We start from the raw sequence: 144,179 nt of genomic DNA, 5'->3' as shown, positions 1-144,179 counted from the left end.
TGAGAACCACTGCATAAACCCTTATGGGAGTAGAAAGCCTCTTCTTTCTCCCACAGAGGTTGCTGACACAGCTCAACTCATAGCCCACTGTGCCATGAGGGCTCTGAGACATGACACAGAGGCTGAGAGCAGCAGGAGCCAAGAGCAGGGCAGCAGAGGACCAACGGAGACTCCCGTTAGTCTCTTGCTTAACCATTTGCACCACCAGCCCTCCTCACTCAACATCATCTCCACTCCTCCACTCGCTCCACCTTGCATCCGCCACAGCCCTCCCTTGCATTTTACTTTGCCTGGAACCTGCCCAGGATCATCAGCCTCCGGGCAGAGAGGAGACAAGGGAGGAAGCTCCCTGACTGAGACAGAGTAGGAGTCAGGGTCATTCTTCATTTATGGGCAACTCAAGGTGGGAAGGGACCCTGTGAGTTGTGGGGCTTGAATTTGCCCTGTCCTCCGTGCTGCACTTGTCGTGTGAACTTGAGCCCGTGTCTTCCTATTTATTGCTGGCCTCCACTTTCCCCATCTGCGGTACGAAGAGGATGGACCCTCATTCAGATGCTTTCAGAGGTGGGGTAGTGCCAACAGTTCACACACCTGGTGGCTAACCAGAAGGTTAAAGGTGCAAGAAAGGCCTGGCCGACTATTTCTGAAAACTCAGTCTGAAAACCCTTTGGAGAATGGTCTTACTCTGATACACATGGGGTCTCCATGAATCCATGTCTACTGGATAGTCTTTAGATGATATGAACTAATAAGGCCAGAGATCACGGGAGTTAGCCAGCACACACCTGTCTAAAGGGGTTGCAATCCACTGGTTCCCAGCAGATTTCAACAGGGAAGTAGATGGACCCAGCATTGTGAGAACCCCTTGTCTGTCCAGAAGTGCTACAACTCCTAACACTTCAGAAACAATAACAAGAGTAACGGTTCCCTGAGGGTACAGGAAGAGAGCTGGGAGAGAGAGGGGGAAATAGGGAGCTGAGAGCATGGATGACTGTATCACCCCACTAGATGAGGTCAAAAACAGAATTGTATATGAGCAGATATATTGAATGTGGGGGGATAATTATAAGGAGAAAAAAAGAGTTCCTGGAGGTAGGGGAGGGGAGGGAAGGGAAAAAGGGGAGCTGATATCAAGGAGTTCAAGAAGAAAGAAAATGTTTTGAAGCTGACTGTGGTAGTAATTGTATGTTACTGCTTGATGTGATGGCATGTTATGATATCTGTAAGAGCTCCCAACAAAACGATTAGAAAAGTACTCCGACTCCAAACTGGTTCCATTGACCCAATGCTGACTCATAATGACCCGCTGTGGGTTTCCCAGACTGTTCACTGTACATGCTTGGGGGTGGGGGTTCAAACTACTGAATTCTCAGATCGCAACCCAACTTACCACTACACCACCAAGGCTCTTCAAGTGAAATACTATGAAATCTATGTTTTATGCGAAATCGTCATATTCACCTAATGACAAGGAAAAAATATACCAACCATGTAAGGCAAGCAAAATATGAGTGGGCGGGGCCTGAGTTTGTCACACAGGTGGGTTGCTGCTTGGTGGTCCTTGGCTAAGCGGGCTATAAAGCCCTATCCCGCACATTCTGTGGTTATATTGCCAACCGAACCCTGGTGGCGGAGTCGTTATGCATTGGGTTGTGGTCTGCAGGTCAGCGGTTTGGAACCCCCAGCCCACTCCTCTGCAGAAAGACTGGGCTTTCCACTTCTCCAAAGAGTTACAGTATCATAAACCCTCAGTCAACATCGATGCAATGGCACTGAGGGTTTGTTTAACCAAATATTTACATGGATTGCAAATCAGTTGGTAACACAAGGTTGGTGGTTCAACCCCATCAGTACCTTCAAGTCAGAAATGCCCTGAAGACCTGTTTCCTTAAAGATTATTGCAATGAAAACTGTAGTGAGCTGTTTTACTTGAAATGTATGAGTCAGGGAGAGTAGAGAGCAGTTAATAAAGATGTTACTGAATGCCACCTGTGGCGTTTATGCACAAACTGGAAATTCTCCTTGTGACATAAGCCAAAATGGCCTCATCCTTATTATTAATTAACAACTCTTTGGTATATACATTAAGTTCTGGGGAATTTGGCAAATACACTCTTCCCTCCAAAATTGGCCCAGCCAAATTTGAAAGACCAGGCCCACCTATTTTATAGAGAAACAGTGCCCTCTACCGGGAGAGTCATGCAAAAAGACACCTTTGGCACAGAGATCACTTAATAGTTGGAAGAGGGGATTTGTTTATTTTCACTTGAAATCAGTTTAATGAAGAATAATAAATAAAACCTACATGCATAATTATGGATGGTTTGATGTATTCTAGGCAGAAATTGGACTTTCATGTATCCATTTGGGAGTAATTACCTCCTAATCTATAAAAAAATCAAGGATTAGAGAAAGGAAGAAAGCATTCATTACATGGGCTGCTCGGGCAACAACCTTGAGTAGAGAAGAATAAAACAGAGGAAATTGAAGCCTAGGCTTCAGAGCTGGATGCTGGACAGTCAGAGACGTGCGTTGAAGCATTTTCTTGAATCCTCTCTGTAACTCTCCAAGACAGGGATGATTATCGCCTCCAAGTGACAGAAAGGAAAAAAAAAAAACCTCACCAAGTCGATCCTGACTCAGAGAAAACTTACAGGACAGAAAAGAGCCGGCCCTGTGGGTTTCTGAGACTGTAACTTTCTATGGGAGTAGAAAGCCTCGCCCTTGTCCTGCTCCACACGACAGAGAAGGAAATGAAACATCAAAGGCCTGGTGGACCAGCACAAGGGTCCTTGACAATTAAATGAGACCCACACTTGGGCGACTTTCTTAGCCTCCCTAAAACCTCCATCTCTCCATTTGTAAAATATGGATTGAAAAATGATATCTATGGTATTTACATGTGAAAGTTGGACATGGGATAAGGAAGCGTGAAGAAGAAGCACTGCCTTTGAAATGTGTTAATGAAGAATATTGAAAGTATCATGTACTACCCCTCCCCCACCCCCCAAAAACCCACAAGTCTGTCTTGGAAGAAGTATAGCCAAAATGCTCCTTAGAGGCAAGGATGGCAAGACTTAGTCTCACGTACTTTAGATGTGTCATCAGGAGAGGCTAAGTCCCTGGAGAAGGACCTCATGCTTGGCACGGTGGAGCGGCGTTGAGGACGAGAGAGGCCCTGGCCAAACTGGATCGGCACAGTGGCTGCAACAGCGGCTCACACGTAAGAACAATTGCAGGACTGGGCAGTGGTTTGTTTTGCTGTACATAGGGGCGCTATGAGATGGAACCGACTCACGAGCATCTGAAAAAAAGCATATTTGCAAATGATTATGCATGAGGCCCCTAGCACGACACTTAACCCAAACAAAGCTGATACCCATTGTTATAGCTGCCAGGAGTGCAATGATCAGAGCCCAGGTCCTTTAACTCTTTAGCCCGCACCGTTAGGCCCTGGGTAGCCCTGCTTGCATGCAACTCTCGACCTAGAGCTTGGTGGTTCGCCCAACAAATAGCACCGCAGAAGAAAGACTTGAAGATGCGCTTCAGGAAAAGGATTAGAGCCAAGGCAACCCAAGGAGGGAAGCTCCGCTCTGACAAAGGGGGTCACTGTGAGGGTGAACAATTTGCTGGCAACAGGGTTGCTCTGCGGTCTCCTGCATCTGTCTCGCTAGAGCAGGGAGTGCATTAAATGGGATCACGGGGCTACTCGGATTACTAAGAGTGGCCCTAACTTCTACAAGTACAATCAGGTTTCTTGGACGTTAAGTGGGTTTTCCACAGAACTAGTAGGATCCTGAGCTGCCTCACAAATAGAGATTGTTGTTAACATGAGACGTTAGGGTTCCTCTGAATTGTGTACCACTTAGATCCTCTGGGACTATTACGTAGAGCCCTAAATGGCACACTTTAATAGGAATATTTCTTAAAAGTTTTATTGGCACTTAAACCACATATCACACAATTCAATCATTCAATCACATCAAGAAGACTTGTACAATCATACCTCAATCATTGACAGGAAACTGACATATTAGGGAAGCTCTAGTAGTGGAGTGGGTTGTGCTTTGGGCTGCTCACCACAAAGCCAGCAGTTCAAAACTACCAGCATCTCCTCAAGAAAAATAAAAGGGGGGGGGGCTTTCTACTCTGGTAAAACTTACAGCCTCACTCAGAGCAGCCAATGCATATAGAGGACCATAAGGCCAGCCCCACTACAAGACACTACATCCCTCAATGACCCATAGCCCTACAGTGGACAACACTGGAAACACGGTGTGAGAATTGTGGCCAATCTGACCCCACCACACAGAGGTAAAACACGAAGGGTGTGCAACAGAACAACAAGGGAAGTAGAGCAACGAAGTCCCCAAGGAATACCAAAAATAGACTTTGAGGCCAGGGTGTGGCACCCCATCAGACTCAACCAGAAAACACTCCTAAAGGTCAACAAACAAACCTTAAACTATTTACAGGAGTTTCCTTTTTTGTTGTTGTTTGTTTTGTTTTCTTTAGTTGCTTTGTTTTTCTCTGTCTTGTTTTTTGTGCACATTATTATCTCCGCAGGTCTATCTAGATAAGATCGGCAGGATAAACAATATGGAGGAGAAAACAACAGGATCAGTTCCAGGGGGACATGGGAGAGGGGGAGGGGGAAAAGGAAGCGGATGCTAACAAACCCAGGGACAAGGGAACAACAAGTGATCCAAAATCAGTAGCAAAGAGGGTATAGGAGGCCTGGTAGGGAGTGATCAAGGGCAATGTAACTGAGAGGACTTACTGAAACCCAAATGAAGGCGGAGCATGATAGTGGGACAAGAGGAAAGTAAAAGGAAATAGAGAAAAGAACTAGGAGGCAAATGGGCATTTATAGAGGTCTAAATACAGGCATGGACATATGTAAATATATTTTTATATGAGGATGGGGAAATAGTTCTATGTTCATTGATTTATAGGTTTAGTATTAAGGTAGCAGATGGACATTGGGCCTCCACTCAAGTACTCCCTCAGTGCAAGAACACATTGTTCTATTAAACTGGCATTCCATGATGCTCACATTCCCGACACGATCGCTGGAAACAAAGTGGGTGCATAAGCAAACGTGATGAAGAAAGCTGATGGTGCCCAGCTATCAAAAGATATAGCATCTGGGGTCTTCAAGGCTTGAAGGTAAACAAGCAGCCATCTAACTCAGAAGCAACAAAGCCCACATGGAAGAAGCATACCAGCCTGTGCGATCACGAGGTGTCAAAAAGCCCATCTGTAGGCAACTGGACATCCCCTTAGAGAAGGGTCATAGGAAAGAGATGAGCCAGTCAGGGTGTAGTATAGCAACGATCAAACACAACTTTCCTCTAGTTGCTAAATGCTTCCTCTCCACCCCCACCAGCCCCCGCACCACACACACACACACACACACACACACACACACACACACTATCATGATCCCAATACAAATCTGGCTAGACCAGAGGGTGTACACTGGTACAGATAGGAACTGGAAACACAAGGAAACTCGGGCGGATGATCCCTTCAGGATCAGTGGTGAGAGTGGCAATACCAGGAGGGTAGAGGGAGGGTGGAGTAGAAAGAGGAAACTGATAAAAAGGATCTACATATAACCTTCTCCCTGGGGGACAAACAACAGAAAAGTGGGTGAAGGGAGACATCGGATAGTGTAAGATATGACAAAATAATAATCAATTATCAAGGGTTCATGAGGGAAGGGGCAATGGGAGGGAGGGGGAAAATGAAAAGCTGATGCCAGGGGCTTAAATGGAGAGCAAATGTTTTAAGAATGATAAGAGCAATGAATGTACAAATGTGCTTTACACAATTGATGTATGTATGGATTGTGATGAGTTATATCAGCCCCTAATAAAATGTTTTTTTAAAAGAACCTTATGTTGCAGAAGAGATTAAATCGTGAGTACACACAATAAGCACATGCATATGCACATACGCATATAGACATGTGTGAGTGCACTGACGTGAGACGGTGCTGTTATTTCTAATCTTCTCTGGATGGCTTATTAACCTTATTAAATAACACAGTTTCTGGGTTCATTAATCCCTGGGTGATAGAGGGCTAAGCTCTGCATTACTTACAGAAAGATTGGCATCTCAAGCCCACCAGAAGCCCATCAGAGGAAAAACATCACATTCAGATACGCAAAGTTTGTCATAAGTCAAAATATAAATCCAGTCCATAGCAGCTATGGGCTTGGTTTCTTGACTTTGGGCTTTTGCGGGGGAGAGGGAGGGAGGCTTCTAAGGGATGCTGGCAGCATACTGCTGTGAGAGGAGCATGGCCTCAGGTTGCGGTTCTAAATCCCACCTGCCCTCCTGGTTTCCAGCACATCTTGAATAGCAACCATGTGTCAGGACTGAGCTGGGCTCTGCTTACAAATCTGAACCAGATGTGGTCCCACTCTTTCGGGGAAGAAGACAAGCATGCAACTGTGAGCGCACAGAACCTGTGAGTGTCCGTCCAGGATGCAGACTGGGGAAATGAAGGAGGGGAAGATGGGCGTCGGGTGGGGCAGGAGGGAGCCGAATAGGAAAAGGTGCCGGGAAAGTGACGTCGGTTCGTAGATTTTCTTGAGAAGGAGCCTTGGTGGCATAGTGGTTATATGTGGGCCTGCAGGAGTTCGAAACCATAGCTGCTCTGCAGCAGAAAGCACTCTACTCCTGCAAGGAGTTACAATCTTATAAACACCCAGAGGCAGCTCTTCCCTGCCCTGTAGGGTCACTGTGAGTTGGCATGCCCTGGATGGCAGAGCATTTGGTTTGGGTTTTGAGATGGGCTTGGGTGGACCAGGACGAAAATGCATACACAGCCAAATAGGACCATGACAAAGAGGTCTGCCTTGGGACCAGGCCTGCAAATTACGTCTCCAACCCTCCTGTCCCTATTTGTGTCACGGTGTGTCTGTGAGGGTTAAATTTAATAGGCAGCTGTTTGGATTAAATGAAATGAGCTACTTTGTATACAATACTGAGTACCCAGCCCTAAACACGCTTTCAATGCACGATAGTTATGCCAACTTGCCTCCCTGTTAATCAGTACCATGTGTGTCCATCTGAACCATAGGCTCCCAAACTTATGTGGCCTACAGCCTCCTTTTCAGAAAGAAAAAAAATCACTTAGTGCCACCCCCCACCCAGCCCCCCGGCAATGAAAAGCTTTTGTCTCTAGCCCATCATCCAGGATCAAGTGTAGGCACCTGGATCTGCCACCTCCCTGGATTGGACCAGCACGCCCCAGGGGCCAATATCGCTCACTCTGGGAACCACGATCTAAATTCTTCCTGGGACATAGAGGCTGGAAAACCAGACTGTGTTTCTGAGCATTCCTTTTCCCCAGAATCAGAGCTTAAATTCTGAACACCTGGTTTGCAGATCAGTGGCTCTCAACCTGTGGGTTGCGGCCCCTTTGGGGATCGAACGACCCTTTCACAGGGGTCACCCGATTCATAACAGTAGCAAAACGACAGTGATGAAGAAGCAACGAAAGTAATTATATGGTTGGGGGGGTCACCACCACATGAGGAACCATATGAAAGGGTCGCAGAGTTAGCAAGGTTGAGGACCATTGCTCTAGATGAGTGGAAGCCCCAAATCCATTTTCAGGGCCCTCACTCAGATTAAGCCTCTGTGAATCCTCACTGATATCAGTCCAGGGATGTGAATAGACTTATAATCAGACAGGAAGCTTTGTACAATCGGTTGTAGCAGATGGTGTTAGGTTACAGTGTAACACCTTATCACTTGATCTCCATTTGGACCCATTTTAAATTTGTTCTGCTTTTTAATCTCTGCTTTCTTTTTGATTGAAGTCTTTCTCTGTTTTATTTTGTCATTGTTGTTGGAGGTTTGTTTGTTACTTGTTTTTGTTACTTGTATTTTTCTGAAATCCAAGATAGGTAAATGCATAGACACGGTAACTGGGTTAACAATTCCATAGGGGCATGAAAGTAGAGTTTGGTGGGGGACTTGGGGGAGTGGGGAACTGACAATGATGACGAAAATGCTCTAAAATTGATGGTGGTGATGATTGCACAACTCTTCTCAATTTGATTGAGCTATTGGATTGTGTGATGTGTGAATTAAATGCTAATAAAACTGTTCAGGAGTACCAATTATATAATACTGCTTGATGTAATTGAACTATGGAATGATGATTTATGTCCAAACTCCCAATTAATGATAATTTTTTTAAGATTTTAAAAAATAAATAAAATTTTTTTTTCTTTTTTAAATCCCTCTTTGCAGCGTTTCTGCATCTGGGACAGTCGTGCAAAGTGTTTGGAAAGGAGCTCATGACCAGTAGGCAGACTTTCTGCCCCGTTGTTTGGAATTGGGTCCCTAAGACGTGTTAGTTGGGGTTTCTCCTTATAGTAGTGGGCTCATACAAGCTTTGTCCTTTTGTGATTGAATAAGGACCTCAGCCCTTCATCTTCACTTTCCCTCCTAGACCCTGTGACTTCTTTGCGGCTCACTGGCTCACATGCCATCTGCGTTGTGAAGGCTGCCAGGAGTCTCCCTGACCTGAGGCTCCCTTGGTTGTCCCAGAGCACTCTGCGGGCGCTGCTCTCTCAGCACTTGGCTGCAGGAGCAAGGGAAAGAAGGTCCTTAGCTCGTTGTCAGACTCCTTATCAGTTTCAAAGGCATCTGGTATCAGAGCTAAGAACCTTATGTCGCAGAGAAGGAGATTAAATAATGACTAACTTCACCCCGAATAATGTTTTCCAGGTCCTTCCAAGTCATGGGGCGTTTCATGCTTTCATCACTGTTTTTTAGGGATGCATATTATTCCATTGGGTATATGTGCCATAGATTCTTCATCTATTCTTCCACTGTAGGGCTTTTGGGCTTCCGGTTTCTTACTGTCATGAATGGCGCTGCTGTAAACAACGGAGAGCATATATCCACTTGGGTTATGTCTCTTATTTCTTTGGCGGATATGCCTAATTGTGGCATTTCTGGATCCTATGGGGTTTCAATTCTCATTGTGTTACGTACCACCGTGTTGTTTTCCATAGTGGTTGAATGTGCTTACAATAGTGTGTGAATTCCATTCTCTCCACAGCCTCTCCAGCATTTGTTGTTTTTTGTTTGTTTGTTTTTCACAGTGGGTGTAAAGTAGTAATGAGCATTTTTCATGTGTTTGTTTGCCATTTGGACTTGGTGAACTGTGTTCATATCTTTTCCCCACATCTTAATTGGGTCGCTTGTTATTTCCTCATTGCGCTGTTGTAGAGCTCTGAAAATGTTGGTAATTAGACCCTTGTCCAATGTGTCATGGGTAAAAATTAACCCAGGAGGTTTAAGTAATTAATCTAGAAAAGATGCAAAATAAGAATACTTTCTCACATCAGTGCACTTACACACGTCTATATGCATATGTGCATATGCATGTGCACAGTGTGTGAACACTTTTAGAATTCATCTTGTGGGCATTAGAAACTTTTGAGGTTGGAGCAGCCCTAACGACAGTAAAGAATAAATGTGTACCTCCAAGGGTTTTCACACAAGCTGCTGCAAGTAAGCAAAGTCTCTCAAATGTGTGCACCTCTGACGCTCATCAAATGCTTCCTCGTCGCGTATAACATTCCATGTGTTTCCGTGTGCACCACAGGGGGCACGGGCTGCACGAGGTGAGTGAAGACGCCAGGAGATCAGGTACAAGGCGATCGTAATAATCCGGGTGAAAGATGGGGAGAGGCAGGGAGAATACCTTGGCAGTGACTCTGCAGAGAAAGGAGCTGATACAAGTAGCTCAGGGGACTTCGCCTCTGAACATCAGCAACATAAACAGGGTGCGTCCTTCCCGTCCATGGATAACAGTGATTCCCTTCCACTGATCATTACTTTACCTGTGCTTGCCTCTCACTCTACAGTTTATGTCTCTCCATGGCCAGCTAAGAGGAGTTGCCAATGAAGTCAATTTTGTAGATTTGTTTGTTTGGAAGGAGAAGAGGACATTCTAGATAGCAGAAGCAACGATAAAGAAATTCCCCAAATTCAACAGCATGTTACCTGGCTGAATGTCTACCTGAAGAGCTGAACATGTCAATGTACTCAAACACTCCGTACAGAATGCCGTGCCGGATGAAGACAGAGCTGTGTAACCTCACAGTGTGTTTACATGTCAGCCTATAAGTCAGGGACTTGTGCACACTTGTGCTGGTCCCTCCACTTCTTGAAACACCTGGATAAGGCCTGCTCCCTTCTCAGCATCACATTTGCAGAGATGAGCGTCACTGTGTAAAATGAACACAGGCAGCTACCGGCACTTAGCCAAAAAGAAAGGAAACAAAAACGCATTGCCAGCATGCTGGTTTTGATTCACAGTGACCCTCTGGAGCAGAGTAGACCCACTCCTTAGGGTGTCCTAAACTGTGAGTATTTATAGGGACATATAGCCTTATCTTTTTCACAGGGAATGACAAGTGGGTTTGAATCACCCACTTTGCAGTTAGCAGCCCAGCACTTAACCCACTACACAACCAAGGTTCCTTATGATCACAAAAACCTAGGTTCAAATCCAGGCTCTGCATAGGACAGTGTCCCATAAATTCTCTTTCATGAATGTTTGGTTTACTGAGTGATAAATGGGATATTGTGGACTCTGACTCATAACGACCCTAAGCATAATAGATCGAAACACTACTTGGCCCTGCACCATCCTCACAATTGTCCTGTTTGAGCCCATTGTTGCAGGTGCTGTGTCCATCCACCTCCTTGGTGGTCTACCTATTTTTTCATTGGCCTTCTACTTCACTAAGCATGATGTGCTTTCCCAGGGACTGGTCTCTCCTGATACCCTCTGGGTGGGTTCATATTGCCAACCTTTGGCAATGTGTGTCTCTTATGAGTTTCAACACATGAGAACTACTACTACATTCTCTGTATCATACTCATGTGCACCACATGAAAGTCACACACACCTCTATTGGTTTGCTAATCACTTAGTACAGGCTCACATCCTTCACGCAAATATCAATTCCTTTACATCCTTTCTACGGTTGTGATTGGGGAGACGAGGAGAAAATGACTTAAATTGAAGATCTGCCAAGGCCCCCACTTTGGTGATGTGATTTGGATACATTAATTCATTAGATTCTTTACTAAACTCAGTCAAGGTGCCCATCACAACATGGTGATGCCAGAAAAGCCAAGGACTAAGGGCCAGGTGCGACCCGATGATCTTGGCAGCAGGCCCTGTGCCCCGGAGATAGGCCCGAATCCAGAGCAGGTGTCCGATACATAGGGAAGGATGCTCGAGTATATGCGAGACACTGAATGTTCACTGAGACTTGCTGCACTTACGGACCTGCACTCTGGCGCCACATGCGCAGGGTACACGACTTCGAGGCTCCACTTTCCAGCTCTCTGACTTTTGGCCGGCGCCTAGCAACTCTAAGCCACGGTTCACATCAAGGGTAAAGTCAACATAATAGCACCTTCCTAAAACCGTTGTTTGTTTTGAGGATACAGTGAGGTCGTACGTGTAGATTCCCTGCAGAGAAACTCCATGAGCTGCTGCCCCGTTGCTTCTTGGGTCCCATGGTTGCTGTCGAGTAGCGCATGTTCCTTAAGGCTTTCCATGGCTGGCTTTTCAGGAGGAGCTCCAGAGACCTCTTTCTGAAATGCCTCTCAGTAGACTCGAACCTCCAAACGTTCCATCCATGTCACTGGATGACATTGGCCTCCTAGATATCGCTGAGTTCCACTGTTGGAAAGACTCGGGAAGCTGCCCGTCTTCTGACAAAGGGACGGGGCTCCTTTCCTTCCGATGTTGTTTCGCTCTTCCTGATGCTCGAGGCAAGTGCTGTTTCAATAGGAGGCTCTCTGGAGTCGTGAGTCAGTGGTCGCTCAGTGATTCACACTGCAGAGTGTGCAGGCCCCAAATGGTGTGGGGGTGGTACCCCGCGGGAAGCGACTGACGCTGCCCCCAAATGAGTTGTTGTGATCACAGGCTGCTCACGAGCCAACGGGGAGAACAGATGCACCAATTAATCTCTCCTTCTGCCCCCTGGGGTGTTGCTTGAGCGATGGTGAACTAGGGAATGGGCGTGTCCTTTCTCCCCTCTCCCAGGCCTCTACCAAATGTGGGCTGGCTAAGGAGGAGCCGGGGATTCGAATGGGGACAAGATGCACCCTACTCATGCTGAAATTAAGGATCATTCCAAAGACTGACGAGAGGAAGATTATGGGAGCCCAATTTCAGCAGGATCATAGTCTTGCCCTTAAATTTTTATTGGAGGATAAAAGGTTTTATCAAGATTTTTTTAAGGAAAAAAAAAGGATTATCATTTAACTGTCTGATTTGTGTTTTGTTTTGTTCTGTTTTCCCCAATATCCTATGCACACCCGAATATCCTATGCATTATCCTATTCGATAATGTCTCGGGCTGTAAAATCTAGCGCCAACAGTAAGCCAGTATGCCTGGGTCTGAATACTCATTTGAACCAGTCACTGAATTTTGCAAAACTTCGATTGCCGCTCCTGTAAAATGGGGATGCTGATCAATCGCAAGCGGGCAGGGCTGTTGCGCACAGGAAGCCGCCTCGTTCAAAGAGACTCAAAGCGTAGTCCATGGATGGGCTGGGCCACACCCGCCCGCAGTCTTTTCTCAGTGAAATGGAAACAAAATCTAAGCGGAAGAAACCTTGCCGGAGCCTGCATCGCAACTGCACACGGCCCCAACGTTTTTTATAACATTTTATAAAGTATCAATCGGTCATGAATAAGGAAGCCAGTCCTTCATCCCAGAGAATTCAGAGCCAGTAATAAGTGCCGACTGACAGAGATGAGTTCAGGCAGCAACTCACTTGCTATTGCGCTTGTTAGGTGCCATTAACTGAGCTCCTACTCGTGTTGTGAGGCGCCATGGAATCATCTCGACCCACAGCGACCCTCTGTAAAACAGAACAAAACATCCCCAAGTCCGGCACCGTCCTTGTGCCTATGCTTGGGCCCATGGTGGCAGCCGCTGAGTCCATCCAGCTGGTGGATGTTTCTCCCCTCTCGCTGACCCCCTACTTGAGCAGGACGTCCTCCAGGGACTAGTCTCTCCTGATGACATGCTCAAAGTACATATGTCGAAGCCTCACCACCCTAGCCTCTAAGGAGCACTCTGACCATACTGCTTCCAAGACAGATTTGTGTGTCCTTTTGGCAGTCCATGGTACTTGGAATAGTCTTAGCCTAGCACCACGATTTAAATGCATCAATTCTTCTTCCATCACCCTTATTCAATGGACAATTTTCACATGCCTATGCAGCAAATGGCTATACCATGGCTAGGGTCAGGTGCACGTTAGTGCTCAAAGTAACCTCCCTGCTGTCCCACATTCCAACTCATAGCAACTTATATTCAACACTGCCCAATCCTGGACTATCCGTACAATCGTTATGTTTGAAGCAACCTATTGCTGCACCCCCTGTATCAATCCATCTCACTGAGGGTCTTCCAGTTTTTCACTGGCTTTCTGCTTTATTCTGCACGATGTCCTTTTCCAGGGACTTGTCTCTCCTGAGAATATGTCCAAATTATGTGAGATGGAATCTCACCCTCCTTGAGTCTGAGGAGCATTCTGGCTGTACTTCCTAAAGCTATTTGCTTGTTCTTCCAGCAGTTCATGGTCTACGCTTTGTTCTTCACATAGATCACAATGCAAATGCATCAACTTTTCTGCAGTTTTCCTGATTCCTTGCCTAACTTTCACATGCATATGACACCATTGACTATGTCACTGCTTGGGTCAGGTGCACTTGGTCTTCAAAGTGACCTCTTTGTTCTCTAGCCTTTTATAGAGGTCTTGTGCAACAGATTTGCCCAATGTAATATACATAGTTTCTTGCCTACTGCTTCCATGAATGTTGGAATCTTTGGCGACTTGAATATTTCTCCATTTACTGTGATATACTCAATTGGTATAGTTGCTCTAATTGTTTGAAAACGATACTCAAGGCTGTATTCTTTGATCTTCGTTGGTAAGAATTCTGTAATTTCTTGGTCACTGGTGTTAGGGGTTGGTGGGAAAGTGTAAACAATAGTTGTAACCACTGGACTACCTTGTAGACACATCGACAGTATCCTGTCACAGGCAGCATTACACTTCAAGGTAGATTTTGCGAGGCTTTTTTTTTTTTAGATTTTCTTTCTTTTTTATTTTTTTAGATGATAATGCTGAAGGTACTCCCACTTCTCTTGAATTTCTCACATCTGGCACAGTAAACCACATAACTGTTGGATTCAAAATGACCAGTTCCAGTCCTCTTCCACTCACTAATGCCTAGGATATGGCCCCATTTTTAACAACTTCCAATTTTCCTAGACTCCTACTTCTTACATTCCACATTCCAATTATTGATGAATTGTTGTGGCTGCTTCTTTTCATTTTGATTTCATCCCCATCATCAAATGCAGATCAACTTACTTTGAGGACTCAGCTCTTTGTCAGCCACGTTTTGAGTGGCTACCAACCTGAGGGGCTCACCTCGTGACAATGTTTCATTGCTATTTATATGATTTCCAGTGTCTATTATTTCAGAAGTAGACTATCGATTGCTTCTTCCTAGTCTGGAAACTCGCTGACACCTGTTCATCATGAGTGACCCTGCTGGCACTGTCAAACTGTCACTACAAGGAACTAATCAAAAATACATCCATTTTATTATCAATATCTTTCTTTTTCACCACTTACCTGGCAGCTTGCAATTTACTTCAAACTATTCTCCAACAAAAAACCCATGACTCAAACAGAGCATTGTCAGGTATGGTGCTAGGAGAGGATCGCCCTGGATCGGAAGGGTTCTAAATACACAGTGGCTACAACAATGGATACAAGTGTGTCCGCCTTTTGTCCTGCTGTTCTTGGAGCCATTGTGCAATGATAACTAGACAATCTTCCTTTTATAGCTCCTGGTGGATTTTTTTGAGGTTTATATGTAAGTAGTATAATTTTTACTTCAGAATTTTAAGAGAGAGTTAAAATGCTAATGATTAAAGATGAGTGTTATAGATCGTGGATGGAGAGCTTTATTGCACAGGATAAGATATTGAACTTGAATCTAGGAACCCTGGTTCCAAGTGGCATCTATGAAACTGCACCATCCAGCAATGTGGTGCTTATGAATCTACTCCTAGACCCTGGTGTAGGAAAATTCCCCTGTAATGGAGCTGACAGAAGCCTTTACCTCCTAATAGTGTATTCCATCAGGTAAAGTATGGCTTTTGCTCAATATTAACTCATTAAACATTGGACAAAGCAAGTATTGAACCAATGGACCCATTTTAAAAGTGATTATTTTTTAAATTCCATCAGTTCATAAGCACTAAAAGAGTCTTGGCTTTCTCTTCTGTAAAGTGAGAGATTTATAATGAGTGAAAAATGGTGTATTATAGCAGTAAAATAAACAAAAAATTGGAATCAGATATAACTGGGTTTGATTTTTAAATCTTCCATCTCTTAAGCAACAAGCCATTTAATCACTAGGCATCAGATGTATCACCTATAATATGGTCATAATTGCTTTTAACTTCCTGCATCTTCGTGATAAACAGTGGAATTTTCAATGTGCCTCTGAAGTATGGCGTTTCAATAACGGTTAGCTGCTATTCTCATTTCTGGTATCAGAGTTTTTGTGAAGTAAATTATAGATGGCTATACATTTTTTGCTCTTCTTTCAGAATTTGTTGTTGTGGTGATTGTTGTTAGGTGCCATCAAGTCAGTTCCAATCCACATCAGCCCTAAGCAAACAGAGTGAAACACTGCCCAGTCCTGCCCCATCCTTTACTGTTCCCGTGCTTGAGTCCCTTGCTGCTCTCACCATGTCACTCCATCTCCTTGGGGGCCTTCTTTTGTGCTGGCTCTCTACTTTACCAAGCATGAGGTCTTTCTCCAGAGACTAGTCTCTCCTGAAAACATGACCAAGTATAATACCAAGTCTCATCATCTTTGTCTTTAAGCAGAATCTGACTGTACTTCTTCCAAGACAGATGGGTCTGTTCTTTTGGCAGTCCATTGTACTTTCAATATTGAAAATATCATGACTTGGGTCAGGCACACCTTACTCCTCAAAGTAACATTCTTGCTTTTCAACACTTTAAAGAGGTCTTTCCAGCAAATTCACCCAGTACAACATGTCTTTTAACCTCTTTATTCCTGCTCCCATGAGCATTGGTTGTGGATCCAGTAAGACAAAATCCTTGACAACGTCAACTTTTTCTCCATTGATCATGAGGTTACCTATTGTTCCACTTGTGAGGATTTTGGTCTTTTTACATTGGGTTGTAATCTATACACGAAGCTGCAGTCCTTGATCTTCATCAGCAAGTGCTTCAAGTCCTTCTCACTTTCAGCAAGCAAAGTTGTGTCATTGGCTTATCATGGGTTGTTAATAAGCCTTCCTTCAATCCTGATGCGGTATTCTCCTTCTAATGACTTTTTTCATTAAACAGATTAAGTATGATGAGAGGATACAACCCTGATACACACCTTTCCTCGTTTTAAATCATGAAGAGTAGTGAAGTCTAATTCTCCCTCCCTCAAGTTTGAGCCTTGCTTGACCAGTAGAAGATAGCCAATGCTATATTCTTGGTCTCGCAAAGCTAACTTATAAGAAATCATGCAGCTTTCACTTGGGTCTCTTGGAGTATGGTTCTCAAAGTAGTCAGCTGTCATGAAGAAGTTCAATTGCCCTAATCCCTCCATGACTGAGGGAATACCATGCTAGAAGAGGAGACAGATGCCAGACCAATCCCAGCGGTACCTGTCTCCCCTACCCAGGTGTCAGATGTAAGTGAAGAAGCCTACAGATGACACCACCATGAGCCACCATCTTGGTAATAACTTCATAAAAGACCCTGGGTGAGAGCCATCTAGCTAAGCCCATTAACAGGCAAAACTATTGTTATGGTCACTATTTTTCCATGTGCTTCGTTAAGCAATACTAGACAGCCAGGATATATTACTAGTATGAAATTTTGGGTCTATCTTTGTGAACTTCATCAATTTCCTAGAAACTGGTGATTTGGCAGTAGTTCAGCCTCATCGGTCAACAGTCCTGAATGGGCCAGGGTGGAGACACTCAAGATTGCTCTTAGCAAATGGCCTCCAGTCCTGTCCCATTTGGGGATCTGTGAGGAGGTCTTAGCTCACCTCCTTTTCCCATGTGAGGTGAGGGAGGGTTTTCTCAGCGAGGCATGCTTGCCTAGCACATCTTGCCCGTGTCTAGGTGGGCAAGTCAAGTTGGCGTCAGATTTGGAATACTTCCTCTAATTTAGATCTTGCATTTTGATTTCCATCTCAGAACAAATAGTGGGGAGGATTGGGGAGCACCTCAGAGATCACTAACTCTGTCATTCATTCGAATGAATGGTCCACATTAGGCTGGTTCCTAATTTGTCCCCTGGTCTTGATTATATGAAATTCTTGCCTTTGTGGCTAATGACAAAGCAATCATAATCATCGTTGGTTCATTGCTGGTTTTCTCTTGACACTTTTGATGGACTGCTTTCATTAAAACTTATAAAGAACAACACAAAACCCTTCCACCAAAGCCAAACTGGTAAGCAAAACCCCAAAGACTGCCGCATATCCGGTGCATGACTCAAACATGACTTGTAAGCTCCTTGGTCCCTGGAAAACTGACCTGAGAGTGTGCACCGACTTTATTACATTCTGTTTGAGTCTTTACTGAATTGTTATTATTTTAATTATTGTCTTGCTGTTTCCAATTGTTCTTGCTGCTCTGGATATAGAGAGGAAATTGTTAAAATGACGAATTTGGCAAGGTTCTGCCTATTCTCCAAAACCAACCAACCAACTCATGGCCATCAAGTCAAGTATGTCCCTATTGGATAAACTAGAACTGTCCCTATGGTTTCTGAGACTGTAACTCTTTTTTAAAAAATAATTTTATTGGAGGCTCATACAACTCTTATCACAATCCATACATACATCCACTGTGTCAAGTGCATTTGTACATTTGTTGCCATCATCATTCTCAAAACACTTGCTTTCTGCTTAAGCCCTTAATATCAGCTCCTCATTTTCCTTTACCTCCCCCTCCCCCCTCCCTCATAAACCCTTCATAATTCATAAATAATTATTATTTTGTCATATCTTACAGTCTGGCATCTCCCTACACCCACTTTTCAGTTGTCCATCCCCTGGGAGGAGGTTATATGTAGATCCTTGTAATCGGTTCCCCCTTTCTACCCCACCTTGCCTCCACCCTCCAGGTATCGCCACTCTCACCACTTGTCCTGAAGGGGTCATCTGTCCTGGATTCCCTGTGGTTCCAGTTCCTATCTGTACCAATGTACATCCTCTGGTCTAGCCAGATTTGTAAGGTAGAATTGGGACCACGATAGTGGGAGGAGGAAGCATTTAAGAACTAGAGGAAAGTTATATGTTTCATCGTTGCTACCCTGCACCCTGACTGGCTCATGGCCTTCCCTCAACCCTTCAGTAAGGGGTTGTCCAGTTGCCTACAGATGAGCTTCGGGTATCCACTCTGCACTGGCCCTCATTTACAATGATAGGATTTTTTGTTCTTTGATGACTGATACTTGATCCCTTCGACAGCTCATGAACACATGGGCTGGTGGGCTTCTTCCATGTGGGCTTTGTTGCTTCTGAGCTAGACGGCCGCTTGTTTATCCTCAAGCCTTTAAGACCCCAGACACTATATCATTTGACAGCCGGGCACCATCAGCTTTCTTCACCACATTTGCTTATGTACACATTTGTCTTCAATGATCATATCAGGAAGGTGGGCACCCACTGGTATGATTTTTTTGTTCTTTGCTGTCTGATACCTGGTCCCTTCTACACTTCATGGTCACACAGGCTGGTGTGTTTCTTTCATGTGGGCTTTGATACTTCTCAGCTAGATGGCTTCTTGTTTATCTGCAAGCCTTTAAGACCCCACACGCTGTATCTTTTGATAGTCAGACACCATCAGCTTTCTTCACCACATTTTCTTATGCACACATTTGTCTTCAGCGATTGTGTTGGGAAGGTGTGAATCATCGAATGCCAATTTAATAGAACAATATGTTCTTGCATTGAGGGAGTACTTGAGTGGAGGTCTAATGTCCATCTGCTGCCTTAATATTAAACCTATAAGTATATGCACATAGATCTATTTCCCCACCATCCTATATAAGTATATTTACATATGTACGTGCCTATATTTAGACCTCTGTAAGTGGCCTTTGTCTTCTAGCTCTTTCCTCTATTTCCTTTTACTTTCCTCTTCTCCCGTTATCATCCTCAGCCTTCATTTGGGTTTCAGTAATTCCTCTCAGTTACATTGCCCTCGATGAATCCCTACCAGGCCTCTCACACCGTCCTTGCCACTAATTTTGGATCACTTGTTGCTCCCTTGTCCCTGGGTTGGTCAGCACCACCTCCTGACCCCCTCCACCCAGTCTCCCATGTCCCTCCAGAACCATTGTTTTCTCCTCCAGACTATTCATCCAGCCTATCTTATCTAGATAGAGCTGTAGAGATAGTAATGTGAACCAAAAAACAAGGCATAGCAAGACAAATGAGAACACAACGATAAAACAAAAAAGAAAAGCAATGACCCATAAAGAAAAAATTAATTTAAAAAGAAAGAAAGAAATTTTAATTTAAAAAGGAAGAAAAACCTGTAAATAGATCAAGGTCTGATTTTTGACCTCTAGGTGTGTCCTCCAGTCAAGATCGATGGGGTGCCACGCTCTGGCCCCAGAGTCTATCCTTTGCACTCCCTTGAGAGCTCCCTGCTCTGCTCCCCCCACCCCACCCCGTTGCTCTGCTGCAAGCCTTTAGTGTTTTGCCTCAGTTTCGCGGGATCAGTCTGGTCCAATCCCGACACTGAGTCTCCAAACTGTAACTCTTTATGTGTTTAGTAATCCTCATGTTTCTCCTATAGAGAAGCTGGTGGGTTTGAACTGCTGACCTTGTGGTTGGCAACCTAATTTGAGTAATCCACTACCCCACCAGGACTCCTCCTTATCTTCCATAGTGCTTTTATTTCAATCATTCCGTCATCCATGTAGCCTTTCATTCAAGAAAAATGTCTTGGGAGCCTTCTCTGAGCCAGGCCCCATGCTAGGTGGTGCACATGTCACTGTGCATAAGGCACTGAGGGCCCGTCCCTCACCTCTAGTAGTTGAGCACACTACTGAGTCACAGCGACAGTCCTGCCTGCGCAATGAGCATGGCAACAAGGAGATGCCTGTGGTTCTGGGGAAGGAAGCAGAGGCAAGGCTTAGGGCACTTGTCTTCGGATACCCACCGCCTTTGCGTATTTGAGTTCAGGTGCAAATTTTAAAAAGCCTTTGTCACTCCGCTCAGGGATAATTTTCACCACACATTTCGGGCCTCCCATAGCCTTATCTACACAACCTTGGATAAAGTAAGTTTCTGAAGATGAAGACATCTTGAACAAAATATGTGTGTGTGTTCTGGACATCCCTTTGCAGAGAGGTCGCAGGGAGGAGACAAGCCAGTCAGGGTGTGATGTAGCATCGATGAAACACAACTTTCCTCTAGTTCTTGAATGCTTCCTCTCCCACCCCACCTCCCAACTATCATGATCCCAATTCTACCTTGTAAATCCGGCTAGACCAGAGGATGTACACTGGTACAGATAGGAACTGGAAACACAGAGGATCCAGGACAGATGACCCCTTCAGGACCAGTGGTGAAAGTGGCGATACCTGGAGGGTGAAGGGAAGGTGGGGTAGAAAGGGGAAACAAATTACAAAGATCTACATATAATCTCCTCCTGGGGGTAGGGTGGGGTGGACAACAGAATAGTGGGTGAAGGGAGACTTCAGGCAATGTAAGATATGATTAAATAATAATAATTTATAAATTATCACGGGTTCATGAGGGAGGGGGGATCAGGGAATGAGGGGAAAAATGAGGAGCTGATGATACCAAAGAACTCAAGTAGAAAGCAAATGTTTTGAGACTACTGATGGCAACAAATGTACAAATGTGCTTGACACAATGGATGTATATGTGGATTGTGATAAGAGTTGCATGAACCTCCAATAATATGATTTTTTAAATAAATAAATAATGTGTGTGTGTGTTTGCAGAGAGTTGAAAATATTCCAACTTCTTTTTGACTGACTTCATAATCTACACTCACAAGTGCCCAAAGTGCCTTTGTCTGCACTCCCACCCCTACCTCAAATACAGACTTCACAGTGCTGTGCTACTGTTAATTTACCACTTCACTTGTTCATTCATATGCTAATTATCGTGTGGACCCAGCAGGCCCAGAGAGGTGGCTCAACAGCAGAAACACCCTCCTCTTGGATGCAGAGGGAATGAGCTCCTGCTTCGAGGACATGAATGAGCCACCGAGGCCATTGACTAGCTTGTTGGATCCAGGCGGTTTCCTTCCTTTCCCAGAGTTTGCGTTTTGTTGCCTTTTCACATCACTTTCTCATTGGCTGAGCCATTGGTTTACAGAACTCCAAGGTGGAAAGGCCCACAAAGGCCATCAAGTCTACGTCCTGGTGTGATACGGGCGGGTGGTCCTCCGTAGCATTCCATGCAAGAGGTACCCTAACCATCCCTCAAATGCACCTGCGGGGAAATCGGTTGCCCTCAACAGCACCATCCTGTTTTGCTTTAAGGGAATGTTCTAAAACCAAGTTATTTGCAGAGAATAATAGAACAAATATAGTGTTTCTCCTACTGTCTATATTTTTGCCCCTCGTGTAAAAGGAATTTGAATGTGCTAAAACAGACTGCTTGTTCGACATACTCAAGGCATGCCAGAGTCTGACTATGGCAGAATACATAACCAATGTCTGTCCAGGAAGCCCCTTGTCCTTGGCCAGGCTGCCTCTGACCAAGGGTTTTTCTCTCAGTCTGCTCCTGCTCCAGGCTTCGACAGCTCAGCAAATGGCGCCTGCGTTCCTTACAGCATCCAAGCCAGAAACCTCAGAGTTATTCTTGTTACCTCCCTCTTCCTCACTCCCACAGCCAAGCTGTCACCAGATCCTGGGGACTGTACCTCCAAAACATATCAGAATTTCAGCTCCTTTGCTTTCTCTCTTCATTGTCACTACTCATGTCCAAACAGCTATCATTTTCCATCTGGACCCTTACTCTCCCCACTTCGCAGTACTCATTCCCCAACACACACACAACACACATATACACCACACACGCGTGCACACACACACCATGATCCATTAATCACACAATCCACACAATGATCTTCTGGAGGAGTATAATAGATCATGTCTCTTTCCTGCTTAAAAACCATAAATAGCTTTCTGCTGTCCTCTGAATAACATTCAAACTCCGCCCTGTGGCTTCCAAGACCCCTTTCCCCACTCCCACCTGTGATCTGGTCTTAGCTCACCTCTTGGCTACATCTCACTCCATTCTCATTGTTCATATTTCAGGCACACTGACCAGATTTCTGTTTGTTTGTTTGAAATGAACTTATTTGTCACTAAAGATTCCAAGTCCATTTTTAATTTTACTTTGCCTCCTCGTTTTTGAAGAGTAAGGAATTTGAAATGATTTTTATTTATGAATTTACTTTTGCTTTTTAAAGAAACATTATATATGTATAGATATAAGCATAGCCCATCTCAAGAGTTGAAATCAACAGTATCTTGTTAAACTCTCCATTTTGTTTTTGCCCCTCCCCACAGCCTCCCTGTCCTCCCACCCGCCCACACCCTCACCTCTCTCCCGGACCCCTCTGAGTCATCAAAGTCTTGTCTGTTGGTGAGTAAACCAGCTTTCAGTTCCTGCCTGCCTTAAGGCTCCCGCTGTCCACTACCCATGAATGCTTTCCCCTCCCTGCTCAGTCCCAACCCTGATCTTGTTGCTTGAGAATCTATGCATCCTTCAAGAATCAGTGTAAATGTCACTTCCTCAAAAAGGTCTTCCATGATTCCCTCCTCTGTCTTAGCTCCCTATGGAAGTAGCCTCACTCTAATTGGTTAAGTTAAATAAATACCAGAACAGGTTTGGGGTTTTTCATTAAATAATTAAGCAAACGGGCATGTCCTGACGAGTGAAAGTGAAAAGTCTAGAATTACTTTTGCTTCAGGCCAACGGTTCCAATTTCCAGAAATGAGGGGGCGCCAAGGAAGAGAGCAGTGTGGTTTCTGGTCTGATACTTCTGTGTGTGATGCTGTTTCCATAAGCCAGAGGAGCGCATATTAGAACTGGGGGGCTCCATCCATCCCTTCATTCACTTTTCAGCCCACTAATATTTAGAGAGAATCTATTATACACCAGGATATATCTGTGAACCAAAGAAGCACAAAATATCCTTGCTTCCCTAGAGCTAACAAAGGAAAACTCTCTCAGAGAGAGAGAGAGAGAGAGAGAGAGAGAGAGAGAGAAGTAATTATAGTAAACAAGCAAATTACATTATCTGTGTGAACAAGATAAAGCAGACGGAGAGTGCTTGGCGGCTCCCTGTCTTACATGGGGTTCTGAGACAGAGCTCCCTGAGAAGGTGATTCTGGAGCAAAGAGTAAAGAGGTAAGGAAGTGAGCCACATACATATCTGAGAGAAAGGCTCCTCCAGGCCTAGAGAACAGCCTGTCTAAAAGCCCTAAGCAAGCGTATGTCTGCCGTTCTGAGGCCAAGCAAGGGTGGTTGGAGAGTGGTTCCCACAAGTGTGGCTGGAGGGAGGGAGGCAGGGAGGGAGAAAGCAGAAGAGGACCAAGTATCAGGGGCCCCATCCTACAGCATCTCCCAGGTCGTGGAAGAGTTTTAAGCAAAGGAGTTAAAAATCAGACTTTTAACCTAACAGAATCCTCCTGGAAGCTGTGTTGAGGGAAGGTTTTGGGGAGACCCTGCGCGGAAGCAGGTAGATCAGTGAGGAGACTATTGCCATACTGAGGGGAGAATAGTGGTAGCTTGGACCGGGAGTGATGGCCGTGAGAAGGAGAAGGATTCTGGGGACAATGTGATAGATGAGATGGGACATGTCACAGAAGGAACCCCCAGGAGAGGATTTCATTTCCTAGGCCTCCCTTGAAACTAATAGGAGTCATCAGATTCTAAAGTTGGGCATATCAAATCTAAACGAAGGCAAGTAGGCAATTTCTAAAAGGTAAGGGACAGGGTCTCCACTTGACTTCCTAACTTCCATCTTGCAGGCTGGCCGCTCTGTAAGCCATCCTGGATCGCAGACAATACCCCACGGAGTGTTGCTCATGATCCAAGATGGCTTACAGAACCGCAAAGAGGCGCAAACTCTGGTCTGCTTTGTATGGTGGTTAACATGAGAGAAAGATGCTTTCATAATAGTTAAGTCATTTCACTTAGGTCTCTGTTGTTGGGGTGGGCTGCAGTGCACAGTGAAGCAGTGCCCGGGACTGCTCCATCCTCCCTCTCACGGCCAGGAGGGAGCCCGTTGTTGTGACCACTGTCGTTGATCCATCTTTCTGAGAACCTTCCTCTTTTCCAGTTACCCTCTCCTTCAGCGAGCATGATGTCCTTCTCCAGGAGCTGGTCCCTCCTGAAAACAGGCAAGTATGGGAAGAGTCTTGCCAGTACTTCCTCCAGGACAGGATTGTTTGTTCTTCTGGAAGCTCATCATTTGTACTATCTTCTTTGCCATCACTAGTATTAAAGTGTATCAGTTCTTCCGGTTCTTCACTCCTTGTCTTCTCACTGCCATGGAGTTCGTGCTGACTCACAGCGACCCCCTGTGGGGGCCTGAGACTGCAGCGCTGTATGGGAGGAGAAAGCCCAGTGTTTCTCCAGAGGAGCCGCTGGTGCTTTTGAACTGTCAACCAGGCCGATCTGCCCCAACTTGTAACCCCTACACCTTGGCTTTTACAAATGTATGAAACTATTGAAAAGGTCATAGCTTCCTTCCGGTGCACCTTTGTTCTCATCTTTCTTTACTTTTTAACCCTTTGAAGAGGTCCTTTGCTGCAAATTGCCTAAATACACAGATCCTTCGATTTCCTGACCACTACTTCCACAGCCATTGACTGGGGATCCATATCAAATGAAATCCTTGACAACTTCAGCCTTACCTCTATTTATCGTGATGTCACTTACTGGTCCACTTCTGAGGATATTTCTTTGATTGATATTGAATTGCAATCCATACTTGTGGATTGCAATCAGATAGTATAGTTAGAGGATTTTATGTAATATGACTTGAAGATGTCTGAAAGTGCAGGGTTGCGATCCAACCTGTCAATCAGGTCACTGCCTGATGGTGCTTCCTTAAGGGTGTGGCCTTCTTATAAGAAGGACCTCCCCGCCCTGAACCTCCTCCTCTCTCTGCCCCTCTACTTACCTGCTTACTGGGACTCTCGTGCCCCACCCCCTGCCTCCAAGAGCTGCTGGTGGTGTCCTACCATATTCCACTCACCTTGGATCCACTTGACTTTGCACCCAATGGCCTGCAATCTTCCTGCATTCTGCATCACTGCTTGTGGCTGTGTAAGTCTAAAGAGGGACTTATGAACTAGTATTGGATTTTTGGACTTGAGTTGGACTGGGCTGAGGTGTTGTCTTGATATATAATTACTTCTTGATATAAAGCTCTTTCTTATACATATCTGAGAGTCACTGAATTTGTTTCTGTAGTTAACCCAGCCCAACATAATACTGAAGGCTGTAGGCTTTGAACTTCATCGGTAAACATGTATCGAGTGCTCTTCACATTCAACAAGCAAGGCTATGTCATCTGCACATCGCAGGTGGTTAATGTGTCATCTTCCAATCAGGAGGCCATGTTCTTTTTCTTTTCAAAAATTTTTTTATTTTCTTTTTTTAAAACATTTTATTAGGGGCTCATACAACTCTTATCACAGTCCATACATATACATACATCAATTGTATAAAGCACATCCATACATTCCCTGCCCCAATCATTCTCAAAGCATTTGTTCTCCACTTAAGCCCTTTGCATCAGGTTCTCTTTTTTTTTCCCTCCCTTCCTGCTCCCCCTCCCTCATGTGCCCTTGGTAATTTATACATTGTTATTTTGTCATATATTTTTCATATAGGCTAGTTTTCCAAGTTATTTGCTTAGCATACAGAATGACGTAAGGTGATGAAAGAATACAACACAGACACACACCTTTGGGGATGTTAAGCCATGCAATATTCCCTTGTTCTATGCCAATGACTCTTGGTCAATGTATAGATTCCACCAGGACACAATGGAATGGTCTGGAAATCATATTCTTGCAATATTATCCATAACTCATTATGGTCCACTTAGTCGAGTGCCTTTGTATGGCCAATAAAACACAGGTAACCATCTTTCTGGTGTTCTCTGCCCTCAGCAAGAGAAGTCAAATGTATATCATAACTGAAGTAATGGGTATATGAGGGGGGGGCGGTGCCTCACAAGTTCCAATAAGACTGACACTGCAATCTGACAGACTAGCTCAATGCAAGGAGAACGTTTTGACAGCAGAGATTAAGCTCTTTTAGAAGTTAGGAAAGGGAGTTGGAAATGTTAATATCTTTACTTTCCATACTGGACTATTTAGTTCACAAAACACTTTTAACTGCATTGTTCTACTTAAGTCTTACAGGTACCCTGTGGCTCAAGTGCTATTCTTCATGGCCCTGTGTTCACCCAGAGGGTAGTGAGCACATTGTAATTTCTTAATAGTCACATCCCTGTACCATCAGTGTAGAGGCTTGCATCCCAAGGTGTTAGTAAGTGTTTGATCAATTAATGAATTAATCAATGCCTAGAAATGTGAAAACTATTGCCCCCCCCCATTTTCTAGGTGCAAAAACTTCAAAGAAGTAAAGCAACTTTCTCTCACTCACACAGTCTGAACATGGGGGAGACAGAAAGCTTTGTCCTCTGAGTTGCCCCAGTGCGTCAAAAGTAACTAGAAGAGGAGGCAAGGCAGGAGAGCAAGGGGAAGGAGAAGAAGCTGAGAGGGCAAAGGAGAAGTAGACAGGCAAGAAGCAGAGATCCTGTTATGGAGACACTGGTGGTTTAGTGGTAGAATTCTTGCCTTCCATGTGGAGTCCTGGGTTCGAATCCCAGCCAAGGCACCTCATATAGAGCTGATAGCTGCCTGCCAATGGAGGCTCTGATGTTTCTCTGGTGCTGACCACGTTTCAACAGAGTTTTCAGACCAAGATGGACTAGAAGGAAATCCTGCCAATGTATTTCCAAAATTCAAGTAATGGAAATCCTAACAGATCCTTCTAGACATGAAAGTTGCTGAACAAACAGACCCCCACAGCTTTAGCTGCTGTTTGGAGAGAGAAGGAAAAAAAAGGTGTCTTTCCCTAACCTCTGACTTATCTCTTTAGTGTTTTTTGCTACCTCCACAACTTACAGGGAAATTCTTAGGCCACCGATTTTATTTATTTACTTTGAATGAATCTACAGCTGGAGAGTCCCTCTGCTCTCTTATCTTGCATAGGAATGTGGCCCAGAGGTGGGGATGGGGTGGGGTTCTGATCACCTGAACATGGCAAGTGAGAGGTAAGAGTGTGGGCTCAAGGAGAAAGAAAATGATGATGGCGACATATGTACAAATGTGCTTGACACCACGGATGGATGGACGGATTGTGAGAGGAGCTGTATGAGTTAGTTAATTGTGCCAGCCTCGCCGATAAACACATGTGGGGTTAATTGAAGGGCAGAAGAATAAATGGCTCAGTGAGCCTCACCTTTCTAGTTCTTGAGTCTCTTGCATTGTGATGGTTGCACCAGGGTGTAGCTGCCAAGGAGAAGCTACATGGACCTACCCTGATACAGCCCTGGGTGATGGAGCAGCCGTGTGGAGACCCCTGCCAGCACTCAGATGCTTACACATTCACTGACTCAGTTTTCCTCCTGCAGTCGGCGTCATCATGTCTGTTTTGTGAGATGGAGGAGGATTTTGTGGATTGGTGTTGGACATATGGGTTAATGTTTGACTTGTGGGCTTGAGTAATGACTAGAGGCAGGAAGGTTGTTTGCTGAGCCCACCCAATTGTAGTTTTTGCTATCGCAGCACGAGATCACGAAAAACAAGAACAAAACAAGTCGCCATCCCAATTCCTAGTATGACCTCACAGGACAGAGCAGAACCACTCCTTCGGGGTTCCCAGACTGTAAGCCCTTATGGGAGCAGAGAACCTCGGCTTTCTCTCTCTGTAACTAAGACACTGCTGATGTTGCAGATGGTGAGCTCGAGGCTCAGTGAGGACCAATGCTCTCTAAAGACACTGCCAGGAGATAAACCAAACAGAAGTCACTGCCATGAAATAGCTCCCGGCTCAGAGCAAACTCAGAGGGCAGAGTTGAATTGCCGCTTTGCCTTTCCAAGACATTTAACTCCTTAAAGGAGTAGGCATCCTACGGGCAGAGCAGCTAGTAGGTGAGAAACGCTGACCTTATGGTTCACAGCTCAATGGGTGACACACTCCACCACCAGGGATCCTGTCCTGTTCACCTTCTAGTCATTGTGCACTGTACACACATCACCTTTTCCATTATGCTTTTAAAGTAGCGCATGCTGAAATGCAAAACTCGCTGCCATTGAGTCCACTCTGACTTATAAAGACTCTGTCAGACAGAAGAAATGCCCCTGTGGGTTTCCAAGACAGGAACTCGTTACGGGTGTAGCAAGCCTCGTCTTTGGCCCTGGGAGCCAGTTAGTGGTTTTGAATTGGTTAGCAGCCCAGTGTGTCTGTCACCCGCTAGGCCCCAGGACTCCTTAGAACACGCCAGGAACCATCAAATTAGACAAACAGAAATCCCTTCACCAGAGGTGCAGGTTGGGTCTGTGTCTACATCCTCTCCCGGGAGGTGCCTCAGATGACTCAGCACTGCTTTTCCTGTGGCTTGAGAAGTCTCACCTCCAGGCTAGTATGGAAGATGAAAAAATCCGATGGAAAAGGAAAGAGGGGCCTGCTCCGGGGTTAACGAAGTATAGCCACTGGCCGACAGGCACTGGAGCCTTCCACGGCTTCCAGCACCGTGGATGCCAAGGCCAGGCTGTGGCCGGGAACCAGAGTGGCCATAGAACATTTTCAAAGGCTTAGTTGCATCAGTAAGAAGAATGCTTGAAATTGTCGGTAATGCAGCGAAGTCTGTTTCCAAGGCATGGGGCTTAGAGGCCAAGAATCTTACTGAATAGCATCTGGGCAGCTTAACGAAGGAAAATCACAGTGGGTCCAAGGTATCGGTGACTGTGGTGGAAATGGGCTTCGGTGAGCATGAAATTAAATCAACTGAAAGCATGAAAAGCCTTGAAAATCCCTTCCTGCCTTAAATGAAAACCACAGAGAATATATATGAATAATTCCTTGATGTCCATTTTTTTCCCTCCCAAGTAAATCCTTTCAAAAGTCCAGAAGAGTTACCGCCAGCATGTGGCCTTGCAAGCACAGCCTCGTATGTAAATAATTATCGCAATATCTGCACTTTCAAAGTGGTTGTGACTGCCACGTTGACCTAAACAATTATCTTTTAAAAGAAGTCATTGGTTTTCTTATAAATGTGACAGACTAGGATCTGTAACAAACGTCTGTGAAAACTCACTCAAGTGGATTCTGACTTGCAGCGACTCTAAATGACAGGGTAGAACTGCCCGTCAAGATTGCAAATCTTTATGGCTGTAGAAAGCCTCCTCTTTTGGCTGTAGAGCAACTGGTTATTTTGAAGTGTGGACCTTGCAGGTCGCAGTCCAACGTGTAACCACTATACCACTGGAGCTCCTACCAAAGCAACTGACAGTGATCCTATTTGGGTTTCCAAGGCTGTAAATCGTTAGAGGCACAGACAGCCTCATCTTTCTCCCATAGAGCAGCTGATAGGTTTGAACCACTGATCTTGTGGCTAGCGATGCAATGCATACCCAAAATTGCCACCAGGCCTCCTTGTACCAAGTCTTAGAGAGTCAAAGTCGATAGAGTCAGAACTCTGTTCTCCAGAACTCACAAACAAAGCCAGAAGATAAAATTTCAGGCCTCGGTTTTAAGTTGCACATTTTCTCAGGTCTCTGAACCCAGGCTCCCTCTGACACTGATAGCGTTGAACTCTACTGGGCAGAGCTTTTTCTTTCTCATGAAGCCTTGGGTAGGCATTGGGCTACCAACCACAAGATCGGTGTTTCAAAGCCACTCCAAGGAAAAAGGAGGAGGCTGTTTGCTCTTGAAAAGATTTACACTCTCAGAAACCCCACAGAACCACTATGGCAGCACCAACATCATAGCAGTGGCTCTGGGGGTTTCATTTTTGTTTTCTTTATAGATCTATAAGGTAATGAAGCAAATCATGATCCATTACTGGAACATTTTTCTATTTGATGAAGGATGCTAATTATTATATAAGGTTCCCTAACAGTGGCACCAAGGCCTTGTCCATCTCAAGGGCTACTCTAACCAGTACCTAGCGTTTGAGTTACCAGCTGCATTGTGCCAACTCTGTCTTATAGCAACCACACGTGTGCAGAATAGGATTCTGCATAGAAGTTTCCAAAAAATGAATTTTTTTTTGAGAGGGGTTGGAAAGTGAGCACAACATCGGGCCTTTCATCCAAGGCACTTTTGGGTGATTTCAAACTGCCAACCTTTTGACTAATAGTCGAATGTGTAACAGTTTAAGCCACCCAGGGACTCCAATTAGCATTAAAAAAACCAACAGCCTATTGTTTTCCAGTCGATTCCAGCTCATAGGGACCTTCTGCAAAAAAACAAACAAAACCCACTGCCATTGAGATGAGAGTCAAATTCTACCCAAGTTTCCGAGACTGTCATCTTTATGGCAGTGGCCTGCCCCCACTGTCTTGTGGGGTTCTGGCGGGTTCGAACCACTGCCCTTTGTGTCAGCGCTCCAGCATCCTCATCATGGCATCACACAGCTCCTTGCAGCTAGAACATAACCACTGCCCTCCCATCATTGACAACTCAGAGTGACCCCATGTAGGGTTTCTATGGCTTTTTAAATTTCGACGGGAGCAAACAGCCTCATTTTTCTTCTATGTAGCATCGGGTTGGTTTGAACAGTCAATTTTGAGGCTAACAATCCAATGCTTACCTGACAGCTTCACCAGGGGTCTAATTAATATACCCAAAACTCTCCAAACCGAACTCACTGCCACCAAGTCAATTCTGATTCAGATAGGACACAGGAGAACTGTCCCCTCTAGGTTTCTAAGACTTTACACCTTTATGGAAGCAGACAGCCTCATCTTTATCCCAAGGAGTGGCTGGTGGGTTTGAAGCACTGACATTGTAGTTATCAGCTGAATGCATAACCCAACACACCAGCAGGGCTCCTTAACTAGCATATATATATATATATATATATATATATATATATATATATATATATATATATATATACACACACACACATATACACACACATATACGCACACATATAACTAACACACAAAACCAACAAGCTCAAACTCACTGCCATTGATTCAATTCCAATTCATAGCAACCCTATAGAACAGGGTGGAACTACCCCTGTGAGTTTCTAAGACTAACACTTCACTGGAGTAAAATGCCTCATCTTTCTCCCCCAGAGCAGTAGATGAGTTTAAACTGCTGACCTGCGGTTAGCAGCCCAATTCATACCCACTATGCCACCGGGACTCCCATAAGCAGCATATAAGAAAGTCTATTATTTCATTGTAGAAGAAAACTAAGATTTCTGCTCCCATAAAGATTTACAGCCTCACTAACCCACCCAAAGGGGGGGTATTGTTTATATCTCCACAGGGAAAGGGACCAGACTTCAACCCAGTGCTCCAAGATGTGAATGCAACATGCCGGGGTGGAGTAGGGAACCAGTGGAGAGGTCTGAGGGCCCGGCCCCAATCCCAACTACTATGTGGACACCTGCCCCTCCTCCCCCCAGAAGAATTTATTTCAAAGGACGGCATTGAATCTGCAGCCCCGGGGAAGAGATATATCTAAATGGAGCACACAGGAGCAGATGGAGCAGGGGGAGGAGGAGAGAGTGGAGCACATCCTGGCCCACCAGGCCTTGAGGACGATGTTCCTGATTCGAGCAGCAAGTCCACAGAGAGGACCACATGGCCGACCTCACTATGAGACATGGAGTCCCTCACTGACCCATAGCCTTACAGGGGACAACACCAGAGACACAGTGTGGTAATTGCACCCGATCTGATCCCGCCACACTGAAACAAAACCCTAAGGGGGTGCAACAGAACAGCAAGGGAACAGAGCAGCATGGTCCCCAGGGAATGCTGAAGGTAAACTTTGGGGCCAGGGCATAGTGCCCCAACAGACTGGACTGGAAAATACTCCTAAAGGCCAACAAACAGTCCTTGAACTAACTACAAGTTTTTCTTTCTTGTTGTTGTGTTTTGTTTTTTGTCATTGGCTTGTTGTTGTTTTGTTGTATATTGTTGCTTGGTTTTGCTCTGCCTTATTTTTGTGCATGTTATTATCTCCGCAGGTCTGTCTAAATAAGATAGGCTGGATGAACAATCTGGAGGAGAAAATACCGGGACTGACAGTTCAGGGGAGGTGGTGGGAAAGATAGTGGTGTCAACAAACCCAGGGACAAGGGACCAACAAATGATCCAAATTGGTGGTGAGAAGGGTGTAGGAGGCCTGGTAGGGTGTTATCAAGGGTAATGTAACCAAGAGGAATTACTGAAACTCAAATGAAGATTGAACATGACAGTGGAGCAAGAGGAAAGTAAAAGGAAATAGAGGAAAGAGCTAGGAGGCAAAGGGCATTTATACAGATCTAAATAAAGGCATGTACATATTAATATATATGTGAAAGTAGATCTATGTGCATATATTTTTAGGTTTAGTATTAAGGTATCAGATGGACATTGGGTCTCCACTCAAATACTCCCTCAATGCAAGAATACGTTCTTCTATTAAATTGGCATTCTATGATGCTCCGCTTCCTGACACAATCGCTGAAGAGAAAGTGGGTGCATAAACAAATGTGGTGAAGAAAGCTGATGGTGCCTGACTATCAAAAGATACAGCGTCTGGGGTCTTAAAGGCTTGAAGGTAAACAAGCGGCCATCTAGCTGAGAAGCAATAAAGCCCATATGGAAGAAGCACACCAGCCTGTGCGATCACAAGGTGTCGAAGGGATCAGGTGTCAGGCATCATCAGAACAAAAAATTATATCATAGTGAATGAGGTGGGGAGTGCAGAGTGGAGACCCAAATCTCATTTGTAGGCCACTGGACATCCCCTTACAGAAGGGTGTCAGGGAGGAGACAAGCCAGTCAGGGTGCGACATAGCAACAATAAAAGATACAGCTTTCCTCTATTTCCTAAATGCTTCCTCCTCCCCCCACTATCATGATCCCAATTCTACCTTACAAATCTGGCTATACAAGAGGATGTACACTGGTACAGATAGAAATTGGAAACACAGGGAATCCAAGACGGATGATCCCTTCAGGACCAGTAGTGTGAGTTGCTATACTGGGAGGGTGGAGGAAGGGTGGGTTGGAAAGGGGGAACTGATTACAAGGATCTACATGTGATCTCCTCCCTGGGAGACAGACAACAGAAGAGTGGGTGAGATGTCAGACAGGGAAAGATATAACAAAGTAATAATTTATACATTGACAAGGTTTCATGAGGGAGGGGGAAAAGGGAGGGAGGGGGAAAAATTAGCTGATGCCAGGGGCTTAGGTGGAGAGCAAATGTTTTGAGAATGATGAGGGCAATGAATGTACAAATGTGCTTTACACAATTGATGTATGTATGTATTGTGATAAGAGTTGTATGAGCCCCTAATAAAATGATTTTTAAAAAAAGATTTACAATCTCAGAAACCCTGGGGAGCAGTTTTACTCTGGCTTATAGGATTGCTTTGAATTCTAACTGACTTGAAGATAGTTGGTTTTTGGTGGTTGGTAGTGGTTTGGGTTTTGTTTTGTTTGTTTGCTTGTTTGTTTCCTTTTGTTGTTGATTTGATTTAGGAGCACTAAATAGAATAAAAATCCACATTTTCAGTGAGTGGGTAAGGCTCTAGTAGAGATAGAAACTATTCTGTGTCTCTAGGAGTTGATAATGCCTGCTCAAGTAAACCCAGAACCTCAATGAGGAATTAAGCCAGGCCGACTGAGATGTGATCATTAATGATTATGGGGCAAAATAATTCAACTATCAGTTATATTTAGAAGATTTGGGATTTCTCCTCTTAAAAAACTGGTCAAACACCACAACAAAACATTGACTAAAAAGGCAATGCCTTTGTTACCTCACATTGCCTTTTTAGCTATTAAGATGATGGCAACACATGTGCATATGTTCCTGACACAATGGATGGATGTATGAATTGTGATAAGAATTGTGCAAGTCCCCAATAAAATGATTTTTTAAAAAGAAGTGATACACAAAAATGCTACAAATTTATTTCAAGATTTTTTTTTTTTTAGTTTACAAAAAAACCAACTCACTGCCATCAATGGATGCCAACACATAGCAACTCAGGGGACAGGATAGAACTGCCCCTTGGGCTTTCCAAGACAGTAACTCTTTACTGGAGTAGAGAGCTCCACAACCTTCTCTCATGGAGCCACTAATGGCTTTGAACTGCTAAACTTTCAGCTAGAAGCCAATGTGTAGCCAGTCCTCCACCAGGGCACCTCTATTTATTTAGTTAGGGAAGAGACATTCTTCGATATTCAGTGGATCCTGTTTGGACTTGTCAATCATCTGGAAACATGAAGCAGAAATACCCGAGCAGTCAGAAGCACAGAGCAACGTTCCCCCAGGAACAGAACAAAACCATTCTGTCTGATGCACCCCATCGAGGTCACTGGCCTTCGATCAAGGGCTACTACTTTGGGGGTTGCTTTCTGTTGGCAGCGAGGGTTTATGCAGACTAGTGGTCCATGGGCTCCCTGCTTTCACACCGCTTGCTCTTGCCTTCCATGCTTTCAGTTTCTGTGAAAGAAGAGCTTGCCCCGAATGAATGGATGTCATACAGCTTACTGCTGTGGGCCTAACCCACACCTGGTTTTTGAAGTACTTCTGTTGTATCAATTCAATGTTAGGTAAACCTTTCAATGTGTCTTAAACATAAAAGGTGGTTGCATCTGCATATCAAATGTGTTGTTTAGCATCCCTCCAAAACGCTGCCATATTCTTCTTCATATAATCCGGTTTCTCTGATGATTTGCTGAGCATACGGAATGAGTGAGTATGGTGAAAGGATACAACCCCGACACACAGCTTTCTTGATTTTGAAGCATTCAGTATCTCCTTGTTCTGTTCCAAACATTGCCTCTTGGTCTAGGCACACTTTCTACCTGAGTATTATTAGCAAGCTCAGGCTCTCTGCTATCACGTTAATGCTGACTCATAGCAACCCCCTGTGGGCTTCTGAGGCTGTAACTGTTTACGGGAGTAGAAAGTACAATCTTTCTCCAGCAGAGCTGCTGGTGGTTTCAAACTTTTGACCATGCAGATCACAGGCCGATGCATAACCACTATACCACCAGGGCTCCTGGAGCATTATTAAGTGTTCTGGAATTTCCCTTCCTCTCAGGGTTATCCATCTCTCACTACCATGGAGTCAATTTTGAAAGAGCAGGCTGGCAGGCAGAGAGGCAGAGGATTAAAGTGTAAGTGTTTATGTTATATATTATTTTATTACAATAAAAAGTGAATAGCCTTATAATCACACCAAGACCTACAAAATGTGGCCCCAGTGCATCTCGGACACCTGCCCTGCTTCTTTCCCCGTGCTAGCTTCCTTCCAGTGATACTGGCTCTTCTGTCTGCCCCTAACTCTTAAGAGACCAACACGACAATCCCTTCACCTTATGAAGACTCCACTTCTAAAACCAAACTCACTACCATCAGGTGGATGCCACCTCCCGGTGACCCTAGAGAGCAGGGCAGAGCTGCCCTTGTGGGTTTCTGAGACGGTAATTCTTTATGGGAGTAGAAAACCCCATTTCTCGCTCTCTCTGAGTGGTTGGTGGTTTCAATCTGCTGACCCTGTAGTGAGGAGCCCAACATGTTACCACTAAAGCACCAGGGATCCTCAGGCTCTGCTCAGGTGCTGTGTTTTCACTGAGGCCTATCCTGAACACCCCATTTTAAAACCTTCAGTCTTCCAGCACTCCAGGACAAATAGAGGAAAAATCAGTACTAGAAATATAACATAATTTATTATCTAGTTTGTTAAATGTTCAAAACATAACAGCCCCCTCCCTTGCAGTAAAAATTCCTTTTAATCATACTCATCAAGAATGTCCTGACTCGGGAAGGGTAAACATGGCAAATGAAGCTGTAGGGAATGGTGGCCTGATAGCCCGTGAAGCAATGTAGGAATAGATCACTTCCTACTGATCAGAGTAAAGCCTGCTTTCTTGGGGTATTGATGGTTTCCTAGGGCGTTGTAAAAACCTGCTCATCTCTTCCTGTCATCATTGTAAAAACCTGTTCCTTGCATATTAATTTATGGGGTTAGGTATGAACTACGAAAACAGCTAAGCAGGGATACATTTAAAATTTCTCAAATCCCTGGCTATCAAAAGATAATAGCATCTGAGTAAGGCTTGAAGATAAACAAGTGGCCATCTAGCTGAGAAGCAACAAAACCCATGTGGAAGAAGCACACCAGCCTGTGGGATCACAAAGCGTGGATATGATCAAATATCAGGCATCAAAGAACAAAAAACCATATCATTGTGAATGAGGTAGAGTGTGGAATGGAGACCCAAAGCCCATTTGTAGACCACTGGACATCCCTTCACAGAAGGGTCTCAGGGAGGAGATGAGCCAACCAGGGTACAGTATATCAACGATGAAACATACATTCCTCAATTCTAAAAATCCGGCTAGACCATAGGATGTACACTGGTACAGATAACAGCTGGAAACATGGGGAATCCAGGACAGATAAACCCCTCAGGACCAATAAGGAGAGTGGCAACACCAGGAGGGTAAGGAGAAGGTAGGGAGAAATGGGGAACCAATTACAAGGATCTACATATAACTTCATCCCTGGGGGACAGACAACAGAAAAGTGGGTGAAGGGAGACATTGGACAGTATAAGACATGAAAAAATAATAATTTATAAATTTATCAAGGGTTCATGAGGGAGGGAGGGTGGGTGGAGGGCAGGGAAAATGAGGAGCTGATACCAAGGGCTCAAGTAGAAAGAAATGTTTTGAGAATGATGATGGCAACAAATGTACAAATGTGCTTGACACAATGGATGGATGGATGGATGTGATAAGAGTTGTATGAGCCCCCAATAAAATCATTAAAAATTTTTTCTCAAATCAACCTGGTCTCTCTTTTTGCCTGATATGAAGAATGACCAGGCTCCTTGGACCCCTTGCAGGCCAAAACCAAAACCTTAGTTCCTGTACTCCGAATTAAAGCTTAAATCCTGAACACCCAGTTTGCAGAAAGCTAGGAGTTGGAACCAACTTGATGACATCTAACAATAATGACAACATGGATGGCAAGGAAACCCCAAAATCCATTTGCAGAGTCCCCAGGTAGATTAAGCTTCCACTGAATTCCTTCTGATCTTTGACCAAGGATGTAGTAATCTTGGCCTCAAGTGGTGTGCTTTGGAAAATAAATTAGCCTTCACCCCTCCCCAGCCAGCCCAGGGATGGGTAATCTTCCTTAAGGGCTTGCCTAGGTGTCCTCTTGATGGAGATTACCATACTGAGGACAGGGCAGGGAGTTGCACAGTCATGAGTCATGCCTTTTCTGTCATGACTTGACAGCTTGGAAGGTCCTGGAATAATCTTGCAAGCTCTTTTATCTAACATAATGTATTTGTCCCAGTTATGGCTGTTTCTGAGTCTGTAGTCCCACCTCCACTGTGATGTATTATCTGCCATCAGTCGTGAATTTGTGACAGCTCTTTGTTTCCATACCGCATTTAACTGGCTCCCTGACTTTGAATCCTCAGATGCCAACGTGTCCTCATGCTAATGGGCTCCCTCACATGTCTTTGTCATTGTGTTGTCTTTCCCCTTCAGTCGTTAGGTACTATCAAGTCGGCACCTTCATCAACTGGATGACTCCTAACAACAAAGATCAACAGTGAGTCCTGACCCATAGCTACTCCATGAGCAACAGAATGAAACACTGCTTGGTCCTGCTGAAGCAAGAAGTTCATTGAGCTGCATTGAATGCATTAGCCAAAAACAAGTCTCCAAAATTGATGGAATATCCATTGAAATGTTTCAGTAAGCTGAAGAAGCACTGGAAGCACTCATTTATGCTAGGAAATATGGAAGGCTCCTACTTGGCCAAGTGACAGGAAGAGATCCATATTTTTACCAATTCTAAAGAAAGGAGACCCAAGAGAATGCTCAAACTATAGAACAAGATCATTAATAGCATATGTAAGTAAAATTTTGCTGAAGATCATCCAACAAATGGTTGCAGTAGTCCATTGACAAGAAGCTGCCAGAAATTCAGACTGGATTCAGAAGAAGATGTGGAACAAGGGATATCATTGCTGATGTAACATGGCTCTTGGCTCAGAGCAGAGAATACCAGAAAGATGGTTACTTGTGTTTCATTGACTATGCAAAGGCATTCAACTGTGTGGACCATAATAAACTGTGGATGACCTTGAGAAGAATGGGAATTGTGGAACACTTCATTGTTCTCATGAGGAGCTTGTACATGGGTCAAGAGGCAGTTTTGTAAAGAGAACAAGGACATAAGGTGAGGTTTAAAATCAGGAAAGATGTGCATTAGAGTTGTATTCTCTCACGATACTTAAACGGTACGCTGAGCAAATCATCAGGGATTCAAGGTTCTATGCAGAAGAATACAGTGCGGGAAAATGGCGACTGAGCAACACACACCAGAGGGACTCCCCAGATATCAGCCCAGGAGAGTTAACTAAGAGGGAAATTCAACACTGCTGGGTCACAGGAGGAGCACCATAAAGATAAGTAGGTATGGATCCACAAGGTTTTGAGAGTCTAGGGGCTTTTGGCTTACCATAGTGGAGGCTTAGCCCCACCACTGTCTTGGCTGGAGCCAGGACTGTTTGGAGATTGCGCAGGGGCTTTATCTCAACACAGCCACAGCTTGCCACTGCCTCGGGGCAGGGATTAAATCTTACAGACTCACAGGCAGGGATCAGGAGTCAGCTATATTGTTATCTTTGTTTCCCTCTCTTCTCTCTATCCCCCCAGTCTCAGTGGGCTTAGTCTTTTTCCGCCTCTTTGTCTCTTCCTTGTTCTCTCACTGCCAACCTCCAAACCACTCCCCTTAACCTAGAGCCTGACCCCCACCCAGTTAGGTGAGCTCCACCCTGTGAAGTGTAGCCCGAGTTTGGGGAAAGCCCGGCCAACCTCTACCAGGGGATACTGCGATCAACTTCTTAGCCAGGAATCCCTGCCTGTGTGCATGGAGGAGCTCCTATTTTTACTCTGTTGTCCCACGTGACTGAGGGAACTTCCTCCCACCTACCTTAGTACCTCACACAGCCTAAGGCAGCTTGGCCAACACTCGCCAACATTCCAAGCTGCTGCAGGCACCTCTGCCCAACCTCTGCAGTGATCTACCTGGCCAGGGAAATTCTGCCCACCATCGGTGGTGTTCTACAACAAAGCAGGCAACCCACCAGTCTTCTGGGACTCTCCCCTCAAGAGTGAAGCCACAGGAGGATAAAATGGTAGGCTAATTTTGTTAGGTAGCTAGCATTAGGGACTGGGATGTTCATTGATGCATGCCCAGGAGTGCCAGTATAGAACAAAGGCGGTCTGGATGTTCCCGCCAGTGGGCATGGATGGGCATTAACCTGGATCAGCCCACCTGAGCCAGGTGATTGCAATTCAGCCAATGGGATTGACCTGGGGTCGTTCACCACACCTCCCCCGGGAATCCTTGAAAAGGCAGGAACCGAGAGGGAGAAGGGATCTTGTTTCAGAAGAAAACTTGGAAGAGAGATCTTTGCGTGACTCCGAGCAGTCTCTGGCAGGCTGCATGGTCGAAAGGAATCTTATGAGTGCCGTGTAAAACCTGAAGCTTCTTTTAACTCTTATTAAATTCACTTGGATCACGAGCCAGGCTTCGGCGTGAATTCTTCCTCGTGCAGAGCCAAGGACCAAGGTTTAACTCTAGCCTGGAGAGAGAGACCTTACAATTCCATTGTGAAGTTAGCTGTAGGCAATTCAAAGAAGAATTCTTACGAATATCCCAGAGAGAGCCAGAGCTCTTTGACTCCCTGGAAAATGGCACCTGCTTCTCTAAAACAACACAACGCAAACAGCAATCAACCCTAATGAGCTCAGTAAAACAAAAAACACACACACACACACAGGAGAAACAAGAGGCAATGGCAGAAGATGTCCTGAACCTAACAGTCTGCATAGAAGAAGCAGACATTGAGCTGCCACAGAAAGACATTTTCAGAATGCTGCTTGGAGTCATACAGGATATGTGGGAAACAATACAGAAAAAAGGGATGAAATGATAGAGGAGATTAAGTCCATACACCAAAGGGAAATACAAAAGCTTAGGGAGGAGATAACAAAAACCAGTAGCAGACTCACAGACTTCTAGAATTGACTGGAGGAAGCAGAGAACTGCACAAGTGACTTGGAGGACAGCCAAGAAGACTAGCAAACACAAACAAAACTCAAATAAGATCATCCATTGGGCTGCTATACACATCAGATAAGACCTCAGAAGATGAGATAATAAAAGGTGTTACCCTTCAAAATAGCTGAGCACAAATTCAAATATCTAAGGATATACCTGACTAAAGTAACAAAAAAATCTATGAGGAAAGCTACAGAACACTATTAGAAGAAACCAAGAGTGACCTCAACAAATGGAAGAATATCCCATGCTTGTGGACTGAAAGACTCAATAGAGTGAAGATGTCAGTTCTTCCTAAGGCACTATATAAGTTTAAAGCAATCCCAATACAATTACCCTCATCTTTCTTTAAAGAAATGGGAAAACTGATTACCAACTCCATATGGAGAGGGAAGAAGCCCAGAATCAGCATAGAACTCCTCAAGAAGAAGGACACAGTGGGAGGGCTTGCTTTACCTGACTTTAGCACATATTATACAGCCACAGTTGTCAAACCCACATGATACTGATATAATGACAGATATTCAGACCAATGGAAAAGAACTGAAAACTCAGAAATAAAATCATCAGCATAAAGACAACTTATTTTTGATAAGGGCCCAAAAATTATCCAATGGGAAGCAGATGCCCTTCTTCAATAAGTAGTGATGGAAAAAAATGGATATCTACCTGCAGAAAAATGAAGCAAGGCCCTTAACTCAATCCATGCACAAGAATAAATTCAAGGTGGATTACAAACCTTGAAGTAAAACCCCAAACTATTAAGGCCATCAATGAGGGAATTGGGACCAACTTGAGAATTTTGGCACAGGGAATACATAGGCTAGCAGAAATAGGGAAAGGCACACACACACAGAGGAGGCACAAATTGACAAGTAGGATATACTGAAGATAAAACACCTGTGTACATCAAAATAATTCACCCAGAGATTGATAAGAGAGTCCACGGACTGGGAAAACATCTCTAGCAATGACAAATCAGACAAAGGCCTCATTACTAAAATCTACAATACTCTGCTAGCTTCCAAAAAGAAAAAAAAAAAGTAATTGCCCACTGAGGAGGTGGACAAAGGACCTGAACAGACGTTTTCACAGGGGCAGAAATCCGAATGGCCAATAAACATGAGAAAATGTTCCTGATCATTAACCATAAGAGAAATCCAAATTAAAACAACCATGAGATATCACCTAACAGCATCAAAGATAGCCCAAATCCCAAAATCAGAAAGCAACAAGTGCTTTGGGGAGACAGGAATTCTCATCCACTGCTGGGGGACCTATAGGTATGTACAGCTACTATGGAAACAGACCTGGCGATATCTAAAACAGATGGAAATTGAGCTACCATACGACCCAGAAATCCTCCCAGAAGAGGCAAGAAACAAACCAAGGCCAGACATCTGTGCTCCAATGTTCATCGTGAGACATTTCACAATTGCAAGGAGTTGGAAACAACCCAAATTTCCATTAACTGACGAGTGAACTAAAACTGTGGTACACACATACAATGGAGTACTATGCATCTCTAAAAAGCAGTGATGAATGTATGAAGCACATCGCCACATGGGAAGAACCGGAGGAAATCATGCTAATCAAAGTAAGCTAAGTACAAAATGAGAAGTACATGAGTCTGCTGAGCTAAGCTTTAAAATAAATGCTAAAGAGGCAGAGGGGAAAATCTACTGTATACAAACATTCTGAGGGCGAGGACCAGGTAGTATGGCAGGGGCCAGACCAAATCCAGGCATACATATGGTATCCAACTAAAAAGGAAGGGGGGATTAAAAAGAAATAGGTAGTGGGGAAACAGGGCATTAACCCACCCAAGGGGAGGGTATTGTTTATATTTCCACAGGAAAAGAGGGATCTGACTTCAATCCGGTGCTCCAAGATGTGAATGCAACATGCCAGCAAGGAGTAGGGAACCAGTGGAGAGGTCTGAGGGGCTGGCTCCAATCCCAAATATGTGGATAGCTACCCCGCCTCCAGAAGAATTTATTTCAGAATACAGAACTGAAGCTGCAGTTCAGGGAGAGGGACATGTCTGGTCAGAGCACACAGGAACACATGAAAGGAGAGGAAGAGAGAGTGGAGTGCAGCCTGTCCCACCAAGCCTTAATGATGATATTTCCGCTCAGAACAGCTAATCCACAGAGAAAACCATATGGTCAGCCCCACTGTAAGATACAACTATCACTCACTGACCCATAGCCCTACAGGGGACAACACTGGAGACACAGTGTGGGAATTGTGCCTGATCTGATCCCACCACACAGGGCAAAACACTAAGGGCATGCAACAGAACAGCAAGGGGAACAGAGCAACGAAGTCCCCAGGGAATACCAAAAATAGACTTTGGGGGCAGGGTTTGTCGCCCAATCTGACTCAACAGGCAAACACTCTTAAAAGCCATCAAACAGTCCTTGAACTAACGACAAGCTTTTCTTTTCTGTTGTAATTATGTTATATTTTTGTTTTGTTTTGATCATTGCCTTTTTGTTGTTGCTGTTTGTTTTCTTTTGTTGCTTGGTTTTGCTCTGTCCTGTTTTTGTGCATGTTATTAACTCCGCAGGTCTGTCTAAATAAAATCGTCTGGATGAACAATCTGGAGGAGAAAACAATGGGGCCCACAGTTCTGGGGAGACATGGGAGAGGGGGAGGGAAGGAAGTGGGTGTTAACAAACCCAGGGACAAGGGAACAACAAGTGATCGAAATCGGTGGTGAGAAGAGTGTAGGAGGATTGGTAGGGCTTGATCACGGGTAATATAACAGAGAGGAATTACTGAAAGCTGAACAGGATAGTGGGACAAGAGGAAAGTAAAAGGAAATAGAGTAAAGAGCTAGGAGGAAAAAGGTATTTATAGAGGCCTAAATAAAAGCTTGTATATATGTAAATATATTTACATATGAGGATGGAGAAATAGATTTATGTACATATATTTATAGGTTTAGTATTAAGGTAGCAGAAGGACATTGGGCCTCCACTCAAGTACTCCCTCAATGCAATAATGCCTTGTTCTATTAAACTAACCTTGCTTGACGCTCACCTTCCCGACACAGTCACTGAAGACAAAGTGGGTGCATAAGAAAAATGTGGTGAAGAAAGATGACGGTGCTCGGCTATCAAAAGATACAGCATCTGGGGTCTTAAAGGCTTGAAGGTAAACAAGCAGCCATCTAGCTGAGAAGCAACAAAGCCACATGGAAGAAGCACACCAGCCTGTGTGATCACAAAGTGTCAAAGGGATCAGGTATCAGGCATCATCAGAACAAAAATTCATATCATTGTGAATGAGGGGGAGTGCGTAGTAGCGACCCAAAGCCCATCTGTAGGCAACTGGACATCCCCTTACAGAAGGGTTACAGAGAGGAGACGAGCCAGTCAGGGTACACTGTAGGAACGATGAAACATACAACTTTCCTCTAGTTCCTAAATACTTCCTCTTCCACTCCCCACTATCATGATCCCAATTCTACCTTACAAATCTGGCTAGACAAGAGGATGTACACTAGTACAGATAGGAACTAGAAACACAGGGAATCCAGTAAGGATGATTCCCTTCAGGACCAGTGGTAAGAGTGGCTATACCGGGAGGGTGGGTTGGAAAGTGGGAACTGATTACAAGGCTCTACATGTGACCTCCTCCCTGGGGGATGGACAACAAAAGAGTGGGTGAGGGGAGATGTCAGACAGGGCAAGATATGACAAAATAATGATTTATACATTATCAAGGGTTCATGAGGGAGGGGGAGAAAGGAGGGAGGGGTAAACATGAGGGGCTGATGCCAGGGGCTTAGGTGGAGAGCAAATGTTTTGAGAATGATGAGAGCAATGAATGTACAAATGTGCTTTACACAATGGATGTATGTAAAGATTGTGATGAGTTGTATGAGCCCCCAATAAAATGATTAAAAGACAAGAAGAAGAATATAGCATCAGAATTGGAGGAAGGCTTATCAACCACCTGAGATATGCAGATGAAACAACATTGTTTCCTGAAAGTGAGGAGGAATTGAAGCCCTTGCTGATGAAGATCAAGGATTGCAGCCTTCGGTGTGGATTACAAAATCCTCACTACTGGACCATCATGATAAATGAATAAGATATTAGTGTTGCCAAGGATTTTGTCTTACTTGGATCCATAATCAATGTTCATGGGAGCAGCAGTTAAGAGGTCAAAAGACATGTTGCATTAGGCAAATCTGCCGCACATGATCTCTTTAAAATACTGAAGATCAAGAATGTTCCTTTGAGGACTAGGGTACACGGGACCCAAGCCATGGCATTCTCTATTGTATCATATGAATGTGAAAGTTGAGCATCGAATAAGGAAGACCGTAGAATAGATGCGCCTGACTTGTAGTGCTGGAGAAGAATATTGAAAGTCACAAGGACTGATAAAAAGACAAACAGATCTGTATTGAAAGAAGTCAGGCCAAAGTGCTCCTTAGAGGCAAGGATGGCAAGACATCATCCTACATGCTTTGGTTATATTGTCAGGCTAGCCCAGTCCCGGGAGAAGGACCTTATGTTTGGTAGAATGGAAGGACAGTGAAGAAGAGGAAGGCCCTTGACAATATGGGTTGACACAGGGCTACATCAATGGGCTCAGACATAGGAACAATGAGAGCATGGTACAGGACTGTGCAGTGTTTGTTCTGTTATGCATAGGGTGTCAGCTGTTGTTAGGTCCACTGCACCTAACAACAAGACTTATTAAATGTTCTCCTGAGATTTGGGTCTCTTTTGTACCCTAAAACAACCCTGATCTACTTTTTTTTCTAAATCACCTCCAAAATATATTTGTTTTTTCATCTGTCTATTGTTTTTCTTTTCCTTTCTGCTAGGATATGAGTTCCACCAGGTCAGGGAACTTGCTGTTCCTTTCCTTGGTGTATCCCAAGCATGTAGAATTGTGTCTGGCATGTTGTTGTGTCGTGTTGTCATGTGATGTGTTAGAGCTTAAATGCTGAGCATGTATGGATGATAGTGAAAACCCAAAATCCATTTGCAGAGTCCCCATAGATTAAGCCTCAGTTGAAGTTCCTTCTGATCATTAATCAAGGATGTAGATAATCTTGCCCTTGGGCAAGATGCATTGGAAAGTAGATTAGTTGCAGCCCGCCTGGGAATGTCCTAGATGTGCAATACTGAGGGTCTCGTAGTCCAAAGTCATGCTCTTTCAGTCGTGCCCTGACTGCCTTGGCTGGAAGGCCCTGGACCAATCTTGTAAGCATGTCTATCGAACACTGTACTTGTTCCGCTCATTGTCCCATGCCAGCTTCTATAGTCCTACATGTCACTGTGATGTATTGGTTTGCCACAAATTTGTGAGTTTCCTTTCTTCCATACCTTAGTGAACTAGTATCTTGACTGTGAATCCTTGGACACTATTTTGACCTTGTGCTAATGGCCTCCCTCATCCAGATGTGTGTGTTGTTTTGTACCTTTTAAGACTTAAAAAAACAAACAAAAAAAGAGTTAATAGATGTTCTCCTTAAATTATATTTGAGTCTCTTATTTACTCTAAAACAGAGCCATCAAATCAGCTCCAACTCCTCACCGTCCTACGCACAACTGAACAAAACACTGCCACGTCCTGTACCATCCTCATAATTGTTATGTTTGAATCCACTGTTGCAGCCATTATGTCAAACCATCTCTTTGAGGGTCTTCCTCGTTTCCACTGACCCTCTACTTTATCAGTATCTGTGATATGATATGATATGATATGATATGATATGATATGATATGATATACAGATCATATCATATCTGTGGGGAACCAGCCTCCACAACAGAATGGGCATAGGGGTGGTTTTGTAATGTAACTATAATTAGAGATACCAGGCAAGGTATGCAAGGGCTTACCTTTTCCGTGGAAACAGAGAGAGAGGGAGTGTTGATGTATTAGCTGACATGCTTATATCATCCTGGGCTAGCAAGCTCTGGTAAACACATACATAGCAGGAAGGGGAAGTACTAGGGGCATTCATGTGGCAGGAAGGCACATACTTAACGTGTTCGGGTTAAGATGGTGGCTTAACCTTGGTCATCCCTGAGTTGGTTTGACCTTCGGTGTCCATGAGCTCTTCCCCAGGGTAGCAGTCCATGATCCTTATCAGAAGGAGTGGGCCATGCTTAGGGTGGGGCTTTGTGCTCATTTAGTCTATATGTGAATTATAGCAATTGGAATCAGCACCAAATTACATGATCTTAAACATTCATTTAGCATTAACTTTGCCCCTGTATTAGAGCTTACATTCTAAGCACCTACTTTGCAGAAAGTGATAGAGTGACAGTGACAGCCCAAATCCATTTGTAGTATCCCCACTTTGAAATTCTTCTGATCATTAACCATGGTAGATCATCCAGGCTGAGTGCATTGGAAGGGGGATTACCTCCATCCCCTGGAGTATCCCAGGGAGGGGCAGTCTCTTAGGTGCTGGGGGATACTTAGTCATGAATCATGGCTCATTTGTCGTGCCCTGGCTGCATTGGTTGGAAGGCTTTGGACCATAACGCCCTGTTCTGCACCAGCCTCATAATTATTTGTGTGTTCATCTATTGTTGCTACCATTATAGCAAGTCATCTCGAAGGTCTTTCTCTTTGTCAGGATCCAAATCATGGCCCTGCTCCCACTTTTATAGTCCCACCTGTAACTGTGATGTGTTGATCTGCTACCAATTATGCATTCATGGATGGTTTCCTCTGTTAGATGCCTTATTTACTGAGAGGCCCGATGTGCACCCTTGGACACCATTATGACCTCATGCTAATGGTCTCTGTCATCCAGATGATATGCCTGTGTCTTTTGACGCCTTTGTCCCTTCGGTCATCCTTACATTATATGAGGCGGGGTCTCTTTTGCACCCTAAAACTGTCCTCGAAATGTTCCTTTATTCCTGCTTCCCTTCATTTTGCCTCAAGGCCAACATCTATAGGTTCCCAAACTGATTTGGAAAGAAACTTATTTTCAGAAGATGTTTTCTTTAATTCACTGTCCCCCTGGCAATTAAAAGTTTCTGTGTTGTAACCCATAATCTAGGGTAAAGCATAGGTATTTGCTTTTACAGTCCCACTGGATTGTTCCAGAGCACCTCAAGGAGGCAGGTATTACCTACTTTGGGAAATACTGCTCTAAACTAAATGAATGACGAGTGATAGGAGTTCTTGTGTTTCTCTCTCAGTAGTAGAAAATACTTACAATTGTGTCATTCTTGTCAGAATCATAATTTAATTATGAGATCTATATCTCATTTAAAGTTCCCATTGATTGTGTGCTTATAATAAATAAAGTTTCCGTTGTTTGTAGGCTTTTCAATTGTGTCTTTTGTTTGTTTAATCCTTGACTACTTCTTTCTAATCAAATCACCCTATAGTTCAGCAATTACTAAGTCCCACTTACCTTAATGTAATTCTTGTGTTGACTTTTGGCAGCACACCATTTGCAAGACAATGTTGGGCTAAATTACAACTCAATGGTTCCAGTAGGGTGAGAAGCTAATATTTAATGACTCTAAGCAAGGAGCCCACTCTGGGTTAGGCATTGAGCTGCTTACCAAAAGGTTGGCATTTCAAAGTCACCAGTCCCCTGTGGGAGAAAAGATGAGGCTATCTGCTCCTGAAAACCTGTACAGTCTCAAACACCCTAGATCGGGTTACCAAGAGTGGGACAGAACCCACTCCAGGGCAGAGAGTCTGGTTTTCATTTTTGGTTTACTCTGTACCGGGGCTCGGGCTAGATATTGATTCCACGAAGAACGGAGGGGAAGAACGTCACGCAGTAGGGCAGCAGCTATATGAACAAATCACACTGAAACATTCACATGGTGTGAAAGAAGCATTTTCTTTCAACATCTGTGGGGCTGGTAGTCCTTGGAGATTACAGACTAAGAACCGCCAACTGCAGGTCCCCTGTAGCCCACAAATGTGTTTGATTCAAGAAGGTTTTTGCTTGCTTTTAAAACTTGGAATTGTTAGGGAAAAAAAGAAGAGTCTTGATTTTTTTATTTCTTAAAGGGAAAAGCAGAAGTTCTGGCAGCTCAGTCAGAATTCCACAGTAGGCTAGCACTGAGAAGGAGTCAGCCTGTAGAGTGAGTAGCAAGCCACGGTCCCTCTGGGTGGGGGTGATGGGCTAGCCATGGGGCAGGGCTATGGAGTTCAGGCTTAGTATTTTGTTTGTTCTTCATACTTACCTAACCAGGTAACCATACACAAACCTATATAAAATCCAACACTCTCACCTCTCTGTTTTGCTCCCCACCCAATGGCACTCAGTTGCATAGCAATATTTAATAAATGTCTGAGTGACAAATGAAAACATGATCCAAGAGTGTTACTCATTCAAGAAATCATCTTGGAGGCCATTGAATGGCCCCAGTTTACAAATGAGGACACAGGAGTCCAGAGAAGTTGAGTGATTTGCTCAGTCCTACACTGCCATGAGTCTGTAGTGATGAATCGGCTATAAAAAGGCCTAGAGAACAGATGAGCATTGCAACCTCAACAATGTAGAGCATATCTTCTGGCTTTCCTGTCCAGGGTCCACCCACCCTCTCCCTGGAAACAGCAGCCCCTAGTTTACTTAGGTGGTGACATGGATGGGACTCTCTTCCCCCAATTATAAATCAACTTGACTGAGCCATGACTTCAGGCTTTGGTAAGCACATAATGATATCACCAGCCCCCAGGCTACAATCTGATGTGGTCAGCCAATCAATTTTATGATGATTAGGGTGGGATACAATGTCTTTACCCAGATCATAGGCCTGGTTTGATGCCCAGGGATGCCCCACCCCCTGCACGTCTGGGGTGTGACCTCTGCTACCTGTTATCATATAAGAGTTCTGACTATCACCAAGAAAGAAGAACATCTGTGCCCAGGGCCCCTGCTCTGAGCACCCCCTAGACCTAAGGGAAGATTGATGCCAAGATACATGGAATCTCCAAGGACTACCAGCCCCACAGATGTTGAAAGAAGCCATGGGCCTTCTTCCTGAATAAATAGAAAAAGACTTACTCTAGAATTAGCGCCCTGAATTTAGCCTCCCTAAGGATGAGAAAATAAATGTATTTGTCAAAACCACCCACTAGTGATATTTTTGTTATAGCAGCACCAGACAATTAAGACAAGGAGTCCGTACGCCTCCTTGTAGCACGTGGTTCCAGGAGAACTGAACCCACCTGGATTCAGGAATGGTGTATGATCTGGGCCTGGCCAGCCACACACATTCACCTGGAGGCAAAGAAGAATAATCTTTTCTTTGGAGTTATGGAGAAGAGAAGGTGGAATCCTGAAAGATGTCATTGGTACTCAAACTAAGTCCATGTGATGCAATAAGAAGAGGATAAGTTACATTCCTTGGGGGAAACTACTCAAGTATTCTGAGCCTCAGTTACAGCATCTGTAAATGGAAATAATTCCGACCTCAAAGGGCTGCTGTCTGACAGTAAAGAAGTAATATGCATATAAAATGTCTGGCACACAGTAGGGGCTCATTAATGCTAGCATCCATTCTTTCCCTTATGAATACCGTCAGATGGATGTGGCATCACTGTAATTAAAATGCAAGTCGTGCCTTGGCAGGCTTTCCTTGCAGCATATTGAGAACAGCTTTTTCAGTAGCTACCTTATGTGATTTCAGGGAATTGGGGAGGGAAAATAAAATAAAATGCAGCCTGCCTTCCTGGAACAACTCAAGTCATTTCAGTGGCTGCCAAATGTAGCCCATAAGTCTATGTCTGCCTTATTATTTCACCTCTATCTAGATAAAGTGGTTTCTCTCCCCACTCACGGTCCATTTTCATTTAAAAACAGGAACTTCTTTGAATCCCTGGTCATTGCTTGGCTGACAATTTGGATCACCGTGTAATAATACCTAGTGAGCGCTATATGGCACATCCTGATTTCAAACTACTTTACACATCTGAGGTAATTAGCATGAATGCTAACATGCCAGCTTCTGCGGCTGAGTACTGCAGTTATGCTTTGTATTTTCAATAGAAATATGGTGATCATTTTTTCACTAGAAATGAGTAAGAGAGTAAATGAATAAACTATCTCCCCGGCGGATTCCAACACAATATAGTTGAATTATGAGAGAGACAGACACTTCACTGATTTCACATTCCTCTAACAAACATCACAGGATCCTACTTCTGTTTAGGAAACAGAATGCATTCGTGGTCACAGAAAGGGATTTGTAAACCCAAGGTGAGGTTTGGACCCTCAAAATATACTTTGTAATGATTTCTAGTCTTTAAGCACCTCCAAGGAATCTGAAAACCAACCACTTGCGATTTATGCTTAAACCAAATGAGGAAAACGTCAGCTGACAGAGTGTTGCAAAACACCCACTTTTCCCATTGGACTATGAAAATCTGGCAGGGGGAATACAGAGCCAGAGAGACCTGGGTTTAGAATATCAGCTCTTATACTTATTCGCTTAGAAATGAGAGCACTATGAAGCTCTTCCTGGCCTCGACAGTGTGGCTGAGGATGCAGGATTCTTGAAAGGTTCAAAAGAGAGTCTGCTGAAGCTAGGATATGACAGGGATCCTGGTAGCCTCTGATATTCTCTCTCAATCCATACTCGATCCATCTGTCCTCCTCATGTAAAATCACTCCGTTTTCAAGAAAACACAGCACCACAATCACGATCATTTCTCTTGCCACGAGTCAGGAGTGACTCCATAGACGGGAGTATAGTTTGGGTATACAGAGCTGTGCGTGTCGACTCTATTCCAACTCAAAGCAGCCCCCTCCCCTGCCCCCACACACGTGGTACAGAGCAGAGCGCTCCACGAGGTTTTCGTGGCTTGTCTTCAAAGGAAGCAGATCCGCAGGCTTTTCCTTCCACAGGACTGCGGGGTGACATTTAACTACCAACCTGTAGCTTAGCAGTCAAGTGCAATCTGTTTACACCACCTAGGGGCCTTTGAATGCTACTCTCTATACTGGGACACTTCTCCAAACTGTAATAGGGAAAGGAATGTGAGCGTGTACATTGTCTGCAGACAACAATGGAAGACGCTATGCCTTTTCACTATGGTGTTGGTACAGAATGTTGAATACCTCACGGGACCGAACGAATCAATCTTAGAAGAAAGATAACCAGATGTCTCTGTAGACACGAGGAGGCTCAGGCTCGCCTGTGCTTACTTTGGACGTGTCCTCGGGAAATACTGATTGCTAGAAAAGACGGTTCACAGAGTCTTCAACCTTGCTCTCCAATTGTGACTGATCAATATGCTCCTCCAAAGTTTCATCCAGGAGAGAGTTCCTTCTGGACTAAGCGCCCCTCCTCCGTGATCCCACTGTCCTCCGGAACGCTCTATCCTAGAGCGTAGTGCATTGTCATGAAAGTGCATGTCTGGTGGACTTTCTGAGGGCATAGACTGAGTCGGTCTTGTTCAAAGCCATTTCCCCACTATCCGGCCTGGTAAGGATGCAACAAATACTTGTGCAGTGTGATTTGCGAATTCGACTCTCAAAGTACCTGGTGAGAAAATGAGTCTTTAAACTAGTTCCAGGGACACGAGCCTCAGGAATGGAGGTTGTTAAGTGGTCTGCTAAGCTTTGGGAGTCCGTCTGCCTGTGAATTCGTGGCACCATCATGGCAGGTGGGGTTGGGCCCCGGTCCTCAGGAGATGGTGTTACATAAAGCCGACCAACCAGAAGTACAAGTGAGGTTGGTGGGGAGGCTTCCACCGAATCTCATTGTTGAGGCCTCATGATGACTTGGGGCACACCTGGATTCTGTGCAGCTCTTCCCCCCATGCCACAAAACCCTTTTATACCAACTGTGATGCTGAGTGAAGGCTGGCACTGGGCCTGACCAGCCTTTAGTGCTATGTTGCAGGAGACACTTTTCACATGACATTTGTGTTATACTCTTTAAAAATGCAAAAGAGTCCCCATGGAGTTGACTGGGACTCATAGCAGCCCTTGCATGTCAGAGCAGAACTGCAATCCTTTGAAGGTTTTTCTAGGGCTGGTTTTTCAGAATTAGATCAGCAGGCCTTTCTTCCATAAGTGCCTGTGGGTGGACTCAAAACTCCAACCTTTGGCTTAGCAGCTATGGTAGTTACATAATCTGGTGTCAATTTGAGAAGGTTATGAGTGAATGGGGTGGAGGCTGGACTGTCAAATAAGATATAACTAATGAGGCCTCTGTGTGGGCATGGCCTTCTCCTGAGAATTCTGGGAAATCCAGTATTTCATCCTTGGAGGCAGGAGACACCTCTCTCTCTGCTCACTCCCTGGGAGACATTGCAGCTGACAAGAGAGTGGAACTATGCTAGCGCCCTGAGCTGGAGAAGCCACATGGGTCTACCCTGATGCAGCCAGAACCCTGGACCAGAAGAAGCCATGTGGAGACCCCTGCCGGTGCTGACTGAGATGCTTACAATGCCACTGGATCTACCAGACTTCCCACCCATTGGCCTGTGATCCTCCTGCATTTGGCATCGTTGCATGTATTTCATGAGTCTTAAGAGGACTTTTTAGATTGGTATCAGACATATGGGCTAATATTGAACTTATGGGCTTGGACTGGACTGGGTTGGGATGCTTTCTTAATGTACTATTCCTTTATAGAGAACTCTCTCTTATACACACGAGTGTCTATGAATTTGTTTTTCTAGTCTGCTCAGGCTACTTCAGCAGCTGAGTGCCTTAACTGTTTGGACCACCAAGAAGCTCCTGTTTATGCACCAGAAAGTGTCGTTCTCACCTGATATGATGTGCACCCAGATCATCCTGCTAGTATCTCTGAGTTGTAGTCAATTAATATGGCCCTTTAGGCCAAAATTCCGTGTGTAATATATTATAATTTGAACTCTCTGCCTGTGGCTACTTTGCTTGCTGAAAGTGAGGAGGACTTGAAGCACTCATTTATGAAGATCAGGAATGGATTCCTCCAGAAAGGATTGAAACCTCCAGGATGTATTACAACTTACTTAAAAATAATAAAAATAAACAAAATCCCCACAAATGGGACCAATCCAACTTTGGACCTCCACTCAAGTACTCTCTCAATGCAAGAACACATTGTTCTATTAAGCTGGCATTCCATAGTGCTCACCTTCTAAACACGATTGCTGAAGACAAATGGGTGCATAAGCAAATGTGGTGAAGAAACCTTATGGTGCCAGGCTATCAAAAAATATAGTGTCTTGGGTCTTAAAGGCTTGAAGGTAAACAAGCTGCCATCTAGCTCAGAAGCAACAAAGCCACATGGAAGAAGCACACCAGCCTGTGTGATCACAAGGTGTCGAAGGGATCAGGTATCAGGCATCATCAGAACAAAAAAATCAAATCATTGTGAGTGAGAGGGAGTGCAGATTGGGTACCCAATACCCATCTCTAGGTAACTGCAAATCCCCTTACAGAAAGGTCTCAGGGAGAAGATGAGCCAGTCAGGGTGCAGTGTAGCAACGATGAAACATACAACTTTTGTCTAGTTCCTAAAGGCTTCTTCCACCCCTCCACCCCACCCCATTATCATGATCTTACAATTCTGGCTAGACCAGAGGATGTATACGGGTACAGATAGGAACTGGGAACACAGGGAATCCAGGACAGATGATCCCTTCAGGACCAGTGGTGAGAGTGGCAATACTGGGAGGGTGGAGGGAGGGTGGGTTGGAAAGGGGGAACTAATTACAAGGATCTACATATAACCTCCTCCCTGGGGGATGAACAACAGAAAAGTGGGTGAAGGGAGATTTCAGACAGTGTAAGATACGATGAAATAATAACTTATAAATTATCACGGGTTCATGAGGGAGTGGGCAGCAGGGAGGGAAGGGGAAGAAAAAGAGGACCTAATGCCAAGGGCTTAAGTGGAGAGCAAATGTTTTGAAAATGTTGAGGGAAATGAATGTGCCAATGTGCTTTACACAACTGATGTATGTATGGACTGTGATAAGAATTGTATGAGCCCCCAATAAAATGATTTTCTTAAATAAATTAATTAAATGGGACCAATCCATAACATCATGATAAATGGAGAAATGTTTCAAGTTGTCAAGGATTTCATCTTGCTTAAATCAACAATAAATTCTCATGGAAGCAGCAGTCAAGAGATCAAAAGACACATCCCATTAGGTACCTCTGCTGCACAAGACCTCTTTGAAGTGTTGAAAAGCAAGCATGTCCGTCAAGTCCTAAGGTGTGCCTGACCCAGGCTGTGGTCTTTTCAGCTGCTTCATATTCATGTGAAAGTTAGACATTGAATAGGGCATGCTGAAGAAAAATCTCTGCATTTAAACTATGGTGCTTGAAAAGAATATTGAAAGTACCGTGAACTGCTAAAAGAACACATAGAGGTATCTTGGAAGAAGTACAGCCAGAATGCACCTTAGAAGTGAGGATGGTTTGACTTCATCTCATATACTTTGGACCGTTTATCAGGAGAGACCAGTCCTTGGAAAAGGGCATCATGCTTGGTAGAGTAGAGGGGAAGCACAAAAGTGAATGGACCTTGAAGAGATGGTTGACACAGTGGCTCTACTGTGGGCTCAATCACAAGAACAATTGTGAGGATGGTGTAGGATCGGGTAGTATGTCCCTCTGTTACCCATAGGGTCACTATGAGTTGGAACTGGCTGGAAAGTGCCTAACAACAACTACAACATACCCTTGGCTACAATCTTCCTTTGAAGGGCGTTCTCTACTATATCCGTGGACAGGATTCGAGTGGCATATTAAGGCAGAGTGGATTTGTGTTGGGCAGGGATCCACAAGGTCAGCAGTTTGGGAGAAAGAAGGGCCTTTCTATTCCTGCAAACAGTCATAGTCTCAGAAACCCAAAGAACCAGTACTACTCTGTCCAGTAGGGTCTCTATGAGTCGTCCCTGGCTTGATGGCAATGAGTTGAGTTAGTAAAGCATACAGATTAAGCCATGCCTTCTGTAACCTTGGGGGCATCATTAAGACTTCTTTACTAGAGTGTGTGACTTAAGATAGCAACCTTTGTTTTCCTTGGGGGGGGGTGTTGTCACTAGGTGCTGTTGAGTGGGTTCCACTCATAGCCACCCTACGTACAACAGAATGAAACATTACCTGGTCATGTGCAATCCTCACAATTTTGTGATGTTTGCGCCCATTGTTGTAGCCTCTGTGTCAACACATCTTGTCAAAGGTCTCCTTTTTCACTGACCTATTTTCCTGAGCCTGACCTTTTGTCTGGTCTCTCCTGATGATATGTCCAAATACATGAGACCAAGTCTCACCATGCTTGCTTCTAAGGTTCGTTCTGGCTCTACTTCTTCCAAGATGCAATATTTTGCTCTTTTGGCAGTCCATGGCACTTACAATAGTATTCACCAGCACCATAGTTTAAATACATTGATTCATCTTCATTTTTCCTTATTCAATGCTTAGCCTTCATGTGAGGTGGTTGAAAATACCATGGCTTGGGTCAGGTGTACCGAAGTCCTCAAAGTAACATGTTTGCTTTTCAATATGTTGAAGAGGTCTTGGGCAGTATATTTATCCAATGCATCAGTGCATCATTTGATCTCTAGACTGCTGGTTTCATGAGCAAGTTCAAATCCCTGACAACTTCCATCTTGTCTCCATTTATCACAATGTTACGTATTGGTCCCATTGTGAGGATTCTTGTTTTCTGTACATACTTTCCTAATCCATACTGAAGGCTACCACCCTTGATCTTCATCAGCAAGAGGGTACCAATGGGGGTAAAAGATAAAAACCACACCTCCATCGAAGTCATACCTCTATTGCCTGAGTGAATGTTGGTAGAACCAAGAAGACCTGCTGTGACTGTTGGACATTTGGGCTTCTGACTCTGGACCCTGCATTTGTCTTGCCTCTTCTTGACCTTCAATTTTGGACTGAACAGTACCCACAGCCCCATGAGACATTTCCTTAACGTTTCATGAGTTTCTGTGGGACACAGTGTAGCACTAATAAATACAGTCTTTGTTCTTAGAAAATTCACATCTCAAGGGGAAGGTAGGCAAGAAAACTACCAACTAAAATTATGTGAGTGAGGGAAGAACAAGTGATCTAAAATTGATGGGATGCCTAGGGGTACTTGATCAAGGGCAATATAGCCAAGAGGAATGACTGAAACCCAAATGAAGGCCGAACATGATAGTGGGACAAGAGAAAAGTATAAAGAAATGGAGGATAGAACTAGGAGGCAAAGAATATTTAAAAGGTCTAAATATAGAAATGTATATATGTAAATACATGTATATACAATGATAGGGGAATAGAGTTATGTACATATGTTTACTTATTACATATTAAGGTAGCAGGCAGACATTGGGCCTCCACTCAAGTATTCCCTCAATACAAGAACACTTTGTTCTACTAACCCAGCACTATGTGGTGCTCACCTTTCCTGACACGATCACTGAAGACAAAATGGGTGCATAAGCAAGTGCGGTGAAGAAAGCTGATGGTGCCCAGCTATCAAAGGGTATACTATCTGGGGTTTTAAAGGCTTGAAGATAAACAAGCAGCCATGTAGCTCAGAAGCAACAACGCCCACATGGAAGAAGCACACCAGCCTGTGTGATCATGAGGTCCCGATGATATGAGGTAACAGACATGAAAAATCCAATATAAAACCAAAAACAATCATACGATGTAAATGAGCAGTAGGGCAGAGTGGAGAAAGAAAGCTCGTCTGCAGTCAGTTGGACATCCCTGTTCAGAAGGGTAAAATGGAAGAGATAAGCCAGTCAGGGTGCATCATAGCACCAACAAAACACACAACTTTCCTCTAGTTCTTTAGTGCTCTTCTTCCCCCTCCCCCCACTATCATGATCCTAATTCTACCTTAAACAAATCCAGCTCAGCCAGAACATGTACATTGGAACATATAAGTGTATGACCTTGGCACAAGAAACTCCATTTTGATTCAGGCACTTCCATGTTAGTGCTTGAAACTTACCCCTCACCAACCTCCCCCTCCCTTCGGTAAACCACAAATGTCTAAAAGTGTTTGTTCTCACTAAAAGGATGCTTGCTCAGCTTGTTTGTTCAACTCCTACCCAATTCCCAGAAAAAGTTTACCGACTGTTTCCCCTTTTTAGAACCCTTCTGTAAGCACGCCCCCCCCCCCCAGCTGTGCCTACCAACAGGGGATATAAAAAACACAGCAAAAATTTCCCACGGCGCAGCTTCAATAACTCAATACCCTGAGTTGCTGAGCCTGCCCGCAAGCTTCTCAGTAAAGCCTGCTTCTAAAACTTCATTAATTGGGTCTTTAATTCTGTTTTCGCGTCCAAATAAATCTTATAATAAGAGCTCGAAACACAGGGAATCCAGAACAGATAAACCACTCAATACCAATAATGAGAGTATCTATACCAGGAGGATAAAGGGAAGGTGGGGGGAGTAAGGGAGAACTGATCACAATGATTGACAGACAACAGAAAAGTGGGTGAAGGGAGACAGCAGTCAGTATAAGACATGAAAAAGATAATAATTTATAAATTGTCAAGGGTTCATGAGGGAGGGAGGGATGGTGGGGGAGGAAGGAAAAAAATGAGGAGCTGATACCAAAGGCCCAAGTAGAAAGAAAATGCTTTGAAAATGTTTATGACAATATATGTACAAATGTGCTTTACACAATGGATATACTTATGGATTGTGATAAGAGTTTTAAGAACCCCCGAGGAAATAAAATTATGTGAGTGATAGGTTGTAAAGAGCAAAATGCATGTTAATGTCTACCTTCTTTTTTAACATAGATTTATTTATTAACGTCAAAATATTTCAATATTTCAGTTTTGGAATCCTGTGATATGTTCAGGACTGAAATTTAAATTTGCTTAAAAAGTCCAGAGTCAGCCAAATGAAGTTTGTATAGTAGATGTACAATAGATGTAAATCTCAAATGATCTTGGACAATTTGAGTATCTTTTGTACTTCCTGAGCACTTTCTTCTGAAGAACACAGAAAAAAGGCTGGTCTCTTCAGGCCTGTGTCAACTCAGTCAGCCCAGCCCTCCTCTAGGTCCCCAACCAGGCAAGTCCGTGAGTGTCTGACCCCAGCAGAGAAAGGGCATGTTCAGGCCAAGAGCAGAAGGAAGTTGAGCAGGAGGAGAGAAGATGTGGGCAGCTACGAGGATTCACTGTGTTACTCTGGTGTATGATTGGCTACTGCACATTCAAAGCCTTCTCTTCTAGGGAGAGAGAAGAGCATATGGGTACATCTGGGCTGCAGGCTGGTTCTCCCAAGTGGTCTCCAAGATCGTCACCCATCTGCTCCGGACAGGCAGCGAACAGACGCCAGGGAAAAGCACTGGAGTCCCGAGAGCAAATGGAGTCCGGAATCAGTGCGGAGCAGCCCGCTAGGCTGCACACAGAGCCTCAGCCCAGAAATGGTGGTCCCCACCTCGCATTGGTGAGTTGGTGACGTCAACTCAATATCTACCTTCTTGAGAGGTCATGACTTCTTTGATGGACATGGTCTTTAACTTTCACAGCTCCTAACAACGTGATTTGTACAGAGTAAGGTCCTAGTAAAGGCCTGGGTTCTGTTCTCAGCTCTGTTGTTAACTGTGTGTCCTTGGGCACACATTTCACCGTTCTGTGATCTTAGCTTCCTCCTTCACAAAGCATGCCTACCACATTGGGTTATTATCAGTATTCACAGTCACGGGAGTCCCCTCCCACCCCCCGCCTAATTGTAAAAATCTCCAAAACATAATTATGGAACCACAGTATTTTATAAATGTTCAGTGAATTTTAAAACAGAGGTAATTCAACCCTTCCAGTACGCGTTTAACAAAGCTTTCCTATCATTTTTAAAAGAGAAAATTGAAATAACCAGCAGCTAACCTTACTTATTCAATCTGTATGCTGAGCAAATCATCAGAGTAGCTGGATTCAATGAAGAATACAACATCAGGATTGGGGGCAGGCTTATTAACCCGCAATATGCAGATAGTACATGAAAGTAAGGCCGACTTGCGGCACACTTGCTAATGAAGGTCAAGGACTGCAGAGTCCAGTGTGGATTACAACTCAATGTAAAGAAGATCAGAAACCTCACAACTGGGCCAATAGGTAACATCATAATAAATGCAGGAAAGATTGAAGATGTCAAGGACTTTGTTTTGCTTGGATCCGCATCAAGACTCATGGAAACAGTGGTCGAGACACTTTACAGTGGGTAAATCTGCCACACATGACCTCTTTGGAGTACTGAAGAGCAAGGATGTTACTCTAAAGACTAAGGTGAGCCTGACCCAAGTCGTGGCATTCTTCATTGCATCATATGCATGAAACTTGGATATTGCATAAGGAAGACCAAAGAACTAATGCATTTGAATTTTGGTGCCAGAGAAGAATGTTGGAAGTACCATGGACTGCTAAAAGGACAAACTTTAAAAAAATTTTAATAAATCATTTTATTGGGGGCTTTTACAGCTCTAATAACAATCCATACATCAATTGTATCAAGCACATTTGTACATATGTTGCCATCATTTCCAAAACATTTTCTTTCTACTTGAGCGCTTGGTATCAGCTCCTCTTTTTTCCCCTCCCAGCCCTCCCCCTTCCACCCTCGTGAACCCTTGATAATTCATAAATTATTTATATTTTACACTGTCCACTGTCTCCCTTCACCCACATTTCTGTTGTTCATCCCCCTGGGGATGGGGCTTGTACAAGGATCATTGCGATGGCTTCCACCTTTCTCCTCTTTCTCCCTTCCCCTTTTTCCTACCCTCATGGTATCACTATTTTGATTATTGGTCCTGAGGGGTTTATCTGTCCTGGATTCTGCATGTCAAGTGAGAGCTCTTATCTGTACTAATGTACATGCTCTGGTCTAGCCAGATTTATAAAGTAGAACTGGGTCGTGATAGTGGGGGGAGAGAGCATTAAAGAACAAGAGGAATGTTGTGTTTCGTCGGTGTTATACTGCACTCTGGCCGCCTTGAACGGACAAACTTATCCATCTTAGAAGAAGTATAGCCCACATGGAAGCAGCACACCAACATGTGTGATCATGAAGGGCCGAGGGGATCAGGTTTCAAACAACAAAGGGGGGCGGAATCATATTACCGTGCATGAGGGGAGTGCGTGATGAGGACCCAATGCCCATCTGTAGACAGCTGGACATCCCTTGCAGAGGGGTAGTGGGGAGGAGATGAGTCACTCAGGGTTCAGTGTAGCAACAATGAAACTCAAAAGCCTTCCTCTAGTTCCTGAACGCTCCCTCCCCTCCCAATTATCATGACCCCAATTCTACCTTGAGGACCTGGTTAGACCAGAGGATGCACAGCGGTGTAGTAGGGATCTGGAAACACAGGGAATCTGGGACGGATGAACCCCTCAGGACCAGGGGTGAGAGTGGCGACACTGGGAAGGAAGGGGGTGTAGAAAGGGGGAACCCATCTTGGGGATCTACATGTAACCTCCTCTCTGGGGGATGGGCAACAGGAAAGTGGGTGAGGGGAGACACCAGCCAGTGTAAGATAGGATAGAGTAATAATTTATAAGTTATTAAGGGTTTGTGAGGGAGGGGGGAACAGGGAGGGGAGGGGAGGGAAAAAAGGAAAATGAGCTGATTCCAGGAACCCAAGTAGAAGGCAAATTTTGAGAACGATGAGGGCAATGAATGTATAAGGGTGCTTTACTCAATTGATGTATGTATGGATTGTGTAATAAAATGATTTTTTTTTTTAAAAAAAGAAGAAGTATAGCCAGAGTGCTCCTAGAGGCAAGCATGGCAAGAATTTGTCGTACACACTTTGGCTCTGTGGTCAGGAAAGACGAGTCCCTGGAGAAGGCCATCATTCTTGTTAAGCAGAAGGGCAAGGGGGAAAGCGGAAGGACCTCAACTAGATAGACTGACCCAGTGGCTGCACAGTGTGTCAAGCGCAGGAACAATTGTGAGGACGGCACCCTACCAGGCAGTGTTTCCTTCTGCTGTGCATAAGGTTGTTATGTGTCGGAAGCGAATCGATGGCACCTAACAAGAAGTTTGGTGGCATAGTGGGATACCCATTAGACTGCTAAACTAAGGTGAGCAGACGTCCCGATTTTGAACAATTTGCCCCGTGTCCGTGGCTTTTTTTAAGTCCCGATATTTGGAAAAAATGCACGTCAAGCTAGAGAACGGTTGGAGAACAAGAAGGGAATACACATTTTGTGGCTGTCATGTGGCTATTTTGCCAGGATATGAATTTTATATTATTTTTGTTAATTTTATAATGTTAAACTTTAATAATACCAAATAATTGTTGAGACCTGATTATCTAGAACTGCTTATCAAAGTTCGCATTGTTGATCAGTTGTTAGAATTCGACCACCATTGTTTGGACTTAATGAACAATGACTTTTTTTGGCATTGGCAACGACAAAAGCATTTTGTAACTGTCTCTCAGATGATTCACATCGTACTGCGTGCTAGTGCTAGTTAAACAAGTGATGTCAACAAATCAGCGATTCAGGTAATTTAGGTAAGTAATTTATTTATTTCATAAATACATACATTTTCTTGAATTTAGCAGAGAGTACTCGTATTATTTATATTTTATAGTGGTGGCCAAAAGTCTAGCGCCGGCCTTGAAAGTGACACTAACCACTTGCATTATGGCAAATTCAGAGAAGAAATAATACAAGTTACTATTGTGATTATTTAGAAAGAAATATAGGATTAAAATGAAAATAATTTTTAAAATATAGCTACTTTATAACAATCTAATAATTTAATTTATAAACTAACAATAAAATATGTTCATGTAATTATGTACTACTTGCTGTGTTTTAAGCAATATGTATATAATAATGTACAATACAATTTTAAATTATTTTTTTAGATTTTTAACATAATGAGTAAGAAAAGAGGATGCAAATTCAATGATGAGCTAAGAAGTGAATTTCTTTTTATTAAAAAAAAAGCGATTACATGGTAAAATGTGAGAAATGTAATGGTAAATTTTCTATTTCGCACAGCGGGAAGAATGATATTTCAAGGCACTTGGAGACACAAAAGCATAAAAGATATTTAAATACTGCTGCATCTTCCTCCAAAAATACAGGAATTTTTTGGGAAAACAACTTCTGGAGATGAAGAAAAAAATTAGCATTAGCAGAAGGACTTATGTCTTCTCACGCTATTAATCACAATCATTCCTTCAGATCTATGGACTGTACATCACAAGTTGTCAAAAGTTAATCAACAAAAATTTGACTGTGCTAGAACAAAGTCCGAGGCAATTGTGTGTAATGTGCTTTCCCCATATGCATTTTCAGAATTAAACAAAAATCTAGAAAAAATTAATTTTATATCCATATATTCTAATGCATCTAATCATAAGGATATAAAGTTATTTCCAATCATTATTAGATTTCTGATTTGGAAACTGGAATAAAAATTAGAATTTTAGATTTTGTTTCTTTGCCCGGCGATACTTCTGAAATAATTTTCAGCTCCATTATTAATATTTTGGAAAAAACAATTTAAACATAAAATGATTGCATACATATTCTGCAGACAATACAAACACAACTTTTGAAGGAAAAGCGAGAAGAGGTACAAATAATACTTTTTATAAATTAAATAAAAACCTTAATCAAACATTATTGGTGTTGGTTGTGCAGCGCACATAATACATAATGCCATTCAAACAGCTGCTGATTTGTTGCCCATAGATGTGGAAAATATTATTAAAATGTATTCTTATTTCTACATATACATTGTGCGCATTGAAATGCTTAAAGAATTTTGTGAAACTGCGGAAGTCGAATACCAGAAAATACTTGGATACAGTAAAACGTTCTTGTTAGCTCTTTTGCCAGCTATCGAAAGAATTTTGAAAATATACGATCCTTTGAAATCCTACACAGGGAATCCAGGGCAGATGATCCCTTCAGGACCAGGGGTGTGAGGGGCGATACTGGGAGGGTGGAGGAAGAGTGGGTTGGAAAGAGGGAACTGATTACAAGGATCTACATGTGACCTCCTCCTTGGGAGATGGACAACAGAAAAGTGGGTGAAGGGAGACGTCAGACAGGGCAAGATAAGACAAATAATAATTTATAAATTATCAAGGCCTCATGAGGGAGTGGGGAGCAGGGAGGGAAGGGGAAAAAAAAGAGGACCTGATGCCAAGGGCTTAAGTGGAGAGCAAATGTTTTGAGAATGATGAGGGCAATAAATGTACAAATGTGCTTTACACAATTGATGTCTGTATGGATTGTGATAAGAGTTGTATGAGCCCCTAATAAAACGTTAAAAAAAATACTACTTTCTATCACAAGGTAAATGTCCTAGAATTTTAGAAGAATTTTTTGGCTAGAGTTTGTACACAATCAAGCAGCTCTTTATCAAAATGCTATAAGACTTATTGAAGGTAACAAAATTTCGGTAATTGAAGTAGCAAATGAAGTTAATAAATTTAACATGTCAGTGTCAAGAGCGGTTAGAAAATAATTTTCTTCCGTTAACTATTCATAATAGTATAAGTCAGCTAGAAGAACAAGGTGCAATAAATCGTGCTGATATCATGAATCACGTTAAAAAGTTCTATAGTAACTGCATAGATTCTTTAGACAGTACATTAGACAGTACATTATTTAGACAGTACATTATTTAGACAGTACATTACAATGATATTGAACATTTTCACTGGGTTACATTAAAACAAGAACTTAATTGGATTGATGTGCAAAAATCATTCAATCATATTATTCAAAATTTCCTATATAGCAATATTTCCAAAAATCATCTCTTTAATGAGGTATCATTATTAAAAAATATATTGATAAGGAAAAGGTTAAATCTTGGGCATCAGCAAAAATCACAATAGGGAATAAAATGGTTAAAAATATTTCATCATTTTGAAACAAACCATGTTCCATACAATAATACACTAAAAATTGTGGAGTACGTGCTGTCCTTACCAGGAACTAATGCTGCGACTGAATACGTGTTTCTACGATAATTAAAGTGTGGACATCAGGAAAATCACAATTAAATGTTGAGACTTTGAAAGCCATTTTATGTGTGAAATATAATTTAACAAATTCTTGTGAAAATTTCATGACCTTTTAATAATACTTTTGCGTTCTATGATAATTTTTGTTGCTCCATATATAGACCAAATTTTTAATCAAGAACACGCCCCACCCACCCCACACTCCCACGTCAATGGTGTCCCGCTTCACCAATGTTCAAATCTGGTCCCCTTATGCTAAACACAAGCTTGGCCTTTCAAAAACACCAGCTGTGGGGCAATAGGGATCTGGAAACACAGGGAATCTAGGACTGACAAACCCCTCAACACCAGCGGTGGTAGTGGCGACACCAGGAGGGAAGGGCATGTAGAAAGGGAGAACCGATCTTGGAGATCTATGAGTAACCTCCTCTCTGGGAGATGGGCAATGGGAAGGTGGGTGAGGGAAGACGCCGGGCAGTGTAAGATAAGATAAAATAATTATAAACTATTAAGGGACCGGGGGAGGGGGGGAGCGGGGAGGGAGGGGGACGGGGGGGGGGGAAAAATAAGGAAAATGAACTGATTCCAGGAACCCAAGTGGAAGGCGAACTTTGAGAATGACGAGGACAACGAATGTATAAGGGCGCTTTACTCAATTGATGTATGTATGGATTGTGATAAGAGTTGTATGAGCCCCAATAAAAAGATTTATTAAATTAAAAAATTAATTACATGAAAAACAATTAGTATTGGGTGGAGAGCAAAGTTTTGAGAATGATGAGGACAACGAATGTACAAATGTGCTTTACACAATTGATGTATGTATGGATTGTGGTAAGAGTTGTATGAGCCCCAATAAAAATATTTATTAATTTGAAAAAAAGAAAATAATGGTGGTAACATATGTACAAATATGCTTGATACAATTGATGTATGGATTGTTTTAAGAGCTGTAAGAGCCGCCAATAAAAGGACTTTTTTTAAAGGGGGGGATAAGAATTACTTTTATAACGAGACAGCAACCCACAAGTGCATGATAGGAGAGGATGGCAGGAAAAGAGCATCTAAGGACAATGAGGACAAGAAGAAAATGTTCTGAAATTGATTGTGTGATGGTTGCCCAAATCTTAGTATAATTAAACAATTGAATTCTAAAAAAACAAACAAACAAAACACCAGCTACTGTGCTGGGGAAACGATGGGGCTATCTGCTGCTGGAACAATTTCCAGCCTCAGAAACCCCCAGGGCAGCTTCAGCCCGGTGGAAAGGGTCAGTGAGGGAAGAGACCAGGGGCAGTGAGTTTTTGTTCTGAACAGTTGCCAACTTCCTAGTTTCCGAGTGTGGTCTGACTTCTCAGCCGTCTAAAACGATACTTGCTATGATCACCACTTTACAAATAAGACCAGTAGAATCTGTGCAAAATACCTCCGGGGAAGTTCCCAAAAGCCCACGCACCTGCTCCAGGCTATTTACAAAAGGCAGCCAGCGAACCCTAACTTCGTTCCCCCAAGCCCCGCCCCCTGCCTGGGCGGGGCTGGACCCGGCTTCCCCTCCTTCCCGCGACGCTTCCTGCCCCGCCCCCAGCTCGCCTCCTCTCGCGAGATCTTTACGGAGGACGGGACCGGGTCTGGCCGCATCATGGCGGCGGAGGAGGCGGATGTGGATATCGAAGGGGATGTAATGGTGGCCGCAGCACAGTCAGGGTGAGGCAAAGGGCGCGGGGTTCGGCGGCGGCGGAGAGGGCGCGGGTGTAAGGAGGTAGCCCCTGCGGGGGCTGCCAGGACGGGACATCCGGAGACCATCCGCTAGGCCGCCCGCCCCGCCTGCCGCTTGTGCCGAGCCCGGCGGGCGGGTGCTCGGCGCTGGTTCCCGCCTGGGCTGCGGCGAGGGCGCCGCTCTCGCGGGCGCAGTGCACACGTGTCAGCAATTCCGGTCCTCCTTTCCTCTCCTCCCGTTATTTCCCTAACCCCGCACCCGACAATAACTGGAACTGGGTGACTGCCGCAGTTTGCAAACCGGGAGTTAAACCCTTGTTTTGTCATTGGCAAGTCGTGGTGACCTTGGGCAACTCGCGTGGTTTCCTCTCTTCGGGCCACGGGTTCTTTTTCGACAGGAGGAATCCACCCCCCGCCAACCCGAACCGAAATGCCACTGCTGCCATCGAGTTGCTGGGACTCAGTTGCGGGGAAACTTCCTGACCGGAAGGCGGCTTGACGTAAAGGCGTTAGAGTCGCACTGCTATTTGTTTTCTGTATTTGCTGGCGCTACCACCGGAGCAGCCGTGGTGGTGTAGTGGTTAAGCCTTGGGCTGCCATCCGCTTGGTGGGTAGTTTGAAACCACCAACAGTTCCGCGGGAGAAAGACTGGGCTTTCTTCTTCCGTGAACAGGAACGGGCTCGCTGAGTCAACTTTGACTCCAGCTAGTGAGTTTGAGTTTGTATTTGACCCCTTAATAGTGGTGTCACTTTGGGCAAGAAATTTAATGAGCCTGAACCTCCGAGCGTTGAGGTGTAAAATGAGATTGTGGGAAGATCAAATGAAATATTTATGGGACATGCTCTCTGGCATATGGTGCCCCCTGCTATCTAGTAGATTCTGACTGTAGGACAGAGTAGTACTGTGCCACAGGGTTTCTTATGTCTCCTGCAGAGCAGCTGGTGAGTTTGGACGCTTGTAGTTACACCTCAACGCTTGCAACCAGAGCTCCTTGGAGATGTAGGATTCTCTATAAACGAGCTCTTCCACCATACTGGTTTCGAGGAGAATGCTCTTACAGGTTTCTTTGCCTCCCCGCCTTCAGTGATGGTACTCTGAAGGCCCGGTGAAGCATCTCTGAATACAGAAGTCCTGCAGAACAGGACTGTTGGGGTCATAGAAAGCAGCCCCAGCTTGGAAGATCTGCTCCTTTAGTTTCTTGCTTCCCAAGTAAGGAAGTCAGTATGTACCACTTTTTGAATAAGGAAATCAATATGAGTCTTTTTCAAGTGTTAACCCACGGCCTCCAATTAGTAAAGGGAAGGGACCTAAATTGGGCAGGAATCCAAGACCTGAGTTGTAAATTCAGCTGGCCATATTGTATATGCTGTGCACATCTTTATTAGTCTTAGGTTGAACTATGTGAAATTGTCATTTTGGACCCTTTTCTCCCTTTTCTTGAAGAGTTATTTCACATACTTTAACCTTATATCAGGGCCTCTTTGAATCGAGAATGCCAACTCTGCCCATGAAAGGATATAGAAGCACTATATAACGAGGGTAATTAAACCCATATGGTCATTTTCTCCAGTCTTTATGGAAACAGCCAAAAGCCTTGCAGATGAGTAGGGAGCCTGTAGTGGGAAGCTTATTCCCTTTGCGGTCCATCCAGTAGATTTTTGACTCATAGCAACTCTTTGGGGACAGAGTAGAGCAGAACTGCAGCTTAGGGATTCTGAGGCTGTCAACCTTTGAGAACGTACAACTTCGTCTCCTCCTGCTGAGTGGCTGGTGGGTTTGAACTTAGACTCACAGCCCAATGCTTAACCCACAGTGCCCCAAGGTTCCTTTTAGTAATAATAGTTGTTCACATATGTGCCATGTTTAAAGCCTGGCCAAATGCTTACACAACACATGTTTGACTTGATTTACTTTTCACATGTCCATGAGATATTTTATATTTTATCCGTGGCCCAGAAAGAAGTAAGTGGCATGGTTAACATTGAATATTATCCAGGAGCACTGGTTCTGCTGCTCTTCCACTACTCACCCCCTCGTTCTTTAAGCTATTTTCAGTTCCCCTTCTGCCTTCCTTGGGTTTTAGGTCTGCTGCCAGAATTTAGGGGTACTCCTGGAAGGAGTTCGGCTGTTGCTGTTGCGTAAGCCATGAACAGCTGAGTACAAGGTTGACAGTTCAAGGCCACCAACCAGAAAGATGAAGTTATCTGCTCCCGTAATGATTTGCCGCCTCAGTAACCCTATGTAGGGCTGCTATGACTGACTGGCTGTGTGCGAGCACCTGTGGTCATTTGATTCTCCTACAAGCAGGGTTACAGAGCGTTGGTTCTAGGTCGATGGGTCTGAGCCAGTGCCTTACCCAGCCTCTGGGAGCATCATTAACATGATATCCTGGTGCTTCTGCGGGTTGGGGCTCTGATCCTGTGAAAATCAGCATCAGCGTATCTCTTAAAGTAAGCAGGTTATTTTGAACACCTGTTGAATTTTTTTTAATTGCCATTTTTGGCTTCCTTTGACCTCTCCTGTCATTCCTTTTAGTCTCTTCAGGGCTATCACTCCTGAGTGAAAGCCTACCATTTCTGCCTGCTAGGTTTCACTGGATGAAATTTTACAATGTTCAGCCACTTTGGAACTATACAAATGGCAGTTCCACACGTTCAGTCTAATATATGATGGTGCTTCCCAAATCTATTCCCCAACCCAGATTTCTCTCCTGAGACTCCAATCTTTTTATCCTTATCTAACTCTGAATTTTCCATCCTTGGATATTCCTCTGGCTCCTCAGTCTTTGTTCATACTGAATTCCTCCCCATTAAACCTGCCTCTCCAGTATTCCCAAGTTCAATAAATAGTACTATGATCCACCCATTCATTGAAGGCATAGATAGACTTAAACTTGATTCCTTGCCCCTCCTTACATGCCCTCCACGTTTTACGCCCCCTTCACTCTCAGTCTTAAGTGCCTGTTGAGTGTATATTAAGTAACTTTTCATGTGTATTCCCTTCTGATTCTCACTGCTTGTTTCCTAGGTATGTTACTGTAGAGAGCAATAATTATACACTCAGCTTTTAACTGAAAGGTGGACCACTTAGACCCATTAGTCACTGTTGGAGAAGAGCCCTGGCGATCTGCTCTTATAAAAAGTACAGCCTAAGACCCCCTGGGGTGCTTCTACTGTGTCATAGCGGGAGATACAATGGAACTAAGGCACACAGCTATAGGTTACTGTCAGCTCCTCCTCCAGCATGTTTATAATCACTTTTTAAGACAATAGTGATTCCTTTATGAATATATCATTTAAAACCCATTTTATTTATTTCCATCAACATCACCCTTCAGGTTAGTTTTCTTTCTTTTTTTAATTAAATAACTTTTATTGGAGGTTCTTACATCTCTTATCATAATCCATACATTGATCCAGTGTGTCAAGCACATTTACACATACGCTGCCATCATAATTTTCAAAGCATTCTCTTCCGCTTGAGTGCCTGATATCAGCTCCCCATTTCCTCCCCCTGCCACTCTCCCTCATGAACCTTAATAAGTTATAGATGATCATTTTCATATCTTACTTTATCCTCCATCACCCCTCACCCACTTTTCTGTTGTTTGTCCCCCTGAGGGGTTTATAGGTTGATCCTTGTGATCAATTCCCCCTTTCTCCACGCACCCTCCCCTAATCCTCCTGCTATCTCTACTCTCATTGTTGGCTATGAGGGATTTATCTATCCTGGATTCCCTGTGCTGCGGGATCTTATCTGCAGCAGTGTACATGTTCTTGTCTAGTCTGATTTGTAAGGTAGAATTGAGGTCATGTTAGTGGGGTGAAGGAAGCACCAGAGAACTAGAGAAAGTTGTGTTTTTCATCAGTGCTATACTGCACCCCGACTGGCTCATTTCTTTCCTGTGCGCCCTCTGTGAGGGGATGTCCAATTGTAGAGATGGGCATTGGCTTTCCCACCACCACCCCATTCACCTGGGGTATGCTTTTGTTCTGGGTCTTAGATGCCTGGTACCTGATCCCATCGACACCTCATGAGCACGCCGGCTGGTGTGTAATCACTTTCTCTTAATCGCTCCTGATCTTTCTGTCTCACTTCTTTCCTAAAGCTAGAGTAGTCCTCATCACACCCAAATCTGATCATGCCACTCCTTTTTTCATCTCATTGGTTTTACAGTAAAATCCTCATTCCTTTGCTCATAGATGTATATGATGCATGTTTACCTCTAGTTGATTCAACAAATGTTAAAAAAGTACTTTTGATATGCCAAGTCTTGACTATATGTTATCAAAGTCATATAGTTGTCATTCTTCTTTATGAGACAGACAATAAACATTTTATGTGTTTGTATACTGGATGTTTTTTATACATGTCTGTTTACACAGACGGGAGCTTCAAGAAAGATGGAAAAAATTAACATTTCTTAATCCATTTTTCTATGAACATTTTTAAGCCGTGTGTGTGTGTGTGTTCACATACAGGATCTTTATGTGTATGTTATATAAGAAGCCCTGGTGTGCAGCAGTTAAGAACTTGACTGCTAAAATAGGTACATAAGCAAATGTGGTGATGGTGCCCAGTTACTAAAAGATTTAGCATCTGTGTCAACAGGATAAGGTAGCAGGCATCAGAAGATGCCAAACAAACAAATACATCGATGCAAATGATGGGGGTTGGAGTAGAGACCCATATCTGGAGATGTTTGAGCATTCCCTCACAGAGGGGCCACAAGGAAAGAACAAGACAGCCAGGGTGCAGCACAGCACCAATGAAACACAACATTCCTAAAAAAGAAACACAACATTCCTTTAGTTCTTTTCCTTTTTTTAGGGGTCACTGATGTTTATTTTGCAAACAAAACCACTGGGAATGTTGCCTGTTGACACCTCGGGATGACACTGGGACACTTGGTGGGAAGCTCTCAAGAAGGGCAAGGAGTTGACTCACAGGGTCACAAAGCTGGGGTTCTCACAGGTGTCAGCTGGTCTGGCTTGGCTGCAGGGCAGCTCTAGTGAAGCAGAGAGAACGCCAACAAGCTCAGGGAGGGGCTACCAGAGGTCTGCCTGCTCACCTTATTTGGCGAGGGGATTTCTGAACTTCTGGCCAGCAAACTTGGCCTAGCTGCCCAGCTCCTCTTCAACTCTGAGGATCTGGTTGTACTTGGCCAGGCGCTCAGATTGGCACGGCGCACCAGTCTTGATCTGTCCAGTGCAGAGTCCCACCACCAGGTCAGCAATGAAAGTGTCCTCGGTCTCTCCAGAACGATGAGACACCATGATGCCCCACCCATTGGACTGGGCCAGCTTGCACGCCTGCAGCGACTCGGTCACGGAGCCGATCTGGTTCACTTTGAGCAGGAGGCAGTTGCACGACTTCTCATCCACAGCCTTGGCGATTCGCTTCGGGTTGGTCACTGTGAGATCGTCCCCTACCACCTGGATCCCTGAGCTGGCAGTAAACTTTGCCCAAGCGTCCCAGTCATCCTGGTCGAAGGGGTCTTCGATAGACACTACTGGGTAGTTCGTGATGAAGGACTTGTACAGGTCTGCCAGTTGGTCAGGTGAGATATACCTGCTGGGGTCATCAGGAGACTTGAAATCTAGGTTGTATTTCCCAGACCTGAAGAACTCAGAGGCAGCAACGTCCATGCCAATCACCACCTTGTCGGTGTAACCAGCTTTCCCAATAGCGTTCTTCAGCAGTTCCAGGGCTTCTTTGTTCTCCAAGATGTTAGGGGCAGATCCGCCTTCATCGCCGACATTGGTGGCCTCCTTGCCGTATACTTCTCCTGGATGACGTTCTTCAGGTTGTGGTACACTTCGGCCCCAATGCGCATGGCCTCCTTGAAGTTGGCTGCTCCGACGGGGAGGATCATGAACTCCTGCATGGCCAGCTTGTTGCCGGCGTGGGAGCCGCCGTTGATCACATTGAAAGCAGGCTCTGGCAGGATAACTTCGGGATTGCCAGCCAAGTCAGCAGTGTGACGGTATAGGGGGACTCCCTTCTCAACAGCTCCGGCCTTGCACATAGCGAGGGACACGCCCAGAATGGCATTTGCACCAAATTTTGATTTATTCTCAGTTCCCTCCATCTCAATCATCAGCTTGTCGATCTTTTCCTGTTCCGTAATGTTCAGCTTCTTGCTAACCAGGGCAGGCACAATTGTTTTATTGATGTGCTCAACAGCCTCTGAGACACCTTTGCCCAGATACAGGGTCTTATCACTGTCCCGGAGCTCCAGGGCCCCATAGATCCCAGTCGAGGCACCACTGGGCACGGCAGCTCTGAAGAGCCCTTTAGCAGGGTAAAGATCCACCTCGACAGTGGGATTTCCACGGGAGTCGAAGATCTCTCTGGCGTGAACCTTGAGGATAGACATGATGGATTTCTGGCCGCTGGTTCTAGTCGCCCAGGAAGTGGAGGGAGGCTGCAGACACCGAGACGGGTGTTGGGTCAGCAGAGGGCGATGCTGCCCTTTTAGGTCTTTAATGCTTCCTTCCTCTAACTCTCATGACCCTGTTCTACCTTACAAACCCGACTAGACTGGAGCATGTACACTGGTACAGATAAGAGCTCTTGACACATGAAATCCAGGACAGATAAACCCCTCAGGAACAGCAATGGGTCTAGCAATACCATGAGGGTAGGGGGGGAAACAGGGAACCAACCACGATGACATATAATCCCCCCTGCCTCCCCGGGAGATGGACAACAATAATTTGGACAAAGAAAGCGGGCATTGTAAGATATGAAAAGGGCGGGAGGGTGGAGGAGGGAGGGGAAAAAGGAGCTGATCCCAGTGGCTTAAACAGAAAATATTTTGAAAAGATTATAACATATTGTGTGTACAAAAGACTTGATACAATTGATATATGGATAGCTGTAAGAGCCCCCAATAAAATGACTTATAATAATAATAATAAAAGAACTTTACTGCTAAATCGGAGATTGGCCACTTGAATTTACGCCTCAGTTCTGCAAGAGAAAAATCTGGCAATTTTTTTCCCTGTAAAAACTGCAGCTAAGAAAACGGGCAGTCTACTGTGTCACCTATGTAACTGTGAGTGGGAATCAACTCCACACCCAACAACCATGTAGATATATGTACATAGGAGTATGAATACATGTGAGGGGCCTTCAGAAAGTATACGGAAATGGAATTGAAAGATAGGAAATTTTCACTAACTTTTTGAAGGCTCATATCGTAGGGTTATACTTGGGGAAAGATGAGAGAAGATGCTGCCTTGTCAACTTACTCTCTCAGACTGACTCAAAGAAAGTATAAGGTGCAGAACTAGGGGACCTCAAGCAGTGTGGTTAGAGTGGATTTGGTGACAAATTGAAGGTGGGCCCTGAGACGGGAAGAGCAGGCTTAGATTTTTGTTGGCTGAGAAAGGGACCCATATGTGAGCACATTTGAAAGGAAAGCTGAGTTCAGATTAGAAACGGGGACTCCAAGGAACAGATTGACACATGAGGCATACCCCATGCTTGTTCTGGAGGAGCAGCTACTGGGGGAGTTCTTCAGTGAGCTTGAAGTGACACTGCCCTTGGCAGACCTAGGAATTGAGCAGAGGTTTCCTTTTGCTGCTGTCCCTCAAAATCCCAGTTCAGAGGTGACACCTGTTTAAACCTTATTTGCCATTAGTAATGAAGAGAAGTTAGGCTTTTTTAGTTTATTATAGAGTGATTTATTATATCACCATTTATTATAGCCACTGTAGACTGATTCAATTGTATAAACTTGCTGATAGTTTTATTTTGACTATTTTATTTTTAAATAGTTTTATTGGCATATTGATTGTTTGGTTTTTGCAGTCTTAATGATAAAATCCTTGCCACTAAGTGGAGCCTGGAAATAAGTTGAATGCTTTATTAGAAATATTATAACTAAAATATACAAAAGCAAATATGTGTAATTATATCATAGGTAGAACTCAAAACTTATTTGTATGTAAGATGACTTTAGAAAAAGTTCTTTGTTCTGTAAGAGGAGTAAGAGGATTAATAGTTTAATTTCCCACAGGCATAGAAATGACCCCCAAATAACCAGTTAATCTTTATTTTTTATTATAAGCATTCTTTTTAAAATGCTTTCTTTTCTTTGCAGTACCATCTTTTGAGTGCTTCCCATTTGGTTCTCCCTATATGTGTTTTTGTCACTTGTAGGGTATTGCTGCTATTGGTAGGTGTTAGGTTGAGCGGGGTGAATCTGTGCACAGTTGAATTCCTGTATACAGGTGGGCACTCAGCGCAGGACCTGTTAAGTACTGATTTAGGGCCACCGAGCCTGCTGTGGTTGGTCCAGCAAGTTTTGTATTCTTGAAGAACCAAAGACGTGAATAGTCACACTTGGGATTTAGCCATTGAGATTATATAGCTGACAGCAGTTTTGTGTTTTGCAGACCAGCGAAAGAGAACTAGTATTTCTGTGATGCATACTCTGTTACAGGAAGAACCTTGTGTAATAGCACGTGTATGTTTACTTTTCCACTACAGGAGTGATGGAAGTACAGTGCCTGCCTTACAAGATCACTTTCTGGATTCATCCTGGAGAACTGATCATGGCCTGATTGTAAGCATTTATTTTTAATTTTAGTTAAATCCTAGGTATGTGACGTTATCCTATCCCAGAGTGGCGTGGGTTATTTTTAAGAGGTAGTTATTCTCAACTGTTACAGATAATAAAGTGAAACCGTTTTCTTTAAGAATAAAAGAAATTTCTTTTGATTGGGGAAAATGGCCTGTTAGGAAACACCTTTGGAGCCAGCTAGACTGAAGTAGAACTCCTTGCTTTACCACTTGACCAGATTTGTGAACCTCAATTACTTCACCTGAAAAATGGGGGTTGCTGCAGTACTTATTTCTTCCTTTAGCACAGACTGCATGCTATGACAGTCGGCCAGGTTTGGGGGAGACAACTCTAATTAAGTTAGACGTGGTTCTACATTTAAGGAACTTAACATTCTACCGGACATTCAGGTGGAGCTGACATATAAATTAATTACAGACTATGAAGGAAATGGAGAGTCTGGCTAAGAATAGCACGGGGGCGGAGATTATTTTAGATAAAGTCAGTAAGTTACTTAAGTTGAAAACAAGGAAAAAGAAATAAGCAGCCATAGTAGGAGTTGGAGGGGGATGAGAATGAAGGAATAAGCGTGGGGGGGTGATTAGAGTCCGGGGTCTAGACTGCAGTAGGGAAGAAGGGAGGGGAGCAGCAGCATAGATGGGACAAGGTTGGAGAGGCAGGTGAGAGCCACGTGTCACCTGGGTGCTGCTGTGAAGAACAGCCTACAGGGAAGGAAAAGTACGGAAGCAAAGGTCCGAGTTAGGAAAACCGTAATGATTCCGGCAAGATCACAGTGATAGCTTGTCCTGGAGTGGCAGCAAAAGAGATACAACTTTGAGGATTGAGGAAAAAGAAAAGAATTCAGGACGAGTTCTTGATTCTTTTCCCTCGACTAATTTCGTGACCGGTGGTGTCATTTACAAAGTTGGGAAGGCAGGAGAAAGGCGTGAAAGTGTATGGTGGTGAATGATAGTTGGAAATGCTAAATTTGAGAAGCTACCCAAATGGATACCAGGGAGTGGTTACACGAATCAGTCTGGAACTTGGAGATGTGCTCTCAGCTAAAAAGATGTACATTTTGAAAACGAATACAATCTTCTGGGAAGGAACTGTGAATTTAGCAGGGCAAAATAATTATAGGACGTTTTGGAAATAGGCGCCAGTACCAGATCGCCATTATCAACTTTAGCATGGATCGGAGGAGGAGCCTGGTGTGGAACAGCTTTGCATGCCGAGTCTCTGCTGCTCAATGTAAAACGCTGTCATGCTGTGCTGCCTCTCTGGGAATAATCATTACTGTCTTCCAGTGGCATGGCTGTATCCTCCAGAAATGGTGTGTCGTTATTTGTAATGATGAATTTGTACTTGACAACTATAGAAGATAATTTTTAAAAAACAAAACAGTAGATTAAAAAAAAAAACCAACCTCTTTCTTTCCCTTTTTTTTATTAGCCTTGGACTCTGGATAGTACCATCAGTGAGGAGAACAGAGCTGTCATTGAGAAGATGTTGTTGGAAGAAGAGTATCCTTTAATGATTATAAGAAGAGATCTGAGGGTTAAAAATGTACTCACGCAAAAATTATAAGTGGGGACAGATGGAGTAGTCACTTGGGTTTTATTTGGCTCCAGACTGCTGTTATACAATGTTGTTATATAATAATTTTAGGGAAAAGCTGCATTTTATTCCTCAAGTCCTATTTTATTACTAAATCTGATATTGGAGTCATTGTTTTAACTGAATTGCTGTTGTCAGCCAACTATACTGCATATAAGATTTCATATTAAGTAAAATTTCTACAATATATAAATCCCAGCCTTATTCCAAATCCAAGATTATTTAGTACAACTCTTCATTTTCAGTTATATAAGTTGAAATTCAGAGGTGTTAATTTATCCAAGGATACAGAATTAGAATATGTAAAAGTTTTCACTTCCTACTCTACCAGTTTACAGGTGTGATGTGGGAGGAATGTAAGTAAAAAGCATTGAATAAAATAAATGTTGTTCGGTGCCTCTGAGTAAGGACAAAACAGCATCCCATCCGGCCCTGTGCCATCCTCACAGTTGTTTCTGTGTGAGCCCATAGGTGGAGCCATCGTGTCAGACCCTCTCCAAGGGTCTTCCTCCTCTTCTCCCTGCCTTCTCCTTTCCCACACAGGGTGTCCCTTTCCAGGGTCGGGTCGCTGCTGATGACATGTCCAAAGCACTTGAGACAGATCTTGCCACACTTGCTTCTAAGGTACTCTCTGATTGTATTTCTTCCAAAACAGATTTGTTGGTTCATTTGTCTGTCCTAGGTCCTGTCAGTATTCTTGGCTAACGCCATAATCCAAATGCATCGAGGTTTTGTTTTGTTTTCATTTAATGTCCAACTTTCACAGGCGTGTGAGGTGATTGAAATGTCCTCAAAGTGACGTGTATCATCTTAAACACAGGCCTCAGGCGGCATGTGTACTCCAGGCAGAGATCCTATGCACACGTTTACCCAGTGCAATGCATCATTGGAAATCTTGTTTGCTGCTTTCATGAGCATTGATTATGAATAAAGAACTCTCCTCCCCCAAAGGTGTGGATCAGTATCTGCAGTTCTGTTCCTGGGGTCTTGTCCTAGTTTCTTTGAAGTGTGTTGTTAGCAATTGTAGGTTAATTAACACATTGTAGCCATTGATCCCGTTCCACATTTGGAAACAAATAATGAAAATAAGAACTATGAAAAAAAAAAGAACTATGGAAGACCCCAAGAGACATATAGGTGTTATGCTTTTGTCTTCAGTACTTAGAATCCCATTTGATAAGCATGGTGTATAGTCATCTAAATATTTGTTGACTGACATTTTATTAATCCAATAGTACTAACAATAATCTAGTTTAAGAACTTTGAAATGGAGGGTTCCTGGATGAAAATAATCCAGAACTGTTTTCATTAGAAATGTGAAAGCAGATCGTCCCAAGTTCTACCTTGAACAACCAATCAAATCAATCCATTGTACTTTTCAGCATATTTTAGAGAAAAACTTTACATAGAACATGGGGATGCTACTCTGTTGTTTTTTTTTAATTACATACTTTTGGTGAAAATTTATACAGCAGCTGCTTATTGCTATCGAGTCAACAAGGACTCATAGGACAGGGTAGAACTGCCCTTGTGAGTTTCTGAGACTCTTTATGGGAGTAGAAAGCCCCGTGTTTCTCCTGAAGATCAGTTGATGGTTTTGAACTTCCAACTTTGTGTATCGTAGCCCCACTTGTAACCACTACTCAATCAGGGCTCCTTACAGCAGCTCATGCACCTTTTGTGAAATGTCTACAAATGAACAAGATGGATTGACACAGTGGCTGCCACAGTGGGCTCAAACAGGGAACAACTGTGCGGACGACACCCGGGCGATGTGGTCTCATATAGATTGCTTTTATAAAGAAACTGAGTTGTGATCAATTAAATGTGGCCCTTCTAGCCATATTTTCTTGTATGATATATTATAATTCTGGACTCTGGCCATCGTCCCATTTTGGAGGGCATTCTCTGGCCTACTAATGGGCAGGATTAGTTCTATTCTGTCCTCTAGGGTCAGAATGGACTCAATGGCAGTATTTGGGGTATTTTTTAACTAAGGATGTGCTTTAAAAAGACCGCATCCTTTGTTTCCTTGGGGGTCTGCTAAAGGATGGAAACCATAACCCTTCAAAGCCTGATCTCTGCTTCCTGGCTGAGCTTTAGTAGAAGCAAGACAACGTACCTTGATTTTCAGGCATTTTTGTCCTTTGGCTCTGGACCCTGCACTTGACTTGTCTCTAATCTTCAGATTTGCACCTTAACAGCACCCACAAGCATGTGAAGCATTTCTTTAACTTTGTGCGTGTGTCTGTGGAACTTTGCCGCTAACGGCAGAGCCCTGGGGTGCGAGGGAATGTGCTCAAGGGAGAAAGGGAAATGCGGAGCATACTACCGTCTTGAAAGAGGTGGACATTTGGGGCGTCTTTAATCTCCAACTCCCTGGGACTGCTTTGATGTCCTACAATGACTACCACAGAAGCACGATATCCACAGAGTCACAGCCAGTTCTAGTAGGGAGAACATCTGTAGTTGTTCACATGTCACTGTAGAACTGGTTGTCAGCGGCTAGTGTTTTCCAAAATAGATGATCCACTCTTTATGTCAAGGCATCTCTGGGTGAGTCAAACCACCTGGCTTTCTGTTCGCAGCCAAGCACATTGACCGTTTTCACCACCTAGAGCAGAGAAACATGCATTTATTTAGCACATTTGTTGTATAGTCACAGTATTACGGTGTTTCACGCATATCAGTCCATATAACAACTCTGAAGTATAATGTATATTCTTATTTTTGCAGATCTGAAAAAGGCTTTTGAGAGGAATTGGTTAAGCTAGAGCTCTAGTGTGACTGAGAAGTATGCATGTCTACTTTGTATAAATTACATAAAGTTATCTTTATGATTGTTTTAAATGTTTCCTTAATGCTTATACAGGTATTACTTATCTAAAAAATCACTTCCAGAAAAATTCTGCTTCAATCAAAAGGAAAATGATAAAAAAGATGTGAAGAGGTAAAGTTAATCTATAATACTTTAAAGAAGGTTGAATTGCATTTTTCAAAAGGCTTTTACAGTGTGCTTATTTTATTGTTATTTTTTTCATGTGGTGCAGTCTGCAGAAAATGGGAAAAACCATGTATGTACTTATGTTTTGTCTTTTCAAATCTTTTTGGTTTTATTAGAAATGGTGGGAAACTTTAAGCAAAACATTATTCTGTGGATATGCCCTTGGACCTGGGGTTGCCAAAAAGATAGAGTGAATGTAAATGTACGCTCTCTCCTCCCGCTGCTGAAATGCAATAAGTATCATTTAATGATGGGCTTGGTTTGCCAGAATTTCTTATATCACCCTAAGCAGGCAACTCCGGTAGATTATGGGAAAGATGATTCCATAGGGACTTTTGGGGCAATTTTAAGAAGCTATTGGCTGATATAGATGCTACTTATATATAGGTGTCCTCGTAGTCCGTGGGATTAAGGTGGTTCTATAATCCTGAAGATTTATAGCCTCAGAAATCCTATAGGACAGTTCTATTCTTTCCTCTAGGGTCAGTATGAATCGGATTCGACGAGATAGCATTGCTTTTTATTGTTCTTGGGTTAGATTTTCTGTTAGACAAGTTTAGTTTTACTTAACTTGGGTAGTTAAGTTATCAAGGGAAATTAAGTAAGCCATTTTTATAAATAGTCTTCCCCAATAATTGAAGAAAAATTGGCATTTTGTGTTTACAAACATTGTTCATGGTCCATTAAATTGGTGAACTTAGCAGAATTTTTTGTTTATATTTCCAATTGCCATAGCTTGAGCACTGAGCAGAGCCTGGGTTTTGTATTTTTCAGTGTAAACAACAACAAAAAAATGAAATTAACTGACATCAAATTAATGTGCATCACATTTTATGTTTAATATCAGTACTGTATTTTTAAGAAATAAATACAGTGCTATAGGGTTTGTGTTTGTTTTTTGCTTTTTTACTTTTTCTGGCTTAGTATTTATATAAACAAAGGAACAATAATGTTTCTGGGCTTTGGGACTGCATTACTGTGTGCTACTTTGCATCCTGCCTGAGTCTTGTTATCACACTGACGTCCCTCAGGCTTTTTCATTGTTGCTTCACTTCGACCTAAGGATTTGTTTTCGGGTTTCCAGCACTCTCATCTAGACTTCTCTAGCTCAGGTTATTCACTTCCCTGAGTAGAAGAAGTACAGGCTTTAAGACAAAAAAAGAATTCGATTCAAGTACTAAATGTAGAACTATGGCTATAACCTTTAGCTGCATTAATATGGAATGCTCCATTTCAGAAATTGTTTGCAATTCCTCTTCCCCCCAGGGTACACTCTCCTACAAAACCAACCAGTTACTCAGTGAAGTGGACGATAGAAGAAAAAGAGCTGTTTGAACAAGGGCTGGTAAATACAGTAATTTTAAATTTATAGTAAAATAAGTCTAGAAGCAAATACTGATAATGTAATAAGGATAAATTAGTTTGTAGAGAACATAAATATCATTTGAATTGCGGGAGTAACTTAGTTTACTTGCACTTACAGTGATGATTGTAGTGTAGTACATAAGAATTTCTCTGAAAAATATATTTAAATAGCTAAAATTCTATGATAGCTTTGGGTTGATAGTTCAAATAGTTTGGAGGGTTTTATTTATTTTTTATTAATAAAACTTAAGGTATGCATGATATCAATAACCTGGATTAAAAACAAAATTATTTTGACGGAAACTTGTATGTTAGGAATTATCTGGGTTATCAGTGGAGTGTTATTTTATTCATATATTTAGCAGTGTGCACGTAGTCTAAATATCTTAATAAATATTGAAGACCAGAAACATTACTTTTGCATAAGTGTTTCACTGAGGTCTATTTAAATGTCCATCAATTACATAATGGGGTATGTACCAATTTCTAATTCTGATAGTTTTCTTTAATGTGAAGAGACTTAGCACGACTTTGAGGTTTTGTTTGCCTTTGTTGGTTTGGTTTTCCACTATTAAAAGTGGGTTGCCTCTTTTCCTTTTAAGGTAGATGTTTCTCAATGCTTCTTTAATTAATTTTTAAATTGCATATTTATATATTCCATACCAAAATATGTAATCATACTTTTGTAAGATTGAGGAATATTAATCAAAATTTAGCATTGTTAACAGGTCTACAGATGATGGAAAATGTGTATTTGTATAGTCATTACTGTGATATAGATAGATAGGTACACACACAAACTATCTTGAAGGTTTTTTCTCTTGGAGTTTTTTTCCCTGTACTATGATGTTTTTTATGTATTAGCATTTCAGTCTATTAAATGGTAATATGACTAATTATAATTAATCAGCCATTTATTTAAGGTTACTGAGAACTGAGCTTTTACCCCTTGTCAGAGTTGTTTTTCCGAGGTGGTGATAGTTGCCCCTCTACACCAGAACAAAGCACAAAACTGCCCGTCCTCGTGCCATGCGCACTAGCGTTCGATTTGAACCCGTTGATGGCAGACACTGTCAGACCATCTTTCAGAGGGTCTTCTTTTTACTTGGACCCTCGATTTCACTAAGCATAAGATACTTTTGCAGACACTGGTCTGCTAATCAAGGGTCCAGAGTATGTGAGACAAAACTTTCACCATCCTTGCTTCTAAGGAGCATTCTGGCTGTGCTTTTTCCAAGACAGATTTATTAGTTCTGGCAGTCCATGGTATTCTGAATAGTCTTACTAGTCCCTTAATTGAAGTCTATCAGTTCCTCTTCAGTCTTCCCTACTCATTAGCCATCTCTTACTTGAATATGAGGTGACTGAAGTATCGTGGTTGCGTCGGACACACATTAGTCCTCAAAGGGGCATCTTGCACTTGAACGATTAAAGAGATCTTGAGCTGCAGATTTACCCAATGCAACACATGGTTTGATTTCTCTACTGCAGCTTCCATCAGTGTTGATTGAGGATCCAAGCAAGATGAGATTCTTGAAAACCTCAGTCTTTTTCTGTTTATCATGATGCCATCTATTGGTCCAATTGAGAGGATTTAGTTTTTTATATTGTAGTCTGTACTGAAGGTTGCAGTCCTTCGTCCTCATTTATCGGCAAGTGCTTCAAGCTCTCCTTGCTTTCACAAAGTTGTGTTACCCACATATCTAAGGTTGTTAATAAGTCTTCCTCTATCTCGATGCCACTTTCTTCTTCATGTAGTCCAGATTCTTTGCTCAGCGTACAGATTGCACAAATACAGTGAAAGCATACATTACTGACCACTCCTTTCCGGATTTTAAACCATGCTGTCAATAGTCTCCTTGTTCTGTTTGAACTACTGCGTCTTGGCCCATGTGCCGGCTCTCCATGTGCAGAGTGGAAGGCTCTAGAATTCCCATTTTTCTCAGTTCCATCCACACATGTCTGCTGCCTTCCCATCATCAGTGAAACCCAGGTAGAGATCTCTCTAGCTTTCTTCTGGTATCCCCTGCCTTCGGCAAGATGCATCAGAGGTCAGTAACGATATCCCTTGTTCCATGGCCTTTCGAGTCCAGCTTGAATTTCTGGCAGCTCCCTAGCAATGGACTGCTGCAACTATTTTTTAATGATCTTCAACAAATGTTACTTGCATATGATATTGTTCGGTTATTTCCACATTCTGTGAGCTCATCTTTCTTTGAAATGAGCAGAAATGGAACCTTTCTCATCAGTTGGCCAAATATCTGTCCAAATTTCTTGTCATAGGTGAGTGAATGTTTCCAGTGCTTCAGCAGCTTGTTGAGACATGCCAGGTTTTGGCTAATGCCTTCAGTGCAGTTGAATGTTTTCCCTCAATACCATTGGCTCTTGATCATATGCTACCTCTCCATATATGGACCAGTTCTTATTGGCAAAATGCCTATTTCCTTTTCTCTTTGATTATTTTTTTAAATAAATCATTTTATTGGGGGCTTGTATAACTCTTATCACAATCCATATATACACCCATGTGTCAAACACTTTTGTACATTTGTTTCCCTCATCCTCAAAACATTTGCTCTATTGCGCCCTTGGTATCGTTTCTTCATTTTTCCCCTCCCTTACCCCTCCCCCATGAACCCCTGATAATTTATAAATTATTATTATGTCATATCTTACACCGTCCAATGTCTGTTTTCACCTACTTCTCCGCTGTCCGTCCCCCAAGGAGGAGGTTATATGTAGATCTCTTTGATTATTTTGATCCTAATACCTTCAGTATTGTAACTCATGACATAAATATTTTTCTTTCAGTTCTTTCAGCTTTAGATATGCTGAGCATATTCTTTTTTGGCTTTCTAAGTCCAGATCTTTGCACATTTCTTTAGTACTGCGCCTCAAGCTGCCCTTTGAAATGATCTGTTCAACTCTTACCTCGTCATTGATTCCTTTAGTTCTGGCTAGGCAACATTCAAGAGCAGATTCTCAAGTCTCTTCTGATATCCACTATGATTTTTCTTCTTTAGTGGTTTTTGCTTTATTCACTTACTAGGTTCTTGGTGTCACCACACAGCTCAGAGTTCTTCGTGTCCAGTGAGTCACAGCGTTCGAGAGATCTTGGTTTTCCTGGACTTGTTCTCATTTTCCTCAGCTTCCATCTGAACCTACACGTGGGCAGTTGATGGTTTGCTCCACAGTTGGTCCCTGGCCTTGTTTTGGCTGATGATTATCAGGCTTTTTACAATGTCTAATTGATTGTTCTGCATTCCATCTGGCCAAGTTCACATGTACAATAATCATTTCTGTGGTTGAAAAAATATACTTCATTACTAGATTTAGTAATTGGTATGTAAATTTGAAAAGTTGTATTAACTGAACTTCTTATAGGGAAGTCCATATATCATATTCTTCAAAATAGAGAACCTGGAAATGATCTTTTTTTAAAAAACATTTTATTAGGGGCTCATACAACTCTTATACATATACATATACATACATCAATTGTATAAAGCACATCTGTACATTCTTTGCCCTAATCATTTTCCTCTTTTTTTTACATTTTATTAGGGACTCATACAACTCCACACATATACATACATCAGTTGTATAAAGCACATCCATACATTCCCTGCCCCAATCATTCTCAAAGCATTTGCTCTCCACTTAAGCCCTTTGCATCAGGTCCTCTTTTTTTTTTCCCCTCCCTCCCTGGAAATGATCTTTTTGGCGATTAATGCAGTGCCATTCCTTTTGAACCTGTCACTGCCCGCATAGTACACCATGTCGTTGTCTGATTCACAATGACTAATACCATTCCATGTTAGTTGACAACACCTAGGATATCAATCTCCATGCACTCCATTTTACTTTTGTTGACTACCAGTTATCCTAAAAGCATGCTTCATCTGTTTTCTGTTACTCTTATTAATGGAAGGAAGTGGTGTGGTGTAACAGGTCACCCACTGGGCTGATAACCTCAAGGTACCAGCCACTCAAATCCACCACTGTTCCACAGGAGAAGCACGAGACTTTCTACTCCCATAAAGATACACAGCCTCAGAAATCCAAAGGGGAGTTTTACCCTGTCCTATAGCATCACTATGAGTTGGAATCGACTGGGTGGCATTAAGTTTGGTTTGGGATATTATTAATAGATGTTGACATCTGTTGTTGCTTTTTTACCCTTTAATTTTGGGTCACTCCCACCAGCAAATGACTATTGACCAATGTCGTTTATAATGACCCTGTTTTGTTTTGGGTGCTTTCCAACCTGAGAGGCTCATTTTGTGGCAATATATCTAACATTGTTGTGCTGCTCTGCAGAGGCTTTCAGTGCCTTATCCCTCAGAAATGGTTAGCCTATTCTTCAAAGTTTGCTCTTCGCTTGGAACAAACATGTTCACCACTGATGATGTACTGGCATTTGAAACACCAGGAGCACGGCTTCCAGCACCACAGCATCATGCAAGCTGTACAGTACGGCAGACCGACAGACGTAGTGGCCGGAAAGAGGCATGCATGCAAATGAACTGAGAACTGTTGGGTCTTCTTTAGGACTACATTTTCATGTTCAGAAGTGTACAGAACCCTGGTAGGACTGTCAGGCGAGCATTCGATCACTAACTGTGCAGTTGGCAATGTAAACCCATGAACTGCTCCAAGGAGGAAAATTGTGGCTATCTGCTCCCATAAAGATTCATAGCCTGGAAAATCCTCATTAGGGGCGCTCTACGTTGGAACCCACTGGGTGGCAGTGGGGATCGTGTAATAGGAAGAGTTCTGGAACCACAGTCCGTTCATTGTTGGCTGGCTTACCAAAAAGGCCATTGATTAAACTCACTAGCCCTTTTGTGGGAAAAGCATTGGGCTTCTATACAGATTTATGGTCTTGGAAACCCTGTGGAGCAAATCTACTCTGTCCTTTAGTATTTCTAAGTTGGATTCTACCCAACAGAGTGTAGTTGTTTGTTTTTGCTAATTATAGGGCATTTCATATCTCTCTCTTTGGGTTCAGCGTTTTTTCTCTTAGGTAACCAGTATCCCTTGTTCTCTCCAGGTTTGTTTTGTGTATGTGAGGGACTTCAAAAGAAAGGCCCATGGAAAATTTATTTATGTAAAACAAAAATTTATTTTGAAGCTATTTTCAGAACGTAGTCAGTTGATCCTGTAATTGGAAAATGCAACCTGCTTTCCTTTCAGACGCGTAATTCTTTCAAAATGTTATTGTGGACTTGGAGTATCATAAGTGTAATTAATATAAATATATATGGCTAGGTAATATGTTAGATTTTTATTTTATATAGCTATAAAAAATGATGATAACTTAACATTCATTTCAGCCAGTTTTGAGATGTTCATGTTCCAGAAGAAAGCTATAGGCTGATTTTACAGCCCAGCCCTGTGGGAGGTGTCAGTGGAGTGTGCTTTAGAAAAGAAAAGATGGGTTGTTCTTTTATTTCTTTGTAAAGTGTCACTTGCTTGGAATGCTAACAAGTTAATCATAAACTTTTTCTTTTTCATTTTGATAATAGGGTAAATTTGGTCGAAGGTGGACCAAAATTGCAAAGCTAATAGGAAGTCGTACAGTTTTACAAGTGAAAAGTTACGCCAGACAGTATTTTAAAAATAAGGTAAGCAAAGGATAAAAATCCCAGTTCATGAAAATTACATTTTGGAAAAACGAAATCAATAATTAAAATCATTTTAGCCATAAAAGCCTTGTTAAAGATTCTTCTAAGAAACATCATGTCTCATCCCATAAAGTACTGTCCACATGTTTATCTTGAGTTTTGTAAGTGCTGTAGTAAAGTAAGCAGTCACGTCTTACATAGTTTCAGATAGCTAAGTTTAGGCCAAAATAGAATTGCTCAGAAGAATCCTACAAAGCATGACATGATGGCAAAGGGAAGCCCTTATTTTGATGTTTCCTGTAGAAAAATAGCTTTTTTAAAAAAAAAAATTGTATTACAAGAAGATATGGAGTGTGATTTGAACTTAGAAGTTCGTGTAATATAATTCTGAAACCTCTCTGTTCAGAAAGGCTGAGTTACAGTGTAGTGCCCTCGTCTTTCAGATCTTCTATGCATTATTCAAGCATGTAGTTTTTGATAGTTAACATTTTAAAATGTATCCTGTTTGAGTTCTGTGGAAATAATTACAAAGAATTTGGAATTGTCTTGGGTGAAATGTGGTGTTATCTTTTCACGTAAATAATGAGCTGTGCTCATACCTTGTATTCCCCTTGACACACTGAGCAGCTGACCATAAATACGTGACGTTATGACCCACAGCCGCTTCAGAAGCCCTCCTGTCCATTGTGTGTGCCAGTCACGTATAAACGTTTTCTAAAATTTTGTATATGAAAATTTCAGGTCACTGACTTTCATAATCTTTCTTGTTACATTATCAGATATTTATGTCCAAAGTCAAAGATATGGGGGATAATTTTCTTTCCTTAAATTACAACCTTTATTATAATATTGCAACTATATTAAATGAATCTACAAAGTTTGCTGCTACTGTGTATTTAAATGAAAGACGATTTTAATTTACTAAGTAAAGCTTTGTGAGGTTACTCAAATGAATTCCTTTAAATTAAAGATTATTTTGCATAGTGAGAAGTGATCAATGTAGAGTAGATATTCTAAGCCTTTATGAATATATATTAATCTTATAAAATTACATTAGTATCACAGTTATTGGTTCATTCTTTATGGTTGATCTGAGCCAGACTCTTTAAGACCTAATATTAAATAAAAGTATTTTATGATTTTTTTTTAAATAAAGATGAGATCATGCATGAGTCAAGTATATATATGGAAATTTGAAATGATGATAATTTTCATTTAAAGTGTAATTTTAAATCATTTAAAGAATGCACACTAGAAATTTAATATAACATTGACATATGCATTTTATGTGTCCTGTATTTTTTGTGCCAGTGCTTACATTTTATATTAATATTTTTTAATGTTTCGTATGTTAAAGTTTATGTGGTAATAATTTAAAATCACCTGATTTTTAATAAGGTAAAATTAGATGGTGTCGAGAAGGAAATACCAAATCAGAAGAGCTGTGAACTTCAGGTTAAAAGTGAAGATGAAGGGAAAAAAGTGTGGACACAGTTACCATCAGGTTTAAGGGGACTCACTGATCCCAACTTGAATGCTGTAAAAATTGAAACATTATCTGATGATGAAGAAGTGGATATCACAGATGTGGTAGATGAGTTAACTTCTCAAGCAGCAGAAAAGACTCCACACAGTGGTATCTTATTAGATATTCCTGAGAGTAAAACTCATGAGACCAGTCGGGGAGAATTAATGGCTTCTGACACGGAGAAAGAGTGCTTTTCTAAGACTTCCAAGGATCTTCAGAATAAAAAGCAAGGTGGGGCAGGACCCCTTGAAAGCCCAGTCATTCCATCATGGACTGAAACACAAAGCACCAATGACAACAAGCCAGTTGACTTAGGTGATCAGCAACGTAATGAATCGACTGAACATTGTGACAGGCATTCTGAAAATGGCCTGAGAGATGATGTCAGACAAGTGCCTCTTCTAGAGCCTTGTGAAGTTGGAAAAGATTTGAGTGGTAAGGAAATGCATTTTCGTTCTTCCTGTCAAAGTGAAGAAGAGAGGCCTGAAGAAGAAGAGCTTAAGCCACCAGAACAAGAAATAGAAATCGATAGAAAGGTCATTCAGGAAGAAGAGAAACAAGCAATTCCTGAGTTTTTTGAGGGACGCCAAGCAAAAACACCAGAACGCTATTTGAAAATTAGGAATTACATTTTGGATCAGTGGTAAGAAATTATTTTTCTGTCCTGTTTTAAAACTCATGGCACTTTAGCGTAGTTTAATTAGGCCTATTAAGAATGTAGTATCTTACACTGATAGTGATCCAGGGAGCTTGCCATCATAATTCAAATGAGACTGGATTTCCAGTGTGGGACTTTTTGAACGCTTTGGTAAGCACTGTCGTTCAGCTATCAGAAGCCATCTCGTTGTTCATCTGGGTGTTCAGACCTGGTGATACAGGATAGGTGATTGCCTTAAGAAACTCTTAGAAAAAAAGAAACTCTTAGAACAATCTTAAAAAGGTAAGAGAGAGCACTTATTTGAAGTTGTGGAATAATGAATCCTCTTGAGCAGGCTTATTCAGATACAGGTATTTTCTGATACATAAATTGTTAGCATCTTTTATTTGAACTATATTTAGTGTGAAATAAGAAACAAACCAAAACCCACCTTACCACCTCATCTGGTGATTTGAGTTTTTCTTAATGGCTTTATTAGACCACCAGTAGGTATTTGACTTGTGTGAGCATGTCCGTAGAAAGCGTCAACAGTTCTTGTAGCGGAGAGGCTCCTTTGCCCCATGTTTTTCGCTCCCGCTGAATCAGGGATGTCCTTCCTCTTGCAATAGCTAAACCTAGAGAGGTTACCAAAGGAGAACATGACCAGGTTTGTTAAATCAGTCAGTTCCATTAAATGGACCCACTATTGAGTCACTTGTCTTTTTAGGATTGCCGTATTGGAAAGGGATTTTCACTCTTTCTTTGAAGTGATAGCTGTCATACATCCGGATGGTTAGGGTCACTAAAAGTACACCTTATGACTGAAGGTGGCATCATAGTAACGAATACTTGTAAGGAACAACTCCTGGCATTAAAAGAAAAAGAAACACTTAAGTTCTATATCTTAGTGTCTGGTTTATAACATCTGTGCTTGAATCCTGACATGATATTGAAGTAAGGGCTTTAATTTCCTGGCCTCCTTGTGTCCTCATCTGTAAGACGGGAATCATAGTTTCCAACACGTAGGATTACTATGAAGATTTAAGGATATGTAACATCATCTGGCATAAGTCCAGTAAATAATACTGCTATCAAGTCCTGTGTTCTTATATTTTATATAATGCTGTTTAACGTCTTGTACTAAGTATATTCAGTAAGTGTTTTGTTTAGACATCAGTTTTTTTTCTGCCTGGAAGCTTCTTGATTTCCTTTGGATCTTCTGTGTCCATTTTCTATTGAAAGTAAACATAAAGTTTATTGGCATAATACTTTAAATCTAATGTAAAACATCTGAGGGTTTATAAGATAAGCGACTATTTTAAAAAGCAGTGTTCAGCAAAGTAAAAGTAGATGAGCCTACGTGATATATTAAAAATTGGTAAGGCTATACTGAGTACTTTAAATGAACAGTTCATTTGTGTGGCTGCTAACTGAAAGGTTGGTGGTTCAAGTCTACCCAGAGGCACCTTGGAAGAATGGCCTGGTATAAACTACTGGAAAATCAGCCATGAAAACACTCTGAAACTCAGTTCTACTCTGACACACACATGGGGTCACTACCATCAATTGGAATCATCTTTGTGGCAACTCGTTTCAAAACCTTTCAGTATATTCCCAAAGTGCCCCTTCTATTAAAAGATTTGGCCTTGATTGAATTTGGCTGTGTATAGCGAGTAGCTTCTTACCCACCACTTCCAGGTCCTGGGGGGTAGCTGGAATCTGTGGAATCTACTGGTAAAGAACTAATGCTTGTACAAATCCTACTGTATTTGTGAGTTATTACATCATATAAAGATATTTCAGAGAAAAGTACATTTGGGTATTATGTATTAGCATTGTATTTTTAAACATTTACACAATAAGATCAGGTAAAATTTTAAGATAACTCAGTTTTTAAAAGTTCTCCCCAGAGAAATTTTAATGTTTTTTTTATCCAAAATAATTGTACTTCCATCTCTTAATTAGGGAGATATGCAAACCGAAATACTTAAATAAGACCTCAGTACGTCCTGGCCTGAAGAACTGTGGGGATGTTAATTGTATTGGACGGATTCATACATACCTCGAATTGATAGGAGCAATCAATTTTGGATGTGGTAAAAATAAAAACCCAACAACATCTTTTATTCGACATTTTTTATCCTTACAGGGCCCATTAATTTCTTTGATAGTTAGAATTTAAGCAGTTTGAGATAGAGATAAGAGGATTGAAAGACACTCTTGTCATATTATGGATTAGACATTTTCAGATTTTGCTTTAAACCATATTTCTGTTGATTAAACTTTATTTTCCGATGACCCACAATGAAAATTAGTGTGATTTTAAAGGGAAAATATGCAATGTTTTTTGTCAGGTAAAAGGAGTTTGTTTTATGAGCAATAGCAATAGCCCATTTAATTTGCAGATACTGTGTTGCTAGAAATTCTGTTTAGCAATGTTTAAATAAAGGAAATAATTTATGAACCTCTGCAGTAACATGTAATAAAAGTGCCAAAATATTTTTTTCAGGGAAGAAAGTTTCTTTTACTTAGGCCTTTCAAATATAAAGTTGATGAATATGCATATATTTAAATGTATTCTGCCTTTTCATTGACCTGACACAAACCTTTTAAAGAAAAATGTAGCAATAGTAACGCAGTGATAAGGTAATTGGAACTTTGTAACCCATTGTTTAACAAGAGCATATTGTATCTATGAAAATGAATGTTTAACTAAAAATTTCCTGTCAGATGATTTTATTGTCTGTGGTAGAGTCTCTCTTTGATATCAGTGTTTTTCTACCGCCATAACACTGTCTACTGAGACTGGCTTTTCGGGAAAACTAAGACAATTTTGCTTCCTCAGTCATTAAAAAGTAAAGTCATGTTTTCTCTATGATGCTTCCAAAAGCCGTATTGACTTGCTAGGAGCTGCCCACATCCTTCTGTGGGCTGTGCTCTCCCCGGGAGCAGAGGCCTTTCTTTCTCCCTCAGCCACTAGGTGGTGAGTAGCCAAGCTCCTACCCGTTGTGCCCCAGGCTCCCTCACAGCAGGGTTAGTGTCCCTTTAATCAGAAATTAAACAAGCTCCCCGATTTCTGAGTGTTCCATTGGATTCAGATTTCCTTAGAATAAAAGTAGCTTATTACGGTAACCCGGGAGTAACTCATCGAATGTATGATTGTGGTATAAGGTATTATAGAAGCCCAACTGTTAAAAAAAAATACAAAACAAAAGCCTAGAAAGTACCGTAAAATTGATAGTTGGTGTAGATGTGTTTTCCTATTTTAACAAACGAGTTCCATTAAATGACTGTTTTGTTTTTCCTTCCTTCGAATAGAACAGGCTGTGTATAACAAACCGCAGCCAGTTGATAAAGCAAGAATCAGAGACAGAAAAGACACCGCAGAAGCATACCAACTTGCCCAGCGTCTGCAGTCCATGGTGAGCCTTCCCTTTGCCTTCTGGGTGATCCTGCTCACTTCCCTGTAACTAGAGCAAGTGGCCATTTAGTGAAGAATGTGTTTTCCCTTGTGTTTCACATTGGCTTTAGAGGCACACAGAAAAAAGCCCCCACCACCCCGCCCCCAAAACACCAGCTCCTGAAAATCCAGTGACAGCATTATAGCGTTCTCTCTGGTTTTGTTGAAGTGATATAGACGGTTTGGTTTTAGTTTGGAAATTTAATGCTTCTTTTTTCCTTCCATTATTTTCATGTGGTTTTTGTTGGTGGTGGTTTGATACTTAAGAATCAACTTTTCTTCTATAGATAGAGATATAAACATAGGTGTGCGCTTGTGTAAACATATTCATAACATAGAGACATTGGCATAGATACATATATGGCAATACATTGAGAAGGTGGATGGACTTTGGGCCTCTGTTCAAGCCCTCCCTCAACGCAAGAACATTCTGATGCCCACCCTCCTGGCACAATTGCTGAAGACAAAATGGGTGCAGAAGTAAATGTGGTGAAGAGAGCTGATGGTACCCGGCTGTCAAAAGATAAAGCATCTGGGTCTTAAAGACTTGAAGATAAACAAGTGGGCATTTGGCAATGAAGCAGCAAGCCCACAGGGAAAAAGCACACCAACCTATGTGATCGTGAGGTGTTGAAAGGTAACAGGCATCAGAAGACCCAAAATAAATTTTTTAAAAATTGTTGAACACGAGGGAGGTCGGAGCAGAGACCCAAAACCCATCTGTAGACAATGGGACACCTTCTGACAGAAGGGGCCCAAAGAAAGAATGAGTCAACCATGGTGAAGTACAGCACCAATGCCAACAATATTCCTTTGGTTTCTTGAGGCTTTACCCCCTCTGTCATGACCCCAGTCCTGCCTTTCACTGTGGGCGAAGCCAGAGCATGTGCACAGGTACAGAAGAGGGGTAAAGAAACCACTGGGGCAGGGAAACGGCGGTTGGTATAAGAAATTAATAATCTATAATTTATCAAGGGGTCACAAGGGTGGGAAGGTGGGTAAAAAGCTGATACCAAGGACTCAAATAGGATATAAATGTTTAGAAAATAATGATGACATGTACAAATATGCTTGAAACAATTGATATATGGATTATTATAAGATCCCCCTAATGATCTTTTTAAAAAAAAGGAATCAGCCTTTCTTGGAATAGTGTTTAAAATACTTTCTCTTTTAGTTCCCAAAGGTATCAGTGAGGTTTGCAATATATTAAAATTCTTTTAAATTCTATTTGAAAATATAAATGAGCCAACAAGTTTATTTAGCAGGCATATTCCATTGAGTGAGCTTACTGGTTTTACTAATTAGAATAAATCGATAATAGGTGAGATAGATTTTAAAAGTACTGCCCAAAGTGGGCAGTACTGCTCCCTGGATCATTCTGGCATCCCTCCAGGGCAGCTGCAAAAGGAGGTTAGAAGCGAGAGTACAAAAGTTTCACTGTCACGTGGCACTGAGTAATTTTTTTCCTGAAAAAGGTGTAATAGGCCAATAAGTAGATACTTTATTTAGCACATTTAGGCAGTGACCCATTCCTACCGAGATTTACTAATTTACAAAAGGGTGCTTTCTGACTTTGTTGATGGTGGCAAAACCAGGCATGCTGGCATCTGGTCCATCTTAAAGGCCTTAGTATTAAAAAAAACCTGGGTATTAGTAATTTGTGATTTTTCCCATTTGTGTTACTGATGAGGTAATCTTTTCCTTTTTAACTGTCTCTAATTCCCAATACCACAGTTCTTGCACATTTTCCACCACCACAACTAGTGAAAAGAAGTCATTTGGTGGTTCTTTGTGGGCTTAAAAACTATCTTTCATTCTAGTGTTTCAACTTCCAAATGGTGAAAGGAAAGAAGAAATCCAAGTAAATGCAAGATTCAGAGACATCACTGATGTATTTCTAAACAGAATGCTAGTTAGTGATCAACACACAAAGCTTAGGCATTTCTGATCAGAGACACCACATTACAGGTGCTTGGGTGGATACAGTTCTAAGAAAATGATCTTTTCTGTGGGTGTAGGTGCTGTGATTTCTGTAAGTTAATCTCGTTTCCGGTGCTTTCTGTACACAATGCATAGCGCACGAGGAGGCGGAGGGTTCGCGATCCCTGGGGAAACTGGTGTGATGCAAAGGACTTAGAAGGACAGACATTCGAGGTACTGCTGACCTTTTCGCATGGCTCAACCATGAACGCTGGTTTTGCCAGTAGATGCTTGTATATTGTAATGTGTGTATGTGTTTCCATTCCACGTTGGTATTTTTGTCGAGAAGGCATTAGTGTTGCGGTTAACTAGACATGTGGTTCACTTTCCGAACTTGATTGTCTGTCTCCATGTTCTTGTCTCAAGCTCAAGAACATCTGCTAGGGGGCCTGGGAAGGTGAGATACCTGATTCATTTTTTTCCCCAATGGTATCATATGATGTTCTGATATACAAATTAAAATGCAGTCTCAAATGTTAGACATAAGCTAAATTACAAACATGAAAGTCTATAGACAGCATACGCATTATAAGTGATTATATAGGACCCCTGGTGGCATGGTGGTTATGTGTTCGGCTACAATTGGAAAGGTCAGCAGTTCAGTACCACCAGCCACTCCTCGGGAGAAAGATGGGGCTTTATATTCCTGTAAAGACTTACCGCTCCAGAAGCCCACAGGGGCTGTTCTGCCCGGTTCTACCGAGTAGCTATGAGTCAACCTCGACCTGACGGCAGTGTATTTGGTTGGGTTACTGTATATAAGACCTCAGCCCTGTCGATGCTGTGGGGTGAGGATTCGGCTGCAAACCTCCAGATCCACAGTTCAAACACCAGCTGGACCTCAGGAGAAAATTAAAGCTCTCTGCTCCCATTAAGATAATAAGGTCACAGTGGAAATCCGCTCGATGACATTGTTCATGTAGGACTTTAAGCCCTGATGGCCACCTAGTGGTTAAGTGCTTGGTTGATGGAAAGGTCAACAGTTTGAACCTGCTAGCTGCAGTGTGGGGAACAGGGACTCTGTTTCTGTAAGAATGTACAGCCTCGGAAAGCGCAGGGAGCAGGTCTGCTCTGCCTTACAGGGTCTTCTATTTATGTGACTTACAGTATTGTCAGTACTTTACAAACGTTAACACATTCATCTTCACAATAACACTGAGGCCTAGTTCACCGAGGTGTATTGTTATCACTGTTGTTACTCCTCTCTTAAAGATGTGGAAAATGAACACACACAGCTTCAATAAGTTGCCCAGCTCACCCATCTAGTAAACAGCAGCACCAGGATTCCGGCTATAGAATCTGTGTTCTTAATCATTGTGTTCTGCTTTGTAGAAAGACAGTACAGTCAGACTTGGTGACTTAGTTATGGAAAGTAACAAAGAAGACAGATTCATGTGATTCTGAAGTTACTGAAACTGAGTAGTTAGAACACTGCTGACTGAAATGGGCAAATCAAGAAAATAAGTAAAATGTAAATTTGGTGTGGCCCATATTCTGATAGCATTTGAAAATATATTATCCAACATTTTGTTAGTGGGAGGCAAGAAAAGCATATACATCAATTTAGTCTATCTTGTTCTCTCTTACCTGTAAGTTCTACTTTAAATCAGTATTTTTTTTTCATCAATTCTACCAATCAGTGATTGAGGGATTCCTGTTTTATGTTTAAGCATCTCTCTGCTGAAGAGTTGGCAAGAAGAAGAGAAGAGGGAAAATGTAAGCCTGGTAAATCTTTGAAAGGCCCAAGGCCAACAAAAAGGTATAGTATATGTCTACAGATGCTTCTCCCCTGCCCCAGCAATGATCCCAAATGCTTTCAAAATGTGTGGAAACCGCACAAGGAAACGGCATTGCATTGTTCACATTAAGTTTGAAAATCCTACTACAATTTTTGGATATTTATATTTCTCTGATCATCAGGTTGGGAGACTTAAGACAGAAGGTTTGCTCAGGATCCAGTGTATGTTGTTTAGAGGGGACCTTGTTTATGGCGGATGGTCGGGTCATTCAGTGTCCTTAGACATCATGAATCAAAAACTTAATTTAGGAGGGAGGGGGAAAAAAAAGAGGACCTGATGTGAGGGGCTTAAGTGGAGAGCAAATGCCTTGAGAATGATTGGGGCAGGGAATGTATGAATGTGCTTTATACAGTTGATGTATGTATATGTATGGATGGTGATAAGAGTTGTATGAGTCCCTAATAAAATGTAAAAAAGAAAAGAGAAAAAAATGATTAGGGCAAAGACTGTACAGAAGTGCTTTATACAATTGATGTATGTATATGTATGAACTGTGATAAGAATTGTATAAGCCCCAATAAATTGTTAAAAATAAATTTTTTTTAAAAATTCAAAAAAAAACTTAATTTAATTACAACTGCTTCTCCCTTTGGATGTTGCTGATTGCTAGCAAACATTTTTAATTACAAGTGAAATTTTATAATTTAAGTCACTAAACATGTTGTTGCTGTTTTAGATAATTGAAATATTCCTCTGAACTTATTTTAGCTAAACATACCCAAGTCCATCAGTGTTCTTCGGGTTCCTGGAGTTTTAGACTCCTGACTTAACTGCAGTTAGCCCATTGAATTGACTAGTTTCTCGGTGTTTGTTTTAAAATAGATACCCAAGAATGCAATTGGGTGATTTCCAGTGGATAGAACCCTAAAAACATTCATATGTGCTTGATTAAATTACTTTAAAATTTTCTTAAACTTTGGGCACTCATTTTATAAAATAATAATCACAATGACTCATACTGTTAAATTTAAAATATTTCACATTTATTAACTCAGTTAATTGTGTAACAATTCTGTGAGGTGGTTAATACTCTGATTCTACAAATGAGGAAAGCCCATGAGTTTGATTAACTCACCCATGCTAGTCAGTGGTGGAACAGTGATTAAGGCTTAAGAATCTTTGTTCCTAACCATTACTATTCATTACTTAAGTGACATAAAATGAAAACTGGAACTTTACACCCAGTGGCATCAGGAAGTTTGTGGAAGATGGAATGAAAAGATAGCTAATTTTTCCACACAGCTGTGCCCCTCTGGTTGCAAGGCTAATGAAGTGTGCGGGGTTACGTAACACATAATGCAGCATTTAGTCGATTTTCTCCATCTCTGTACTAGACTGGTATTTACTGGTTTTTCTAGTGATTGTTTCAGCTTGGCAGGATCTTTCTTGAGATCTATGTCTCATGTATTAGCTATTATAATAGTTTTAAGTCTTTTAAGGGAAAGTTACTTTTCTAATCTTAATGAAGTTATGTTTTCTTTCAGCTCATTTGATCCATTCCAACTGATACCTTGTAATTTTTTCAGTGAAGAAAAGCAGGTACTATTTATGCACCAATGAGTGGCCATGCATAATACTTTCTAAACGATATTAAGTATTATTTTTCTGTATGCAAGGGACTGGGGTAATGTGGATGCAAAATTTTTAGATAGGATTCCTGTTCTTAAAGAATTTGTGATCGATGTATTTTTACTTAAGTGGCATGCCTCTTACCCAATTGTATGCCCCCACCCCCATGCTCTTTTGACTCTGCATTGGGCACTTTTATTTGGAAAAAACACAGCACCTTGGGCTTTGGGGAGTAAGGCATGCTTGTGAAGGAGCCTCCTGAAGGTATTGGGTAAGCTGTGGATTACTAACAGTAAGGTTGGGGTTCAAATGCACCAGCCACTGCTGGGGAGAAAGGTGAGGCTGTCTGCTCTGGTGGAAACTCACCGCCTCAGAAACCCTGTGTGGGGCCGCTCTGAGTTGGAGTTAGCTCTATGAGAGTGCCTCTTTGGCTATTTGAAGGCAAGGTATGTTAATGGTCAGATTAGTGATAGAGATTGAAGTTTCTCTATAATGGGGTTCTGAATGATAATCTTCCATTAACAAAAATCTGGTTTGCACCAAAGTGAAGACTTGATGGGATAGGTAAATGAGGAAAAGGGGGACATTCAAGTTTGGGAGAACAAAATTCCTATTTTTAAAAAAAAAATTTTTTTTTATTTCAGGAGCCATTTCAGGTGAAAGTGGCTTCAGAAGCACTTTTGATAATGGATTTGGTAAGGATGCTCCCCAGTGCTCATTTGGTTATTCTGATTTTTATTCTTGTGTATTTTTATTTGCAGGTGTAAGAGAGAGTGTGGAAGATGTGTATTTTGGATCTTAACTATCCTCCTTTACAAGGAATCTAAAAATATGTCTTTTCTTTTGGAGAAAAGCCAAACAATTGCATGTTACCATATTTTAGAAACTATAAATTAATGTGAGTTTGCAGACTGTTGATCCTCATTGTCCTGTGTTCATTTCCTAGTCCCCTCATCTGCTCCCTCCCAGGAAGCCACAGCCGAGCCCAGCTCCTGTCGGGCGCAGGCTCCCTGTGCGCACTCAGCTGCTGACACCGCCAGCGGTTGTGTTTGTGAATGGTGTTTCTCTGTGGAAAGATCCAGAATGAGTTTTACTTTCTATCCTTGCGGTATCTTTCCTGAGGGGAGAGAGCAATGCTCTCTTCATTTTGTAAATGACAAAGTAGTGCCCTGGAGCATTTAAGTGTTTTGTTCAAAGTGTGTCAGTGGGCAGTGAAGACAGACCAGAACCTTAAGTCTCTGTGCGTCTAGCCTACCATGTAGTTCCTCTCCTTCTGCGATTACTGTCCTGTGAGCCGTGAGTGTTAGTGAGGCTCACGTTTTGTCTGCTGGTCGTGTGCATTTGGGTTAAGTGTGTCTTTCATTTTGTTTAGCACGCTCATGCCTCTATGGCAGAAGTGATCGGTCTGTTAGGAGGAAGATACTCAGAAGTTGATAAAATAGTGGAAGTAAGTTCTCTTTATTTAAAAAATTTTACTGTAGTCCTGGTGTCTTACCAAATATGTCTATGTGTTCAGGGAATGTACTTTAAATAGTGACTTTACCTATGCTATGAATGGAAATGTGCAAATGTAGAAATGTGTATGCATAATAAGTCAAGTATTGCTTCAAAGTCATAGAAACCATTTTTTTTTCTTTTTTTTAATTTTATTTTAACAATTTATTAGGGGCTCATACAATTCTTATCACAGTTCATACATATACATACATCAATTGTATAGAGCACATCTGTACAGTCCCTGCCCTAATCACTTTTTTCTCCTCTTTTCTTTTTTTACATTTTATTAGGGACCCATACAACTCTTATCACCATCCATACATATACATACATCAATTGTATAAAGCACATCCATACATTCCCTGCCCCAATCATTCTCAAAGCATTTGCTCTCCACTTAAGCCCTTTGCATCAGGTCCTCTTTTTTTTTTCCCCCTCCCTCCCCTTTCCCCCCTCCCTCATGAGCCCTTGGTAATTTATACCTCGTTATTTTGTCATATCTTGCCCTATCTGGAGTCTCCCTTCCCCCCTTCTCTGCTGTCCCTCTCCCAGGGAAGAGGTCACATGTGGATCCTTGTAATCATTTTAAACCAAAAAAAAAAAAACTAAATGGAAAACATTAATTCTTGATGTAACCTCCACCAAGATCTATTCACTTCTGAAGTTTGGGCATCCTTGAAGCCTCATCATGTTCTCTGAAGTGCTTTTGGAGTTGGATAACTAATTGAAGTTTTAAGAGACAAGGTCAGACCTGTCGGGTGGATTGCGTGTTTTCATATTTTAGGTAAAGTATGTGAGTTTTGCAGACTGTTTATCATCATTGACTATTTTCCCAAAGTCTTATAGAGCAGTCCTTGGCCACCCTCTAAGGAGGAGCGGGCACATTGTCATGATGTAAACCAGTTCTGCACTGTGACTCTGCTGGCCTTTCCTCAACAGGCATTTTCCAGTTTTCTCCGTGTCTCTCTAATATGCCCTCCTGAATGTACTGTGTCCTTTGAGAAGAATCCATTAAGGTTACACAAAAACCAGTCCCCATAACCTGAGCTAACACCTCTGCCTTGCAGTTAACTGGCCCAGAAGATCACTGTTTTGATTGGACCTTTCTTTGTGAAGGCGCGTTAAGAAGACATAGACGAGTGTATTACTGAGAAAACTTGTCTGCAGCCACCCACTGACAGCAGGGACCTTCCAAACACATTTTATTTGGAATAAACCCACACGTGCACACGCTGGGAGCCTAACAGTACTTTTTGACTTACCCTCCCGTGTTCCCTGGTGACTTCGCATTCCATAGCGTGAGAATCTGTTACTTTAACATCAAGAAAACAAGCACACAGCCAGGTTTGAACCCCTTTTTACTTGCACAACTGAAATACCCCATCTCCTAAGAGGCCAGGAGGTTTGTGCGAACACTTCCAGCAGGAGTGTAGTGTATGGGTCAGGTGTGAATAACAGGAGTCAGTGAGAGAGGGCTGCTGTACAAATTGTGTGTCAGCTCACCTGGAAAAGTAAGCTTTATAAGACCTGGTTTGAGATCTTAGTCTGAGGCACGTGTCTGACATTCACTTGCAAATTACAGACTGCCTAGGATATAGTCAGCTAGAAATCTCGACTGAGAGGCTTCTGCATCTTTTTTGGAAAGAAGAGGATTTCCATGTAATCTGAGTATGATTAATCCTCTCCAGGTGTGTGCAGCGGAGCCATGCAACAGCCTCAGTACTGGCCTGCAGTGTGAGATGGACCCTGTGTCCCAAACACAGGCCTCGGAAACCCTGGCTGTGAGGGGCTATCGTGTTATAGGGTGGTATCATTCCCACCCTGCCTTTGATCCTAATCCTTCATTACGAGATATCGACACTCAAGCCAAGTACCAGGTGTGTTCATAGGGTATTGTGGGTACGGTACGTGATCACCCAGGCATCCGTCCTTCCCCGTTGGCTTTCGGTGAAGTCGATTTTTACTCTCTGTGATCTCGGGTTGCATTTCTAATATCTTTATTTACATCTAGGGCTTTGGAATGTGATGTTTCTGTAAGAGTAATCATGCTTAGTAAGCATTTGTAAGGTCAGTTGTTTTGTTACATACCGATCACCCATGATAATACCGGATGCTTTCCCAGCGCCTTTGAAGATGAGGGGAAAGAACTCATGGCAGGAATGGGTCTCATTGAAGTAGTCATAGATCACATATTTTGCATCACTGAGTAAGACGGTTTTATTTTCTTTTGCAATTTACTGTGTGGGGTGTGAATGTTCGTGCTATAGGCAGCTTTTTGTCAATTGCTACCATATTGATACAGACTACAGTTGAACTGTAGCAAAGATGATTAGGAAACATACTCTCGGGGAATGTAAATCTCCAGGGTGTGTGAAGGTCAGTTCCGATTCAGTTGAATACATCGTGGCCTGAAAATTGTAGAATGTGGAATGAATCTAAAACATTTCGTTGCTGTGTAGACGTGAAGTTTTGGCATACCTTTTTTGTTCCCGGTCCTCCGCTGGATGTTTTAAATGTATGTCGGTGACACTAATTTTACTGTACTTTTCATTGTAGAGCTACTTCTCGAGAGGCGGTGCGAAGTTCATTGGCATGATCGTTAGTCCTTATAACCGAAACAACCCTTTACCTTACTCCCAGATCACCTGCCTGGTTATAAGTGATGAGATTAGTGCAGATGGCGCCTATCGTAAGTTTTCACCCAGATCAACTTAATTTTGTACCCTAATCCTCATATCCCCCCTCTTTTTAAAACGTAGAGAATGTATCGCTATTTGAATTTCTATGTGATGGCAGAGCTGGTTCCTTTGACTGGAGTCACTATTTGTGAACTACCTTGTGCAGCCGCTGTCTCTCCCCACGTGATACCCTGCTAGACTACCGCGGCCACAGAAATTAAAATATGTGCTAGACCTTGAAGACATGGCAGTACGTAAGCCCAAGCTCACTGCCTTCGAGTCCTAGCGGCCCTATAGGACAGGGGAGAACTGCCCCTGTGGATTTCCAAGATAGGGCTAGAAAGCCCCGTCTGTCTTCCCAAGGAGCGGCTGGTGACCGCAGTTGCTGGCCTTGCAGGATAGCCACTAGGTCACTAGTGCTCCTAGTGTACAAGGCAGTCTGCTTTCATGGAAATGGGTTCCTACATGCAGGCTGGCTGCTTGCTCTGCTCTGTCTTGGAAATGAAAGAAAAAGTGATCACCAGTCAATGACTCTTCATTCAGGCATCACAATTATATTAACTCCAAGTTATCATTCTATTTCAAGGAAGAATTCGGTTACGCTCATCCTATGACTTGATTCCTTTTGGAGTTGCTTGACTTGGTGCTCACTAGGTTCAATAACAGACCAGCTAGGACGTTAGTGTAGCAGGCAATGGAAAGGAGAAAGGGAAGACTGCAGGCGCACATTGACAGCGCTGCTTCCTTTCTCCATTCTTCTAGTTCGGCATTCCGTGTCTTCTTTCTCTCTGCGCTGTTGCTGACTTGACAGGCCTCCTTGACTTGAGTCTTATCATCCCAGAGTATCCCCACTAGCTACCAAGTGATTTTCCTAAAGCACAGATCTGCTCTCTGTGACAACATAAAGGGTAAAAATGGAAACGTATTAGCACAGCATCCAGAGCCCTCCTGTCTGGTGCCTTCTGCAGCTCCCTGTTAGCAATCGCTGCGTGTGCTTGGTGGCGCTAATGCTCGATAGATTCGAGGTACCCTGCTGGTGTGTGCCTTCAGTCTTCTGCTCCTCCTCTCTCCGCTCCAACAAGCTTCCTTTTTCCGCTCACGTGTTTCTCTCTTCTTCATTCGATCAGGAGCCCCTGGAAGCAGTACTATATTGCTATTGCTACCGATACTGTGTCGTACTCCTATTTCTGTCCTACTTCCAGCACGAGGCCTTGCCTGCAGTACTAAGTTTAATAGACTGGTTTCTCTTTGTTCGCAGTAAGATCATCAGCTGCCATCTCTTTGCTAAAGATTAGTATCCCTACTGATCGTCATCATCATTGTTATTTGCTCTGTCTTTACATCTACACGTCTCTTGCCTTCGTGGTCGCTTTTGCCTAATAATGTCATTGATCTAACATTTTGTCTAATGCCTTGCCATCTTTGAAATGGTTAGAATGCACTTGAATTTTATTGAGGATTGGCACTAACTTCAGTCTTGAGTTGATAATACCATTCTTTGGTCCAGTGTCATTTCATCATAAGTCACAGGATGGGAGCTCACACCTGTTCTGGATGTAAGCCCATGTTCAGTCTCCGCGTCTGCTACGTCGGGGTGAATTCTGCCACAGTGCTTTCCGCTATCCGAGCGGGTGTGAACTAATAGCTGTGGGTACTATTTAAGTTCAAGTAATTTCAAGTAAATTAAATGTACTTCCTGAAGTTCCATTTCTTGCCAAAATGCCATCACAAGACCTGCCTAAAACTAAACATTGGACAAGATACATAAAGCAGCTGTTCTCCCGGGTCTGACCTGACAGCTGGGACTCAAGTGCATTTGCTGTCTCCCCAGGATGAATGGCACTCTCTCCCACCTCTTTAAGGAAGGCAGGGAGGGTTGATGGGGTTTAAAATGCAGCCGTGGCTGTTCTACTCCAGTAGGCTGGGGCTTTGGTCTGTCTCCGCGTGAGTTTTCTGTAACAGAATAATGCCATCCTCCTTACAGCTTTTGTTGTGAGCTTGACCTGCACGAGGCACTGTATCGCTAGGATTGTGATGTGTCTTGGTTTGGCTGGGACAGTCTTGACTCTGGCAGGACCATTCTAGAGTCCCCAGGGAGTCTCTTTTCCTTGGTTTGGACGACACATAATGTGATGATCTATATCTCACATGTCACCCAAATAGCACTTTTGCTTTTCTTTAGTAGTATTAATACCTGAGTGTGGATCTGCTTGATGGTCCTGGTTCAGCCAGGCAATCAATGCTTACGGAAGCCCAGCATGCTGAAAGACGTGTCACCAGCTGCTCTGACAAGCAGTGGTCCGGAAACCACTGGAGGGAGTTTTAGGTAATTAAATGGAGATTGCAGATAGTTGATGATTATGGACTTCTGTGTGTTCCTCTAGGTTTACCTTACAAATTTGAAGTACAGCAGATGTTAGAAGAACCGCGGTGGGCGTTCGTATTTGAAAAGACAAGATGGATAATAGAGAAGTACAGGCTTTCCCATAGGTAGGTGCTGTGGTGCGCAATGGCTGCACATCTGCCGTGTTCCTCATTCAATTATGCTTTAGAAGAAGCCCAAGTTCAATGTAAGACTGTGATGTATGGCATTGGTGGTAGTTTATTACAAAACAGATTAGTTTGTCGGATTTGTTTCACTGGGTTTTGTGTTTTCATATGTCTTCCCACAGCAGCGTCCCCATGGATAAAATCTTCCACCGAGATTCGGACCTGACTTGTTTGCAGAAAGTAAGCTGCCTTCATTTTAATTGGTTCCATTGTTCACAGATTCTAAAGCTATTCATCTTGATGTGTTTTCCCAGGATGCCCAAAGCTTTGTGGATACATTTTCTGTATATTTCCTTTATTGCTTTTTCTTTTCTAAAATTCATTTCTAGGAGATAATTAGTAATGTGTTTTGTTGCCCAAGCCTATACACAGAAATAGCACGTCTTTAGGGCAAATTTGTCCGTGTTGGTTGATAAAATTTCTTAGCAGATTAGTATGGTACACAATGGAGAACATTCTTCTCGTTTTATTAAATTCAAAAGCACTATGTTTCTACTTTAGTCCTAGCAATTGATGGCTTTCAAGAATGCTGGTATCAATCTAGCAATTAAATTGAAATGGTCATGTTACTTTAATGTTCTGGTAGGTACTGTAGGTTTTTAATGATCTCACTTCTAGTTTTCCTTTTGTAATGAGTTAAGACCAGTTATTAAGTGACAGTGTTTTTTGTTGGGGGTGGTTAACAATTTGGGAATGGAAAACTTAAACCTATTAATTAAGTTTGTAGTTCATATTTTTCAATCCTCCTGTTACATCCCTTTATCCTGTGTGCTACTGGAAGATTAATTCACCCATACCTCAGGAGATGGACTGTAGCATCCTAACGTAGACATGGTACAGCCCTGGGTTTGTGTGACCTGGACTGCCAGCCTGTAGGGCTGGCCTGCTGTGTAAAATACAACCACCAAGAGAGGAGCAGAGTCCCCAAATTAGTAGCATCATCTCTGCAATCTTTGTTTTGTCTGATTATGGAAAACTGCAAAGGCACTAACCGAACCATTCCTCAAGATTGGTTTCCTACCCGCCAGCTTATAAGGGGGCTTCCAGGAGTCCATAGAAGATGGAAAGAAAGAGAATGGAATTTTTCCACAAATGTTTTGAAGCGCATTCGTAGGGTTACAAACCACAGGTCATCTTCAACCACATTTAAGGAAAAAGCTTTTCACCTGAGCACTGAGAAACGTGAGGTTTAGAGAACAATGAAATAGTGATACTGTGAATACTCTCCTTACACTATTTGTGTACTTATATGTAAAATGTTTCTTTTCTCCTAGCTTTTGGAGTGTCTAAGGAAAACGCTGAGCAACGTGACCAATTGCTTCATTGCTGAAGAATTCTTGACTCAAATAGAAAATTTGTTCCTTTCCAATTATAAAAGCAAGCACAAGAATGGAATAGCTGAGGACAGCTGTACTGTGGGGCCAAAGCACTGTTAGTGTAATTCAAAGTACGATGTTGTAATGTCGCCTTCCTTTCAGAGCTCTGGCCTTGCTAGGGTTGTAATGCAGCTGGCAGTGGCACAGCTGCGGTGTGAGTTTTCCTCTGGTGCACACACATGAGCCACGTAAGGCATGGGAGGAGAGAGATGGGCTAGTTGTCATTGTCATGGCCCTCGGGGCTGGCCACCCCGGGGTTCCCGTCCTCGCAGGCAGGCAGTGGTGTGCAAGATGTAGTCCTGTACGATATAAGCAGAACTCAGAAAGGGGTCCGCGTTGCATTGTAACATTGCGATGATAATGAAGTGTGTCTGTAATGTGTTTCTCCCCTGAATCAACCTTCTAATTAGATTCCACTTTGGTGCTTCACTTCCGTTCTTTCCGTAAGTTTTGGTGAAATGGTTTCAGGATGCTATGGGGTGTGAGTGGGTGGTGGTCCCTGAGGTCATTCGGACTGAAAATAGTTCGGAACCGCTGACACAATAAATGTAGCATCATACCAGGAGACAGGAAGGCATGCGGAGGAAATGGTAGAAGAACAGATAGAGAAAAGGCCCAAAGAAGAAAATCCAGGGTCCAGTCTTTTCTTTGAGATGAAATTGCTTCCATTTTGCCTTGTCCCAGGACTGCTCCTCCATCTTCTTAGCTATGGAAGACCTTTTTCAAGGATCTCACAGAAATGAATCATAGCAGTACGTCCACTTACTGTAGGACCACTTTTAAGCACATCAGAAATCAGACCCCTTTAACTACATTTCCACCACTACCTACTCAGGAGAAAGAGAAATGGGGTAAAGCTTGACTAAATCAGATTTAATTCTACAAAAAGCCTTCTAAGTGGTACCACTTGTCCAACCCAGTTTCCCATCTCTGATCGAGGACGGGGTCATCAGACAGAAGTATGGGCTTTGCGAACTGCATGCAGCCTCTGTCAGACAGGCTTCTTTTCCAGCCCTTTAGAAAGGTAAAAGCCATTCCTAGCTCAGGGGTCTCAAACGACAGGCTCAAATTACTGCCACCAAGTTGATTCCAACTCGGCAACCCTGCCCAGGGTTTTCAAGACTGTTGAACCTTTATAGATGCCGACAGCCTCAACTTTCTCCCCCGAGCAGCTGGTGGGTTTGAACTGGGATTTTGGTTCAGTTAGCAAGTGTGTTCACAGCCCCCATCCCAGTGTGTAACCCAGTATGCCACCAGGGCTCCTTAAAAGCCAGCTACTGGCCCTTAGCTTCCAACTCCGCATCTAGAGACCTGCAAGATTAGAGTATCCATTAAGGCTCCTGACCCTGAGATAAAACATTGCAAACTCTCGAGGGGTCATTAAACAACAAAGATTCAAAAGTTTTATTCTTATTTTAAATTATACTTCCTTGTGTTCACCAGCAGTGCCCATTCCACTGTGTCTGTGAGTAGCTCGAGTACATTTTTACTGAAATAAGTAGTCATATTGCCTGACTGACTATAGATGTCAGCTCATTTCTGTTCATCGAAAAATTATGTATACCCGTTTTCCTGATTGTTCCTAATACCGTGAGTTATACCCACACTAGGTCTACCTCTGTATTTTTGCTTTTGGGATTATACTCAGTGGCCAGGGAAGACCGGCTGTGTATAAAGGTCAGTCTTGTCTCCATTGCACTAGCTTGGGAAAAACCATTTGTATGCCTTTTCTAGGCCTCCCTCACCTCTTCCTTTGTCACCCAGGTCTATTGTAACTCCCCATAGCCTCCCAGGTCCAAAACTGCAGCTCATTGTCATTCCTGGCCTAATCACCTGGAACTTTCTACTTTGAGACATCATAGTTGTAATTAATGTGAGAATTTAAAGGGAAGTGTTAGGATTTTCCTTTTGTCTGTTCATTTAGGATAAGCAATGAAGCCATAAGCAAGCAGCTACTTTGAGGAGTGAGGGAAAACCTGAATATCATTTAGCCTCTCTCTTTCTCAGGCCTCCATCTAACGAGCCTGTGAGGATACCGACTGCCCAGCTTCACAGATGAGGACCTTCAGAGCATGATTTTGAAGTACTATTGTGTTTCTGATTATAAGTACCAAATATACTTTAGTATAAACCGACCCAAATATTAGCAAAGGCACCTAATTTTACCATCAAAATGGCATTAACAATGTGCTAGAAAAACCTGGCTTGTACACGAGTACATACGGTATATACTTATTTTAGAAAAACCATTTTTAAGATATAAAAATCTATGAAGAAAATTAAAATTTCTCAGTCCCACTATCTAGAAAGTCACAGTGCATATTTTACTAAAACCCCTTACCTTCAAATTTTTCTGAGCGTAGTTTTAGAGCGTTGAAGGTGATTAATCTTTTCCTGTCCTCCCCATGCCATTTTTCTGCTTCCTTGTTTGTTCTTAATCACACAGTCAAAATTATGTGCAGCTGCAGGTGCCTACACTCCTGTGACTGCTGGCCTTGGGGATAACTGAAGCTCTGGCTTGGAGATGTGCAGAACACGGGCTAGAACTGAGTGAGACTATCATCCAGGAAGTCCAGGCAGGGTAAATGTGGCTCTCCTCTCAGCTCTGGTCTAGCCCACGAGACCTGGTGGCCTAATGGTGCCAGCCCAGAGGTTGGCAGTTCAAACGCACCAACCATGCAGTGGAAGAAGTACCTGGCAATCTGCTCTCATGACGACTACAGCCTATCAAACCTTCTGGAGCAGCTTGACTCTGCCTGTGAGCTCACTGTGGACTAGAGGCAGCTCAGTAGCACCCAACATCAAGAATAGGGTGTACAGAAGTTGAGCCAGGGCTTGAAGACATCCAATTTCCTTTATCTGCTTCTTTCTAATTCACAGTGATCCTAAAATAACATTTTTTTCTGTGGTGGTTTGGCTTGGCTAATAGAATTTGACACTAGTATCTCTCCAGTATTAAATCTAGCTCTCAGAACAAGCAAAAAGAGACATTTAAAAAAAAAATCAGACTTTACCCCCCTTTTTTATTGTCCTTCCCTTTTGCCCGCTCTTCACTTAAGAGATCTTCATCTGACCTTTCCTACAAGCAGTTTGGCTCTGTATCCGGGCTTTCACGGGCTGCAGCCGCTTGTATAAGGTGTCCTGATCAAGGGTCCGGCTTTAGCTCCAGCCTAGAGCACCGTGATCCCGCTGCTGGAGAGCCCAGAGCCAACCATTGTCCCTCTGCCTGACAGGAACTCCCAAGAGCTGCTGCTGCCCAAGCATCCGCCAAAGGACATTGACTTTCACAACTCTGACTAGCCCACCCTTTGAAGGGGGCACCTTACTGCCCCTTTCCGCAGGTTCGTCCCTGCGTCCTACTGCCGCCCTCCCTTCTCACTCGTTCTCTCACTGGTTCAAAGACAGCCTCTCGAGTAGAGATGTGGAGACGTGTTAACCTTTCTCCTCAGTTTCCCCTCTCTGTCTGGCGAGCCTGGCACAGGATCAGCCCCTGCTGCTCTCGGGCCACCAGAGGAATGCCTGGCTTGAGCAGCCTCCTCGCCCTTCAGTCTGCCTTCTTCCTGTGTCGCACTGCTGCTGCCTGCCTCGGTGAGCTGGAGGAACTAAGCGTGCTCGCGAATGGATGCTCTGCCCTGTGCTTTAAATGAGCCGTCCAACGCCCCACAGCTTGTAGCGTAGCCCCTCCTGCCTTCCTCAGGTCCGCAAAGGTGGCTCATCCATTACTTTCAGTCAGGGTTACCCCCAATTTTTTTTGAACATATACCTTCCTCTTCAAAAATTAAGAGGCTACATTTAAATTTAGAGTCACATCATCTAAGAAAACCTCGCAGGAGCACAAAGCAAAGCACACACATTTTTATAATCACCCCACCAGGGCTATTTTAAAATTTACAAGTAAATGCCATAGTTTGCTGTATTTCCAGGAAAACCCTGTGGGAGAATAATGTAATGTATTTGAGCTTATTTCAAAACTTTAAAAAATTCCCCCATTTAAACTGTAATGTGTACTTTCTAGTATTTTGTAAATCTGACTTTTTTAAACTACTACCCTGCTTTCTAGAACAAGGGGTGGGGGATAAATGTGCTGACCCCCCAAATCAGGAGAAAACGAAAATAACCCACCAGGAGCCAGGGTGCGCCAAGGCTCCGCGCGGCTCTGAAACTGAAATTTTCGACTTCTCGTGATGTCTGAGTTGTCGTTGATATTTTTCTTTTGGTGTTTGTGTCCATAAGCGTCTTTCTGACTTTGATTGCAGGGATGCCTGCTTTGCTGTCTGGGATTCCCTAGAGTAAGCAGGCCCGTTCACAGGAAGTCTGTTACATATGCTCCATACTTTGTACCCCTACGTCCTTGGTGATCTCAGAACACCTTTTCAATGTCGGGTTTATGAAATAGTGTTTAGTGTCTAGCATGTTTTAACTAGCTCGCTCATATGTCTTTAAATCTGTGGGTCTGACATGTAAATTATGTGTCTGGTTTAAGTTCACTAGACATTCTGCATGATTATTGATAAACCTGTTGCTGTTAATTTTCCCATATATTTATCCGTTTGTACAGACTTCTGTCACTGGTTTGGATTTTGGAATGTTCTGAGTATAATGATTTGAAGCGATTTTTTACATTTATGTATGATGGTGTGATGTGTATATCTCTATTAAGGAATATTGTGAATATTCGTGTTTATAGAATTATGAAAGATTTTCCTCAAAATAATTGGCCCTCCCTTTCATACTTAACTGTCATCGTGGCATATTATGAAATATATGATGTTAGGCTTTCAGATTTTATCTTGTGGTAAAACTCAAGGGGAAGTTTACTGAATATTTCATGTAAATAAAATTTTGAAAATAAAAATAATCATTTGGCATTTTAAAATTGTTAACATATTAAATGGTTAATAAACAATTCTCAAGTCTTGGTCTCGTCTCTCAACAAGCAGCTGTCTTGCTGAGTGACTCTCACACTGCCATCAGTCAGGTCGGTGGTGACTCAAGACTGCAGCTGGGGGAGACCTGCCTCTGTGCGTTGCAGAGACTAACACTTTACAGGAGTAGAGGGTTTTGTTTCTCTCCTTTGGAGCTGGCTGGTAGTTTCAAGCTGCTGACCTTGCGGTTGGCAGCGCAACTCCTCACTACTGTGCCACCAGAGCTCCGGAAGGAGTGATTAAAAGATTGAAAAAAACAGCATGGACAGGTAAGACTCTTAGGTGCAAGGTGGGGCTGGTGATCAGCTCCCAAAGACTAGGCCAGTGAGGGCTTGCACAAATGAGACTGCCAGCCCACGCACGGTTCCGTGTTACTGCAGCAGCCCTGTCGGCTTTTGCTGAAATGTGATTTGGGGGCATGTGTTCTAGAGAGATTGGGATTGGCACAGAGTAATGGGGAAGTCAGGATGGTCAGTCTGACTAAAGGGGATTGTGTGAAAGTAATTGAGATTCAGCCAACGAATCAGAGGTTGAACCAAAACCACACTCACGGCCATCGAGTGGCTTCTGACTCAGTGAACCCTGGAGCACAGGGTAGAACTGCCCCTCTTGGTTTCTGAGATTAACACACTTCACAGGAATGGGAAGCCTGCCTTTCAAAGAGCAGCCAGCATTTCCAAACGTGACCTTGTGGTTAGCAGCCCAACATGTAACCACTAGGCCACCACGCTGAAAGTATAGAGTGGAAATCCAAACTTCAATCAATATTGGCTGATTCACTGGTTTTTAAATTCCTGTCTTTGTAAACATACAAAGCCTGTACCTTTCAAAACAGGGTTTTCTATGTGCAGCTTCTGTACATCTCTGCGGGCAGCATTCTGCATCGGCACACAGACCTCGTGCTCGTGTCTCGTCCTTAACAGGTCGCTTCAATGAATTATTTTTCTATTACAGTTTTGTTCCTCTTCACACAAGTTACTATTTCTGGGGATTCCTAAGAAGTTGAGTTGCTATGTCGAGAGCTATCCACCCCTTAAATTTCTCATTTTTATAGGCTAATGTCCTCTGTACTACTACAGGCACGCTCATTATCTTGTTGGCAGAACCAATTGAACTTGAGCGCTGAAATGATAATTTAGGTGACAGACTACAGTGAAATCCTGAGCATTCTAATTCCACGAGGCATTGATTTCATTGGAAGTTCAATCCTCTGTGCAGCTGTTAGGGGCTCTTGCTAATTAAGCCTTGGCAGTAATTTTCTGATTTGCAGCCAGCATCCTTGGCTCTGGCTCCAGAGGCCAGCGCTCTTTCAGTCCTATTTGTACTCTGATGATTACTCTTACTCTTGGTGATGGTGTTCCACATCACTGGTTCTCAATTATCTTCCCATAGAACACTAGCTTAAATGAAAGTGTCGGTATTTCCCCTTTCTGCAGAGTATAACTAAGTAGAATATTTGTTTTGTAGTCTTTCATATATTTCTTTCAAAGCACCCATGAATAACTATAATACTTATTATTGAGTATAAGCAATGAATGTCCCACCTATCCCACTTCCATTAGAAATCACTGCCATTGAGTCAATGCTGACTCAGTGACCCTATGGTACGGTAGGATGTCACCTTGTGAATTTCCAACACATTATAGGAAAGGAAAGCCTGTTCCCCCAAAATGCAGAATTGGGATGTTTCAGAAAGTGAAAGTGTTACTGTCTACGGAATCCGTTCAAGTTCACTCTAGATCAATTACTGATTAGTGAGCTTTTTTTACCTGGTGTTTCTAAAAACATGAGATAGGCTTCTGTGATAATTGCGGCTTTCATGTAACCATTGATAGCCATGGGACTGTAATACGCTTACATCGCAAAAGTGTAAAGGGAGCTTTTGCTAGGACATGTTTTAGAAGAAAGAACTGTTTTCCTAAAAAAAATAAGTGGATTAACACCCCAACCCTTCCCCACCACTCCCTGTTTTCCCTCATTTTCTCTCCAGTCTTCCCTCTCTGCTTTTCCCCATTTCCATTTGGATTCCTGCACCATGCAATGGAAAAATACCTTTGGGTGAAGAAAGATGATGGTGCCCGGCTATCAAAAGATAAAGCCTCTGGAGTCTTAAAAGGCTTAAAGATAAACAAACGGCCATCTAGCTGAGAAGCAGCAAAGCCCACGTGAAAGAAGCACAGCAGCCTGAGTGATCATGAGGTAGGTGTCAAAGGGATCAGGTATCAAAAAATCAAATTGTGAATGAGGGGAAGTGTATATTGGGAGCCCAAGACCCATCTGTAGGCTACTGGACATCCCCTTACAGAAGGGTCGCAGGGAGGAGATGAGCCAGTCAGGGTGCAGTGATGAAACATACAACTTTCCTCTAGCTCCTAAATGCTCACACCCACACCCACTATCATGATCTCAGTTCTACCTTACAAATCCAGCTAGACCAGAGCATGTACACGGGTACAGATAGGAACTGGAAATGGAAGCCAGGACAGATGATCCCTTCAGGACCAGTGGTGAGTGGCAGTACCATGAGGGTGGAGGAAGGGTGGGGTGGAAAGGGAACTGATTACAGGGTTCTACATATAACCACCTCACTGGGAGATTGACAACAGAAAAGTAGATGAAGGGAATATAAGATATGACAACATGTCATAAGATATGACAACAATGTTATAAATTATCAAGGGTTCATGAGGGAGGGGGGCAGGAAGGGAGGGGAAAAAGCTGATACCAAGGGCTTAAGCAGAAAGCAAATGTTTTGAGAATAATGATGGCAACAAATGTACAAATGCTCTTGACACAATGGATGTATGTATGGATTGTGGCAAGAGTTGTACAAACCCCAAATAAAATGATTTAAAAAAAATAAAGAGCAAAAATTAATCTCATAGATCTGGAAGCTAAAAATCGCCCCCCCAAAAAAAAAAACAAACCAGTGGATAATTACAAATAACTGCTAAACAAATCCCCCTCATATATCAGTTCCTTAACATACAACTTACATCTTAGGCGCAAAGTCCAAAGCAGGTGTTGCTGATGAGGCTGTCGTGATCTCGGCTTGGAAGTATGTGTCACTTGTGCTCTTGTTCTGAGTCCCCACCTGGGGACCAATAGGCGTGGCTAAATCAGGCCACAATTGGGCAGCTGTTTTAATCTTCTCTTCTTGAGGCCCCAACCGACTTTGTTTTTAAGAAGTTGAGCTGGATTGTGCCTGGCTATTACATCTGGGGAAATTTGGAGTTGGCCTTCTTGCTGGGCTGGTAGAGATGGTGGAACCCTGAGATGATGGCCCTTGGGCACCCTTCTGGCCTGGAATTGAACTTAGCCTACAGGACCAAATTTCAGCCCAACAGTTGGCCTACAAGGAGTCAAAAATGGGGGCTAACCAGTAATAGCATTTTTCCTATGTATTCCACCTGATGCTATCCACAAGGATAGTTTCTGTTTCTTTTGATTAAAAAGAAGATGCGGTTAGGTGCTGTCAATCCGTTTGACTCAGAGTGGCCCTGGTACTGTAGAAGGAAGCACTGCCGCCCCTGCGCCGTCCGCACGACTGTCCTCACGTGTTTGAGCCCATCGTGGCAGCCACGTGTCAACCCATCTGGCCAAAGACTTCCTCCTCATCCCTGCCCCTCTGCTTTCCCTAACGCGATTGCCTGCTCTCTCCTGACAGCATGTCCAAAGTGAACAAATGCTCACCATCCTTGCCACCAAGGAGCCTTCTGGCTGTGCTGCTGCCAAGACAGAAAGGCTTCTCCTTTTGGTAGTCCGCGGTTCTTTTCATGTTCTTCGCCAGCTCCACAATTCAAGTGCACCAGTTCCTCTGCAGTCTTACCGATTCCAGCCTTCGCATGCAGATGACGTGATTGAAAATACCGTGCCTTGGGCCGGGCACACTTTAGTCCTCTAACATCTTGGCTTTTCAACAGGTTATGAAACAGGTTCTCAACCTTCTTGGTGCTGCAACCCTTTAATACAGTTCCTCATGTTGTGGTGACCCCCAACCATAAATTATTTTAGTTGCTACTTCATAACTCATTTTGCTACTGTTATGAATCGGGTGACCCCTGTGAAAGTGGTGTTCGACCCCCAAAGGGGTTGCGACCCACAGGTTGGGCACCTGTGTTATAAAAGGTCTTGTGCAGCAGACATACCCACTGCAGTGTGTCATTTCAGTCACTTGCCTACTGCTTCCATGAGCATCAATTGTGGATCAAGATGTTTGGTCTTACAAAATTCTATCATGCCATCTTCAGCATCATTTCTAATTATCAATGTATCTTGATAGCATATTTAATCAATTTCAGACTGAATAAGTTGGTAGAATTCTTTAATCTCTTCCTGTTGGCTTTAATGGTTGGTGCATAAATTTGAGTGATAGCGCCCTATTAACTGGTCTTCCTTGCAGGTATTAGTCCATCACTGTACTTCAAGATAGATCTTGGAATGTTCTTTATGATGATGAATGCAACATCATTCCAAGTATGGTAAACCACAGGACTGTCTGATTTTATATGGCCAATACCAATCTACTCCAGCTCAGTAATGCCTAGCATATCGAACTTCATGAAGTCCGTGTTGTTGTTCTTGATGACTTCCAAGGTTCTGTAATTCATACTTGGTACAGCCTCTTAGTAAAGGGTGTTGGGAAACCCACCCATGTCAGTAAGGTTGACTCTACTCTGGGAGCCAGGTCTTCCCCAGTATATTGTCACGTTCCAATCTGAAGGTCTCGTCTTCTGGCACCACATCCTGGTTCTATTCATTTTGTTTTCAGACTCGTGTCCTAGGCTGTCTTAGTCTGGAATGCCGATGAGAGCTGTCCACCACAGCTGACCCGGCTGCTACTTGAAATGCTAGTGCCGTAGCTTCCAGCATCACCGCAACCAGCAAATCCGGCACCACAACTGGCTGACATGTTGTCATGGTCACTGACACCCCCAGAAAGGAAAGGGAAACACTGTAGTTCAGATCTAATCAGATGAGGACAAGTTCTATAGGAGGAAAACAAGCAAACGGATGGAGGCAATCAGAGACCATCGAAGCAAATGGGAAAAGTGGGGGGAGAATGGTCTCTATCCACCCATCCAGGCTTCCCAAGCAAAGGTCTTGGGTCTAAAATAGGGGTTGGCAAACTTTTGAGAGAGACAGAAGAGCCAATCCTGTCCCTCACAATTTAGAAATTATTTGAGAGTCATAAATACATGTTTACAAATAAATCACCATGATCTGAATATGCTTTACATTGTTCTCACTTTTGCTTTAGTGCCACCTATATATACTGAAAGACCCACGTATGGCTTGAGAGCCACAGTGTGCCAACCCCTGATCTAAAACATTCTCTGAGAAAGAGGCTGGGAATGGGCTCACTGTCTCCCTCCTGGTTCTTTCTCCTTGTTAGAGAAGCTGCTCCCTGTCCTGGGCAAACAGTACTTTCTGTCCCTTGCTCATGTGTGAGCACCATGTGGCCCCTGGCTAAATCCACTTGTCTATATGTTGCTAGCGGGGAGGAAGTAGGATCAGTTAGGTTGAGTGGCCACAGAACATCTGTCCCTCACTGGTCAGCTACTCCCTCTGCCTCTTCGCTCCGGGAGGGAAGTGTTTGCCAGGCACTGATGGAGCGTGTATGTGACAGTTCATGTCTGTAGCTGGGACGACAATACTATGAAGGCAGCAGTTCTTCTTGACTTGATCTATAAATTTAGAAGAATCAAAATAAAAATTCCAGCAAGTTATTGTGTGAGTATTGACCAACTGATTTTAGAGTTTATACGGAAAGTCCAAAAACCCAAGATAGCCAATCCAATACTGAAGACCAGAGCCAGAGAACAGACACTACATGACTTTAAGACTTAGTTTAAAGCCACACTGGTCAAGACAGTGTGGTCATGGCAAAGGAACCAACTGGTCAACGGATGGGGAGAGCGCAGTTGTAGACGCATACTAATAAAGGGGCAAAGGGGAGTCAAACACAGGACATAGCAAAGGGCATTCAAGGGAGAAAGACGGATGCACATCCACATCAAGACAAAGCTCTCTCTCTCTCTCTCTCTCTCTCTCTCTCTCTCTCTCTCTCTCTCTCTCTCTCTCTCTCTCTCTCTCTCTCTCACACACACACACACACACACACAATTAACACAAAACCCATCACAGACCTTAACGTAAGATGCAAAATAATAGTCCTTCTAGAAGACCCCCAGGGAAGATCTAGGTGACCTTGAGATTGGAGATGACTTTTTAGATACAATATCAAAGTACAGCCCATAAATGAACACAGTGAAATGGAACTTCATTAAGATTAAGAATTTAGGCTCCTGAATACTTCCCTCCGCTACCATGACCCAGTTCTAACTTACAAAGTAGGCTAGACAGGAGAACACATATTGGTACAGATAAGAGCTGTCTGCACATTCAGGAAAGACAAACCCCTTGGGAACAATACTGGGAGTAGCGACATGAGGGTAGAGGGATGGTCAGGAAGGGGACCCATCACAAGATTGGACGTATAGCTCCCCCCCAATGGGGATGAATAACAGAAATGATAGTGAATGAAAACAATAGACATTATAAGATAGGAAATAACAATAGCAATATATAATTGATCAAGGATACGAGGGAGGGGGGAAGAGGAGCTTATACCAAGGGCTCAAGTAGAAATGTTTTGGAAAAGATGATGGCAGTATATGTATAGATTTGCTTGATACGCTAGATATATGGAATGTTGTAAGAGCCTCAGTAAAATGATTTCTTTTTAAGATTAAAAATTCGACTCTGTCTATGACACTGTTAAGAGAAGGAAAAGACAAGCCATAGCCTGGGAGAAAATATTTGCAAAATACATCTGATAAAGGACTTGTGCCCACAATGTGCAAAGACCTCTTAAAACGACATGAGTAGAGAAAACGAAGAACACCATTGATGGAAAAGGCCCCAAAGATCTGAACAGAACTCACTAAGGAAGGTACTCAACTAACCAATGTATGAGAAAATACTCGATTTCTATTATGAGGGAATTGAAGGTCAAGGCAGCGGGACGTCCACCCCATTTAGATGAGTGGACTTCAGCACACTGACATCAAATGCTGTTGAGGATACGGAGCAACGGGAACTCTCCCTCCTTGCTGGAAGGAATGCAAGACGGCGCAGCGCTCAGGAAGAATGGGGCAGTGTCTAATGCTACTCAAATAGAGGTTTGCCGAGCAGTCTCGCTCTTGGGTATGGATGGACCCAAGTGAGGTGAAAATGTATGTCCACATGAAACTCTTGCACGTGGAGGTTTGTAGCAGCTTTATGTAAAGTTGCCCCAGATTAGAAACAACCAAGATGTTCTTTAGTAGGCGAATGGTATAGCCATCCGATGGAGTTCTTGTTAGGGGCCATGGAGTTGGTTCAAGCCCATCACGGCCCTATGCACAACTGAAGGAAACACAGCCTTGTGCCATCCTCACCATTGTCCTTAGGCCTGAGCCCATCGTTGCAGCCATGCTGTCCGTCCCTCTCACCGAGGGCCGTCCTCCTCTTCACCTCCACTTTACCAAACGTGATCCTTTTCCAGGGGCTGGTCTCCTGCCATATCCAAAGTGTGTAACACGGAGTCTTGCCTTCTTGGTCTCTAAGGAGCTCTCTGGCCTTACTTCCAGTACAGATTGGTCTCTCCTATTAGCAACCCATAGCGATTTCAATAATCTTCTCCCGCCCCACAGTGGTTCTGCTTTGGTCTACCTTATCCAACTTTCACATGTATATGAAGCACTGAAAATACCATGGCTTGGGCCAGCCACAGAGTCCTGGTTAGTGGTTACGTGTGGCCTTCGATCTGCATGGTCAGCAGTTCCAGACCAACAGCAGCTCCAAGGGAGAAAGACCCAGGCTTTCTAGTCCTGTGAACAGTTACAGCCTCAGAAGCCCACAGGGGGTCACTATGAGTCAACATTGACTCGATGACAGTGAATTGAGTTTGATTTGGGGATCAGGTGCCCCTTAGTCCTCAATGTAGCACCCTTGCATTTCAATCCTCTAAGGGGGTCTTGTGCAGCAATAAAAATGAGTACGCTATCCAACCATGAAAAGTCTAGGAGAAACATTAAATGTACAATGCAAGAAGCTCATCCCAAAGAGTTACACACCATATAACATGCTGGGGGGAGGTAAAAATATGAAACTATAGAAGCAGGAAAAAAGGCATGGTCAAGGTTTCATGGGAGAGGGGGGGAGGGGCAAACACATGGAGCCAAGGGCATTTTTAGGCCTGTGAAACAATTCTGTGTGACACTCTAACAGTGGACTCCTGTCCCTGTGCCTTTGTGAAGCCCCGCAGAACTACAGCAGGAGCATGGACCCTAGTGTTAATAACGGTAGCAGGGCTGGTTCATTAGTGACACATATACCACAGGCTTGCGAGGTGTCTGTAGCAGGAGGAGTGGGCAGGGGGCTGTTTTGTTACTAGGTGACGTCTGAGTTGGTTTCCACTCAAACAGGACAAAGCACCGGGTCCTGCACCATCCTCACACTTGATGCTTTGCTTGAGCCCGTTGTTGCGGCTGCTGTGTCCGTCCATCTCGTAGGGGGTCTTCCTGCGTTTCATGGACTCCACAAGCACGATGTCCTTCGGTAGGCTTGGCCCCGCCCAGTAACATCCTTGCTTCTGAGGAGCCTTCTGGCTGTAATTCTCCCATGACAGATTCGTGTGCTCTCTGGCACTCCGTGGCATAGTCAATATTCTTCCCTGCACCATAATTCAAATTCAGACATTTTTATGGCCTTTTGGGGGGAATTTGTAGGGGCTGGGCATGCAAATAGGAGCCCTCTGTACTTTCTATAAGCCTAAATGTGTTCTATAAAAGGAAAAGAAGAGAAATACTTAGACAATTCAAAAGCTTAGAAAATTCCTCGAGAACTCCCTCTTAAATGGGGAAGCTGAGGTCCCCAGAGATTGGTGCAGCCACCCAACTGAGCTTGGTTAGTTGCCCCTAAGGAGAACCCAGCTCTCCCATTGCCCAACCACGTGCTACTGCAACATCTTTTTGACTGATTCCAAATTATTTCAATTTCGTTGAAGAACTACTCTGGAGGTTTTATGTGCAATTCAAATGCTCGATATAATTTATGGTTTAATTTAAAATGTAATTTTATCTTTTAGAACCACAAGAGCTTTCTAATAAATGCCCAGAACATGACTTTTATGGAAAAGTTGACTAAGGAATTACTATTAGAAGTTATAAAATTAATGAGACTTTATTAACTTCATCTGAGATGAACGAACCCCCAGGTCCTGGCTGTTTACTTACAAAACCTCATTTTAAGTAAAACGTTTAATGGCTCTCTAGAGCCACTAGAGGGCGCTCTACCACAGCGCGTGCTTTAGTGGGACAAGAAGACCTGCCATGTAAATTGGCTTAACAAAATCCTTGCACATTTGGCTGAATTTTTAAACACCTTAATGCATAAGGGGTGTATCTTCCAGACAGTTTTCAGTCTTAGAAAGGACGGGGAAACTTAAACGCCTCAACTTAAAGTTCTAGCCTGTGAGTCAGATGGCGATACAGTTGGCTAATAAGACACTAACTTGTCTTTATGTTTGACCTTGTGTGATTTAGGAATCATTTTTCTTGCTTTATCATCTCTTGAGTCACTATGAGTCAGAACTGACTCGATGTGGGCAAGTTTCCAGCTTCGCCATTTCCAGTTTGGAAGGTCTTTTACATAATACGCTCCATCCATCTCTAGATAGAGGCTGAGCTAATTCATTCGATGACATTTGATCCTGACAATAATCCTGCAAGAAGAGTCTTCCTAGTCCCCGCTAAGAGTTGGCCTCAGTGTGTTGCAGCCACTTAAACTGTCATCTGGATGGAAGTGGCAGAGAGAACTCAGACTGAGATCGACGTGGTTTAAAGGCCAGGACACTGAACTGGTTGTGGGTTCAGAGCTGGAAGACACCAAACAAGAAGCCCTCCTTATGTTTGGGGGCTCGTTGACATCCCCAGGTGCAGAGGGAATTGTCCCCCACACTACAGACCCAGTCACAGCTAGAAGTGGGACTCTGTTTTCCTCTCTGCGGCACTCTTGTACCGCACCGCCTGGGGTCACCCCTACCTTCCCTGGGCACCAGTCTCTGGGGCTAGGAGAGCAGAGCCCGTGCCATGCTTTAATCTAACACAACTGAGGAAGCCCAGGGCCAAGGGCCTGTTTTCTCCACCAGTGTTTCTCAAAGCTGGGGATGCCGCCCCTGGGGGAGGAGTGACGTTGAAACCATGCGGGGGTTTCTGCAAAAGCCGATACCTACAGAATCCAAACCCCGAATGGTGGCCCCAAACACAGGATTTTTATTGCTAGGGGAACACTGAGTAATTGTTTTTCTGAAAGTGGGGAGGAGGTAGGGGGCTCGGCCAAATGATTTGGGAAACCTATGAGCTGACAAGCGCCGAAGAAATGGATCCTTTGGGCAGACAGCTTCTTCCCACACGGTTCTCTGCATCCTCGTCACAGCCACAGCTCGGTGACACGCATTCCCAAGATGACCCCTTGATTTTCAAACGTAATTCATCAGCCCGACTCCAGTGGGTCTCACTTGCCCTCTTTAGTGTAGCCACAGGGATTGTCTCTCCCCAAACCCCAAATGCACAGCCAGTGCCGTAGAGTTGATTCTGCCGCCCAGTGGTAGCCCGTCCCTCCGTTCAAACTGCTGACCTTGCAGTTACAGACCCAGCCCCTAACCCACAGCACCTCCAGGGGCCACACATATATGCAGAGCACTTTTCTGCTTAAAGCTTTCTAGTTGCCCCTGTACCCATTAGACTCGATGCCACCGAGTCCAACGTGGATGCCCGGCAGCCGCTGTGATATGTGCTCTGACCACTTCTTTATTTTATTGGGGCCTCGTACAACTCTCTTATCACAATCCAGCCAGCCAGCCATTGTGTCAAGCACATTTGTACATATGTTGGCCTCATCGTTTTCCAAGCACTTTTTTTTCTACTTGAATTCTTGGTATCAGCGCCTCATTTCGCTCCTCCCTCCCTCATGAACCCGTGATATTTTATAAATCAGTATTATTTTTCATGTCTTGCACTGTCCAATGTCTCCCTTTATCCCCTTGTCTGTTGTCCATTCCCCTGGGAGGGGGTTATAGATAGGTCATTGTGATTGGTTCCCCCTTTCTTCCCCCACCTGCCCCTTACCCTCCTGGTATGGCTACTCTCATTATTGGTCCCAAGGAGTTTATCTGTCCTGGAGTCCCTGTGTTTCCAGCTCTGATCTGTACTCATGTACATGCTCTGGTCTAGCCAGATTTGTATGGTAGAATTGGGGTCATACAGTGGGGGGTGGGGAAACATTAGAGAACCAGAGGAAAGCTGTATGTTGTATTGGTGCTACACTGCACCCTGACTGGCCCATCTCCTCCCTGTGACCCTCTGTACAGGGATGTCTAATTCTTACAGACTGGCTTTGGACCTCCACTCCCCACTCCCCCAGCATTCACATTATGCTTTTTTGCTCTGGGCCTTTGATGCCTGATACCTGATCCCATCAACACCCCATGATCACACAGGCTGGTGTTCTTCCATGTGGATTTTGTTGCTTCTGAGCTAGATGGCCGCTTGTTTATCTTCAAACCTTTCAGACCACAGATGCTATATCTTTTCATAGTCAGGCACCATCAGCTTTCTTCATCACATTTGCTTATGCACCTGTTTTGTCTTCAGTGATTGTGTCAGGAAGGTAAGCATCTCAGAGTGCTGGATTATTAGAACAAAGTGTCTTGTTGAGGGAGTACTTGAATAGAGGCCCAATGTCTCTGATCACTTCTTTAATCATACCCCTGCCAGCCCTCAACACACACACACACGCGCGCGCACACATGCACACAAACACCACACTATGCTCCATTCTGAACTACTATTTGGCAGTGCAATTCCACCCCAGCAGGGTTCATATGCACCTTTCTTTACTTCCAGAGCTCTGGTGGCATAGTGGTTACAAGTAGGGCTACTAATCATGAGGTCAGCAGTTGGAGCCCACCAGCTGTTCCTCAGGAGAAAGACGAGGTTTTCGATTCCCATAAAAAGTTACAGCTGCGGAAATCCCACAGGGGCAGATCTGCCCTGCCTTATGGGATCACCAGGAATCAGAATTTACTCAATGGCAGTGAGTTGTTTTTATTTTTTGCTTTACTTAAGGAGCCTTGGTTTTGTAGTGGAGTAAGCTGTGGGCTGGGAACCCAAGGTTGGCGGTTGTAACCCGGCAACCCCTCCGAGGGCTGGTCGAATAAAGGTTTACAATCTCAGAAACGCGGAGGGGCAATTCCACTCTGTCCGACGGGTCATCGTGAGCTGGGATTGGCTGTGCGGAGTTGGTGGAGGGCCCTTTGCTTGAACCCCTGCCTCAGTGTGTCCTTCAGAATTCAGCCCACGCCCCTGCCTGGCTGGACGCCTGCCTCCCGCACACTTGCGTCCAAGGTGAAAGAGCTTCGGGAGTCATGGCCGCTGGCTCCCAGAAAAGCTCCTCTCTTTCTGTTCCCTCAAAGAACACCGTGACCTCACTGCACTTCGTAATCCAAAGCACTTCCGAGTGCTGCGCCAGTGCTGGCAGTGCCCCGCAGGCCAGGACCACCACTCAGCCCTCCGTGTTTGCCCCAGGCCAGCCCTCCTGCGACCTGGCGTGGGCACTGGGGCTGCGTGAGGGCGGCAAAGGCTTAGGGTGACTTGACTTGAGGTCAGAGGATGGAATGCCACCTGCGTTCTTTGGGCAAGTTGTGCTTCTCTGTGAGCAAAGTGGGAGTTGGGAGAGGAATCCTCAGGCCTAGCTCCACCCGCATCCACACATGCACCTCCCAGCACCCCCTTGCTCTGCACCGCCAGGCATGGCCCAGGGGATCTGACTCCTGGCCCACCCCCCTGGGCTCCTCTTTGGGACGGAGAGCAGAACGGCAAAAGAAAACAAAGACAGGGCCTTTGGAGAGCATGTGGTTTCTGGCTTTGCTCGTGAAGGAGAAGAAAAGCACTGGCCAGGGCCCGTGGTCTGGGCGTGGCGCCCCTTCCTCCGGCCCCGGGCGCACATGGGTGACAGCTGCGTGCCTTGCAGGGCCCCACAGAGCGCGCAGGCTCTTGTGGTTTCGTACACAGAGCAGGGCGCACAGTAGGAGATCTAGACTTCATTGGGACAGGCAGAGACAGGGAGAGGCCAGGAAGGAGAGTGGCCACATGAGGCCACATGAGTGGAGCTTCCTCACGGGGCTGCCTTGCATGGCATGTGGCTAGGAGTCGGGGTTGCAAATGGGATGGGGCATGGGAGCAGATGCTGTATTCACAAGGGATGTCCGGGCACACCAGCTGATGAAAATCAACAACCCACATCCTCAACACCTGAGATGCAGGGTCTCCAGGAAGCCAGTTGTGCGCTGCTTTTATTTGGCTCTAGATCTATTTGGAGGAAACCGGACTTAAAATCCAAGCAAGCAAAAGAGATACACTGCCCACTGCCCATTGACTGACGAATGGCCACACCACGGGGTGGGGGGTGGGTTAGCCAGACAGCGCCATGCTGCCCAGCTGTGGAAGGAAAGACTGGAACGAACTACGAGGACGGCCCTCATAAACACCGTCCTCCGTGAAGGGCCACCTGTGACGAGGTGACCCCGGGTATGCAATGCCGGGGTGGAGCAGGGAGTGGCAGCTAATGGAGCCCAAGCTCCAGCTCTTGCCAGTGCCCAGGGATCCATTCGGACCTTAGTGGGGAGGGGTGGTAGAAGCCATCTTAGGCCCGGCAGTGTTTAGCATCGAGTCAACCCAGCCACACATTCCTCTTTGAATTACACCCCGATCCTAATAACTACCCTGTGGATAAGGCCCCACCCTAAACCCTAACTCCAGCAGCTGCCGCCCCAAACACGTCTGAGTTTCTATACTGTCCCTTGTCCCTTGTGCCACCAAGGCTTGAGCTGTAAGCCAAATCTTATCATTGGCTCTCTGTTGGCTGCAACCCAACTTCTCTAATGCCAAACCCTTTGACACGATTCCTGACACCCACCCAGTTAGAACCCAAGTCCTGCCCACTGCAGGCACATTCCTCTCCAAAAGCAAGCAGCTGAAACCGTCAAGCCCCAAGGTCACCTCCATTCCTCCACTGCTGACCGGAGGGAGAGAAACAAGCTGCCCAAGGCAGCGCTCCCGGGCGTTCCCTTGAGAGAATCTTAATACGTCCAGTTCAGCTCACGTCTGCCCTCTCTTCCTGCCACCATCTGGAGCACATAAAAGCCAGGGGATTTCTTCCCAATGTCGGTGGACACAGTTTCCTGTTGCCCAATTGAGACCCGCTTTAGGGAAGGCTCAATTTACAACTTGCTAAGCCAGTTTTCCCATGCAGATCCTGAAGGGAGTCTGGTCTGAGTCACACAATGGGACTACAGGTCCTCTTCTCTGACCTTTTTATGGCTCTGCCAGGCATTAATAAGGTGTTTCTGAGCCTGTTGGGCATGGGGGGCACCAGGGAGTCCTGGATCTGGTGGGAAATGCAGAGGCAAGAGCTAAAAATGACCCCTTCTTGTTTCTGGATTTTTGTGTGTGGTGCTCATGACTGTGGCTGCCCAGGTTGAAGCCCACCTCTTCTATTACATACTTTGGACGCATTGTCGGGAGAGACCTTCCCTGGACAAGGGCCATCACACATGGCAAAGTGGAGGGCCAGCGAAAAGAGCAAGGCCCTCAAGGAGACAAACTGACACAGAGGCGGCACCAATGGGCTCCAGCACAGCAATGGTTGTCTGGGGGTCGCAGGACAGGGCAGTGTTTCCTTCGGGGGCGCCCAAGGTCACTGTGGAGCTGGGTCAACGGCACCTAACAACATCCTCTGTGGGTGAGGTGTGTGCGCTGGGGCGATCATTCTGGGTCTCGGGTTCTTTGTATATAAAGCCAGATTTGGCATCCAGAGCCAACCAGCTGGATTTGCAATGTAACAATAATGTAAAACATGCAAAAATATGCAAAACCTGGTACCTGGGATGGAGTAGGAACTCTCTAAGTGTTGGTTATGGATACTCTGACACAGGGCTGCAACACTGGTCTCAAACATGCCTGCGAGTGGAAGATGCCTCTCTCAAAGCCCTGCCTGGCCCAGGTGCTCCGGAGACGGGCCTCAGCCTCGGTGCATCCCTTCCCCGATGCAGTCTCCTGCTTCCCCCGCTCTCACCACTACTGTTGCTGAGTATACTGCCCAGCAAACCTCCCGACCACAAATCTCGAAGTCTCGGAGTCTGCACTATGAACTCTTCCTGATTGCTTATCGATGCGCTGTCCTTACGGTGCTACGGGGCGCACCCGGGGGCAGAATGGGTACGCTGGGCTGCTGATCTGCAGGCTTGCTCTGAGTCGGCATTGACTCGGTGGCAGGGAGTTTGGAGTGTGCCAGCCTGGTATGAGCACGCCCGCTTTTCTGTCCACACTAGGGTTGCTGTATGTTTTTAAATGCGCTGGGATATGGGAGGAAAGGGGTGGTTCACGATTATTTCCTTGGTGACGAATGAACTTGAGAATCTCTTCGCGTGGGTGTGTGGACTGGGGTGGGGAGATGGTGGGGACCGTATTTGTTTCGCTTTCCTCTCCGGGGAATCACCTGCTCCTACCTTTTGCTCGTCGTTATATTAGGTCCTGTGGCGTTTCCTGCTGAATTTGTAGGCGTTCCTCACACGTGGAACATCAAGAGACTCCTTGTTGGCGAGGCGGCCTGGTGGCAGAGTGGTTACTCCGTGGGCTGCAGTCTGCAAAGTCAGTAGCTTGAACCCCCAGTCACTGCCAGGGAGAAAGATGAGGCGCTTTCTGCTCCTGTGAAGAGTCACCATCTGGGAAACTCAAAGGTGCACTTCTGCCCCATCCTGGAGGGCTGCGGTTCTCAACCTGTGGGTCACGACCCTTTCACAGGGGTCGCCCCATTCATAACAGTAGCACAATGAGTGATGACATCTTAACGAAAATAATTTTATGGTTGGGGGTCATTGCACCATGAGGAACTGTAGGAAAGGGTCGCAGCATAGGAAGTTGAGAACCACTGCTGTAGGGCCACTGTGAATCAGCATCGACTTGATGGCAATGAGCTGCTTTATTTTTGTTGTTGTTTTGTTGGTCAAGTGCATGGCAAAGTTACCTCCCCCTCTGTAGTTTCTCTGTTACTTTTCTTAGACAGTTTTTACAATATTTAAATTTTAGATTAGAGTTAATTGAAAAAAAATTATGATTTATTTTATGACTTAATGGGGTTTTAGATAGGGAGAACTGGCTCTCCATCCTAAGGCCACAAATCTGGGTTTACATATTCTACAAACAGAGGAAGGCCCTGTATGAGATGGATGGACGCTGTGGCTGCAACAATGGGCTCAGGCACAGGAACCACTCAGTAGCACCAGGCAGTGCTTCGTTCTGTGGTGCTTTGGGTTGCTATGGGTCAGAGTCGACTCCGTGGCACCTAACAACAGAAACAACCAGTTACTTTTGTGTATTTTTTCTAGCATGTGTATAATGAAGTAGCTCATCCGACTGATGGAATAGCTCATCCTTTTCCCACTGATTTGTTGTGCCTCCCTGTAATACATCAGATTCCCTGCCTGGAGCACACAGCTGTGGCCCTTGGTCTGTGGCCCTTGGTCTGTTGTTTGTGTACCTCACCCTGTAGTTCTCGTTCTGGTGAGTCCAGATAGTTGATATAGCAAGTCGTCCTTATTTCTGCTTGGCCCACAACCAAATGGCTGGGGTAATCTTGGTCTTCTTATAAATCAGCTTGATAAATTTCACCAAAACCACCACCACCACAGCCACCATTTTCTGGTGATTCAATAGGAATTGCTGCTTTTTTTTTTCGTTTTTCTATTTATCATGATAACTTTTTTCTTACTTTTATTGGCAGCTCTTGCATCTCTTATCACAATCCATACATACATCGATTTGCACCTATGCCGCCATCATCACTTTCAAAACATTCTCTTCCCACTTGAGCCCCTGACATCACCTCCCCATTTCTTCTCCCTCCCCCCACCCTCCCTCACTAACCCTCGATAAATTATAAATTATTACTTTCATATCTTACATCGTCCTCCATCGCCCCTCAACCTCTTGTCCTTTATTCATCCCCCTGGGAGGGGGTTATAGATTAATCCTTGTGATCAATTCCCTCTTTTTCCCCCCACCCTCCCCTAATTCTCCTAGTATCTCTACTCACATTGTTGGCCCTGAGGGGTTTATCTATCCTGTGGGCTCTTGTCTGTAGTAGCTTGCATGTTCTGATCTAATCTGATTTGTAAGGTACAATTGAGGTCATGATAGTTGGGGGAAGGAAGCACCAGAGGACAAGAGAAAAGTTGTGTGTTTCATCAGTGCTATACTGCACCCTGATTGGCTCATCTCTTCCCTGTTACCCCTCTGTGAGGGGATGTCCAATTATCTACAGATGAGCATTGGGTCTCCACTCCACACCTCCTGCTCCCAATTCATATTGGGTATGATTTTGTTCTGGGTTTTTAGATGCCTGATACCTGATACCTGATCCCATCAACACCCCATGATAACAGGCTGGTGTGCTTCTTCCATGTGGGCTTTGTTGCTTCTCAGTTAGATGGCCACTTGTTTATCCTCAAGCCTTTAAGACCACAGATGCTATATCTTTTGATAGTCAGGCACCATCAGTTTCTTCATCTCATTTGCTTATGCATCCATTTTGGCTTCAGTGACTGTGTCGGAAGGTAAGCATCACAGAATGCCAGATTGTTAGAACAAAGTGTTCTTGTGTTGAGGGAGTACTTGAGTTGAGGCCCAATGTCCATCCGTAACCTTAATTCTTAACATATAGATACAAGTACATAGTTCTAATCCCCTCTCATTATATATATATATATACATACACACACACACATATATATATATATACACACACACATATATATACACATACATACACACACATATGTAAATGTCTGTATTTAGACCTCTATAAATGTCCTTTGCCTCCTGTTTCTTTCCACTATTTCCTTTCACTTTCTTCTTGTCCCACCATCCTGTTCGGCCACATTGGGGCTGGCCCCGCAGTCCTCTCTATTGGTTCCACGGTGCATGCCTGTATGTTGTATTCATGTCTTGGCGCATCAGGCAGAAGCCTGGTCTCTCTCCCTCTTTCCCTGTGGAGATATAAATAATACCGTCCCCTTGGGTGGGTTAGTGCCCTGCTTCCCACCCTACTCATGCCTTTTTTTCTCTTCCTTTCCCCCTCTTATTTAGTTGGCTGCCATCTGTATCCCTGGATTGGGGTTGGCCCTGCCATAGTACCTGGAGCTCACCCCAGGAATGTATGCATATAGTAGCTTTACCCCTATGCCCCATTTTTTTAAGCTTACTTCAGTGGACTCATGTTGTATTTGTCCTTTTGTGCTTGGCTTACTTCACTTAGCATGATTTCCTCCAGTTCTTCACATGTGGCGATGTGCCTCATGCGTTCATCACTGCATTTTAGGAATGCGTAATTCTGCATTGTATGTGTGTACCACAGTTTTTTATCCATTTGTCTGTTGGTGGAAATTTGGGTTGTTTCCAACTCCTTGCAATTGTGAACTGTGCCATGATGAACACTGAAGCACAGATGTCTGGCCTTGGTTTGTTTCTTGCCTCTTCTGGGTATATGCCCAGTAGGGGAATTGCTGGGTCGTATGGTAGCTCAATCTCCATCTGTTTTAGATATCGCCAAATCAATTTCCATAATGGCTATACATATCTATAGTTCCACCAGCAGTGGATCAGAGTTCCTGTCTCCCCACAGGCCCTCCAACACTTGTTACTTTCTGATTTTTTTAATTGGGCTTCCTTTGAGGGTGTCAGATTGTACCTCATTGTTGTTTTAATTTGCATTTCTCTTATGTCTAATGATCGGGAACATTTTCTCATATGTTTATTGGCCATTCAGATTTCTGCCCCTGTGAAACTTCTATTCGGGTCCTTTTCCACCTCCTTAGTGAGCAATTAGCTTTTTCTTATTGTAAGCTTGCAATGTACTGTAGATTTTAGTAATAAGGTCTTTGTCTGATGTGTCATTGCAAAAGATGTGTCCCCAATCTGTGGGCTCTCTTATTACTCTCGGTGAATTCTTTTGACGTACATGGGTGATTTATCTTCAGTCTATCCCACTTGTCCATTTGTGACTCCTCTGTATTTGTATCCTTCCCTATTTCCTATAGCCTATGTATTCCCTGCGCCAAAGTTCTCAGGTTTGTCCCAGTTCCCTCATTAATGGCCCTAATAGTTTGGGGTTTTACCTCAAGGTCTGTGATCCACCTTGAGTTTATGGAATTGCTTTGACATGACAGAAAATGTTTAAGAAAACTGACAGTATTGACAGATTAAAACTTCTTCTCCATGAAGATGGTATTCCCCTGCCTTGTTTTGCTACTTCACATATGGGGGTTCTCTCCTAGGACAAGAAATTAGGGACGGGAACTTGGCTTCCATCTTTCACAAGATCTGAAGTATATTTCTCTTCTTGTGGCCACACAAGGAATTTCTATGAGGAGAAAGATTAAGGTTGGGATCCTAGACACCAAGCCGGAAGGAGGAAAGGAGCCCTTGTGCTTATGTTTAGGTCACTTTGAGTTGGTGAAGCACCATCACTTACAGCTCTGTGATAACCGGTCCTTATAGTTCATGTTACCATTCATTTTATTCAAAGCTCTTCTAGACTACATAACTTCCTAGGAAGGAAAGAACAGGTGTATTTTGAGCTCCCTTGCTGCCTTGCTCACGGAAGGAGCACAGTAAATAGCTCTTCCTTAAGCAGAAAGCTGGGAACTTACCATAGAGCTGCCCGAGGAGCCACTTAATCTCATAGCCTTGCGAAGCATGTTTCACTTTGCACTGCCCCTTGGCACCCATTGTCCCACGGGATGCTGCATGGGGGGTATTGCTGCTCTTTCTCTTTGTAGATGAGTGGTGTCTCATCGAAGGAGCAAGCAAACAGGAGACAGAGCACAGACACGGGGGGAACAGAAGCCAGGTGAAGATGCATCTACAAGGCAAAATGTGTTCACCAAGAAACACCTAGAGATTCCAAGAGCTAGATGAAACAGAAGGATCTTTCCCTAAAGTAGAGAAAGAGTACCTGGCCCTGCCACCCACTGAATTCAGCCTTCTAGGCGCCAGAACTGTGATAGAGTACACTTCTGTTCTCTAAAGCCTCCCCCTCTGAGACGGCCCCCTGGCCCAGCTGATCCAAGCCAGAACCTCTTCCCCTGTGGAATCTCCCATCTCAGCTCATCACAGCACCACCTACCTAGTTCGCCACCCAGAAACTTGGGAGACAGCTCACTCTCCTTCTCCTCCCTCATTTCCCACATGCTGCCAGGCTCCCAATCCTGTGGTTCTCAGTCTCTGGTCTCTCCTCTAGGCCACTCTCACTACACTAACTTGGCCCCCCTCTATTGTTGCTCCTTGGTAATGCACTAATCTCTTGGCAGCTACCTTTACCTCTTTTGGTCAATCTCACCTTGGCCCAGCCTGGCTCTTCGTCCCCTCACCTTGGAAACCACAAACATCTCATGTTGACTGTGTAGTCTTTAGAAAACACCAAGCTGGTGGCGCCCTGTTCACCTTTGGCCATTCAGTACCCATGATCACAAGGACTTGATCACAGCTCATCAGCGCCCCTTCTCTTCTGGACTCACCTCTCCTCATGCTATAAGTGCATTCCCCCTCCCACCATTACCCGGCTGTCGGCAGGCCCTGGAGGTGCCCTCTCTGTCAAGACCCCATCCTTACTTGTATGGGTTTTGCACCTGTTCTCTCCTTCTAACCGACTTGGTATCAAACTTTGTTTCCCTTCAGTTCCCTGTGTCTCTGGGTGTATACTCAGTTGGCAGGTCTGCTCTTAACAGGAAGTTGATGGTTCAAGTCCACCCAGAGGCTCCTGCAAAGAACGGCTGATGATCTACTTCCAGGAGAGGGACCACTGAGACTCCAGTGAGCACAGCCCTACACAGACACTCATGGGCCACCCTAAGCGGGAATCGATGTGATGTAACAGATGAACTGGCAAAACGGGACCAAGACTCATAGTACATTGTACTCAGTATCTGTGCCCGCTGCGTGGATATAAACTTGTTCTCTTCTCTCTTGCCACCAGAGAGTACATCCCTTCAAACTGGAAACTGCTCGTGTCTATCTCCAAGATGAGCCACAAGCTTTGTCATATAGTGAGACGCACAGCCTCCTGCTAGCACCTCAATTCCAACTCACAGTGCCCCTGTAGAGCTTTGGAGACAATACCTCTTTGGGGGAGCAGACAGCCTCATCCTTGCCCCTCGGAGAAGCTGGTGGGTTTAAAGCACAAACATCATAGTAGCTCAATAGTAAAACCAAACGAAAAATAATCTCACTGCCATTGAATCTATTCTGACTCAGAGTGACCCCATAGGGTAAACTGCCCCTTGAGTTTCTCGGGCTGTAAATCTTTATGGGAGCAGATAGGCCCTTCTTTCTCCCATGGAGTAGCTGGTGGTTTTGAACTGCTGACTTTGCAGTTAGCAGCCAATAATAAGTACTTAGTAGCGTAATGTGTGAATTTTATATCAAGAAAACTACTCAAAAAGAAAGAAAGAAAGAAACCAAAGTTGACCAGTGGTTGCCATGGTGAAGGAGGAAGAGTTTTTGCTTAGTGGGCAGTGAATTTATGTGGCTAGTAGCGGAATAATTTGGAAAAGGCTATCAATCACGGTTGTACACAGAGTATCCCACTGGCGTGGATATGTGGGACAAGTGCCCTTACAGCTGTTTTCCAAAGAGCCAGATTAGACAGGAAGTGCAGTCAAGGGGCAGTGCGTTTGTTAGTGGAGAAGGAACAACTTCAAAAAGGATGAGTGTAGTCGCACACCTTAGAAAGGGCAATCCGTGTCACAAATTGTACAGGTAGAAACTATTACTGGGTGTACTGTTAGATGTATTTAACAACAACAACAAATTCAAATAAATATGTAATTTTTAAACGTACGTAGTAAATGTTTGTTGGCTAGAAGCATGGATGGATATGTAATTCCCCAGATGGCTTGGCCAGCAGACAGTGGGACAAGAACTTGAAGCCAACCACTTTCCAAACTTCTGTGTCACTTAGCTTAAAAACCAGTCCTCCCACCTTCTGGGTTTCTCAAACGAGACCTGCCACTTCAGGCTGCTCCAGGTGATGATCCCACGCCCCAAGTGCTCCAGCTGCTCGCAGGAAGGAAGGGCCCCATGCCCAGCGTGCACAGGCGGTAATTTGTTTGGAGAGGTTTCTGGGTCCTGGACTGAATGCTGCAGAACCAGCTAATGAAGTCTACATTGTAATTAGAGAAAATATTCCTGCAGCAGGTTGCAGAGACAAGCACTGCCTAATTATATTCTCTCCCAGCATTTTAGCTCAATGGTCTAGAAAAATAATTTACAATCGTGAGCCTTAAAATGATTTTTTTGGCGTGGGGGTGGGGAGACGTCTGCTCAGAATTATAATAGAGGCACCTACCCACTTTGAGAGCAGACTCTGCGTTAGACGCTGCTCCAGAGGCTCGGTTGTCATTCAAACCCTTGGAGCTAGGTCCTATGACTTGCTTTGTTTTAAGATGAGGAGACTGCGGCTCAGGGTGGTGCCGAAGTCTGCCCCCAGTAGCCCCTGAGGATGAAGGAGGGCGAGAACGTTATGGCCACCCTGACTGCTACCAAGGTGCAGGCTCTTGTCCGTTTAGCTCCCTGTGGCGCTCCACGCTTCTCAAGGGCTTCAACTCCCCAGGCGACTTAACAGTGGCTGCAGATAGTGTTGGATCAGGTGCTGCAGATAGAGTAAGGGACCCAAGCAAAGTCAATGTTGCCATGGGACATACATTCTAGGGACCGAGGAAGGCAGATAATGAATTAGCAGATACAGGTGCAGCCTATCCAGCCGGCTAGTACTGCGAACCCAGGGAAAGCGCAGTCATGGTGAGAAGCGCTATATTTATAAAAGAGATGTAAGTGAATTCCTGAGCAGGACAGCCTTAGCCGTGGCGGTGGAGTGCTAACCGCAGCCCACAGGACAAAGAGGAGGCCTTGTACTCCCTTCAAGAGTTCAGTGTCGGAAGCCTACAGGGGCAACCTGTTGTACGTGGTTGCTGTGAGTCAGCATCGACTCAGTGGAGGGTCTTGCCTGGTTCCCTGCAAACACACTCTGAGCCAATGAATGCAGGCTGATGGTTTACTGAGGGGGCTCTTGAGACACAGCATAAAGAAGTGAGGGTGGCAGGACCCAGCCGATAGAGGAGCTGAATCACATAGCGATGTCATTGAGACCACAGACAATCCTATGGGGACTCTGGAGTGAACCACACCCTTCAGAGTGGCCCAAATAGAGGAGGCCAACAGGCCAGGTCTCTGCTTTCTCCCCATCAGCCAGATGTTGGCCCCAGCTGCAACAGGGAGGATAAAGCCGATCCCTGGCCAAGGGGATGTCCGGCGAGGGGCACTCTTTGGGATCTTAGATGTTATTTTTAGATAGTGAATGGTCCTGACAAGCCTATCTTGGAAGGTTCTTGGCAGATGTTGAAAAATTAGCTGCCCAGACCCCCCCTCCACTCTGCTCCATCTTTACAAGTTGTGATAATAATCTCTCCCATAAGCATCATATTGATGAAATGATTGTCTATGACCTTGTAGAAATATATAAGGGAAATTAAGTGGCTTCAGATACTCTGAACAATGGAATAATACATTGATTTCGTGTGTGTGTGTGTGTGTGTGTTTGTGTGTGTTGGGGTGGGCAGGTAGGTGGGTGGGGAGATCTTGAACAACCTGAACTGATGTGGTGAAACCTACAAGATGTATGAGGAAAACAACGAGCGTAACAATATTTACCACATGACACCATTGATTGTAAATGTGAACTATGTATCTCTAGGTGGAAAGATAAAGAAGTCTCGGGGTGTTGCCAACGGTGAGTGTACTTGGATCTCACTGAAAGGTTGGCTGTTTGATTCCATCAGAGGCTCCTTAGAAGACAGGCCTGGCAATCAATTTTTTAAAAAATCAGGTCCTGAGAACCGTTGGCTTCTCAGACACACAGATGGAGCTGCCACGAGTGGGAATTAACTCAGAGGCACCTTTTGCTTTCCATACAGACAGATACCAGGAAGACCAGACATGCATATGGTGGCTCTGGGTGCTGGAATCAGCTAGGGAAGCCTGGGCAGACCTGGAACAGAAGAAGGCCTACAAGTGGCCCTGTTCAGCCCCGAGCAACGGGGGCAAAGAGGGGGCTGCAGGCAGGGCAGAAGAAGGGCCTGACCATGTGGAGGGGTACTTGAAACGGTATTTGCTGTGCAGATTCACTTGGGTCCTGGTCATTCAAATCCCTGCTCCGCCAAGAATGAGCTCTTTGATCCTGGACAGATCAGGGTCAGCAGTCCACCTTCGTTTGTACAATGGGGACCCTAACACCCAGCTTAAAGAGCTGGTGTCAACATGAGACACAATCGCCTCCGACACATAGTCACAGGGGCTGCCGCCATCAACCCAAAGTGGTCATTCGGATTCCTTCCATTCCGAAACACAGGATGGAGACATCAGTAAAAGGGCTTCATGGGCCCAAACAAACCGTCCAGGTGCACAGGATACCTGTCTGTCTGCTTCCACGTAGTTGATGAAAGTTGATTCGCCAGGTTAGAGGAATGACTATCCAGGTAAGCCTGGGGCTCACTTACTTTCTTAAAAGTGCCATCAGACTAATGCATCTGCGTGGTTTGTTTCCAAATGGCACAAGGCGTGTAATGAAAAACAGCAGGTCTTTCCCCATCACTTACGCTCACACTGTCCCCAAACCCAAATCAATTCTGACTCATAGTACCACGTATAGGCTTTATGTGAGCAGACAGCCTCATTGTTCTCCTGAAGAGCGGCCGATGGGTTTGAACGGCTGACCTTCTAGTTCCCGGCCCAGCACTTCTCTCATAGCATTCCCAGGCTCCTTGCACACTTCTGAGGCCTTCACATTTAGCTTCAGTCATTTGATTGGACCATTACTTTCCTGTCCTAACAATACACGTATATTACTGCTCTTTGTTTTAAAATCCATTGTAAATGGTGCCTATCTATTTCACGGAAAGGAAGCCCTGCTGGCGTAGTGGTTACACATCGGGCTGTGATGGGCATGGTCAGCAGTTCCAAACCACCAGCCGCTTTGGGAGAGAAAGGTGGGGCCTTCCACTCCGGTAAAGTTACAGTCTCGGAAACTCAAAGGGACACTCAGAGTCGGCATTACATGATGGCAGTGAGAACTAGTTCATGGAAGCGGCACTCAGAAAGTCAAATTAACCGTTGCATTGGGTAATTGGCTGCATAAAACCCCGATAGAGGGCTGACAGGCAAGGATGTTACTTTGAGGACGAAAGTGTGCCTGGCGACCCGAGCTGTGATATTTTCACTGGCCTCATAAGTTGGTCACTGAATAAGGAAAACCAAAGAAGAATCGGTGCATTTGAATTATGGCGCTGGCAAAGAATATGGAATGTGCCATGGCTGCAAAAAGAACACACAGATCTGTCTCGGAAGAAGTACAGCCAGATTCCCCTTAGAAGCAAGGATGGCAAGACTTCATCTCACGTCCTTTGGACATCTTGTCAGGAGAGACCAGTCCCTGGAGAAGGACGTCATGCTTGTTGAAGTAGAGGGGCAGCGGAAAAGAAGGTGGACTGACAGACACAGTGGCTGCAACGATGGGCTTATGCCTGGAACAATGATGAGCAACATGACAGCATTGACCGTGTACCGTGCACTGAGCGAGAGGCTCATAGGTAGACCACCCCATCCTCCATCTGCCCACAGCACCAAGTTCAGTGTAACGAGATCAAGGTGTGCACTCCTTTGATTGTTGTTTTCAAGCACTCTTGGGCCTTGCATCTATCTCATCACCTGCCTTGTTTAGAGACAGAGCTGGCGCTCCTGGGCCTCACAGCCTCCTGCTCCAGGCGAGACTCTGCTTTCTAGGCCACAGCCCCTTTGCCACCTGGGAGCTCTCTGATGCTTTCCTGGGCAGCGTTTCCTGTTGCCTGGATTTCTTTTGCTTCTCTCTGCTCATCCCGACCCGCCTCGTTTTGCTGCAACACAGTAAGAAAGCTAGAGGCTGGAGGTAGGACTATAAGTCTTCTCTTGACATCATCCTTGGAATTGCATACCTTTTCCAGGTGGCCAATTCCTTCCTTCCTGGTAACGATGAGCCCGGCGATCTAAAGAAGTATAACGAAAGCCGCCGCAGCCGCTGTCCTTGAGTTGCGTTTGCCCTCTAGCGACCCGCGTGCACTGGAGCAGAGCTGTGCTCCGAAGGGTGTTAGTGGCTGGTTTCATATTCAGGAGTTGGTCGTCAGGCCTGTCTTCTAAGGTGCTGCTAGGTAGAGTAGAAATGTCCGCTTGGGGTTAGCAGTCAATCACATTACCTGCCTGCACCACCCAGGACCTGATAAACCCAGCAATGCATATGAATTCATTAATGGAACCACTACACACCAGAACCTAGGTGCCATCGAGTCAGTTCTGACCCATAACCACCCTGTGCACAACAGAACAAACCACTGCCCAGTCCTGCACCATGCTCACATTGTTTTATGTTTGAGTCCATTGATGCAGCCACTGTGTCCATCAAGATCACATCCCAGGGCCTTCCTCTTCTTCATTGCTCCTCCACTTCACCAAGCAGGACGTCCTTCTGCAGGGTCTGGTCTCTCCTGACAACACGTTCCAAGTCCCTGAGATGAAGTCATGCCATCCCTGCTTCCAAGGAGCCTGCTGGCTCTTCTTCCTCCAACTAGATTTGTTTATTCTTTTGGCAGTCCACGCAACTTTCAATATGCTTCACCAACATAGGTCAAAGGCATCCAGTCTTCCTTGGTCTTCCTTATGCAGTGTCCACATTGCACATGCACATGAGGTGAATGAAAATACCATGACGTCGGTCAGGACTGTCTTCGGATCTGAAATAATTAAAGCAGAGTCTCTATTCTCAAGATGTTCTGCCTTGTTAGGGAAAAACACAGAAACAGGCAATGTCACAATGTGACCTTCCTATACAGATGTGACCAGTTGTTATACAATGTGGCCAAAGCTATCTGGCTTTCATTGAGTACTATAAGATCACTAAACAAACAAACAACAACAACGAGGGGTTTATCTAGCTTGGAAGTAGTAAATCGAGCCTAAAGAGTGAGACTCTCTATTGATTTATGCATACATACACTCTGCTGCTGCAAAATGGATTTAGGATAATTTGGAAAAGGCCTACAGGTGTCCTAGTATCTGAATAGTTTTCTAGGTTTCACAAATGTACCTGGATTTTCCTAGCCTTCTAGGTTTGAATATTTTTCCTGATGACAAGGAATAGTGCTCAGGATATAATAAATTGAATGTTGAAATGTACACATTGAAAGAATGTCAGATGTAACCTTGTAAATCAATGTAGGAAAAAAGGTTGCGATGGCTCACTATCTACACACACATACACACAAATAAAGAAAAATCAGTCTCTCCTTCATAGCACTTGGAGAGTAAACTGCAGGTGCATGAAAGAAGGGAGGGAGGGAGGGGGAGAAGGACTTTTAAGCATTTTGAAGACAAGGGAATCGCTTTGTGGCATTTTGAGCAGGGGAAGATTACTGAAATAAGACATACCATTGCACAAGTCAGAGCATGAAGATGAAAAGATGGGCACTGTCCAAGTGCAAGACTTTGTCTCTCTACGTGACCGTCCTACTTACTGCCCAGGTGCACTAAATCAGATGACCTTGCTGAGTTCAAGCTTCTGTCCAGTGAGGAGAATATATTTCTGGGCCATTGTGTTAGTCCAGATGGACTAGAGAAACAAATTCATAGACACTCATAGGTGTGTAAGAGAGAACTTCCTATGAAAGAGCAATTGTACATTAAGAAAACAGCCCGGCCCAGCACAGATCAAGTCCATAAGTCCAATAATACCCCATATGGCAATACAACTCTATAAATGCCTCTTTAGACTCATGCAGCCATGCAATGATGCTGCATGCAGGAAGATGAGAGGGCAGTGGCTGGAAAGTCTTGTGGATCCAGTGGTGGTGGAAGCATCTCCGCGCTGGGTGGGTCTCCATTTGGCTTCTCCAACTCCAGGGCTCTGACTGCATCAGTGTAGCTCCATGTGGCTTGGCAGCAAGAAGAGAAGCAGAGAGCAGCTCCCCTCTCCCTGGAGGAAGACAGGAGTTCCCAGAATCCTCAGGAAAAGGCCATGCCCACACAGAGGCTTCATTGGCTATGGGTAGACTCCACCCCTTCGCAAGTTGACAGGAGATTATGTAACCGCCACAGCGTGCAGTTTTGTGAAGATTGTAAAGCTCTTGGCAGAGGGTCTCATTTAATTGCTGCATGTGCTAGATATTGGGGGCTTGAGGATGAAGGAGTTATGATTCTTTCCTTCACCCTTGAAGACCTTATATTCCAATCAGGCACGTTGTTAGGTAAATAAGCAGACACACACTATCACAGCACCCTTACCTGAGCCTCTTGTCAGTCAAATGGCCACAGCGGGCCTCCTCAATAGACCACAGCCCTGGGGCTCCACCATGCCGCTCTCGTGCTCTCAGCACGCACTCTCTCCCCAAGAGATCGCATCCACACCACTGCCATTTCTGTGCTGGAAATGCTAACACTGGTTATCTCCCTCCAAGACTGACACCTTCGGGAGAATATCTAATGGCTATCTCAAACACCGCCTGCCAAAAATTATACTCCAAATCTATGGCCGCAAACAAAGCCTACCTCCACACTGGTCCCTCATCAAATGGCCCCTCAATCTACTCTGTTACTTGTGCCCCAAACTCATGGCCCTTCTTATTAGCGCCCCCTCGCTTATTACCTGCTTCAGTTCCTTCTCTCAGCAAAATCCTCCTTGGCTCCATCTGCTTCCTTCCAACCCTTCTTTCACCACACTGGTCCAAGGCATCGTCGTCTCTGACCTGGACTCCTGATGTAACCACCTGCACTAACAAACAAGCAGCACGCCAATTACCGGGGAGAGGACTCTGACCCACGGTGACTGCACGTGTGCCGGGATCACATGTTCCCCAGGGTTTTCAGTGGCTGTGACCTTAGGGAAGTAGGTCACTAGGTAACCACCGCTTGCAGTAGGATGGATTCTGACCCTACTGAGCAGAGTAGAGTAGAACTGCTTCGTGGGGTCTCCAAGCTTGTAAGTAATCCACCAAAGCACACTGCTAACCCTGTCTCCTGGGGAGTAGCTGGTGTGCTTAGTACCCAAGCACGAAGCCCCCATGCCACCAAGCTCGTTAACCATGCAACCTAAACCAAGCCTGCTGCCCTCTGGGGGCTCACAGAAACTCTCTAAGATAGAGGGGAACGGCTCCCTGGGGTTGCAGGTCTGTTCATCTGCACAGGAGCAGACCCTCTCACCTGGCTCCCTCTGGGCGGCAGGAGCGTTTACACCACTGGCCTTGTGCTTAGCAGTTCAGTGCATACCCAGCGGCACTACCAGCTCGTTAGCCACCCAACACACCTCCCCAGCGCTCTTCTCCCTTCTTCACTTTCTCCTCCTCCATACGGAACTCTGGTTAATGCAAATCGGATTGACAGTCTCTCCAATGAAGTGCTCAATTGGTTTTCCATTGTATTTAAAATTTAACGATTTCTCTCACTGTGGTCCATGGGCTGTCCACTACCGCAAATACCTTGTCACACTCCCTGGTCCCCTTTGGTGGCCAGCCTCCAGACATAAGAGCTGCCTTCCAGCTCCTGAAACACAATGAACCACTTCAATGCATACTGCTCTCTCTGCCTCAGCCGCCTTCCATGCCTTTGACCTAGCGAGGTCATCTCACCCTTTGGGATATCTGTCTCAATGCTGTATCCTTACAGGATGTTTCTCTCTTCCCCTATCTAAATCACATGTTAACCTCTCTAAGCACCCCCCCCTTTTATTCCTCCCCTACATTTATCACATAATGTTAAGATACCTGTTTATTTTTATTGCTGTTGCGATGCTGATCTCACTTGCGAGATTAGAAGAGACCGCAGGATGTTGTTCCTGATGCCAGCGGCCATCACGTCTGCTTGCACTGCCTCACGGCAACCCCATGTCCAGAGGAACTGAAATGCTGCCCGAGCCTGCCCACCCCATGATCAGCTGTGGATCCGTAGGGTTTCCTCAGCTCATTTTCAGACATGGATTGCCAGGCCTTTCTTCCTACAAGTGCCACCGAATCCTGCTGAGCATCAACGAACCAAGACAGCCTCTACTGAGAGACCCGTGGTGGCTGAGCACGAGGTACAGTGGTGGGGATAGGACCGCTCCTGCATGGAAGGCGAGATTCCTACCACGGGGCCACCACGACCCCGCCAGGAAGATAGAGACTGTCCATTGTGTTCTCTGTGATTGTGTCCCTCGCCATGGCTCTGATAACATAGTAGGGCTGGGGTTTCGTGTATATTTATTGAATTAATACATGAAACCTGACTGCACAGGAGAACTTATCTGGCTTTTAATACATTTATAGATTGGTGAGTTGCAAGCAACATTGAACTACTGAACCAAGAATTTGAGGGGTAGAAAGCCAAGCAATCTGTGTTTTTAACAATCTCACCAAATGTTCCTACTTAAACAGCCAAGGGCTGATATTGAAGGATGTCTAGCCCCAGTGGTGCAGTGGGCTAAACGTTGATTGGACTGCCGACTGCAAGGCTGGAGGTTCAAACCCACCAGCCATCCCATGGGAGAAATATGAGGTTGTCTTTCTCCCACAGAGATAATTCCAGCCTTCGAACCTCGATGGGGTGGTTGTGCTCTGTCTATCGTTCTCCCTGTAGGGTTGCTATGAGTCAGGAGTGACTCTACTCTGGGGGTGCTATCGTGGTGTCTCTAGTATTTGGCACCTGCTGGCTCACAGAAAAGTGTCCACGATTTAAAAATAGAAGGCATGGGTTCAAATTCTACTTGTCATCTACTACGTAGGGAACTTGCAGGAGTCCTGGTGGCGTGGTGGTAATGAATTGGGCTGCGATCCAAAAAGTCAACAGTTCGAAACCACCAGCTGTTCCAAGATGGAGCTTTCTGCTCCTGTAAACAGTTAGTCCCAGCAGCACACGGGGCGGCCCATCATTATTCTGTGGCAATGAGCTTGGTCAGGTATGGAACGTGGGAACATCATTCAACATCTCAGAACCTCAGTGTCTTTTAAAAGCTGAAAACTAGAAACATCTGCTTTAAGATGTGGCTGTGAGGCACTGGTGCATGACACACTTGAAAACACACTGCAAACTGCATCCTAAACAAATGTGAGAATTTTCACTTTTTAAAGATCTCTTCCATCACGTGCTGGCCTCATCATCTCTGACCCTCCGAAGGGCAGATCCCACACTTTGCCTGTGAGATAGGATCCCTCTTACTTCTGAAGAGGGCCTAATAACAGTCATTCACTCAGCATTTTGCTTTTTCAAAGCTGTGGGCCATTATCATTTAGATACACATCGTTACACACCCAGATCCCGACTCTAGCCATTTGCTGCTGAGGAAGAAAGCCAAGTTCTGGCAGCAGCAAAGGCTGGGTGAAGTGGGTGGGGGTGGGAGGTGGGGAGAAAAGCTCCTGACAGTTCTCCCAGGATGGCAACAGCAAAGACAGGCAAGAGCCGTGCCGTGGGGACCTGTGGCCCACCTCTTCACTCTGATGGCCACGTGTCAAATCCTTTGAAAATTTACTCAACTCTTAGGGCTCCTACCTGGGTCCCCTGGGGTCTGTTTCCACCCATCGTGCCCCTATGCACAAGAATCCTGCCTGAGCTCACGGTTGCAGTCAGAGTGTCCGCCCATCTTGTGGAGGGCCTGCCTCTGTCTTGCCACCCCTCCCCTTTACCAAGCACGATGTCCGTCTCCAGGGACTGGTCTCTCCTGACAACACGTCCAAAATACTGAGACAAAGTCTGGCCATCCTCACTTCTGAAGAGCTTCCTGGCTGTTCTTTTTCCAACAGATGGGTTTTTCCTCTTGGCAGTTCAGGGTACTTTCAATAATCTTCTCCAGCATCACAATTCAAATGTAGCAATTCTTCTTTGGTCTTCTTTATTCAAGGTCCAACTTTAGCACGCATATGAAGCGACTGAAAATACCATGGCCTGGGTCAGGCTCACTTCAGCCCTCTGATTCTGTGAAGAGGTCTTGTGCAGCAGGCTTACCCAGTGCAACATGTCTTTGGGGGCAGTAAAAATCCTTGAGAGGACAGAATTCCCAGTGGAGAGATGGTGAAAAAGAGAAATGGAATCTGAAGTTCAAGCAACTTGGCGTAGGATTCTGGGAGAATCTGCTCACCTCTTTGGCTGCCAGGTGCCTTCTACAGAGAACAGGTAGGTGGGCCCTATAACTCAATGTACATACACAAAGGGATGGACGAATGGTGGGACAAGTGAACAGACCCTGCAAGCCCCTTCCGTGAGGCATCCGTTCTTTGTACTGGTGTCTGGCACCAACAAATACTGGTCCCCCAGGCCTCACCCCTTGACCTGAAGCTTCCCCGGGGGCCAGCACACTCAAACAGCAAGCAGCTCTAAAAGGGTTTCCTACAAAGTGTCTGACACACAATTACGGTTGTCCACCCCTAAGTCATGGTGACAGCCTGCATGCTGCCCTGTCCTACACCATCCTCATGAGCAGCTGACAACCACACACTGGGAACCCACAGGGATTTCAGAAGTAGAGTTCCAGGCCTTTCTTCCTAGTCTGTCATATTCTGGAGGCTTCACTGGGACCCATTCAACATCATAGCCACATGCACGCCTCTGCCGGGAGGCAGATGGGTGGTGGCTGTACCTGACGGGTACTGGGCTGAACCTGAGCCTGGGTCTCCTGCATGGAACGTGAGAGTTGTACCTTGGAAGCACCTCTATCTTGTGGGCTCCATCAGTACCTCTAAGGGTCACTCCCACCGCTCTTTGCACACGGCATTGCTAGTGTCTGTTCCCACACCTGTCTTCTGCACAGCAAGCCTGGGCTCAGGATGGCCAGGCACTTTCTCATTTATTTCTTAATCTCTAGCTCAGTCCCTGGGACATGGCAGCTTCCGGGGTGAACACAGAGAAAACTGGGCAGAAGGCACACATCCTTTACTGATTCTTCAAGGAAGGACCAATAAATAGTCCTTCTCTTCCCCCAGTCAAGGAGCCCTGGTGGTGTCGTGGGTACACGTTGGGCTGCTGCTGACGGCAAGGCCAGCTGTTCCAAAAATCAGCCGCTCCTGGGGGAAAGACCGCCTTTTCCTCCCTGAAAGAGTTACAGTCATGGGAAATCCTAGGGGCAGTTCTACCCTCTCCTACAGGCTCACTGTGAGTCAGCATGGACTTGATGGCAGTGAGTTTCTTCCTCAGTCAGGGCCTGATTAATTTGAGAAATAAATCCAGAGTCTAGACAGGGGTCAAATGTCACCTTTTCCACAGATATGTTACTTTGGGAGATCTCGCTTGGTTTGAGGACCAGATGGGTCTGCCAGGGAAGCACAGTATTAAGCAGATGTCCACCAGGTGAGGGAGCACTAAGAGTTAGGTGAGGGAAAAGGAGAAAGACTCACAATAGAAAGTGTGTTCCCTGTGTGGAGCCCTGGTGGCACAGTGGTTTACACATTGGGCTGCTAACCCCAAGGCCAGCAGTTCAAATCCACCAGCTCCTCCACAGGAGAAAGAGGAGAGTTTGTACTCGCATATAGAATAACAGTCTCAGAAACTCCTGGGGGCAGTTCTGC

General features: G+C 44.0%; 1 protein-coding gene and 1 pseudogene across 6 annotated transcripts; one reads left to right on the top strand and one right to left on the bottom strand.

The window, feature by feature from the left end:
• The first annotated feature begins 66,108 nt into the window (after positions 1-66,108).
• Positions 66,109-110,351, top strand: MYSM1 (Myb like, SWIRM and MPN domains 1). 6 transcript variants are annotated; one of them, XM_075556806.1, is made up of 21 exons: positions 66,109-66,213; positions 74,726-74,801; positions 76,251-76,321; positions 79,288-79,365; positions 79,466-79,489; positions 80,686-80,764; positions 86,313-86,411; positions 87,810-88,582; positions 90,542-90,672; positions 91,895-91,998; positions 94,116-94,193; positions 95,690-95,778; positions 97,303-97,357; positions 98,032-98,082; positions 98,760-98,834; positions 100,573-100,761; positions 101,441-101,573; positions 103,947-104,052; positions 104,238-104,292; positions 105,387-105,543; positions 107,496-110,351. In XM_075556806.1, the coding sequence occupies exons 1-21, from the start codon at positions 66,149-66,151 to the stop codon at positions 107,516-107,518; spliced, it is 2,511 nt and encodes an 836-aa protein (XP_075412921.1). In that variant the 5' UTR covers positions 66,109-66,148; the 3' UTR covers positions 107,519-110,351. The 6 variants fall into 6 exon arrangements, with proteins under 6 accessions (XP_075412921.1, XP_075412911.1, XP_075412925.1 ...); XM_075556796.1 differs by having other exon boundaries at positions 104,235-104,292; XM_075556810.1 differs by having other exon boundaries at positions 104,235-104,292; positions 105,387-105,559.
• Positions 71,299-72,623, bottom strand: LOC142435832 (alpha-enolase pseudogene; annotated as a pseudogene).
• Positions 110,352-144,179: the final 33,828 nt, after the last annotated feature.

This window comes from Tenrec ecaudatus, chromosome 1, assembly GCF_050624435.1.
Source record: "Tenrec ecaudatus isolate mTenEca1 chromosome 1, mTenEca1.hap1, whole genome shotgun sequence".
Lineage (NCBI taxonomy): Eukaryota > Metazoa > Chordata > Mammalia > Afrosoricida > Tenrecidae > Tenrec > Tenrec ecaudatus.
The sequence above is the reverse complement of the archived record's forward strand: the minus strand, read 5'-3'. Positions and strand labels throughout refer to the sequence as shown.

Excerpts from the sequence above, each read along its gene's own strand:
- MYSM1 (XM_075556796.1), top strand. The coding sequence starts at position 66,149 with ATGGCGGCGGAGGAGGCGGATGTGGATATCGAAGGGGATGTAATGGTG. Across the intron at positions 76,322-79,287 it reads AAGATGTTGTTGGAAGAAGA|GTATTACTTATCTAAAAAAT; the intron begins GTATCCTTTAAT and ends ATGCTTATACAG. Across the intron at positions 104,053-104,234 it reads AAGTACAGGCTTTCCCATAG|CAGCGTCCCCATGGATAAAA; the intron begins GTAGGTGCTGTG and ends GTCTTCCCACAG.